The sequence below is a fragment of the Petromyzon marinus genome, chromosome 58 (assembly GCF_048934315.1).
Source record: "Petromyzon marinus isolate PM22_M1 ecotype Great Lakes invasive population chromosome 58, UKy_Petmar_22M1.pri1.0, whole genome shotgun sequence".
NCBI lineage: Eukaryota > Metazoa > Chordata > Hyperoartia > Petromyzontiformes > Petromyzontidae > Petromyzon > Petromyzon marinus.
This window is the reverse complement of record NC_133724.1, coordinates 7,882,179-8,026,357: the sequence shown is the minus strand read 5'-3', so window position 1 is coordinate 8,026,357 and position 144,179 is coordinate 7,882,179. Positions and strand designations below refer to the sequence as shown.

General features: G+C 45.5%; 3 long non-coding RNA genes across 4 annotated transcripts; 2 read left to right on the top strand and 1 right to left on the bottom strand.

Moving 5' to 3' along the window:
* Positions 1-86,460: 86,460 nt before the first annotated feature.
* On the bottom strand, positions 86,461-88,635 carry LOC142905748 (uncharacterized). Its single transcript, XR_012929778.1, has 3 exons — positions 88,557-88,635; positions 87,213-87,276; positions 86,461-86,551 (listed from the first exon to the last, which is right to left on the bottom strand). It is a non-coding gene; the product is annotated as an uncharacterized LOC142905748 (long non-coding RNA).
* Positions 88,636-88,827: 192 nt separating this feature from the next.
* Positions 88,828-94,203, top strand: LOC142905747 (uncharacterized). 2 transcript variants are annotated; one of them, XR_012929777.1, is made up of 2 exons: positions 88,828-89,669; positions 93,432-94,203. It is a non-coding gene; the product is annotated as an uncharacterized LOC142905747 (long non-coding RNA). The 2 variants fall into 2 exon arrangements; XR_012929776.1 differs by having other exon boundaries at positions 93,413-94,203.
* An 8,585-nt stretch (positions 94,204-102,788) lies between these two features.
* On the top strand, positions 102,789-107,423 carry LOC142905714 (uncharacterized). The gene is made up of 2 exons (XR_012929731.1): positions 102,789-102,956; positions 106,840-107,423. It is a non-coding gene; the product is annotated as an uncharacterized LOC142905714 (long non-coding RNA).
* Positions 107,424-144,179: the final 36,756 nt, after the last annotated feature.

The following is a 144,179-nucleotide window of genomic DNA, read 5'->3' as shown; positions in this document are numbered from 1 at the left end:
TGACCCAGCCGTTATGAACCTGAGAGACACAGCCAGACCCAGGACTTGAACCCAGGTTCTCAGTGCTGCTGGCTCAGTATCACGGAGCTAGACATTACGACCCCTCAGCCTCATGGTTGCAACTAAACATCTTCACCATCGTGGTATGTTAATCGCTCATTCAGTGTTTTTTCTCCCCAGATTAAACATTTTCACGTAATTCATAAAAAAATTACCGGATTACAAGAGCCTGAATTATGCCAGCTGTTTTGGGTTCGATGCCGATACCGATCGGAGAGTCCGAGTCCACCGATTGCCAATATATCAACTGATGTTTTGTGTTTTAAAAAATGCTGAATGTTTTAATCAACATGAAAACCTCTGTTTTTATTAAACGTTCCATATTTGAGAACATATCACTTAAATTATTACATGAACGAGCATGCACACAAATTAAAATACACACATCAATTGGTTTTTAATGGAATCAACGTTAAAAAAAGTTGAAAAGCAATACAGTAAGTTTTGATTTAAAGCTTTCGTGACTTCAGGGATTCATATTCTGGGTTCTTTCGGTAAAGTCACGTAGAAGGGAAACAATAAAATAATAAAAATATAATTGTTTTATATAATATATAATTGGTTTAATTGTTTTATATAACAATATAATTGGTTTATATTTTTATTATTTTATTGTTTCCCTTCTACGTGACTTTATCGAAAGAACCAAGAATAACAATACAGTACTTGCACATTGAACTTAATCTATTTTGGCAGAGTCTGGCAGTGCTGAGACATCAGAGTTCAGTTTTCGAGTATTGTTGCGAAATGGAATAGGCTACGTGCAGAGACTGATGTCGTGGGGAAGAGTTGGTGAGGTCATGATGGGGTCACTCCTACAGCATTGTTAGTATCCCGAACGTGCTAGCAACGAATGTGCACGCGTCAACTTCTCCACCTCACGATTGTATTAGAACTTCCTCAACCGGATCCTTTAGCAAATAATATTTTCATTTTCCGCAATTGTCATCCCACAACGCTGCAACATCAAATTAAGCGAGCCTTTATGTGGACGATACAAAAACAAAACCATCACTTAGCAAATCATAAAACTAAAAGATGAATAGATAAATAACTAGAGAAAAAATGGCCAAGAGAAAATTATCATCACGTACGGTCATTTACAGGAAAAAGAATATATTTATTTCATTCATTTTTTTAAACGTATGAAACATCGTGGTCCCAGTAGACTCTCCTCGGATCTCTCCCGGGCAGCACGTCCCACAAGGCAAATACCCCAGGGCTGCCCAGGACAAGCTGGTGGGACAATGTCGCTCGGCTGGCCTGGGAACGCCTGGAAATTCCCCAGGAAGAGCTAGAGTCTGTGTATAAAAGTGTCGTGTATAGTTGTTTAGTGTATAGTGTAGTAGTGTAGAGTAATGTAGTGCTGGAGTCTATCACCAGGGAAAAGGAGTCTGGACCGCCCTACTCAACATGCTGCCGTCGCGACCCTCACCAAAACAAGCGGACTGAGAAATGAACGAACATCGGGGCACATTGGTGGCATGTAATGCCGATAATTACGTTTAAAAAAAAGCCAAATATCGACCGATGTATATGTCGGGTTCTAGTTTTGAGGATTTCGCCAGATTTCCAGATGCACCAGGGCACTTTACCTTCCCGTGTAATTTTCATTATTAGCCAAATTCATATAATTTTCACTTGGGGTGAATTTCAAGTATTCCAAAACAGCCCTTGCACTCTGCCAAAGTGCCCACCGTATCGTTCTAATTAGAACTCACGTTTCTTCCCCTGTGCTTTAAAATGGTAGTTTAACTATTAATGAAATTGAAATGTTTTTTTGCATGTAATGCCTTTTGTTTATATTTCACAGAGAGCAGAGAGAATGATTCAGAATTGCTGGAAAGCACAGACACGCTGGAAGGGCAGGCAGAACCACTGCCAACAATTTCCCAAGCTCTACGGTCCTACAGTAGGATGTTTCGCCAACTCCATTAATGGGTGTTTATTGTGCTCCTGTAAGCGAGTGTGTGTCTTATCAGGCTCATGAAGAGGAAGCTCTTGATGGACGCTACTGGGCAGTTGGAAGCAGCGTCCAAGAATAGCGGAGGGCGCAAAAGTGACGCTGACAACAACGAGAGGCTCTCCAGGCGGCTAAAACTGAACGAGTTGGCACAGTGGGGAGCACAGGTGGTTCATCTGCCTGCCATCTCAGTCAGTTAACCCACAACACCTTGGTCTGTTTCATGACCTGTCAGTGGGCCTTCGGCACATCACGTGGCTACAACGTGCACGTAGCCTGGCACAAGCTCTGCGGTGATCTCACTGGCACATAGTCGTGAATGGGGGCTGTAGTTGTGTCAGAATATTTGTACAACTTGCATTGGATGCGTCTTATAATTCAGCTGAGGTGTGTTATAATGTGCGTTATTACAAGGTATGGGGGAGCAGTGGTGCAGTGGTTAACTCGGATCTATGAACCCGGCGACCCGAGTTAGATACCCGCTCACAGCCAACAGCAGTGATGATTATCTGAACTGATGCTGGGCCTCTCTCTAGGTCAACTCAGCCTCAAATGAGTACCTGGTGCTGTGTGTAAACATCGCCACTGGGGAGACAAAGGCGGTCGGGCGTGGTGCTTGCCACCCATCTCGTGTGCTGTGCGGGCCATCATAGGCGCTTGCTAACAGCACCTGCCCCAACTGTCAGTTAAGGTGCTACAGCGGATATTTGTCTTTGTATTACAATGGTTGGAGGTTTAATTACACATGTAAAGCTTAATGCAGCTGTGTAATAAATATTTTCATTGCCAAAGGTTTGACGGATATTTTTTGATATATTAATGAACTGTAGTACTGCCTCCCCATCGTTGGGAAACTAATTGATTCCTGCAAGATGAAAAAAGAAATTACCAGGTTTTTTTACATTTTGAGATTTGCATAACGTGATTCAAATCAGAAATGTGGACACTGACGAAGCACAAAGAATAAAAGTTGAAGGGCACGGAGATGGTCCGGAGTCACAGCTCCGTGAGGGATTCCTGGGTCACCCAGCATAATCTTTTCGAATTCCAAAATGACGCTCCCGTCTGGTTACGTGAGACCGATGGAACGATCGGGATGAGATTGGAGGATATTGATGCACACATACACACAAAGATACCCCGTATAGCCCTTACAGACTTGGGACAAGTGCTATTAGCGAGCAGCACCTATATGGACGCTGGCATGGCACACAGGGGGGAAAGAGGGGGGGTGTTGGCCAGCACGACCCAAAAATCCCCATCATGGTGGTGAATGCCGTGCAGTTGTCATCCTCACGCAGTTCGCGTGCGCGTGGTGATGGTTGCGCGTGGTGGTGGTGAACAATGGTCTGGCTTTGCTGAGTGATGGGAGTCGATGTAGGAGTTGAAGCAGTCTATGCGGGGTGGGAGTCTTAGTTCATATTTAACACGAGAGTGCCTTTGTGTGAAACTTCTACAGTTCTCCCGAGCCCATCATACTGTTGCTACTCCGGCCCACCAGCTACGACCAGGCCTACCCCAACCCCTATCACTACTCCAACCCCAACTCCTATAAACACCCGTATCACCACCCTTACCCCGATATCCTGCAGCCATTTATGTGCCAGCGCCTGCTCCGGTGTCATCCGAAAAGCCGGGATCCATCTGTTGAGACACACAGACAGACGCGGCACACGCTGTGAGTGATGATGATTGGAGGGTTTACATTCGTATCCTCCCACCGGGTCCAAGAATTAATGTCAGCAGTAGTAGCAGTCATCCACTTTTGGTGATGATCACCAAAATCATCATCATTGACCATTTGCTGCTGTGATCAATGGCAGATGCACCACCTGTGCTCCCAACTCTGCCACTTTGCTGCGTATTAGACGCTCGGTGCTCTGCTCGTTGTTAGCGTTGCTCCTCCACCCTCTGTTGTTGCTCAGTGGCAACTTCCGTCCAACTGCCAATTAGCCTCAAAGTGCACCTTGCCTGGCATTTCCCTGTGTCGTATTTATCGAAACTGAACCCAACGTCGCTGGTAACATTAATCGACAAGTCCAACCAGCTCCACATCTTCCAATGCCACATGAGCTCATCTCTACTTTGACATGGCCCAGCAGTGACATGGCCCAGCAGTGACGGGGCCCAGCATGAGCGCGTTGTTTGCCGTGTGTTGCAGACGGTCACAGTGCACATCCAGTGGCCGTCCTGGTTAATGCAGCGGGTGTGTGAACCCTAAAAATACTCGCTGTTTGCTTCATAGAGAATGTAAAGATCCTGTCATGTAATTTGCAAGAGAAGGCCATTGTGTGCTGACATCACGGTCAAAATTAAACTAAACAATGTACTGCTTGTAAGCAGGGCCGTCCATAGGGGGTGTGGGTCCACGGCCAATCTCACCGTGTGGGCCCACCGACACCTTCAAACTAAAGCAGAAGTGTTACATCTGACACCACCGTGACATTGAAGCATGGCACCCCTCAAGTTACTCGACTTGAATGTACAGCGGTACCTCGATATACGTCGTCAATTCGTTCCAGACGTTTAACACGTAGGCTTTCGCGACCAATATTATTCATAATAAAGGTTTTTGGGTTAGATCGCGTTTATTTATAAATGTGTCGTAACCCTCCACCACCCGACATGGCCAATCAGCAAAAAAAGTGTCACGTTGACAAAATTTCGATGATGCTGGATGTATTTACCAGCGAAACGTCGTACTCAAACTGTAAATGTGGATTCACTCTTCAACACACCGGTGGGCTAAAGTAGTGAATTATTTGTCTTTTGTCAACGTGACACTTTTTTTGCTGATTGGCCGTGTCGGGTGGTGGAGGGTTACGACACGTTTATAAATAAACGCGATCTAACCCAAAAACCTTTATTATGAATCGTTCCAGAAGGTCGGACTTATACTGAAAATTACGTCTACCAAACGAATGTTTCCCATTAGAAATAAAGGGAAAGGAAATAATCCGCTCCAGAGTATAAGAAATTTTATTTTACATGGCATATACCTTAATTTGGGTTGTATTAAATAATTTAGACACTACTTATTAAAATGCATACTTAAATCAAAATAAATGCATAAATAAACTAAAATAAATTGAAATGAAAATAAAATTTAACATCACTTTACCTTGCTGAGAGGAGTTGAATGAATGTACAAAAAATCCACGTTAAAATGACAAAAACACGTGAAAATTCACAGGGATTTACTGTACGGGCAGACTGAGGAGTGGCGCTTTGTTTCAGTCGTGAATGGAGTATACGCGGGTACGCGGTGACTCATCCCGACCCATACAAGTTCTAGCAAGCGCGTCGTATCCCAAGCAAGACGTCGTATCCCAAGATATTTTTTTCTCGTCAAAACACGACGTACTCCAAATTCGACGTATTCCACAGCGGTCGTATACCGAGGTATGACTATGTAGAAATCATCTCCCCCCACTACGCAAACTTGGCAGGACCCTCCTGAAAAAGAGTCTTGAGGCTCACTGAAGCTTTCCGAGGTAAGCAAACATCAATAAAATAATAAAAGCAGCGGTCTACGTTCCCCAATTCTATCTATTATTTTTGTCCTACCTTAAAATCATTATTGCATTGCACAGGGCGCTCGCCTAAATTCTACGGCAACGCAAACCACCGTACATCACATTTCATCCATTCCCGTGCACTACTGCGGTCTAGCCAAGAGGGAAACGCCAAGGGACGTGGTTACGGACATGAGCAATTGTGGACTTTTGACTTCGAAGATGATAAGAGTCTAGGTCTCTGTGTAAGTATATGGATCATGTAAGTCCATGCAATGATAGGGCTTCTGATTCTGCTTGAGAGGGATGAAGCTATTTTCTGGAGGAAAGCGGTCGCTCATCATTTAGAGCAGAGTGACCGATGCGAGAATCCTCGTGGGGGAGAGGGGCCCTTGCTGGAGGCAGCTGCTGATGAAGTCCACAAACTCCAGGCCGTAGTTTGCGAGCAGCAAGCAGAGCGGGCGACTCCCTGGCACTCGATGGAAACCAAACATCCTTGGCTGCTTGTCGGATTCTACAGGTAGCACGCACAGACAGGAGAAACAGTCACACAACCTACGTAGCCCTTGCACACCGGCAGCGATGCCGCAACAGTGCGATGCTGTAGCACTTTGCCATGGCCCAGTGGTAGCAATTTTGCTGCTTGTTATAGAAGTTTGTAGGGTGTATTAACCATACCAAAATTCGCATTGTTTGCTTCACAGTGGACGTTCCAGATCCCGCGACGTCATTAGAAAATAGTCGGCCATTGAGTCCCAATGTGAAAAATGAAACTGAAAATTACTCCATGAGAAGTATAATGGAACATCGCCCACTACTGTGAAACTACTGCAGACCGTCTGAAATACAGCAGCACCTTCATTCCAGCTCATCTCATGCTAAAATAATGGCACACTAAATGTAATAATTATAATAATTATTATTTTTAATTATTGTAATAAACCATACATTTAAAATGGAATGTTTGGCATCATCTGGCATGGGTGTTGGTACGACAAAGGAGCATATGCACGATTCATTATCGATATTTGGGTCTGGCCGCTTAATGACTGAGCCACATTTTCTGCTGTAAGACCCGAATGTCAGATGTACAAGCATTTCAAGGCTAACTGCCTGGTTTTCAGTCCGACTTCTTGCATCCTGCCCTGATGATGCTTGACGCAGTTTCAAGTGAAAAGTTGCATCTAATTGCAAAAGTGGGTTGGAAAAATCGAAGTTGAAATATTTATGGGTGGTTAAGCTGAAAGAAGAACAGTTGGCTTGAGAAACACTTTACACATTCAACTTTCATTTGTTTCCCTATGTCGGGTGTCGCAGGATGTTAACGACACAAATGGTCATATTATTACGTCGTTTTGCCGGAAAATCTATTACAAACCATGTGCAAAGTTAGCCCCCCAAAAATATAACAGTTCTGGGGCACCACCTCAAACGTAATCCAGTCAGCCTGCCCTTTCAACTTTCCAAAGTATTTGTTTCTTCTAGGAGCGGCTTTCACCAAGTCGTCCGGAGGCAGCCCCAGGACCTACGCACGGTTCACACAAGAAACAAAGATGCCTCGTATAAATGTAACTGACTGTTGTGGCAAGTGCTTTTAGTAAGCACCTATTAAGGCCAATGTGGCACACTAGAGGATGGGCCCCATAGCAATAGGTACTTGACACGCCACATGATTATTTAACGCTATTAGCCTATGTCCATTTCAGGTATTTGTCAACATTCTTGGTGGTAAGCGGGAATCAAACTCGGGTCACGAGGTTCGTAGCACAGTTCACTAATCACTACGCTACCACTCCCCACGGTTCCCCTACAGGTGCAGGGCAGTGCCTTGGCCCAGAAGTAGCACGTTTGCGTCCTCTGCTGGAGGTTCTTGGTTCAAATCCAGCCACCCAGTTTTTACTTGCGATGTGTACAAACCGTAAACTACTACGTGCCGTCTTCTTTATTTGCAGTGGATGTAATGATCCCATGACGTTATTTGAAAGTAGGCCATTGTGTGCACGAGTTATGGTCCTGCAAGTGTGCTGGATGTAGCTTCAAGTAAAACCTATTTAATTTCTAAACTTGATTGGAAGAATTGTTCTTAAAATTACTGGTGGTGAGCCTAAACAGCAAGGAGCTGTTTAAGTTTGTGCTTGCACGACAATTTATTATGCTTGGCTGTGTCAGAAAATGGAGGTAAAAAATATGCCCAAATCATTACGTGACCAATCTATTATCATTCACGAGTGAAGTGCTGTGTGGGCAGTACCTCCATGCAGCACACCAACTGGTCGTGAAAGTTCATGGGGTCAAAAATGGCTGTTCCGGTTGCCATCTCCGCCACCGTACAACCCAGAGCCCACATGTCCACTTAGCAGGTGGACGAGTAACCCAGGTGCCCCTCCGGAGCCATGAACATGAGGGTACCGAAGCACACTGAGGCTGAAAATCACAAAGACAACGATCCCCATTTAACCTTTAAAAGCATCAACTGACACATCATTACCCACACACGGTCACATGTACATACATGTGCGCACACACAGACACGGGTATACAAAGGCAAACAGTCCCCGTATAGCCTTTAATAGACTGTTGGGACAAGTGGTGTTAGCGAGTACTTATGAAGGCCGGCACGGTACAAGGGATGGGTGGCTACCACCACGCACGACCGCCTTTCTCCGAAGGTGATGTTTAAACTTTGCTACAGGTATTCATTTGATGCTGAGTTGGTGGTCGTGGCGGCTGTGGTGTCACTGCTGGGCCATGTCACAGTAGAGATGTGCTCATGTGGGATTGAAGGATGTCGAATCCGGTTGGACTTGGCAATGACTGTTGCCAACGGCGTTGAGATCAGTTTCGTGAAATACAACACAGGGCAGTGTCAGGCAAGGTGCACTTTGAGGCTACTTGGCAGTTGATGGCAAGTCGCCACTCAGGCCCAGGAGGAGTTCAGATAATCGTCACTGGTGTAGGTGGTTGTTAGCGGGAATGGAACCCGGGTCGCTAGGTTCATAGCGCAGTGCGGTAACCATTACTAGCAATCTTACTCAGGTGAGGGCACTCACTTTGGCAGCCCTCAACGAAGCGGTGTCCAAAGTTTGTGACCTTCATGGTCCCTGCTACGCGGTCCTTGACCAATATGTTTTCTTAGATGAAGAACAGAAGAAGGGATTCACAGAGGGATGTAACAGCATTAATCCAGCAGTCCAGTGATCATATCCCAAAATTGCAAAATATCTACGAAACGGTGAGTTAGACTTGGTGACTCTCTGTCATAAAGGTTAGTTGCAACGACAGGATATGTTTACCGACAGCTGCCACTGGGGGTGCCCTTTCAAATGTTAGATGAGATGCGATGTAAGTCGATTATTGCTTGTAAAAAGAGACCATAAAGTAGCTAAAAGCTGCTCGTCCATGCTAACAAGTTGGGAAAAATCATGTACACGCTTGGATTGGGTAACACTTTCCACCACGCGTTTGTCTTGGAAATAAAGTATTTAGTCGGATAGAGGTTGATGAGTCGCCCTGAAGAGGAGCTTAATAGCTCAATGGGCTTTATACTGGTAGGAACGAAGTTGTAAACTGAGTGTACCAGCCTGCAATAGATTAACGTGTCCGTCCGTCCGTCCCTTTTCAATACTTTAACGAAGTGAAATCTCGTGCTGTTGGGTGTAAAATCAGCACTAGACAGCGCAGAGACTTGATATGTCTTATTGCACCCAACATTTGGAAGTCACATTATCCTACCAGCCCACCCTGCAGGAACCTGTTTTGGAAAATAAACTTCTGATTCTAAAATTATTTTGTATATTTGCAAATTGAGTAATACCCCAGGTTCCGTCGGGGATGCGTTCCAAACAGGTGCAATGACGAATATCCAAGCAATGTAAAAGGGGAAGACATACATCAAAGAATTACTGGAGTTATGTCTTCTCCTGGTTTGTGTCCGCCAATTGTTTCTTTCTCAGCCAAGTCAGTAATAGCAACACAACTTTGCCCAAAGTCTGCTTCACATTCGATCATCTTTATCAGAGTTACCATGACTCCCCCACCGCCCATCCCAGACAGATGAACATAGCTGATACATTAAAACCCTTTGATCAATGTAGCTGGGGCTTTCTCCAGGTTGACAGTGAGGTTCCGCCAAACACTGTCCACTCACAGGCTTGAGGTCACCATGAATAATTTTCTTCGCCTGGAGGTGAGACAGGCACTTGAGGATCCCCTTTGCGAATATTTTCACCTCCTCCATCTGAAGGGGCTCGGCATTCTGGCGACGAATCAGGTCATCCAGGGTTCCGCTGTGAAAAAGGCAACAATACAAAGTCGGTGCCATTCGATGATGTTCTGATTCATATAATAACAATAGACTATTATGCTTTAAACAAGACATCCTCACGCCTCTTTTTCAGGAGGGTCCTGCCAAGTTTTGACAGTAGAGGGGGCGATGTTGCTGCAATGCATTATCCCAATTTAGTAATGTGTCGGTAAAATTCAGCCATTGGGGTGATTGGCCAAGCACAGTCACGTTGGGTATTTATTAGAAACGATACACGTTTTATTTTACCAACTGATTGAGGGGATATGGCTATGTAAAAGTGAGCAGGGCTAGCAGAGAAACGAAAATGGCTTCCAGCTCGACATGTGTCCCAGTTTAGTCTTAAAACGACACATTGTCGCAAGAGCACGTCAACACAACGATGCTACCTCACATGTGGTACGTTCCTCAACAGCTCCAAGACGATGGTGTATTGTTTTATGAACTGAAACCAATCCAACATCTTGATGATGTTGCAGTCGTCGGTGTCCCCCGCCTGAACTTGTATCCCAATGTGTATCTCCCTCCTCTGGAGATTGTCATCATTGGCGCTGCAAATACATAGTCCACAATTAAATATCGATAATAATGTAGACTTATATACCATGCTCACTCTCAAAGACAGAGACCTATTCAGATGCGTGAGCATCCACATACAAGTGGGAAGGCAGCCAAGCAGTGAGCTGCCACTTACAATTTCCCAAGCTCTGAGAGCCTTTGTATGTTAAGATGAATCTGCCAATTCATATTCATAGTAAAAGATTGGGTCGCGACTATGAATATGGCTCTCAAAGCACAAGGCTATCGCAAAGAGAGGTGCTATGATTCACAGACACAGCCTGCAGTAGTTTCAGGGTAGGGATCTATGTTATTTTAAATTCGTTAGTAATTTTCAGCATTGGGATGTTTAGGTTAACCTGCTTAAATTGTATGGGTTTTTTTAGCTTCGAGAGGAAACTGGAAAATCTGGAGTAAACCGATGCGAAACATAGAGATATAAACTCAGAAAGGCATTCGGGCAATTCATGCTGTGAGGCACAAATGTTACCACTGTGCCACCCTTCCCTTATAGTCACGTTAATAACATCAACCTGATTGTGGCATGGGCCAGTGTGGAGTCTTACCTCAGTGGAATGCTCAGGATTTTCACCGCCACCAAGGTGTTTGTCTTGTGGTCAAGACACTTGATCACTATGCCTTGACCGCCCATCCCAATGATCTTCAGCACCTCATACCGAAAGTTGAGGTGCTCGTGTTTAACCTGCGCAACAATCACACAGTGGTTAAGTGCCGATTCAATCGAGGCTCATTCAATCAGTGCTCGTTAGACAACGCATAGAGAGACTTAATCCATGCAGTGACAAGGAGCACGAGTTACTGAAGTAGCCGAGCTTTGTCAATTCTAGTGAAGGGTAAAGACAAGACTTGATGTGCTCATTTGCCATGCTAGATAACCATTTTCAACACTTTTTTGGCACACAGCACGAAGGGCCTGGGTTAAATGTGCAGCTCAGTCTCTTTTTGCGTGGAGTTATTTACTACCCCTCTTTAGAAAATTGTGAGTGTGTAGAGTTTGTTTACTTTCACCTTGTTCTGCATGGCTTACATCCTGGTTCTTTGGAATCTGCCCATTGGTAATAAACACTCACAATGTAACCGGTGATGACCAACCATGCTGAAAACGTACCTGCAAATGTATCAATTGGTTTTACACACAGCAACCTCGCTAAATACTGCGATAAATGGTAAGAACCGTCCTGAAAATGTAATGGCAATGTTGCTATCAGAATCAAAGTGTATTTCCAGAATAAATACATTGACATCAAATACCAACTGCATATATGCAGGTAATTTTTCAGCATTGATATATTTGGCCAATACCAGTTACAACGAGTGTGTGACAACACCGTGGTGTGAGGACATTGTCGTTGATGATGGTGTACGTGATAACGCGATGATGATACCGTGTGCAGTTGATTATGCTGAATGTGATGACGATGATTATGATGATGATGATGACACCCGAAGTAATAACCAGGGTGGCCTGCCGTATTTATTCCGCAGACTTTTGCAACGAGCAGCAAGCCCACTACCACCGAGCCATGGCATCGCCTCCAAGGCGGGTATTTTGTGGAGTGCCTTACCGGAATATAATTGTCGTCTTCATCATCGTAACCATTATTGTAGAAGCCCTGAGCTTGATTTTGGAGCCCAAGGTAGCATATCTCCTGCATGGCTAAGAGCTCTGTTCGCTCCCTTTCTGTCAGGTAGCTGCCGTAGAGCTGCAGGATTTCTGCAGAAATGACAATAAAAACAATTATTAATACATTATTATTACTATCCTTGTTTCTTATCTTAGATTCATATCGCGCCTTATTCCAATGTGCATTACACCATTTACAACATTGTGCATAAGATGATAATAGTTGAGACAAAGAGCAGGGTTATTAAAAGTGGTGGTGTAACTATGGTGACAGGAGAACAAGCATGAGAGGTTAAGGAGGGGTGAGGGTAGGCCTGGTCTTGAATGAGGGTCGGGGGTTAGGGAGCAGCAGTAGAGGTAGTGATAGGGGTGATGATAGGGGTCGAGGTAGTGATATGGGTTGGGGTAGGCTTGATCGCAGCTGAGGGACAGAGTCAGAGGGTAGCAGTAGGATGGGCAAGGGAGAAGAGATGGCTTTTATTTAAGGGAGGAAGGGAAGTAGGTTTACCACTACTATAGGGGGTGATGGTGTAATCAGAACTGAATAACTGCAGGTAATTGTGAAGTCTTGAAAGTTTGGCTAATGACAGTAACAGTTGTTTTTTTTACGTGAGGAAATTGGAGTCCCTGGAGGAAACTCGTGCAGAACAGGTCGAGAACATAAACTCATCAATCAGTGCCATCTGAGTCAGGAATCAAACCCAAGCCTTCTTGCTGTGGTACCACTGTAACACCTTACTGCCCAAACTTTAGATGCCGTGTGAAAGCACATTGGGATAAAGGAAATAAATTCATAATTTTGTCGTAAGTCTGGTCGACAATGAAGGAGAAAACAGACTTAAGTAAATATGGGAGTTGTAGTTAAATGGTAACGCTCACTTTTATAAGCGCGGTTCCTCGGTATTACAGCAACATTCCACTGCACAAGCCAAGCAGCTGCCAATCAGCTGCAAGAAAAATTAAGAACCCATGCAATATGGCTGCCTTCACATCCCCCAACCAACGTGGCTGACGTGATGTCCTCCATGTAAAAAATGGACAACTTGACATCACCCGTACAAGAAACCAGCACGATGTCACCCATGCCATATGGCTCACTTAAAGTAACCTCTAGAATATGGCAACCATGACATCTTCCATGAAACATTGTCGCCGTCACATCCGCACTCCACCATGTAACATGGCCAATGTGACATCACCAATGCAACATGGCTGAAATGATGTCCCCCATAATTGTTATTATCTTGCGGGGTTTTGCACTGGATGGTGGCTCCGTCTTGTGAGTCTGAGAGCGCACTCCATCTCACGTCTTCCCTCTGTCTCTCTCTCGATTGGCTCGACTACACACACAAAAACAAATGTCCACAATATAGCGTTTAACAAACTGTTGGAGCAAGTGCAGTTATTGAGCACTGAGCCAGCATTTCTCAAATCTTCACTTCCAAATTCAGGAGGGTCCTGGCATGTTTTATTAACAGTGCGTAATGTTGCTGTGTGTAATCCCAATGTATTTGCAGATTTTTTTATTGGAAGAGGAACACATGGAATAGAGAATATACGCAGGTGAATGACAAAAGTCAAACTTAATAAAAAGGACACATTGTGGCTATAAGGGATGTTGACCATTGGTCAAGAAAAATAAGTGACAGCCAAGTATTGGAAAACTTCCGAGAGACCGTCCAACTAGGAGATGGAACGATAAAATCATCTCAGCTAGCAGGAGCTGAACGGAATATTACATCACCGGATATTTAGAGGTGTCATCGGCTTGGGGAGGCCTTCATTCAGCAGTGGAGAGATAAAAATTCTGTAGATGTTCTGGTTAAAATAGACATTCAGGTACACAGACAAGATCTCAGTCAGACACTCTTTGATGCCTAGACACAGGCAGGTAGACACACAGCCAGGTAGAATTGGTGAGGAGTAGGTACACGGATAGAGAGTAGAGAACACAGGCACGTGAATCACATATTCGCCCATACATCACCACGCGAGTTGAGGAGCCGTACCTCCATGTTGGCGACGTGCAGGGCAAGTTTCGCAGAGTGTTTTGTGTCTCACACCTTCTGGGTCTCTGTGAGGAAAGCGGGAGACGAATCTATGGTCGTACACACTCTAGGATCATTTCTCACAATACGATTCACATCTCTATATCGTGAAATCCTGAACATTTATATAATTACTCATTTGGGATTGCACATCGCCCTCAACTAGAAGACTAATGGCCACTTGCAGGCCAAGTTCTGAGCCACTTTGTGACCAACAGGGATAGCTATCACGAGAGGTTGAGAGGGGTGAGCAAGGGGTGATACAGAGCAGCAAAATCCATCATTGCATTGCTCTTCTATGCTCCCCCATCCCCTGACTTAACCACAGCTCCAACAGAAACCCACATCGTCAAAACGGACATCCATCATCAACACGAACCAACATCATCGACATGGACCAACATCATCAACACAAACACAGTTTAACACGTAGGCTTTCACGACTAATATAATCCATAATAGATGGTTTTTTTGGGTTAGATCGCGTAGATTTATAAATGTCGTTAAAACCCGCCACCACCCGACAAAGCCAACTAGTAAGCGTTGCCACTCATACAGAACATGCCAATTCGTCACAAGTGCAGAACACCGGTGCGTTGAAGAGCCAAGCCACAACATTTTCAATCTGAGCACGACGTTTAGCCACTAAGGGGTCGTCCATAAATGACGTCACGCGATTTTGGACGATTTTTGACCCCCCCCCCCCTTTGTCACACGGCATCACAAAACGTCAGACCCCCCCACCCCTCAAATATGACGTCACAAAGCTCGGCCCCCCCCCAAAAAAAATACGTATAAACATGCTTCAAATCCCTTTAAACTGTTGTTATTGTAGTGCATATTTAATGTGCCGCTGCACAGATGTTGTAGGAGAAAACATTTATTTCAAAGTCTATTTAATTAAGTAGAACGTATTCTTGGTTCTTTCGGTAAGGTCACGTAGAAGGGAAACAAAGTAATAAAAATATAAAACAAAATTCTCACGACACAGGCAGTGATCTCAAGTACGTACACGAAGCTCTTAAGGCTAATGGTTACTCCGACTATACAATCCGCAAAGCTATCACTCAAACCATAAAGAAGGACCCTCTTGAGTAGCCTTTCAAAACAATCACTTTACCCTACATTGCGGGGATCACAAAAAAGATCTCCAAAATCTTGAATAAACACAAGATCCAAGTCCGTTTCAACACATTACATAAAATCCGTGATCTGGTTCCATCTGTAAAAGATGTGATTCCGGACATACAGTACCCTGGTGTCTACAAACTAAGTTGCCTCTGTGGTAGTAGTTACATTGGAGAAACCAAACGCGATGTCTCGGACCGCATTCGTGAACACAAAGCAGACCTTAAACACGGTAGGACCAACACCTCGGCCGTGGCAGATCATTGTTATAATTCAGTAGGCTCACATGACATTGACTTCTCCAAGACAGAGGTTCGTTGTACGCCATCTGGCTACCATGAGAGATACGTTCATGAGGCTATCCACATATACAAACACAGAGACAATTTCAACCGAGAAGATGGATTCTGGCTTAGCAATCATTGGAAGGATTTGAAAAACCATTTCAGGTCTTAATTGATTGTTCACTCTTACGGTGGCTTTCAGACAGCATACATTAATTTTTCGTCTCCCCCGTCCTCTTTTCAGAACATAGATGGACTCGTCCTTCTAAAAAAACTGCCAAATCGCTGCACGTGGCGCTAACTTGTTTTATAAATAAGTAAATACACCGTAAATAAATAAATGCAAACCGATACTTCTTTCAAATGTTGCTTGCCGTTGGTTTTTCACACCTGATGATGACCGTTTGTGTTATGGTCGAAACGTCGTGAGAATTTTTATTGTTTTATATATATTTTATTATTTTATTGTTTCCCTTCAACGTGACTTTACCGAAAGAGCTAAGAATAAGAATTACTGCAGTCACAAAAGCTTTAAATCAAAACAGTGTTAGTCAAGTTCATTACGGTTTTGTTTTTAAATTGTTCGTTATTAGTAGGGATTTGTTTATTATGAAGTCTAGAAAATGTATTCATTTGGTTAGTTTTTGTTAGATTAAACACGTTATCAGCCGATTGTTGTGTTATGGTACCGATTATATTCCAATAATACATGGATACACTATTGCTTATATCTAGGTGTAACTGCTTTAGCGATTCGGAAATGTAAGATAATTCAATCCTGTTGTGCTGTATTCTCTATTAATAATAATTCGCTAGCTTTGTGTAGTATTTGGTTTAGCTTTAGAAGACTCTTTGTGATGTGTTATTTTAACTGCGTTTGGTATTACCTTTGAATCTCTGCACCTTTTGAAGAACGCCAGTGAAGATATCAATTTCATCTGCTTAATGCGGAGCTTCTCCAACTTTCTGGTTTTAAGAAAAGTATCCTCCACATAGAGGTTAGTCAGTTTAACATGCAGGCTTTCGCGACCAATATTATTCATAATAAAGGTTTTTGTGTTAGGTCACGTTATTTATAAATGTATCTTATCAAGACGCTCATACATTGGGCTAAAACAGTGTCAGATGGTGAAAGTCTAGTGAGAGAGATCAAACACGTTTAAGAAGCATTACGACAGAATGGCTACAATAATACTCAAATCAACAGAGCACTGAATGCCAAATCACGATCGCAAAGCAACACTGCTGAAAGCGATAAGATTGTTAAAACAATTAAAACTACATATATCTCAGGAGTAACTGACAAATTAGCCTGTGTTTTGCAAAAGCAAAACATTACAGTAAGATTTGGTACAGTACACAAAATAAAATAAAAACTAGTATCTTGCACTAAAGACGAATTACCTAAATTATCAACAGAAGGTGTATATCGAATTAATTGTTTATGTGGCAGATGCTATTTTGGACAGACGGGACGTAACATGAGCATAAAACTAAAAAAACACCAAAGAAATATTGAATGATCTCAAACACAACTGTCAGCAGTGGCAGAACATGCTTGTCAACAAGGACACTCAATTGATTTTGATAACGTTGACGTGTTGTGTAAAACTAATTATTGCTGGCAAAGACGAATTAGAGAATCCATTGAAATTGAGAGAAGTAAAAATAACTTTTATCGCTCTGATAGCTATAGGCTTAGTGCGGCTTGGAAGCGTATTATTAAATAATACATATTACAATTCCTTATAGGGGAAACACATACTAATTAACGGATCACTAACGTAGCATATATTCACAATAACACACATTACAACTCATTACTAATCATAACCATTGACTGATTACCAATCGATTATATAATTACTGCACCTGAATGAGTTAAATGATGACATCACCCTGCTGCTCTATTTAAGACCGGGAGCAAGTGAGGGCTTTACCATTCTGGCGAATTGCCCGATGATGCTGGATCTAATTACCAGCGAAACGTCGTATTCAAACTGTAAATGTTGTGGATTCACTCTTCAACACACCGGTGGGCTTAAGTACTGAACTAATTGTCTTTTGTCAACGTGACACTTTTTTTGCTGATTGGCCATGTCGGGTGGTGGAGGGTTACGACACATTTATAAATAACGCGATCTAACCCAAAAACCTTTATTATGAATATGATTGGAAGTTTAATTACATATGTGTAATGTTTATAATGATGAATTAACTTCTTACGAGGCACACTGTTTATTGTAATACTTCTCTTTACACAGTCCTTAACACACAGAAGGGTATACTGTCTCCTCACCCGATACCCTAAGAAGGTACAGCCTCCGGACTTAGCGTGACCTACACACAGGTCTCTTCCTAACCTAAGGAAGTACAGCCTCCTATCTTGGCGGGACTTACGTCTACCGCTATCCTAGAGTCCTCCGACTGGGACCTAGGGGAGGCTATCTGAATCCACCGCTGGCCCGGCGGGTCTTGACCACTGGATGCGCCAAGCATTAGCCCTCAGAAGGGCTGGAAGGCTGGGTCCAGGGAACGTGGCTATCTTCAGCCCGGGCTTCGGTCTTCGTGTAGCAAGAGAACTCCCCGCACTCTGCGCGGTCACCCTTATACCCGTTTGTGGCCAGGTGTAACCAATCCCACATTCCCACGTGGAACTGTCTGATTGGTTCTTACCAAACTGTGGCTACGATCCACTTCACCTCGTTTGACCCCAACTGTTATGTACACAGAGGTAACGCTGCACTGCCCCTTTGATACCTAGTGGCAATGCATGTTACCGAACAGTGAGTAGTTAACACCTCTACATTACCCCCCCTTCGGAAGCTCCAGCCGTCCTGGCTGCAACAATGTGAAACTCCGAAATTATCAACGATGGAAGAAATGTGAGTGTGCCTCGCGAACAACAAGAACAAGAACAGGAAAAAACCCCATAAATACCCCCCTACCAACACAACGTATGTACAAGGCAATAGGTCATGACACCGAACATACAGTGAGGGAAAAATAGCATTTGATCACCTGCTGTTTTTTTACGTTTGCCCACCGACAAAGAAATGATCAGTCTATGATTTTTATGGTAGGTTTATTTGAACAGTGAGAGACAATAACAACAACAAAATCCAGAAAAACGCATGTCAATAATGTTATAAATTGATTTGTATTTTAATGAGAGAAATAAGTGTTTGACCCCACTGCAAAACATGACTTAGTGCTTGGTGGCAAAACCCTTTTTGGCAATCACAGAGGTCAGACGTTTCTTGTAGTTGGCCACCAGGTTTACACACATCTCAGGAGGGATTTTGTCCCACTCCTCTTTGCAGATCTTCTCCAAGTCATTAAGGCTTCGAGGCTGACGTTTGGCAACTCGAACCTTCAGCTCCCTCCACAGATTTTCTATGGGATTAAGGTCTGGAGACTGGCTAGGCCACTCCAGGAACTTAATGTGCTTCTTCTTGAGCCACTCCTTTGTTGCCTTGGCCGTGTGTCTTGGGTCATTGTCATGCTGGAATGCCCATCCACGACCCATTTTCAATGCCCTGGCTGAGGGAAGGAGGTTCTCACCCAAGATTTGACGGTGCATGGCCCCGTCCCTCGTCCCTTTGATGCGGTGAAGTTGTCCTGTCCCCTTAGCAGAAAAACACCCCCAAAGCATAATGTTTCCACCTCCATGTTTGATGGTGGGGATGGTGTTCTTGGGGCCATAGGCAGCATTCCTCCTCCTCCAAACACGGCGAGTTGAGTTGATGCCAAAGAGCTCCATTTTGGTCTCATCTGACCACAACACTTTCACCCAGTTGTCCTCCGAATCATTCAGATGTTCATTGTCACGCTTCAGACGGGCATGTATACGTGCTTTCTTGAGCAGGGGGACCTTGCGGGCGGTGCAGGATTTCAGTCCTTCACGGCGTAGTGTGTTACCAATTGTTTTCTTGGTGACTATGGTCCCAGATCCTCCCGTGTAGCTATGGGCTGATTCCTCGCCGTTCTCATGATCATTGCAACTCCACGAGGTGAGATCTTGCATGGAGCCCCAGGCCGAGGGAGATTGACAGTTCTTTTGTGTTTCTTCCATTTGCGAATAATCGCACCAACTGTTGTCACCTTATAGGAATAGGTTTTACCCTTTTAACTGGCCTTGAATAAAGGTGTCAGTTTTTGTGCCAGTTAAAAGGGTAAAACCTATTCCTATATCTTGTTACTGGCAAAGGTCTCATAATGTAAATGCTCACCCCGAGCCCTCACTACTCTGATAGTGCGCTGTTTTTGAGTTGTACGCCTTTTGGCGTCTTATGGTCCAACACCAATGGAGACTAGGCTCTAAGAAAAGCCGTCTCGGGTGTGGACCAATCAAATTTAAGTACAGTGCATATTATTATCAGAATTGTCTTTTTTGTTTGCATTTTGACTGCTTGTGTTGTGGTTATTGCAAACATGATGCCTTGAATAAAGGTGTCAGTTTTTGTGCCAGTTAAAAGGGTAAAACCTATTCCTATATCTTGCTACTGGCAAAGGAGGTCTCATAATGTTGTCACCTTCTCACCAAGCTGCTTGGCAATGGTCTTGTAGCTCATTCCAGCCTTGTGTAGGTCTACAATCTTGTCCCTGACATCCTTGGAGAGCTCTTTGGTCTTGGCCATGGTGGAGAGTTTGGAATCTGATTGATTGCTTTTGTGGACAGGTGCCTTTTATAAAGGTAACAAGCTGAGATTAGGAGCACTCCCTTTAAGAGTGTGCTTCTACTCTCAGCTCTTTACCTGTATAAAAGACACATGGGAGCCAGAAATCTTTCTGATTGAGAGGGGGTCAAATTCTTATTTCCCTCATTAAAATGCAAATCAATTTATAACACTTTTGACATGCGTTTTTTTTTATTTTGTTGTTGTTATTCTGTATCTCACTGTTCAAATACACCTACCATTAAAATTATAGACTGATCATTTCTTTGTCAGTGGGCAAACGTACATAATCAGCAGGGGATCTAATACTTGTTTCCCTCACTGTACACACAACGCGATAGAGCAGGTGGCGAGCGTAGCAAAACCGATGAACCGGGAACGATTCAGCAAGAAAGAGAAGCATAATAAAAACCGACGAGATTTAGCGCGCGTGTGTTTTGCGGGGCCATCGTAGGGGATGGTAGGCTTCGTCGGCGGCACAGGAGGAGCAGGAGGATGAACAAGAGCGTCCGGTGGGTCAGGAGTTGGGTCTTGAGGCACCTCCATGGGGACACCTGACGATCCATGGTCCATCGAGGCCGAACGTGGCCTGCACGGAGCTGTCACTCCCGTGTCATCTGCAGGAGGAATGACATGCCTGCGCTGTGGGTTAGGCACCAATGGGGCAACATCTGACTCGTTGGACGAGTCGCACACTCGGCCCCCGTGTTGTGTGTGTGTCGCAGGGGCGCGCGGTGCAATGAAGGGTTTTAACCGAGAAGGGTGAACGAACCAGTGACGCCGTCCCCGGCGATTTTTTATACATTGGGGACGCAGGACCTCAACCACCTCTACCGGACCCCGCCATGGCCTGAGGGGTTTTGTCGATGTGGACACCGGCACCTGGGGGCAGTGAAGCCATGCCCTGTCTCCCGGTGCCCACTGATGCGTGGACGTCCGAGGATCATGCAGTCTTAAATTCGCTCGCTGGCGGGAAGCCAAATTTTCAATGGCAGCCTCCCATGCCTCGGCCAACTTACGGAGGTTAAATCGCAAGTGGTCAACGAGCTTGGATTTCTGCGGTGGCTGTTCTATCTCCAGCCGAACGTCGGCGGGAGGAAAGGCATCCCTGCCGTACATTAAAAAGAATGGGAAAAATCTCGTCGTCGCGTGAGGTGCCATGCAGTATGCGGCGAGGACCCCCGGAACCTGCAAGTCCCGATCGAGGTGGGATTCATCGACCTGATGGCATAACATAGCAGTGAGAGTTCTATGCAGGCGCTCCACCATGCCATCGGTTTGGGGATGGTAGGGCGAAGTGTGCACTTTCTTTGTGCCCAACAGGCGGCACACATCATTCAACAGGACTCCTGAAAAAGTCTTCTCTGATCGGTCAGCAACGCTTCTGGTGCACCCTTGTCCAGGACGTAGCCCTGAACAAAGGCGTCCACGACGGCCGCTGCCGACTGGTTGGGGAGGGCCCAGGCCATAGGCCACCGCGTAAAATACTCTACCCCAACCAGAAGGTACTTATTACCCCATGGCGTCGTAGGAATAGGGCCCAAAATATCGAGAGCCACCAACTCGTTTATACGAGACACCGAAATGGGTTGCAGGGGCGGGCATGCCGTTTTAGCCGGCGGTTTACGTTGCGCGCAATGGGTGCACCCCAGTAGAATGTCGGTTACATCGTGCAGCATGCCCGGCCACAAAAATTGCAATCGCAACAACCCAATGGTTTTATGAACACGCAAGTGTAACAAGCGCTCGTGCGCTGCCTATACAGCTTTACATCGCAAGGCGGAGGGCATGACGATCTTATGTTGACATGAGTCAGCATCCCAATGCATCAGCAAGCCTCGCTTCATAACAAATGAATTTAATTTCCCTTGACGCGGAGCCGCATTATTTGCATGACGACGTATCCCCAACAACAACATGTCGTTACTCTGCTGCAAGTCGTCACTGACCGTTGGATCTGCATGATCCGACATCGGCGCTGAGGCGATGGGAACCCCGGTGGACACCGTTTCGAGAGGCGTGACCTGCGCAGGCAGTGGCGGCTTACAACGGCCAGAGCCCAAAAAGCATGCACATTTTTGAGCCGGCGGGAGGCGAGACAACGCATCCGCATTCGTATGTTGTGCACCCTTACGGTAAGTAACATTGAAATCATAGTCCTGAAGGACTTCGAGCCACCGAAAAAGCTGGCCGGACGGTTGGCCAACCTGCAGAGCGTACTGTAATGCCGAATGATCAGATCGCACGGTAAAATGCTGACCATACAGGTACGGCCTGTATTGCTGAATGAAAAAGACAATGGCCAGCAGCTCACGTCGGGTAACACAGTATCGTTGTTCAGCAGGAGACAAAACTCTGCTATCATAGGCAACGACCCTTTCAATGCCATCAACCTATTGGGACAAAACAACCCCAAGTATTGCTAGCGTCGGTGTCTAACACGAATGGTACGGAAAAATCGGGGTATGCAAGAGACGGTGCCGTTACGAGTGCGTTCCGCAAGGAGTCGAATGTGGCCTGTTCTGCATACCCCCAATGAAACATCACCCCTTTGGACGTAAGGGCATGAAGCGGTTTGGCAATCGTCGCAAAGCCAGCAACAAAATGGCGGTAATATGACGCAAAACCAATAATACTGTGAACATCGCCCGCAGATGTAGGGGTCGGCCATTGGCGAACGCATTTGGTCTTTTTCAGGGTCGGGAGAAATTCCCAAGCGGCTAACAATGTGGCCCAAATAGTGCACAGACTCACGCAGAAGGTGACACTTCTGTGGCTTGACTTTTAAGTTAGCGGCCTGCATTTTCAAGAAGACAGCACGCAATCGCTCAATGTGTTCGCCGAACGTGCGGCTAAAGACGATGACGTCAAGATAAATGAGACATGAGTCCCACTGGAGCCCAGCGAGAACCAGCTCCATGAGCCTCTGGAACGTCGCTGGGGCCGAGTGGAGACCCATGGGCAATCTATTAAACTCAAAAAGGCCCTGTGGTGTCCGAAAAGCAGTCTTAGGTTTTGATGCTTCGTCGAGGGCGAGTTTCCAAAACCCGCGACAGAAGGTCCAAAGTGGAGAAATAGTGCGCCCCTGCCAGGGCATCCAATGACTCGTACATACGAGGGAGAGGGTAGGCGTCAGCTACCGAGATTTTATTTAGGCGCCGAAAATCAACGCAAAAACGAAGACTGCCATCGTGCTTTTTGACCAGCACTATTAGAGCACCCCAGGGACTAGTCGAAGGAGAAATGATATCGGCCTCCAGCATGTCATCCACAGTCGATTTAACATGCTGCTTCTCCGCCGGGCTAAGTCGAAACAGGTTTTGTCGGATAGGGGCAATGTCACCAGTATCAATGTGGTGACGCAGCAGCTTGGTGCAGCCAATATCAAATTTAGATTTACTGAATATATCAGAAAATTCTCGCTAAAAAGCGCGCAATTTAATTCACTGCAAACCAGACAGAACACCTGTGTCTGCGCAGAGGGCGTCCAACCATTCCTTATCTGATTCGGAAGCGGATCGAACCTGTGGCCTGTCAAGCACGTGTCCCATGACTCCGGTCCCCAGGGGCGCCGGGGTCACGTGAGTGAGCACAGTTTCTTGCGGAATGATGATTGTGGACAATCCGACATTCAAAACCTGTAAGAACGGTTCCCTGTCAGCTGCTACTTGGGTCTGTGCAGCCAATAAATCCAACCCTTTAACAGCTGTGTTCGAAGGTTCCAGCAAAATGCCATGTGCCGAGGCGTCCGGGGCTAACGGTTTCTTTAGTCGCAAGGGCACGAGCATTTGTGTCCCTGGCGGAATACGGACTGTGCTGGCGACGAACGCCTGCACAAAGGCATTTGCCGTACGCAGACATGAGGGCGTGGGCAAGAACGTCATCTGTCGACCCGACGGGAGTTCGATGCAGTCTTGATCTGCAAGGATCTTAATAGGCATTGTCGCGAGAAAGTCAGTGCCTAACAAACACGGCACAACGAGGGAGGAAGAAACCAAAATAGGCGCCGCCAAATTTAATGTCACCAATCGAAATTTGCACACGAATTTGCCCAATAATGCCCAGCGAACTTCCATTAGCGGCGAAACACGGGATAGAAGCACGTTCCAAGGGGCTGCATCGTACGGGCAGTATATTATGAATCAAATCCGAAATGATCGTAGCCGACGCATCAGTATCAACCAACACACGGAATTCCACACCCTCGATCGATCCGACAACCACGGAGGAACCTGCCGTCGCCGCGACTACCTATGGGCCAACTCAGACCACTGCTCAGGTCCGAGTGGCTGCGAAGAATCGCCGGAACACTGCGCATCACACGCCGAATCGCGAGCATTTCTTATGGTGCATTGCGGTGTGTATGGTGTGAATGAAGGCCGAGCGTGAGAGGCGTCGCGACTTTCCTGATTGTGCCGCGATGCCGTGGGCGTTCTGTAGTCCTGGCCTCGGGATCCGGAGGAGCATTGTCGAGGCACACGACACTCGGAGGAGATTGGCCTCGTCGGCCACAGTTGAAGCATGTCACGTCGCTGCGTGGAGAAGGCCGTCCCCGCTGCTGATCGTCGCGGCGACCAGCGTGGTTGGACGATCGCCGGCCCGTTGACCTGGTCGCCATGAAGGCCCGGTTCGGGGTAGAATTCGGCGTCCCTGCTGGCAGGCTCCGATGTCGAAGCCGAGGCGGCGATGGTCGAATCCGTGTGGAGCAGTAGATGCGCGTGGATGCTCCGAGTGGCTCGTAGTGAGCACATACTCTCCTCGTCCATCGCTTGAATGACGTTGCGCAGCTCGCGCGCCAGTTCCAGCATCTTCTGGAGGACGATAGCATCGATGGCTTCATCGTCCATGCGGGGGTAACCCGCTCTTGCCATCGCGAGTAGAGTGGTCCGGAACGCTAGTGGAAACTCTTTAGGGTGGCGTCGCCTATTATAAAACCGGCTGCGGACATTGGACGGAGGTCCGTAGACGTCGGACATCCGTCGGAGGGTCGATTGTAGAGTCGCCCTTCGTTGCCTAGGGATGGTGACGAGCGAGGCGAGAGCGTCATCATCCAGGGTGGCCGGTAGCGCTCGAAGCGCCTGTACATCCGACCAGCCCACCATTTCTTGGTGGCTTAGGAAGTGATGCTGGAACGCCACCCAGTCGCCCCCTGTAGACACGAATTCATGAAAGATGGGCAGGCGCTGTTGGAGGGCAGACGTCGTTTCTTCCTCAGCTTGCACAGTCTCGAGCCGCATCATCTCAGTACTCTGTCGGTACTGTGATGATGAGGCGTCGGCTGAGTAGCGTGAGTTAACATCGCGCGCCGATGACGCTGCGGGGTGTGATTGGCCCCCAGCATTCCCAGAATCCCCTTGGCTTCCACTTCCGGCAACCCACCACATGGTTCAGCAACGGGAAAATAAAAATGTCCATCTTGGCCGATGGCGGGAACATCCGCCGGCGGCTGATTCGATCCGCCCGCGACCTCCAAGTTGATCACGTCGAAAATTGGTACCGCAGCATGTAGAAGTTGAGCGAAACGGCTGTGTGCTGCCCGGAGTCCGTTCCCCATGGCAGAAGGAGCAACCGGCTGCTGGTTCGTAGACGGTGGTTGGGCGGCTGACAACGCGCCGGCATTTTCAGCGGAGTTGGCGGTTCGATCAGGTGAGTCAGGGTTTTCTTCATTCTGACTTCGCACGTGGGCTGAACTTCTCGTTTCCATTTTTAAACCACTTCTGACTCCAGTTGTAGTGTTTATAATGACGAATAAACTTCTTATGAGGCACACTCTATTGTAATACTTCTCTTTACACAGTCCTTAACACACACAGGGGTATACGGTCCCCTCACCCGATACCCTAAGAAGGTACAGCCTCCGGACTTAGCGTGACCTACACACAGGTCTCTTCCTAACCTAAGGAGGTACAGCCTCCTATCTTGGCGGGACTTACTCACACATCTACCGCTATCCTAGAGTCCTCCGGCTGTGACCTAGGGGAGGCTATCTGACCCACCGCTGGCCCGGCGGGTCTTGACCACTGAATGCGCCGAGCCTTAGCCCTCAGAAGGGCTGGAAGGCTGGGTTCAGTGACCTGGCTATCTTCAGCCCGAGTTTCGGTCGTCTTGTTGGGAGAGATCTCCCCGCGCTTTGGGCGGTCACCCTTATACCCGTTTGTGGCCAGGTGTAACCAATCGCACATTCCCACGTGGAACTGTCTGATTAGTTCTTACCAAACTGTGGCTACAATCCACTTCACCTCGTCTGACCCCAATCGTTATGTACATAGAGGTAACGCTGCACTGCCCCTTTGATACCTAGTGGCAATGCAGGTTACCGAACAGGGAGTAGTTAACACCTCTACATATGTAAAGCTTAATGCAGCTGTGTAATAAATATTTTAATTGCCAAATGTTTGACGGATCATTTTTTTATATATTGATGAACTGTATTACTGTCTTCCCATCGTTGGGAAACGAATTGATTAATGCAAGATGAAAAAAATTACTGAATTTATTAAAATCATGAGATCTGCATAACGTGAATCAAATCAGAAATGTAGACACTGACAAAGCACAGAGAATAAAAGCTGAAGGGCACGGAGATAGTCCGGAATCTCGGCTCCGTGAAGTATTCCTGGGTAACCCAGCGTAATCATAACGCATTCCAAAATGACGCTCCCGTCTGGTTACGTGAGACCGATGGAACGATCGGGATGAGTTTGGTGGATATTGATGCAGCACATATGAAGGGGGTGTGTTGTCCAGTACGACCCAAAAAGCCCCATCATGGTGGTGAATGTCGTGCAGTTATCTTCACGCAGTTCGCATGTGAATCATGATGGTTGCGCGTGGTGGTCGTGAACAATGGTGTTTCTTTGCAGAGTGATTGGAGTCTACGTGTGAGTGGGAGCAGTCTGCGTGAGGGTGGGAGTCTTAGTTCATATTTAACACGAGAGTGCCTTCGTGTTAAACTGTTTTAGTTCTCCCGAGCCCATAATACTGCTGCTACTCCAGCGCACCAGCTGCGACCAGGCATAAAGCAACTCCTATCACTACCCCAACTCCAACTCCTATATCACCACCCTTACCCAGGGTCTCAGCAGTGTTGACTGAGTGTTTCTAACTCAGCCATTATGAACGTGAGAGAGACAGTTAGACGTAGGGCTTGAACCCAGGATCTCAGTTTTGGTTCAGTCTCTCTGATACAGCCATTACGACCCTGATACACCTAGACCTAGGGTTTGAACCCAGGATCTCTGCAGTGTTGGCTCCATGTCTCGGACCCAGCCATTATAAACATGAGAGAGACACCCATCCCCAGGGTTTGAACCCAGGATCTCAGCAGTGTAGGTTCAGTCTCTCTGACCCAGCCATTATGAACCTGAGAAAGACACCCAGCCCCAGGGTTTGAACCTAGCATCTCAGCAGTGTTGGTTCAGTGTCTCGGACCCAGCCATTACGAACTTGAGAGAGACATCCAGATCCAGGGCTTGAACCCTGGATCTGGGCTTGAACCCTGGATCTCAGCAGTGTTGGCTCAGTGTCTCTGACCCAGCCGTTATGAACCTGAGAGAAACACCCAGACCCAGGGCTTGAACCCAGGTTCTTAGCACTGTTGGCTCAGTGTATCTGACCCAGCCGTTATGAACCTGAGAGACACAGCCAGACCCAGGACTTGAACCCAGGTTCTCAGTGCTGCTGGCTCAGTATCACGGAGCTAGCCATTACGACCCCTCAGCCTCATGGTTGCAACTAAACATCTTCACCATCGTGGTATGTTAATCGCTCATTCAGCATTATACAATGTTTTTTCTCCCCAGATTAAACATTTTCACTCATTCATAAAAAAAATAACCGGATTACAAGAGCCCGAATTATGCCCGCTGTTTTGGGTTCGATGCCGATACCGATCGGAGAGTCCGAGTCCACCGATTGCCAATATATCAACTGATGTTTTGTGTTTTTAAAAATGCTGAATGTTTTAAGCAACATGAAAACCTCTATTTTTATTAAACGTTCCATATTTGAGAACATTTCACTTAAATTATTACCTGAACGAGCATGCACACAAATTAAAATACACGCATCAATTGTTTTTTAATGGATTCAATGTTAAAAAAAGTTGAAAAGCAATACAGTAAGTTTTGATTTAAAGCTTTCGTGACTGCAGGGATTCATATTCTGGGTTCTTTCGGTAAAGTCACGTAGAAGGGAAACAACAAAATAATAAAAATATAGTTGTTTTATATAATATATAATTCATCTTCTTTGGTTCTTTCGGTAAAGTCACGTAGAATGAGAATAAAATAAAAAATTGATAAAATAAAATAACACAATAATATTCTCACGACGTTTCGGCCACAACACAAGCGGCCTTCATCAGGTGAAGGGACGAAACTGTCTGGTAGGACAGCGCTGGAGTGAAAGAGCCACGTTCAGATCACGTCCTTTTAATCTGTGTGAGAGGAACAAAGCGGCTTGACAAAGGAATTAGCATATAATTTAGCATTGAAATGGCTGAATGATTAGCTTGTGACTGGTCACAGAAATAGTTATGTTAAAAGTTAAAGCATACACATCCGCAGAGGCACCCCTTGACAATGGGATTAGCATAGAATTTAGCATTGAAATAGCTGAGTGATTAGCTTGTAACTGCTCACAGAAATAGCTACGTTAAAGTCAGACCATACACATTCACCGAGGCACTTAGTACAAATCAAACAGGAGAATTTAGCATTGAAATAACTAGGCGAATTTAGCATTGAAATAACTGAGTGATTAGCTAGTGACTGGTCACAGAAATGACTATGTTGAAGTCAAGGCCTACACATCTGAGCTATTCACAGTACTATATAGTGAACCAATAAAAACTAAAATATAAATTACCTTCATGTTATCAATAAACTCTATATTCTCCAATCAGCTAAGCTACCAACAATAAGTCGTTATATATCACAATGCTATATGGCAAAAAAATGGATGGATTCTTACCCTCAACTTCAGCACCACGGATAGCTACGGGCTCCGTTCAGACGGACGAGTTCGTCCATGGTCGGAACAGAGGAGGGGGAGAGAGACAGCTGCGAGGCCCTAGTATACTCCATGTTGTAAAACCATACCATTAACCGTGGTGTGAGAGGTATTAAGAGGCAATGCTGGTGAAAGAGCTGCGGTCAGAAGGTCATCGTAAAAATACAATTAATTAAGAACAGAAATGATTTAAAACATCTTTCCAGTGGTTACTAAGCCAGAATCCATCTTCTCGGTTGAAATTGTCTCTGTGCTTGTATATGTGAATGGCCTCATGAACGAATCTCTCATGGTAGCCGGTTGGTTTGCAAAGAACCTCCGTCTTGGAGAAGTCAATGTCATGTGAGCCCACTGAATTATGACAGTGATCTGCCACGGCAGAGGAGTTCGTCCTACCGTGTTTCAAGTCTGCTTTATGTTCGCTGATGCGGTCCGAGATATGTCTTTTGGTTTCTCCAATGTAGCTACTACCACAGAGGCACTATAGTTTGTAAATGCCCGGGTACTGTATGTCTGGAACAGCATCTTTTACAGATGGAACTAAATCACGGATTTTATGTACTGTGTTGAATCGGACCTGGATCTTGTGTTTATTCAGGATTTTGGAGATCTTTTTAGTGACCCCTGCAATGTAGGGTAAGGTGATGGTTTTGAGTGGCTCCACAAGAGGATCCTTCTTCATGACTGGAGGGATGGCTTTGCGGATTGTGTAGTCGGAGTAGCCATTAGCCCTGAGAGCCTGGTGTACGTGCTTGAGTTCACTGGCAATGTGTTCCTGGTAGGAAATGCATTGGGCTCTATGGTATAGAGTCTTGATGAGGGAGTTCTTCTGGGATGGATGGTGGTGGGAATCCGGTTTCAAGTAAGCATCTGTATGGGTAGCTTTCCTGTAGACAGAGTGGCTCATTGAACCATCATGTCTCCTTTTAATTAAGACATCCAAAAAGGGTAGTTTGCCATCTTTTTCGACCTCCATGGTAAATCTGATGGCTGGGTGTATGGAATTGATGTGGTCGCGGAATTGGTCTAGAGCAGGCTGGCCATGTGGCCAGATGACAAAGGTGTCATCAACGTACCTCTTCCATAAGGTCGGGCGTAGAGTGGCAGTCTGGATGGCGTCAGTTTCAAATTTTTCCAAGAATACGTTGGCTACAACCAGAGATAGGGGGGAGCCCATTGGTGTGCCCTCAGTTTGTTTGTAGAAAGTTCCATTCCAGGTGAAGTATGTGTTGGTTAAGCAATGTCTCACCAGGGGGGGGTACATCAGTATGCAGTCCTTGATGAACCAGGTCTTCAATGATAGCGATGGTGTCAGGTACCGGGACATTGGTGAACAAGGACACCACATCAAAACTGACAAGCAGGTCGTTTGGGGACAGGTTTTAAATCCGTTTTAGCTAAAGGTCTAAACTTTGCTGTCACACCGAGACACTTACCGGTTAATGATATCATTGCCCATGTCGACGTTGCACTCAAGGGCTTGAGTCACATCTCTGCAGACGTAGCAAGATCTGAAATCGCTGCAACCCTCAAAAACGCTAAGTTGCCACCCAGCAACATCAGCAAAGACGAACGTTTTGAATTATATCAATTAAAAAAGAGGGATGATATTGTCGTCCTCTCAGCCGACAAAGGCAATGCCACTGTCATCATGGACAAAACAGAATATAACAACAAAATTCAAGAACTACTCAACGATGGCAGCTATACAAAAATAAAAAGAGATCCCACCAACAGCCTGGTCACCAAAACGAACAAAATCATCTCTGATTCAACAGCATTAATTGATGAGATCAAACAGTTCTCGTTGAAACCCTCTGCTGCCAGACCACCAAGATTATATGGCCTTCCAAAGATACACAAAGAAGATACACCCCTACGTCCCATCGTCTCTACTATGAGCTCCCCCACCTACAAACTGGCACGTTTTCTCGCTGATATACTGCTACCTTTCACTGGAAAAACCACCTCTGCGGTACTAAATTCTACTCACCTGGTATCGACAATCAAAGGCATTTCCCTGTCCCCAAACGACCTGCTTGTCAGTTTTGATGTGGTGTCCTTGTTCACCAAAGTCCCGGTACCTGACACCATCGCTATCATTGAAGACCTGGTTCATCAAGGACTGCATACTGATGTACCCCCCCTGGTGAGACATTGCTTAACCAACACATACTTCACCTGGAATGGAACTTTCTACAAACAAACTGAGGGCACCCCAATGGGCTCCCCCCTATCTCCGGTTGTAGCCAACGTATTCATGGAAAAATTTGAAACTGACGCCATCCAGACTGCCACTCTACGCCCGACCTTATGGAAGAGGTACGTTGATGACACCTTTGTCATCTGGCCACATGACCAGCCTGCTCTAGACCAATTCCGCGACCACATCAATTCTATACACCCAGCCATCAGATTTACCATGGAGGTCGAAAAAGATGGCAAACTACCCTTTTTGGATGTCTTAATTAAAAGGAGACATGATGGTTCAATGAGCCACTCTGTCTACAGGAAAGCTACCCATACAGATGCTTACTTGAAACCGGATTCCCACCACCATCCATCCCAGAAGAACTCCCTCATCAAGATTCTATACCATAGAGCCCAATGCATTTCCGACCAGGAACACATTACCAGTGAACTCAAGCACGTACACCAGGCTCTCAGGGCTAATGGCTACTCCGACTACACAATCCGCAAAGCCATCCCTCCAGTCATGAAGAAGGATCCTCTTGTGGAGCCACTCAAAACCATCACCTTACCCTACATTGCAGGGGTCACTAAAAAGATCTCCAAAATCCTGAATAAACACAAGATCCAGGTCCGATTCAACACAGTACATAAAATCCGTGATTTAGTTCCATCTGTAAAAGATGCTGTTCCAGACATACAGTACCCGGGCGTTTACAAACTAAAGTGCCTCTGTGGTAGTAGCTACATTGGAGAAACCAAAAGACATATCTCGGACCGCATCCGCGAACATAAAGCAGACTTGAAACACGGTAGGACGAACTCCTCTGCCGTGGCAGATCACTGTCATAATTCAGTGGGCTCACATGACATTGACTTCTCCAAGACGGAGGTTCTTTGCAAACCAACCGGCTACCATGAGAGATTCGTTCATGAGGCCATTCACATATACAAGCACAGAGACAATTTCAACCGAGAAGATGGATTCTGGCTTTGTAACCACTGGAAAGATATTCTTAGTTTTTTCGGTAAAGTCACGTTGAAGAGAAACAACAAAATAATAAAATATATATAAAACAATAAAAAATTCTCACGACGTTTCGACCATAACTCAAACGGTTATCTTCAGGTGTGTTGGTTTGCATAAATTTATTTTTAAACGGCGCATTTATTTATTTATAAAAAAACGTTAGCGTCACGCGCAGCGATTTGGCAGTTTACCCAGGACTAGTCCATCTATATTTTGAAAAGAGGAGGGGGGAGACGAAATTTTTTATAATGTATGCTGTCTGAAAGCCAATGTAAGCGTGAACAATCAATTAAGAACTGAAATGGTTTATCAAATCTTTCCAATGATTGCTAAGATAGAATCCATCTTCTCGGTTGAAATTGTCTCTGTGCTTGTATATGTGGATAGCCTCATGAACGAATCTCTCATGGAAGCCAGATGGCTTACAAAGAACCTCTGTCTTGGAAAAGTCAATGGCATGTGAGCCTACTGAATTAGAACAATGATCTGCTACGGCCGAGGTGTTGGTCCTACCGTGTTTAAGGTCTGCTTTGTGTTCACGAATGCGGTCCGAGACATGGCGTTTGGTTTCTCCAATGTAACTACTACCACAGAGGCAACTTAGTTTGTAGACACCAGGGTATTGTATGTCCGGAATCACATCTTTTACAGACGGAACCAGATCACGGATTTTATGTAATGTGTTGAAACGGACCTGGATCTTGTGTTTATTCAAGATTTTGGAGATCTTTTTTGTGATCCCAGCAATGTAGGGTAAAGTGATGGTTTTGAAAGGCTCCTCAAGAGGGTTCTTCTTCATGGTTTGAGTGATAGCTTTGCGGATTGTATAGTCGGAGTAACCATTAGCCCATGAGAGATTCGTTCATGAGGCTATCCACATATACATGCACAGAGACAATTTCAACCGAGAAGATGGATTCTATCTTAGCAATCATTGGAAAGATTTGATAAACCATTTCAGTTCTTAATTGATTGTTCACGCTTACATTGGCTTTCAGACAGCATACATTATAAAAAATTTCGTCTCCCCCCTCCTCTTTTCAAAATATAGGTGGACTAGTCCTGGGTAAACTGCCAAATCGCTGCACGTGACGCTAACGTTTTTTTATAAATAAATAAATGTGCCGTTTAAAAATACATTTATGCAAACCAACACACCTGAAGATGACCGTTTGAGTTATGGTCGAAACGTCGTGAGAATTTTTTTATTGTTTTGTATATATTTTATTATTTTGTTGTTTCTCTTCAACGTGACTTTACCGAAAAAACTAAGAATATGAATTACTGCAGTCACGAAAGCTTTAAATCAAAATTTAATCGCCTCTACGGGGAGGGTTTTCACATAACTTTAAGATCCTTCAACAAACTCCGGGATAAGAAAGCTCAGCTGATCGAGTCTCTCACCTTCCTGAAGAGATGCCGCGACTCTGGGGTAATACCAATCGCATTTACACTGACCTCTGCTGCTGTAACTTCTTCTAATGCGAAACGAATTCTTTTCAAATCTAGCTTAGCTCTTATCTCAGAAAAAATCAGACTTATACGCACTGAACTAGATCAGTTAGACAAGACACTCTACAAATCACACTTATCATTGACGGCAACAATGTCCACATCGGATTGGGAACATGTAGACAATATGACTGCCTCTTCAGCTGTTACTATGTCGACCAAATGTAAGGAAAACCTGATTTCCAAATTTAACCTCCTCTTCAACAAAAGACCTGACCCACACACCAAAAAGTTAGACGTTAATAAAGTCGTAATTAATCGCAGTAACAATTCTATTTCCGATGGTCTGAAATCCGTTTTAGCTAAAGGTCTAAACTTTGCAGTCACACCTAAACACATACCAGTTAATGATATAATTGCCCAAGTAGACGTTGTTCTCAGGGGCCTGGGTCACATCGCTGCAGACGTAGCAAGATCTGAAATCGCTGCAACCCTCAAAAACGCTAAGATGCCAGCTAGCAACCTCAGCAAAGATGAGCGTTTTTAATTATATAAATTAAAAAAGAGGAATGATATTGTAGTTCTCTCAGCTGACAAAGGCAATGCTACTGTCATCATGGATAAAATAGAATACAACAAAATTAAAGAATTACTCGACGATGGTAGTTATACAAAAATAAAAAGAGATCCCACCAACAGCCTCGTCACACAAACCAACAAAATAATTTCTAATTCAACCGCATTAATTGATCAATCTAAACAGTTTTCGTTGAAACCTTCTGCTGCCAGGCCACCAAGATTATACGGCTTACCAAAAATACATAAAGTTGATAGACCTCTTCGTCCCATAGTCTCTACTATCAGCTCCCCCACCTACAAACTAGCTCGTTTTTTGTCTGAAATCCTGCGTCCTTTCACTGGAAAGGCCACCTCTGCGGTACCAAATTCTGCTCACCTGGTATCGACAATCAAGGGTATGTCCCTGTCCCCAGACGACCTGCTTGTCAGTTTTGATGTAGTTTCCTTATTCACCAAGGTTCCTGTACCTGACACCATTGCAATCATTGAAGACTTGGTTCATCAAGGACTAAACACTGAGGTACCCCCCCTGGTGAGACACTGTTTAACCAATACATACTTCACTTGGAATGGAACTTTCTACAAACAAACTGAGGGCACCCCAATGGGCTCCCCCCTTTCTCCAGTTATAGCTAACATTTTCATGGAGAAATTTGAGACTTACGCCATCCAGACTGCCACTCTGCGCCCAACCTTATGGAATAGGTACGTGGATGACACTTTTGTCATCTGGCCACATGGCCGGCCTGCTCTAGACCAATTCTTCGACCACATCAATTCCATACACCCAGCCATCAGATTTACCATGGAAGTCGAAATAGATGTCAAGATACCTTTTTTGGATGTCCGAATTAAAAAGAGACCTGATGGTTCAATGAGCCACTCTGTCTACAGGAAAGCTACCCATACGGATGCTTATCTGAAACCGGATTCCCACCACCATCCATCACAGAAGAATTCTCTCATCAAGACTCTGTATCATAGAGCCCAATGCATATCCGACCAGGAACACATAAGCAGTGAACTCAAGCACGTACACCAAGCTCTTAGGGCTAATGGTTACTCCGACTATACAATCCGCAAAGCTATCACTCAAACCATGAAGAAGAATCCTCTTGAGGAGCCTTTCAAAACCATCACTTTACCCTACATTGCTGGGATCACAAAAAAGATCTCCAAAATCTTGAATAAACACAAGATCCAGGTCCGTTTCAACACATTACATAAAATCCGTGATCTGGTTCCGTCTGTAAAAGATGTGATTCCGGACATACAATACCCTGGTGTCTACAAACTAAGTTGCCTTTGTGGTAGTAGTTACATTGGAGAAACCAAACGCCATGTCTCGGACCGCATTCGTGAACACAAAGCAGACCTTAAACACGGTAGGACCAACACCTCGGCCGTAATCATTGTTCTAATTCAGTAGGCTCACATGCCATTGACTTTTCCAAGACAGAGGTTCTTTGTAAGCCATCTGGCTTCCATGAGAGATTCGTTCATGAAGCTATCCACGTATACAAGCACAGAGACAATTTCAACCGAGAAGATGGATTCTATCTTAGCAATCATTGGAAAGATTTGATAAACCATTTCAGTTCTTAATTGATTGTTCACGCTTACATTGGCTTTCAGACAGCATACATTATAAAAAATTTCGTCTCCCCCCTCCTCTTTTCAAAATATAGGTGGACTAGTCCTGGGTAAACTGCCAAATCGCTGCACGTGACGCTAACGTTTTTTTATAAATAAATAAATGTGCCGTTTAAAAATACATTTATGCAAACCAACACACCTGAAGATGACCGTTTGAGTTATGGTCGAAACGTCGTGAGAATTTTTTTATTGTTTTGTATATATTTTATTATTTTGTTGTTTCTCTTCAACGTGACTTTACCGAAAAAACTAAGAATATGAATTACTGCAGTCACGAAAGCTTTAAATCAAAATTTAATCGCCTCTACGGGGAGGGTTTTCACATAACTTTAAGATCCTTCAACAAACTCCGGGATAAGAAAGCTCAGCTGATCGAGTCTCTCACCTTCCTGAAGAGATGCCGCGACTCTGGGGTAATACCAATCGCATTTACACTGACCTCTGCTGCTGTAACTTCTTCTAATGCGAAACGAATTCTTTTCAAATCTAGCTTAGCTCTTATCTCAGAAAAAATCAGACTTATACGCACTGAACTAGATCAGTTAGACAAGACACTCTACAAATCACACTTATCATTGACGGCAACAATGTCCACATCGGATTGGGAACATGTAGACAATATGACTGCCTCTTCAGCTGTTACTATGTCGACCAAATGTAAGGAAAACCTGATTTCCAAATTTAACCTCCTCTTCAACAAAAGACCTGACCCACACACCAAAAAGTTAGACGTTAATAAAGTCGTAATTAATCGCAGTAACAATTCTATTTCCGATGGTCTGAAATCCGTTTTAGCTAAAGGTCTAAACTTTGCAGTCACACCTAAACACATACCAGTTAATGATATAATTGCCCAAGTAGACGTTGTTCTCAGGGGCCTGGGTCACATCGCTGCAGACGTAGCAAGATCTGAAATCGCTGCAACCCTCAAAAACGCTAAGATGCCAGCTAGCAACCTCAGCAAAGATGAGCGTTTTTAATTATATAAATTAAAAAAGAGGAATGATATTGTAGTTCTCTCAGCTGACAAAGGCAATGCTACTGTCATCATGGATAAAATAGAATACAACAAAATTAAAGAATTACTCGACGATGGTAGTTATACAAAAATAAAAAGAGATCCCACCAACAGCCTCGTCACACAAACCAACAAAATAATTTCTAATTCAACCGCATTAATTGATCAATCTAAACAGTTTTCGTTGAAACCTTCTGCTGCCAGGCCACCAAGATTATACGGCTTACCAAAAATACATAAAGTTGATAGACCTCTTCGTCCCATAGTCTCTACTATCAGCTCCCCCACCTACAAACTAGCTCGTTTTTTGTCTGAAATCCTGCGTCCTTTCACTGGAAAGGCCACCTCTGCGGTACCAAATTCTGCTCACCTGGTATCGACAATCAAGGGTATGTCCCTGTCCCCAGACGACCTGCTTGTCAGTTTTGATGTAGTTTCCTTATTCACCAAGGTTCCTGTACCTGACACCATTGCAATCATTGAAGACTTGGTTCATCAAGGACTAAACACTGAGGTACCCCCCCTGGTGAGACACTGTTTAACCAATACATACTTCACTTGGAATGGAACTTTCTACAAACAAACTGAGGGCACCCCAATGGGCTCCCCCCTTTCTCCAGTTATAGCTAACATTTTCATGGAGAAATTTGAGACTTACGCCATCCAGACTGCCACTCTGCGCCCAACCTTATGGAATAGGTACGTGGATGACACTTTTGTCATCTGGCCACATGGCCGGCCTGCTCTAGACCAATTCTTCGACCACATCAATTCCATACACCCAGCCATCAGATTTACCATGGAAGTCGAAATAGATGTCAAGATACCTTTTTTGGATGTCCGAATTAAAAAGAGACCTGATGGTTCAATGAGCCACTCTGTCTACAGGAAAGCTACCCATACGGATGCTTATCTGAAACCGGATTCCCACCACCATCCATCACAGAAGAATTCTCTCATCAAGACTCTGTATCATAGAGCCCAATGCATATCCGACCAGGAACACATAAGCAGTGAACTCAAGCACGTACACCAAGCTCTTAGGGCTAATGGTTACTCCGACTATACAATCCGCAAAGCTATCACTCAAACCATGAAGAAGAATCCTCTTGAGGAGCCTTTCAAAACCATCACTTTACCCTACATTGCTGGGATCACAAAAAAGATCTCCAAAATCTTGAATAAACACAAGATCCAGGTCCGTTTCAACACATTACATAAAATCCGTGATCTGGTTCCGTCTGTAAAAGATGTGATTCCGGACATACAATACCCTGGTGTCTACAAACTAAGTTGCCTTTGTGGTAGTAGTTACATTGGAGAAACCAAACGCCATGTCTCGGACCGCATTCGTGAACACAAAGCAGACCTTAAACATGGTAGGACCAACACCTCGGCCGTAATCATTGTTCTAATTCAGTAGGCTCACATGCCATTGACTTTTCCAAGACAGAGGTTCTTTGTAAGCCATCTGGCTTCCATGAGAGATTCGTTCATGAAGCTATCCACGTATACAAGCACAGAGACAATTTCAACCGAGAAGATGGATTCTATCTTAGCAATCATTGGAAAGATTTGATAAACCATTTCAGTTCTTAATTGATTGTTCACGCTTACATTGGCTTTCAGACAGCATACATTATAAAAAATTTCGTCTCCCCCCTCCTCTTTTCAAAATATAGATGGACTAGTCCTGGGTAAACTGCAAAATCGCTGCGCGTGACGCTAACGTTTTTTATAAATAAATAAATGCGCCGTTTAAAAAAAAATTATGCAAACCAACACACCTGAAGATGACCGTTTGAGTTATGGTCGAAAAGTCGTGAGAATTTTTTATTGTTTTATATATATTTTATTATTTTGTTGTTTCTCTTCAACGTGACTTTACCGAAAAAACTAAGAATATCTTTCCAGTGATTACTAAGCCAGAATCCATCTTCTCGGTTGAAATTGTCTCTGTGCTTGTATATGTGAATGGCCTCATGAACGAATCTCTCATGGTAGCCGGTTGGTTTGCAAAGAACCTCCGTCTTGGAGAAGTCAATGTCATGTGAGCCCACTGAATTATGACAGTGATCTGCCACGGCAGAGGAGTTCGTCCTACCGTGTTTCAAGTCTGCTTTATGTTCGCGGATGCGGTCCGAGATATGTCTTTTGGTTTCTCCAATGTAGCTACTACCACAGAGGCACTTTAGTTTGTAAACGCCCGGGTACTGTATGTCTGGAACAGCATCTTTTACAGATGGAACTAAATCACGGATTTTATGTACTGTGTTGAATCGGACCTGGATCTTGTGTTTATTCAGGATTTTGGAGATCTTTTTAGTGACCCCTGCAATGTAGGGTAAGGTGATGGTTTTGAGTGGCTCCACAAGAGGATCCTTCTTCATGACTGGAGGAATGGCTTTGCGGATTGTGTAGTCGGAGTAGCCATTAGCCCTGAGAGCCTGGTGTACGTGCTTGAGTTCACTGGTAATGTGTTCCTGGTCGGAAATGCATTGGGCTCTATGGTATAGAGTCTTGATGAGGGAGTTCTTCTGGGATGGATGGTGGTGGGAATCCGGTTTCAAGTAAGCATCTGTATGGGTAGCTTTCCTGTAGACAGAGTGGCTCATTGAACCATCATGTCTCCTTTTAATTAAGACATCCAAAAAGGGTAGTTTGCCATCTTTTTCGACCTCCATGGTAAATCTGATGGCTGGGTGTATGGAATTGATGTGGTCGCGGAATTGGTCTAGAGCAGGCTGGCCATGTGGCCAGATGACAAAGGTGTCATCAACGTACCTCTTCCATAAGGTCGGGCGTAGAGTGGCAGTCTGGATGGCGTCAGTTTCAAATTTTTCCATGAATACGTTGGCTACAACCGGAGATAGGGGGGAGCCCATTGGGGTGCCCTCAGTTTGTTTGTAGAAAGTTCCATTCCAGGTGAAGTATGTGTTGGTTAAGCAATGTCTCACCAGGGGGGGTACATCAGTATGCAGTCCTTGATGAACCAGGTCTTCAATGATAGCGATGGTGTCAGGTACCGGGACTTTGGTGAACAAGGACACCACATCAAAACTGACAAGCAGGTCGTTTGGGGACAGGGAAACGCCTTTGATTGTCGATACCAGGTGAGTAGAATTTAGTACCGCAGAGGTGGTTTTTCCAGTGAAAGGTCGCAGTATATCAGCGAGAAAACGTGCCAGTTTGTAGGTGGGGGAGCTGATAGTAGAGACGATGGGACGAAGGGGTGTATCTTCTTTGTGTATCTTTGGAAGGCCATATAATCTTGGTGGTCTGGCAGTAGAGGGTTTCAACGAGAACTGTTTGATCTCATCAATTAATGCTGTTGAATCAGAGATGATTTTGTTCGTTTTGGTGACCAGGCTGTTGGTGGGATCTCTTTTTATTTTTGTATAGCTGCCATCGTTGAGTAGTTCTTGAATTTTGTTGTTATATTCTGTTTTGTCCATGATGACAGTGGCATTGCCTTTGTCGGCTGAGAGGACGACAATATCATCCCTCTTTTTTAATTGATATAATTCAAAACGTTCGTCTTTGCTGATGTTGCTGGGTGGCAACTTAGCGTTTTTGAGGGTTGCAGCGATTTCAGATCTTGCTACGTCTGCAGAGATGTGACTCAAGCCCTTGAGTGCAACGTCGACATGGGCAATGATATCATTAACCGGTAAGTGTCTCGGTGTGACAGCAAAGTTTAGACCTTTAGCTAAAACGGATTTCAGACCTGTCCCCAAACGACCTGCTTGTCAGTTTTGATGTGGTGTCCTTGTTCACCAATGTCCCGGTACCTGACACCATCGCTATCATTGAAGACCTGGTTCATCAAGGACTGCATACTGATGTACCCCCCCCTGGTGAGACATTGCTTAACCAACACATACTTCACCTGGAATGGAACTTTCTACAAACAAACTGAGGGCACACCAATGGGCTCCCCCCTATCTCTGGTTGTAGCCAACGTATTCTTGGAAAAATTTGAAACTGACGCCATCCAGACTGCCACTCTACGCCCGACCTTATGGAAGAGGTACGTTGATGACACCTTTGTCATCTGGCCACATGGCCAGCCTGCTCTAGACCAATTCCCCGACCACATCAATTCCATACACCCAGCCATCAGATTTACCATGGAGGTCGAAACAGATGGCAAACTACCCTTTTTGGATGTCTTAATTAAAAGGAGACATGATGGTTCAATGAGCCACTCTGTCTACAGGAAAGCTACCCATACAGATGCTTACTTGAAACCGGATTCCCACCACCATCCATCCCAGAAGAACTCCCTCATCAAGACTCTATACCATAGAGCCCAATGCATTTCCGACCAGGAACACATTACCAGTGAACTCAAGCACGTACACCAGGCTCTCAGGGCTAATGGCTACTCCGACTACACAATCCGCAAAGCCATCCCTCCAGTCATGAAGAAGGATCCTCTTGTGGAGCCACTCAAAACCATCACCTTACCCTACATTGCAGGGGTCACTAAAAAGATCTCCAAAATCCTGAATAAACACAAGATCCAGGTCCGATTCAACACAGTACATAAAATCCGTGATTTAGTTCCATCTGTAAAAGATGCTGTTCCAGACATACAGTACCCGGGCGTTTACAAACTAAAGTGCCTCTGTGGTAGTAGCTACATTGGAGAAACCAAAAGACATATCTCGGACCGCATCCGCGAACATAAAGCAGACTTGAAACACGGTAGGACGAACTCCTCTGCCGTGGCAGATCACTGTCATAATTCAGTGGGCTCACATGACATTGACTTCTCCAAGACGGAGGTTCTTTGCAAACCAACCGGCTACCATGAGAGATTCGTTCATGAGGCCATTCACATATACAAGCACAGAGACAATTTCAACCGAGAAGATGGATTCTGGCTTAGTAACCACTGGAAAGATGTTTTAAATCATTTCTGTTCTTAATTAATTGTATTTTTACGATGACCTTCAGACCGCAGCTCTTTCGCCAGCATTGCCTCTTAATACCTCTCACACCACGGTTAATGGTATGGTTTTACAACATGGAGTATACTAGGGCCTCGCAGCTGTCTCTCTCCCCCTCCTCTGTTCCGACCATGGACGAACTCGTCCGTCTGAACGGAGCCCGTAGCTATCCGTGGTGCTGAAGTTGAGGGTAAGAATCCACCCATTTTTTCGCCATATAGCATTGTGATATATAACGACTTATTGTTGGTAGCTTAGCTGATTGGAGAATATAGAGTTTATTGATAACATGAAGGTAATTTATATTTTAGTTTTTATTGGTTCACTATATAGTACTGTGAATAGCTCAGATGTGTAGGCCTTGACTTCAACATAGTCATTTCTGTGACCAGTCACTAGCTAATCACTCAGTTATTTCAATGCGAAATTCGCCTAGTTATTTCAATGCTAAATTCTCCTGTTTGATTTGTACTAAGTGCCTCGGTGAATGTGTATGGTCTGACTTTAACGTAGCTATTTCTGTGAGCAGTTACAAGCTAATCACTCAGCTATTTCAATGCTAAATTCTATGCTAATTCCATTGTCAAGGGTGCCTCTGCGGATGTGTATGCTTTAACTTAGCTATTTCAATGCTAAATTCTATGCTAATTCCATTGTCAAGGGGTGCCTCTGCGGATGTGTATGCTTTAACTTTTAACATAACTATTTCTGTGACCAGTCACAAGCTAATCATTCAGCCATTTCAATGCTAAATTATATGCTAATTCCTTTGTCAAGGCGCTTTGTTCCTCTCATACAGCTTAAAAGGCCGTGATCTGAACGTGGCTCTTTCACTCCAGCGCTGTCCTACCAGACAGTCTCGTCCCTTCACCTGATGAAGGCCGCTTGTGTTGTGGCCGACACGTTGTGAGAATATTATTGTGTTATTTTATTTTATCAATTTATTATTTTATTCTCATTCTACGTGACTTTACCGAAATAACCAAAGAAGATGAATCATTGCAGTCACGAAAGCTTTAAATCGAAATTTAATATATAATTGTTTTAATTGGTTTATATAACAATATAATTGGTTTATATTTTTATTATTTTATTGTTTCCCTTCTACGTGACTTTACCGAAAGAACCAAGAATAACAATACAGTACTTGCAAATTGAACTTAATCTATTTTGGCAGAGTCTGGCAGTGCTGAGACATCAGAGTTCAGTTCTCGAGTATTGTTGCGAAATGGAATAGGCTACGTGCAGAGACTGATGTCGTGGGGAAGAGTTGGTGAGGTCATGATGGGGTCACTCCTACAGCATTGTTAGAATCCCGAACGTGCTAGCAACGAATGTGCACGCGTCAACTTCTCCACCTCACGATTGTATTAGAACTTCCTCAACCGGATCCTTTAGAAAATAATGTTTTCATTTTCCGCAATTGTCATCCCACAACGCTGCAACATCAAATTAAGCGATCCTTAATGCGGACGATACAAAAACAAAACCAACACTTAGCAAATCATAAAACTAAAAGATGAGTAGATAAATAACTAGAGAAAAATGGCCAAGAGAAAATGATCATCACGTACGGTCATTTACAGGAAAAATAATATATTTATTTCATTCATTTTTTAAACGTATCAAACATCGTGGTCCCAGTAGACTCTCCTCGGATCTCTCCCGGGCAGCACGTCCCACAAGGCAAAGACCCCAGGGCTGCCCAGTACAAGCTGGTGGGACAATGTCGCTCGGCTGGCCTGGGAACGCCTGGAAATTCCCCAGGAAGAGCTAGAGTCTGTGTATAAAAGTGTCGTGTATAGTTTAGTGTATAGTGTAGTAGTGTAGAGTAATGTAGTGCTGGAGTCTATCACCAGGGAAAAGGAGTCTGGACCGCCCTACTCAACATGCTGCCGTCGCGACCCTCACCAAAACAAGCGGACTGAGAAACGAACGAACATCGTGGCACATTGGTGGCATAAAATGCCGATAATGACGTTCAAAATAATATATATCGACCGATGTATATGTCGGGCTCTAGTTTTGAGGATTTCGCCAGACATCCAGATGCACCAGGGCACTTTACCTTCCCGTGTAATTTTCATTACTTGCCAAATTAATATAATTTTCACTTGGGGTGAATTTCAAGTATTCCAAAACAGCCCTTGCACTCTGCCAAAGTGCCCACCGTATCGTTCTAATTAGAACTCACGTTTCTTCCCCTGTGCTTTAAAATGGTAGTTTAACTATTAATGAAATTGAAACTTTTTTTGCATGTAATGCCTTTTGTTTATATTTCACAGAGAGCAGAGAGAATGATTCAGAATTGCTGGAAAGCACAGACACGCTGGAAGGGCAGGCAGAACCACTGCCAACAATTTCCCAAGCTCTACGGTCCTACAGTAGGATGTTTCGCCAACTCCATTAATGGGTGTTTATTGTGCTCCTGTAAGCGAGTGTGTCTTATCAGGCTCATGAGGAGGAAGCTCTTGATGGACGCTACTGGGCAGTTGGAAGCAGCGTCCAAGAATAGCGGAGGGCGCAAAAGTGACGCTCTCAACAACGAAAGGCTCTCCAGGCGGCTAAAACTGAACGAGTTGGCACAGTGGGGAGCACAGGTGGTTCATCTGCCTGCCATCTCAGTCAGTTAACCCACAACACCTTGGTCTGTTTCATGATCTGTCAGTGGGCCTTCGGCACGTCACGTGGCTACAACGTGCACGTAGCCTGGCACAGGCGCTGCGGTGATCTCACTGCCACATAGTCGTGAATGGGGGCTGTAGTTGTGTCAGAATATTTGTACAACTTGCATTGGCTGCGTCTTATAATTCAGTTGAGGTGTGTTATAATGTGCGTTATTACAAGGTATGGGGGAGCAGTGGTGCAGTGGTTAACTCGGATCTAAGAACCCGGCGACCCGAGTTAGATACCCGTTCACAGCCAACAGCAGTGATGATTATCTGAACTGATGCTAGCCCTCTCTCTAGGTCAACTCAGCCTCAAATGAGTACCTGGTGCTGTGTGTAAACATTGCCACTGGGGAGACAAAGGCGGTCGGGCGTGGTGCTTGCCACTCATCTCGTGTGCTGTGCGGGCCATCATAGGCGCTTGCTAACAGCACCTGCCCCAACTGTCTGTTAAGGCTCTACAGGGGATATTGTCTTTGTATTACAATGATTGGAGGTTTAATTACACATGTAAAGCTTCATGCAGCTGTGTAATCAATATTTTCATTGCCAAAGTTTTGACGGATATTTTTTGATATATTGATGAACTGTAGTACTGCCTTCCCATCGTTGAGAAACTAATTGATTCCTGCAAGATGAAATAAGAAATTACCAGGTTTTTTTTACATTTTGAGATCTGCATAACGTGAATCAAATCAGAAATGCGGACACTGACGAAGCACAGAGAATAAAAGCTGAAGGGCACGGAGATGGTCCGGAGTCTCAGCTCCGTGAGGGATTCCTGGGTAACCCAGCATAATCATATCGAATTCCAAAATGACGCTCCCGTCTGGTTACGTGAGACCGATGGAACGATCGGGATGAGATTGGAGGATATTGATGCACACATACACACAAAGATGCCCCGTATAGCCCTTACAGACTTGGGACAAGTGCTATTAGCGAACAGCACCTATATGGAGGCTGGCATGGCACACGGGGGAGAAAGAGGGGGGGTGTTGGCCAGCATGACCCAAAAATCCCGATCATGGTGGTGAATGCCGTGCAGTTGTCATCCTCACGCAGTTCGCGTGCGCGTGGTGATGGTTGCGCGTGGTGGTCGTGAACAATGGTGTGGCTTTGCTGAGTGATGGGAGTCGATGTACGAGTTGAAGCAGTCTACGCGGGGGTGGGAGTCTTAGTTCATATTTAACACGAGAGTGCCTTCGTGTGAAACTTTTACAGTTCTCCCGAGCCCATCATACCGTTGCTACTCCGGCGCACCAGCTACGACCAGGCGTACCCCAACCCCTATCAATACCCCAACCCCAACTTCTATAAACACCCGTATCACCACCCTTAGCCCTGTCACTACCCCAACCTCTATCACTACCCCAACCCCTATCACTACCCCAACTCCTATCACTACCCCTCCTTAACCGCTCCCGCCTGTTCTTGTCACAATAACTACACCACAAATTTTAATAACCCCGCTATTTATCTAAACCACTATCATGGTACGCACAATTTTATAATAGCCATCAATTCTTTATGAATAAGGTGCTGTATAAATTTATATAATATAAGATAGTACATTTTCTCTAAGCTTTATACAATTGCATCTCCAAGAGCTGTACAATGACAAAAACAGACACCCTCCTTCCCTTCAGCCTCCCCTTCCTCCACCAACTCCGTCCTCTCCTCCATGCTCTGCTCCACAACCTGTCTTCTCCAAGACACTTCACACAAGCCAAGACACATTGAACCCAGGCCACACCAGCAAACGAGGCAACATTGTTCAATGTATATTTACAAGTAAATTTTACAACGTATATTACAATAACAATCATAATGTATGGTGTGTGCGTGTGTGGGGTGTAGTGTCATGGGTGCAATTGTCCCCTGGTTCATCGCTTGCGTCCGCTGATGAGCATTGTGCCACTGCTGGTTCGGCGCTGACTGCTCCCAAGGATCGTCTGCGCCATTTTGCAACGTTCAGGGTGTCCTGCCTGTGATCCATCCTGGGATTAACCAGGCCGGATTACAGTTCCAGGAACTCACAGATCCTTGAAAGTTCTTGACATTCATGAGTTCCTCTGGCAAGCGAGGCTGGGTTGTGAAACCCGGATGACCAGCCATGGCAAGGCCTAGCAGCCCATGTGTGTGTAGTATGTGTGTGTGTTGTGTATGTGGGCGTGTGGTGTGTATGTGGGCATGCGGTGTGTATGTGTGTGTTGTGTGTATGTATATCTTGGGATGGGAAGAGGGTGGAGTGTGTGTGTGTATGTGGTGATCGTGGTGGTGATGATACTAATACACATCTATCATCACCACCCGTTGCGTCGTCATGGCTACTCTGCGGTGGACACTCCACCACAAAGCAGCCGGCGGCGGAAGAAAGAGCAGATTGCTCGTCCCACGCGAGCAAGTCGCGACCGCTTCTTCTTCTTCTTCTGCTCTCTCATCTCCCGCACGAGCAGCTCCGTCTTGGCCTCCGTCTTCTCCTCCGTCTTCCCCAGCTTCTTCTCGAGCTTCTCCTCCTTCCCCTCTTCCTCTTCCTCCACCTTCCCCTCAACCTCCCCTTCCTCCTCCACCAACTCCGTCTTCTCCTCCATGCTCTCCTCCGCAATCTCCGTCTCCTCTGCAGAGGCCAGGGTGAGTGAGGGCTGCGCAGGAGTTGACCTGTGAAGGGACAGACACGACACCATTTCATATCCCGTCTATCGTTTGTTATTACTCTACAAGGTCACAACTCCCGGTCATCCGTGCGTGAAATATCCCCGTTGCATTTTCACCTTGCTTTGCAACATTCACAGCATCTTAAGACACAGTAGGGCTTTCCTTGGTAATTAACGAAAGTGCTAAGAAGTAATAATATAAACACACAGGACACACACGCAGAGCGGCTTACGGTTGCACAGCGGCTGCAGAGGTTCTGTCGCTTTCCCTGTCGCACAGCGAGACCAGTCCCAAGTCAGCGGTGGCGACGACCGTGATGGTGGTTGCAGCGGTGGTGGTGGAGGCGGCCGTGGTGGCCGTGATGGATGCAGTGGCGATGGTGGTGTATGTGGTGGTGATGCCGGCAACAGTGGTTGTGATGGTTGTAGTGGTGATAGTGGTGGCAGCGGCGGTGACGGTGATGGTGGCCGCCGTGGTTTTAACTGCAGCTGCTCCGGGTTGCCCGGGTTCACCCGTGCCAATATCCTGCAGCCATTTATGTGCCAGCGCCTGCTCCGGTGTCATCCGAAAAGCCGGGCTCCAACTGTTGAGACACACAGACAGACGCGGCACACGCCGTGAGTGATGATGATTGGAGGGTTTACATTCGTATCCTCCCACCGGATCCAAGAACTAATTTCAGCAGTAGTAGCAGTCATCCACTTTTGGTGATGATCACCAAAATCATCATCATTGACCATTTGCTGCTGTGATCAATGGCAGATGCACCACCTGTGCTCCCAACTCTGCCACTTTGCTGCGTATTAGACGCTCGGTGCTCTGCTCGTTGTGAGCGTTGCTCCTCCACCCTCCGTTGTTGCTGAGTGGCGACTTCCGTCCAACTGCCAATAAGCCTCAAAGTACACCTTGCCTGGCATTTCCCTGTGTCGTATTTATCGAAACTGAACTCAACGCCGCTGGTAACATTAATCGCCAAGTCCAACCAGCTCCACATCCTCCAATGCCACGTAAGCTCATCTCTACTTTGACATGGCCCAGCAGTGACATGGCCCAGCAGTGACGGGGCCCAGCATGAGCGCGTTGTTTACCGTGTGTTGCAGAGGGTCACAGTGCACATCCAGTGGCCGTCCTGCTTAATGCAGCGGGTGTGTGAACCGTAAAAATACTCACTGTTTGCTTCATAGAGAATGTTAAAGATCCTGTCATGTAATTTGCAAGAGAAGGCCATTGTATGCTGACATCACCGTCAAAATTATACTAAAGAATGTACTGCTTGTAAGCAGGGCCGTCCATAGGGTTGTGTGGGTCCACGGCCAATCTCACCGTGTGGGCCCACCGACACCTTCAAACTAAAGCGGAAGTGTTACATCTGACACCACCGTGACATTGAAGCATGGCACCCCTCAAGTTACTCGACTTGAATGTACAGTGGTACCTCGATATACGTCGTTAATTCGTTCCAGAAGGTCGAACTTATACTGAAAATTACGTCTACCAAACGAATGTTTCCCATAAGAAATAAAGGGAAATGAAATAATCTGCTCCAGATTATAATAAATTATATTTTATATGGCATATTATACGTTAATTTGGGTTGTATTAAATAATTTAGACACTACTTATTAAAATGCATACATAAATTAAAATAAATGCATAAATAAATTGAAATAAATTGAAATGAAAATAAAATTTAACATCACTTTACCTTGCTGAGAGGAGTTGAATGAATGTACAAAAAATTCACGTTAAAATGATAAAAAAACACGTGAAAATGCACATGGATCTACTGTACAGGCAGACTGAGGAGTGGCGCATTGTTTAAGTCGTGAATCGGGTATACGCGGGTACGCGGTGACTTATCCCGACCCATACAAGTTCTAGCAAGCGCGTCGTATCCCAAGCAAGACGTCGTATCCCAATACATTTTTTTCTCGTCAAAAAACGACGTATACCAAATTCGACATATTCCACAGCGGTCGTATACCGAGGTATGACTGTACGTAGAAATCATCGCCCCCCACTACACAAACTTGGCAGGACCCTCCTGAAAAAGAGTCTTGAGGCTCACTGAAGCTTTCCGAGGTAAGCAAACGTCAGTAAAATAATAAAAGCAGTGGTCTACATTCCCCAATTCTATCTATTATCCTTGTTCGACCTTGAAATCATTATTGCATTGCACAGGGCGCTCGCCTAAATTCTACGGCAACGCAAACCACCGTACATCACATTTCATCCATTCCCGTGCGCTTTTGCGGTCTAGCCAAGAGGAAAACGCCAAGGGACGTGGTTGCGGACATGAGCAATTGTGGACTTTTGACTTCGAAGATGATAAGAGTCTAGGTCTCTGTGTAAGTATATGGATCATGTAAGTATATGCAATGATAGGGCTTCTGATTTAGCTTGAGAGGGATGGAGCTATTTGCTGGAGGAGAGCGGTCGCTCATCATTTAGAGCAGAGTGACCGATGCGAGAATCCTCGTGGGGTAGAGAGGCCCTTACTGGAGGCAGCTGCTGATGAAGTCCACAAACTCCGGGCCGTAGTTTGCGAGCAGCATGCAGAGCGGGCGTCTCCCTGGCACTCGATGGCAACCACACATCCTTGGCTGCTTGTCGGATTCTACAGGTAGCATGCACAGACAGGAGAAACAGTCACACAACCTACGTAGCCCTTGCACACCGGCAGCGATGCCGCAACAGTGCGATGTTGTAGCACTATGCCATGGCCCAGCGGTAGCAATTTTGCTGCTTGTTATAGAAGTTTGTAGGGTGTATTAACCATACCAAAATTCGCATTGTTTGCTTCACAGTGGACGTTCCAGATCCCGCAACGTCATTAGAAAATAGTCGGCCATTGCGTCCCAATGTGAAAAATGAAACTGAAAATTACTCCATGAGAAGTGTAATGGAACATCGCCCAATACTGTGAAACTACAGCCAACTGTCTAAAATACAGCAGCACCTTAATTCTAGCTCATCTCATGCTAAAATAATGGCACACAAAATGTAATAATCATAATATTTATTATTAATTACTATTAATTATTGTAATAAACCATACATTTTAAATGGAATGTTTGGCATCATCTGGCATGGGTGTTGGTACGACAAAGGAGCATATGCACGATTCATTATCGATATTTGGGTCAGACGGCTTAATGACTAAGCCACATTTTCTGCTGCAGGACCCGAATGTCAGATGTACAAGCATTTCAAGGCTAACTGCCTGGATTTCAGTCCGACTTCTTGCATCCTGCCCTGATGATGCTTGACGCAGTTTCAAGTGAAAAGTTGCATCTAATTGCGAAAGTTGGTTGTAAAAATCGAAGTTGAAATATTTATGGGTGGTTAAGCTAAAAGAAGAACAGTTGGCTCATGAAACACTTTACACATTCAACTTCCATTTGTTTGCCTATGTCGGGTGTCGGAGGATCTTAAGGACACAAATGGTCATATCATTACGTGGTTTTGCCGGAAAATCTATTAAGAACCATGTGCAAACATAGCCCCCCAAAATATAACAGTTCTGGGGCACCCCCTCAAACGTAATCCAGTCAGCCTGTCCCTTCAACTTACTAAAGTATTTGTTTCTTCTAGGAGCAGCTTTCACCAAGTCGTCCGAGGCAGCCCCAGGACCTACGCACGGTTCACACAAAAAACAAAGATGCCGCATATAAATGTAACTGACTGTTGTGGCAAGTGCTTTTAGTAAGCACCTATTAAGGTCAATGCGGCACACTAGAGGATGGGCCCCATAGTCATAGGTACTTGACATGCCACGTGATTACTCATTGTTTTTTTCGGTAAAGTCACGTATTTCTACATACGTTACTTTACCGAAAAAACCAATGAGTAATTTTATGCAGTCACGAAAGCTTTAATACTTTTTTAACGCCACATGATTATTTAACGCTGTTGGCCTATGTCCATTTCAGGGATTCGTCAACACTCTTGGTGGTAAGCGGGAATCAAACTCGGGTCACGAGGTTGGTAGCACAGTTCACTAACCACTACGCTACCACTCCCCACGGTTCTCCCACAGGTGCAGGGCAGTGGTAATGCCTTGGCCCAGAAGTAGCATGTTTGCCTCCTGGTTCAAATCCAGCCACCCAGTTTTTACTTGCGATGTGTACAAACCGTAAACTACGACGTGCCGTCTGCTTTATTCGCAGTGGATGTAATGATCCCATGACGCTACTTGAAAGGAGTCAGCCATTGTATGCACGAGTTATGGTCTTGCAAGTGTGCTGGATGTAGCTTCAAGTAAAACCTAATTAATTTCTAAACTTGATTGGAAGAATTGTTCTTCAAATTACTGGTGGTGAGCCTAAACAGCAAGGAGCTGTTTAAGTTTGTGCGTGCACGACAATTTATTATGTTTGCCTGTGTCAGAAAATGGAGGTAAAAAATATTCCAAAATCATTACATGACCAAGAATCTATTATCATTCACGAGTGAAGTGCTGTGTGGGCAGTACCTCCATGCAGCACACTAACTGGTCATCAAAGTTCATGGGGTTGAAGATGGCTGTTCCGGTTGCCATCTCCGCCACGGTGCAACCCAGAGCCCACATGTCCGCTGAGCAGGTGGACGAGTAACCCAGGTGCCCCTCCGGAGCCATGAACATGAGGGTACCGAAGCACACGGAGGCTGAAAATCACAAAGACAACGATCCCCATTTAACCTTTAAAAGCATCAACTGACACGTCATTACCCACACACGGTCACATGTACATACGTGTGCGCAAACACAGACACGGGGGTATACAAAGGCAAACAGTCCCCGTATAGCCTTTAACAGACTGTTGGGACAAGTGGTGTTAGCGAGTACTTATGAAGGCCGGCACGGTACACAGGATGGGTGGCTACCACCACGCACTACCGCCTTTCTCAGAAGGTGCTGTTTACACTTTGCTGCAGGTATTCATTTGATGCTGAGTTGGTGGTCGTGGCGGCTGTGGTGTCACTGCTGGGCCATGTCACTGCTGGGCCATGTCACAGTAGAGATGTGCTCATGTGGGATTGGAGGATGTCGAGCCGGTTGGACTTGGCAATGACTGTTACCAGCGGCGTTGAGATCAGTTTCGTGAAATACGACACAGGGCAGTGTCAGGCAAGGTGCACTTTGAGGCTACTTGGCAGTTGATGGCAGTCGCCACTCAGGCCCAGGAGGAGTTCAGATAATTGTCACTGGTGTAGGTGGTTGTTAGCGGGAATGGAACCCGGGTCGCTAAGTTCATAGCGCAGTGTGGTAACCGCTACTAGCAATCTCAGGTAAGGGCACTCACTTTGACAGCCCTCAACGAAGCTGTGTCCAAAGTCTGTGACCTTCATGGTCCCTGCCACGCGGTCCTTGACCAATATGTTTTCCTAGATGAAGAACAAAAGAAGGCATTCACAGAGGGTGTAACAGCATTCATCCAGCAGTCCAGTGATCATATACCAAAATTGCAAAATATCTACGAAACGGTGAGTTAGACTTGGTGACTCTGTCATAAAGGTTAGTTGCAACGACATGATATGTTTACCGACTGCTGCCACTGGGGGTGCCCTTTCAAATGTTAGATGAGATGCGATGTAAGTCGATTATTGCTTGTAAAAAGAGACCCTAAAGTAGCTAAAAGCTGCTCGTCCATGTTAACAAGTTGGGGAAAATCATGTACACGCTTGGATTGGGTAACACTTTCCATCACGCGTTTGTCTTGGAAATAATGTATTTAGTAGGATCGAGGCTGATGAGTCACCCTAAAAAGGAGCTTAATAGCTCAATGGGCTTAATTTGGAAAATAAACTTCTGATTCTAAAATTAATTTGTATATTTGCAAATTGAGTAATACCCCAGGTTCCTTCGGGGATGCGTTCCTAAAAGGTGTAATGACGAATATCCAATCAATGTAAAAGGGGAAGACATAAATCAGAGAATTACTGGAGTTATTTCTTCTCCTGGTTTGTGTCCGCCAATTGTTTCTTTCTCAGCCAAGTCAGTAATAGCAACACACAACTTTGGCCAAAGTCTGCTTCACATTCGATCATCTTTATCAGAGTTACCATGACTCCCCCACCGCTCATCCCAGACAGATGAACATAGCTAATACATTAAAACCCTTTGATCAATGTGGCTGGGGCTTTCTCCAGGTTTACAGTGAGGTTCCGCCAAACACTGCGTCCACTCACAGGCTTGAGGTCACCGTGAATAATTTTCTTCGCGTGGAGGTGAGACAGGCACTTGAGGATCCCCTTTGTAAATATTTTCACCTCCTCCATCTGAAGGGGCTCGGCATTCTGGCGACGAATCAGGTCATCCAGGGTTCCGCTGTGAAAGAGGCAACAATACAAAGTCGGTGCCATTCGGTGATGTTCTGATTCATATAATAACAATAGATTATTATGCTTTAAACAGGACATCCTCACGCCTCTTTTTCAGGAGGGTCCTGCCAAGTTTTGACAGTAGAGGGGGCGATGTTGCTGCTATGCATTATCCCAATTTAGTAACGTGTCGGTAAAATTCAGCCATTGGGGTGATTGGCCAAGGACAGTCACGTTGGGTATTTATTAGAAACGATACACGTTTTATTTTACCAACTGATTGAGAGGATATGGCTATGTAAAAGTGAGCAGGGCTAGCAGAGAAACGAAAATGGCTTCCAGCTCGACATGTGTCCCAGTTTAGTCTTTAAACGACACATTGTCGCAAGAGCACGTCAACGCAACGATGCTACCTGATACGTGGTACGTACCTCAACAGCTCCAAGACGATGGTGTAGTGTTTTCTGAACTGAAACCAATCCAACATCTTGATGATGTTGCAGTCGTCGGTGTCCCCTACCTGAACTTGGATCCCAATGTGTATCTCCCTCCTCTGGAGATTGTCATCATTGGCGCTGCAAATACATAGTCCACAATTAAATATTATTGATAATAATGTAGACTTATATACCATGCACACTCTCAAAGACAGAGACCTATTCAGATGCGTGAGCATCCACATACAAGTGGGAAGGCAGCCAAGCAGTAAGCTGGCGCTTACAATTTCCCAAGCTCTGAGATCCTTTGTATGTTTAGATGAATCCGCCAATTAATATTCATGATAAAAGATTGGGTCGCGACTATGAATATGGCTCTCAAAATTCAAGGCTATCGCAAACAGAGGTGCTATGATTCACAGACACAGCCTGCAGTAGTTTCAGGGTAGGGGCCTATGTTACTTTAAATTCGGTTGTAATTTTCAGCATTGGGATGTTTACGTAAGCCTGCTTAAATTGTATGGGTTTTTTTAGCTTCGAGAGGAAACTGGAAAATCTGGAGTAAACCGATGCGAAACATGGAGATATAAACTCAGAAAGGCACTCGGGCCATTCATGCTGTGAGGCACAAATGTTACCACTGTACCACCCTGCCTTCCCTTATAGTCACGTTAATAACATCAGCCTGATTATGGCATGGGCCAGTGTGGAGTCTTACCTCAGTGGAATGCTCAGGATTTTCACCGCCACCAGGGTGTTTGTCTTGTGGTCAAGACACTTGATCACTATGCCTTGACCGCCCATCCCAATGATCTTCAGCACCTCATACCGAAAGTTGAGGTGCTCGTGTTTAACCTGCGCAACAATCACACAGTGGTTAAGTGCCGATTCAATTGAGGCTCATTCAATCAGTGCTCGTTAGACAACGCATAGAGAGACTTAATCCATGCAGTGACAAGAAGCACGAGTTACTGAAGTAGCCGAGCTTTGTCAATTCTAGTGAAGGGTGAAGACAAGACTTGATGTGCTCATTTTCCATGCTAGATAACCATTTTCAACACTTTTTTGGCACACAGCACGAAGGGCCTGGGTTAAATGTGCAGCTCAGTCTCTTTTTGCGTGGAGTTATTTTCTACCCCTCTTTAGAAAATTGTGAGTGTGTAGAGTTTGTATGCTTTTCCCTTGTTCTGCATGGCTTACATCCTGGTTCTTTGGAATCTGCCCATTGGTAATAAACACTCACAATGTAACCGGTGATGACCAACCATGCTGAAAACGTACCTGCAAATTGATCAATTGGTTTTACACACAGCAACCTCGCTAAATACTGCAATAAATTGTCAGAACCGTCCTGAAAATTTAATGGCAATGTTGCTATCAGAATCAAAGTGTATTTCCAGAGTAAATACATTGACATCAAATACCAACTGCATATATGCAGGTAATTTTTCAGCATTTATATATTTGGCCAATACCAGTTACAACGAGTGTGTGACAACATCGTGGTGTGAGGACATTGTCGTTGATGATGGTGTACCTGATAACGCGATGATGATACCATGTGCAGTTGATTATGCTGAATGTGATGACGATGTTTATGATGATGATGACACCCGAAGTAATAACCAGGGTGGCCTGCCGTATTCATTCCGCAGACTTTTGCAACGAGCAGCAAGCCCACTACCACCGAGCCATGGCATCGCCTCCAAGGCGGGTATTTTGTGGAGTGCCTTACCGGAATATAATTGTCGTCTTCATCATCGTAACCATTATTGTAGAAGCCCTGAGTTGATTTTGGAGCCCAAGGTACCATATCTCCTGCATGGCTAAGAGCTCTGTTCGCTCACTTTCTGTCAGGTAGCTGCCGTAGAGCTGCAGGATTTCTGCAGAAATGACAATAAAAACAATTATTAATACATTATTATTACTATGCTTGTTTCTTATCTTAGATTCATATCGCGCCTTATTCCAATGTGCATTACACCAATTACAACATTGTGCATAAGATGATAATAGTTGAGACAAAGAGCAGGGTTATTAAAAGTGGTGGTGTAGGTATGGTGACAGGAGAACAGGCATGAGAGGTTAAGGAGGGGTGAGGGTAGGCCTGGTCTTGAATGAGGGTCGGGGGTTAGGGAGCAGCAGTAGAGGTAGTGATAGAGGTGATGATCGGGGTCGAGGTAGTGATATGGGTTGGGGTAGGCTTGATTGCAGCTGAGGGACAGAGTCAGAGAGTAGCAGTAGGATGGGCAAGGGAGAAGAGATGGCTTTTATTTAAGGGAGGAACGGAAGTAGGTTTTCCACGGACAGCCTTGTTCTTGCCGAGTTATTACAATAGGGGCTGATGGTGTAATCAGAACTGAATAGCTGCTGGTAATTGTTAAGTCTTGAAAGTTTGGCCAATGACAGTAACAGTTTGTTTTTTTACGTGAGGAAACTGGAGTCCCTGAAGGAAACTCGTGCGGAACAAGTCGAGAACATAAACTCAACATGCAGTGCCATCCGAGTCAGGAATCAAACCCACGCCTTCTTGCTGTGGTACCACTGTAACACCTTGCTGTCCAAACTTTAGATGCCGTGTGAAAGCACATTGGGACATAGGAAATAAATTAATCATTTTGTCGTAAGTCTGGTTGTCAACGAAGGAGAAAACAGACTTACGTAAATATGGGAGTTGTATTTAAATGGTAACTCTCACTTTTATAAGCACGGTTGCTAGGTATTACAGCAACACTTCCACTACACAAGCCAATCAGCTGCCAATCAGCTGAAAGCAAAATTAAGCACCCATGCAATATGGCTGCCTTCACATCCCCCAACCAACATGGCTGACGCGATGTCCTCCATTTAAAAAAAGTGGACAACTTGACATCACCCGTACAAGAAAAACAGCACGATGTCACCCATGCAATATGGCTCACTTAAAGTCACCTCTAGAACATGGCAGCCAGGACATCTTCCATGAAACATTGCCGCCGTCACATCCGCACTCCACGATGTAACATGGCCGATGTGACATCACCAATGCAACATGGCTGATATGATATTCCCCATAATTGTTATTACCATGCGGGGTTTTGCACTGGATGGTGGCTCCGTCTTGTGAGTCTGAGAGCGCACTCCGTCTCATGTATTTCCTATTTCTCGATTGGCTTGCCTACACACAAAAAAAATGTCCACAATATAGCGTTTAACAAACTGTTGGAGCAAGTGCAGTTATTGAGCACTGAGCCAGCATTTCTGAAATCTTCGCTTCCAAATTCAGGAGGGTCCTGGCATGTTTTTTTAGCAGTGCGTAATGTTACTGGGTGTAATCCCAATATATTAATTTGCAGATTTTTTTTTGGGAAGAGGAACACATGGTATAGAGACTATACGCAGGTGAATGACAACAGTGAAATTCTTAATAAAAAGGACGCATTGTGGCAATAAGCGATGTTGACCATTGGTCAAGGAATATAACAGTAATAGCCAAGTAATGGAGCACTTCCGAGAGATCGTCCAACTGGAGATGGAGCGATAAAATCGTCTCATCTAGCAGGAGCTGAACAGAATATTACATCACAGGATATTTAGAGGTGTCATCGGCTTGGGGAGGCCTTCATTCAGCAGTGGAGAGATAAAAATGTTGTAGATGTTCTGGTTAAAATAGACATTCAGGTACACAGACAAGATCTCAGTCAGACACTCTTTGATGCCTAGACACAGGCAGGTAGACACACAGCCAGGTAGAATTGGTGAGGAGTAGGTACACGGATAGAGAGTAGAGAACACAGGCATGTGAATCACATATTCGCCCATACATCACCACGCGAGTTGAGGAGCCGTACCTCCATGTTGGCGACGTGCAGGGCAAGTTTCGCAGAGTGTTTTGTGTCTCACACCTTCTGGGTCTCTGTGAGGAAAGCGGGAGACGAATCTATGGTCGTACACACTCTAGGATCATTTCTCACAATACGATTCACATCTCTATATCGTGAAATCCTGAACATTTATATAATTACTCATTTGGGATTGCACATCGCCCTCTACTAGCAGACTAATGGCGACTTGCAGGCCAAGTTCTGAGCCACTTTGTGACCAACAGGGATAGCTATCACGAGAGGTTGAGAGGGGTGAGCAAGGGGTGATACAGAGCAGCAAAATCCATCATTGTATTGCACTTCGATGCTCCCACATCCCCTGACTTAACCACAGCTCCAACACAAGCCCACATCGTCAAAACGGACATCCATCATCAACATGAACCAACATCATCGACATGGACCAACATCATCAACACAAACACAGTTTAACACGTAGGCTTTCACGACTAATATAATCCATAATAGATGTTTTTTTTTAGGTTAGATCGCGTAGATTTATAAATGTCGTTTAAACCCGCCACCACCCGACAAAGCCAACTAGTAAGGGTTGCCACTTATACAGAACATACCAATTCGCCACTAGTACAGAACACCGGTGCGTTGCAGAACCAAGCCACAACATTTATAATCTGAGCACGACGTTTAGCCACTACGGGGTCGTCCATTAATGACGTCACGCGATTTTTGGACGATTGTTGACCCCCCCCCCCTCCTTGTCACACGGCATCACAAAACGTCAGACCCCCCCCTCAAATATGATGTCACAAAGCTCTGCCTCCCCCCCCCCAAAAAAATACGTTTAAACATGCTTCAAATCGCTTTAAACTGTTATTGTAGTGCATATTTAATGTGCCGCTGCACTGATGTAGGAGTAAATGTTTATTAAAAAGTCTATTTAATTAAGTAGAACGTATTCTTGGTTCTTTCGGTAAAGTCACGTAGAAGGGAAACAATAACATAATAACAATATAAAACAAAATTCTCACGACACATAGGCAGTGAACTCAAGCACGTGCACCAAGCTCTTAAGGCTAATGGTTATTCCGACTATACAATCCGCAAAGCTATCACTCAAACCATGAAGAAGGACCCTCTTGAGGAGCCTTTCAAAACCATCACTTTACCCTACATTGCGGGGATCACAAAAAAGATCTCCAAAATCTTGAATAAAGACAAGATCCAGGTCCGTTTCAACACATTACATAAAATCCGTGATCTGGTTCCGTCTGTAAAAGATGTGATTCCGGACATACAGTACCCTGGTGTCTGCAAACTAAGTTGCCTCTGTGGTAGTAGTTACATTGGAGAAACCAAACGCCATGTCTCGGACCGCATTCGTGAACACAAAGCAGACCTTAAACACGGTGGGACCAACACCTCGGCCGTGGCAGATCATTGTTATAATTCAGTAGGCTCACATGACATTGACTTCTCCGAGACAGAGGTTCTTTGTAAGCCATCTGGCTACCATGAGAGATTCGTTCATGAGGCTATCCACATATACAAGCACAGAGACAATTTCAACCGAGAATATGGATTCTGGCTTAGCAATCATTGGAAGGATTTGATAAACCATTTCAGGTCTTAATTGATTGTTCACGCTTACGGTGGCTTTCAGACAGCATACATTAATTTTTCGTCTCCCCCCTCCTCTTTTCAGAACATAGATGGACTCGTCCTTCTAAATAAACTGCCAAATCGCTGCGCGTGGCGCTAACGTTTTTTTATAAATAAGTAAATACACCGTTTAAAAATAAATAAATGCAAACCGACACTTCTTTCAAATGTTTCCTGCCGTTGGTTTTTCACACCTGATGATGACCGTTTGTGTTATGGTCGAAACGTGAGAATTTTTATTTTTTATATATTTTTTATTATTTTATTGTTTCCCTTCAACGTGACTTTACCGAAAGAGCTAAGAATATGAATTACTGCAGTCACGAAAGCTTTAAATCAAAACAGTGTTAGTCAAGTTCATTACGGTTTTGTTTTTAAATTGTTCATTATTAGTAGGGATTTGTTTATTATGAAGTCTAGAAAATGTATTCATTTGGTTAGTTTTTGTTAGATTAAACACATTATCAGCTGATTGTTGTGTTATGGTACCAATTATATTCCAATAATGCATGGATACACTATTGCTTATATTTCGGTGTAACTGCTTTAGCAATTCGGAAATGTAAGATAATTCAATCCTGTTGTGCTGTATTCTCTCTATTAATATTATTTCGCTAGCTTTGTGCAGTATTTGGTTAGCTTTAGAAGACTCTATGTGATGTGTTATTTTCACTGCGCTTGGTATTACCTTTGAATCCCTGCACCTTTTGAGGAACGCCAGTGAAGATATCAATTTCATCCGCTTAATGCGGAGCTTCTCCAACTTTCTGGTTTTAAGAAAAGTATCCTCCCCATAGAGGTTAGTCAGTTTAACATGCAGGCTTTCGCGACCAATATTATTCATAATAAAGGTTTTTGTGTTAGGTCGCGTTATGTATAAATGTATCTTATCAAGATGCTCATACATCGGGCTAAAACAGTGTCAGATGGTGAAAGTCTAGTGAGAGAGATCAAACACTTTGAAGAAGCATTACGACAGAATGGCTACAATAATACTCAAATTAACAGAGCACTGAATGCCAGATCACGATCGCAAAGCAACACTGTTGAAAGCGATCAGATTGTTAAAACAATAAAAATTCCATATATCTCAGGAGTAACTTACAAATTAGCCCATGTTTTGCAAAAGCAAAACATTACAGTAAGATTTGGTACAGTACACAAAATTCAAAAACTAGTATCTTGCACTAAAGACGAATTACCTAAATTATCAACAGAAGGTGTATATCGGATTAATTGTTTATGTGGCAGATGATATTTTGGACAGACGGGACGTAACATCAGCATAAAACTTAAAGAACACCAAAGAAATATTAAAGTATCTCAAACACAACTGTCAGCAGTGGCAGAACATGCTTGTCAACAAGGACACTCAATTGATTTTGATAACGTTGACGTGTTGTGTACAACGAATTATTACTGGCAAAGACTAATTAGAGAATCCATTGAAATTGAATAAAGTATAAATAACTTTAATCGCTCTGATAGCTATAGGCTTAGTGCGGCTTGGAAGCGTATTATTAAATAATACATATTACAATTCCTTATAGGGGAAACACATACTAATTAACGGATTACTAATGTAGCATATATTCACAATAACACACGTTACAACTCATTACTAATCACAACCATTGACTGATTACCAATCGATTATATAATTACTGCACCTGAATGAGTTAAATGATGACGTCACCCTGCTGCTCTATTTAAGACCGGGAGCAAGTGAGGGCTTTACCATTCTGGCGAATTGCCCGATGATGCTGGATGTAATTACCAGTGAAACGTCGTATTCAAACTGTAAATGTTGTGGATTCACTCTTCAACACACCGGTGGGCTAAAGTACTGAACTAATTGTCTTTTGTCAACGTGACACTTTTTTTGCTGATTGGCCGTGTCGGGTGGTGGAGGGTTACGACACATTTATAAATAACGTGATCTAACCCAAAAACCTTTATTATGAATATGATTGGAAGTGTAATTACATATGTGTAATGTTTATAATGACGAATTAACTTCTTATGAGGCACACTGTTTATTGTAATACTTCTCTTTACACAGTCCTTAACACACAGAGGGGTATACGGTCTCCTCACCCGATACCCTAAGAAGGTACAGCCTCCGGACTTAGCGTGACCTACACACAGGTCTCTTCCTAACCTAAGGAGGTACAGCCTCCTATCTTGGCGGGACTTACTCACGTCTGCCGCTATCCTAGAGTCCTCCGACTGGGACCTAGGGGAGGCTATCTGACCCACCGCTGGCCCGGCGGGTCTTGACCACTGGATGCGCCAAGCCTTAGCCCTCAGAAGGGCTGGAAGGCTGGGTCCAGGGACCTGGCTATCTTCAGCCCGGGCTTCGGTCTTCGTGTAACGAGAGAACTCCCTGCACTCTGCGCGGTCACCGTTATACCCATTTATGGCCAGGTGTTACCAATTCCACATAACCACGTGGAACTGTCTGATTGGTTCTTACCAAACTGTGGCTATGATCCACTTCACCTCGTTTGACCCCAACCGTTATGTACACAGAGGTAACGCGGCACTGCCCCTTGGATACTTAGTGGCAATGCATGTTACCGAACAGTGAGTAGTTAACACCTCTACATCACCCCCTCCTTCGGAAGCTCCAGCCGTCCCGGCTGCAACAATGTGAAACTCTGAAATTATCAACGATGGAAGAAATTTGAGTGTGCCTCGCGAACAACAAGAACAAGAACAGGAAAAAAACATAAATACTCCCTTAACAACACAACGTATGTACAAGGCAATAGGTCATGAAACCGAACATACAGTGAGGGAAAAAAGTATTTGATCCCCTGCTGATTTTGTACGTTTGCCCACCGACAAAGAAATTATCAGTCTATGATTTTAATGGTAGGTTTATTTGAACAGTGAGAGACAGAATAACAACAACAAAAAATCCAGAAAAACGCATGTCAAAAATGTTATAAATTGATTTGTATTTTAATGTGTGAAATAAGTGTTTGACCCCTCTGCCAAACATGACTTAGTGCTTGGTGGCAAAACCATTTTTGGCAATCACAGAGGTCAGACGTTTCTTGTAGTTGGCCACCAGGTTTGCACACATCTCAGGAGGGATTTTGTCCCACTCCTCTTTGCAGATCTTCTCCAAGTCATTAAGGTTTCGAGGCTGACGTTTGGCAACTCGAACCTTCAGCTCCCTCCACAGATTGTCTATGGGATTAAGGTCTGGAGACTGGCTAGGCCACTCAAGGACCTTAATGTGCTTCTTCTTGAGCCACTCCTTTGTTGCCTTGGCCGTGTGTTTTGGGTCATTGTCATGCTGGAATACCCATCCACGACCCATTTTCAATGCCCTGGCTGAGGGAAGGAGGTTCTCACCCAAGATTTGATGGTGCATGGCCCCGTCCATCGTCCCTTTGATGCGGTGAAGTTGTCCTGTCCCCTTAGCAGAAAAACACCCCCAAAGCATAATGTTTCCACCTCAATTTTTGACGGTGGGGATGGTGTTCTTGGGGTCATAGGCAGCATTCCTCCTCCTCTAAACACGGCGAGTTGAGTTGATGCCAAAGAGCTCCATTTTGGTCTCATCTGACCACAACACTTTCACCCAGTTGTCCTCCGAATCATTCAGATGTTCATTGTCAAGCTTCAGACGGGCATGTATACGTGCTTTCTTGAGCAGGGGGACCTTGCGGGTGCTGCAGGATTTCAGTCCTTCACGGCGTAGTGTGTTACCAATTGTTTTCTTGGTGACTATGGTCCCAAATCCTCCCGTGTAGCTCTGGGCTGATTCCTCACCGTTCTCATGATCATTGCAACTCCACGAGGTGAGATCTTGCATGGAGCCCCAGGCCGAGGGAGATTGACAGTTCTTTTGTGTTTCTTCCATTTGCGAATAATCGCACCAACTGTTGTCACCTTATAGGTCTTGAATAAAGGTGTCAGTTTTTGTGCCAGTTAAAAGGGTAAAACCTATTCCTATATCTTGTTACTGGCAAAGGAGGTCTCATAATGTAAATGCTCACCCCGAGCCCGCAATACTCTGATAGTGCGCTGTTTTTGAGTTGTACGCCTTTTGGCGTCTTCTGGTCCAACATCAATGGAGACTAGGCTCTAAGAAAATCTGTCTCGGGTGTGGACCAATCAAATTCAAGGACAGTGCATATTATTATCAGAGTTGTCTTTTTTGTTTGCATTTTGACCGCTTGTGTTGTGGTTATTGCAAACATAATGCCTTGAATAAAGGTGTCAGTTTTTTGTGCCAGGTAAAAGGGTAAAACCTATTCCTATATCTTGTTACTGGCAAAGGAGGTCTCATAATGTTGTCACCTTCTCACCAAGCTGCTTGGCAATGATCTTGTAGCCCATTCCAGCCTTGTGTAGGTCTACAATCTTGTCCCTGACATCCTTGGAGAGCTCTTTGGTCTTGGCCATGGTGGAGAGTTTGGAATCTGATTGATTGCTTTTGTGGACAGGTCCCTTTTATACAGGTAACAAGCTGAGATTAGGAGCACTCCCTTTAAGAGTGTGCTTCTAATCTCAGCTCGTTACCTGTATAAAAGACACCTCGGAGCCAGAAATCTTTCTGATTGAGAGGGGGTCAAATTCTGATTTCCCTCATTAAAATGCAAATCAATTTATAACACTTTTGACATGCGTTTTTCTGGATTTTTGTTGTTGTTATTGTGTATCCCACTGTTCAAATACACCTACCATTAAAATTATAGACTGATCATTTCTTTGTCAGTGGGCAAACGTACATAATCAGCAGGTGATCAAATACTTGTTTCCCTCACTGTACACACAACGCGATAGAGCAGGCGGCGAGCATAGCAAAACCGATTAGGAACCGGGAACGTGACAGCAAGAAAGAGAAGCATAATAAAAACCGACGAGATTTAGCGCGCGTGTGTTTCGCGGGGCCATCATAGGGGATGGTAGGCTTCGTCGGCGGCACAGGAGGAGCAGGAGGATGAACAAGAGCGTCCGGTGGGTCAGGGGTTGGGTATTGAGGCACCTCCATGGGGACACCTGACGATCCATGGTCCATCGAGGCCGAACGTGGCCTGCACGGAGCTGTCACTCCCGTGTCATCTGCAGGAGGAATGACACGCCTGCGCTGTGGGTTAGGCACCAACGGGGCAACATCTGACTCGTTGGACGAGTCGCACACTCGGCCCCCGTGTTGTGTGTGTGTCGCAGGGGCGCGCGGTGCAACGAAGGGTTTTAACGAACCAGCGACGCCGTCCCCAGCGAATTTTAATACATTGGGGACGCAGGACCTCAACCACCTCTACCGGACCCCGCCATGGCCTGAGGAATTTTGCCGATGTGGACACCGGCACCTGGGGGCAGTGAAGCCATGCCCTGTCTCCTGGTGCCCACCGATGCGTGGACGTCCGAGGATCATGCAGTCTTAAATTCGCTCGCTGGTGGGAAGCCAAATTTTCAATGGCAGCCTCCCGTGCCTCGGCCAACTTACGGAGGTTAAATCGCAAGTGGTCAACGAGCTTGGATTTCTGCGGTGGCTGTTCTATCTCCAGCCGAACGTCGGCGGGAGGAAAGGCATCCCTGCCGTACATTAAAAAGAATGGGGAAAATCTCGTCGCCGCGTGAGGTGCCATGCGGTATGCGGCGAGGACCCCCGGAACCTGCAAGTCCCGATCGGGGTGGGATTCATCGACCTGATGGCATAACATAGCGGTGAGAGTTCTATGCAGGCACTCCACCATGCCATCGGTATGGGGATGGTAGGGCGAAGTGTACACTTTCTTTGTGCCCAACAGGCGGCACACATCATTCAACAGGACTCCTGAAAAATGTCTTCCCTGATCGGTCAGCAACCGTTCTGGTGCACCCTTGTCCAGGACGTAGCCCTGAACAAAGGCGTCCATGACGGCCGCTGCCGACTGGTTGAGGAGGGCCCAGGCTATAGGCCACTGCGTAAAATACTCCACCACAACCAGAAGGTACTTATTACCCCGTGGCGTCGTAGGAATAGGGCCCAAATTATCGAGAGCCACCTACTCGTTTATACGAGACACCGAATTGTTTTGCAGGGGCGGGCATGCCGTTATAGCCGGCGGTTTACGTTGCGCGCAATAGGTGCACCCCAGTAGAATGTCGGTTACATCGTGCAGCATACCCGGCCAGAAAAATTGCAATCGCAACAACCGAATGGTTTTATGAACACGCAAGTGTAACAAGCGCTCGTGCGCTGCCTATACGGCTTTACATCGCAAGGCGGAGGGCATGACGATCTTATGTTGACATGAGTCAGCATCCCAATGCATCAGCAAGCCGCACTTCATAACAAATGAATTTAATTTCCCTTGACGCGGAGCCGCATTATTTGCGTGACGACGCATCCCCAACAACGACATGTCGTTGCTCTGGTGCAAGTCGTCACTGACCGTTGGATCTGCATGATCCGACATCGGCGCTGAGGCGACGGGAACCGCGGCGGACACCTTTTCGAGAGGCATGACCTGCGCAGGCAGTGGCGGCTTACAACGGCCAGAGCCCAAAAAGCATGCACATTTTTGAGCCGGCGGGAGGCGAGACAACGCATCGGCATTCGTGTGTTGTGCACCCTTACGGTAAGTAACATTGAAATCATAGTCCTGAAGGACTTCGAGCCACCGAAAAAGCTGGCCGGATGGTTGGCCAACCTGCAGAGCGTACTGTAATGCCGAATGATCAGATCGCACGGTAAAATGCTGACCATACAGGTACGGCCTGTATTGCTGAATGAAAAAGACAATGGCCAGCAGCTCACGTTGGGTAACATAGTATCGTTGTTCAGTAGGTGACAAAACTCTGCTATCATAGGCAACGACCCTTTCAATGCCATCAACCTTTTGGGACAGAACACCCCCAATCCACGTATTGCTAGCGTCGGTGTCCAACACGAATGGTACGGAAAAATCGGAGTATGCAAGGGACGGAGCCGTTATGAGTGCATTCCGCAAGGAGTCGAATGCAGCCTGTTCTGCGTCCCCCCAATGAAACATCACCCCTTTGGACGTAAGGTCATGAAGCGGTTTGGCAATCGTCGCAAAGCCAGCAACAAAATGGCGGTAATATGACGCAAAATCAATAATACTGCGAACATCGCCCACAGATGTAGGGGTCGGCCATTGGCGAACGCATTTGGTCTTTTTCAGGGTCGGTAGAATTTCCCAAGCGGCTGACAATGTGGCTCAAATAGTGCACAGACTCACGCAGAAGGTGACACTTCTGCGGCTTGACTTTTAAGTTAGCGGCCCGCATTTTCAAGAATACAGCACGCAATCGCTCAATGTGTTCACCGAACGTGCGGCTAAAGACGATGACGTCAAGATAAATGAGACATGAGTCCCACTGGAGCCCAGCGAGGACCAGCTCCATGAGCCTCTGGAACGTCGCTGGGGCCGAGTGGAGACCCATGGGCAATCTATTAAACTCAAAAAGGCCCTGTAGTGTCCGAAGAGCAGTCTTAGGTTTTGATGCTTCGTCGAGGGCGAGTTGCCAAAACCTGCGACAGAAGGTCCAAAGTGGAGAAATAGTGCGGCCCCGCCAGGGCATCCAATGACTCGTCAATACGAGGGAGAGGGTAGGCGTCAGCTACCGAGATTTTATTTAGGCGCCGAAAATCAACGCAAAAATGAAGACTGCCATCGTGCTTTTTGACCAGCACTATTAGAGCACCCCAGGGACTAGTGTAAGGAGAAATGATTTCGGCCTCCAGCAAGTCATCCACAGCCGATTTAACATGCTGCTTCTCCGCCGGGCTAAGTCGAAACGGGTTTTGTCGGATAGGGGCAATGTCACCAGTATCAATGTGGTGACGCAGCAGCTTGGTGCAGCCAATATCAAATTTAGATTTACTGAATATATCAGAAAATTCTGTCAAAAAAGCGCACAATTTAATTCACTGCAAACCAGAGAGAACACCTGTGTCTGCGCAGAGCACGTCCAACCATTCCTCATCTGATTCGGAAGGGGGTCGAACCTGTGGCCTGTCAAGCACGTGTCCCATAACTCTGGTCCCCAGGGGCGCCGAGGTCGTGTGAGTGAGCACAGTTTCTTGCGGAATGATGGTTGTGGACAATCCGACATTCAAAACCTGTAAGAACGGTTCCCTGTCAGCTGCTACTTGGGTCTGTGCAGCCACTAAATCCAACCCTTTAACAGCTGTGTTCGAAGGTTCCAGCAAAATGCCATGTGCCGAGGCGCCCAGGGCTAACGGTTTCTTTAGTCGCAAGGGCACGAGCATTTGTATCCCTGGCGGAATACGGACTGTGCTGACGACGAACGCCTGCACAGAGGCATTTGCCGTGCGCAGACATGAGGGCGTGGGCAAGAACGTCATCCGTCGACCCGACGGGAGTTCGATGCAGTCTTGATCTACAAGGATCTTAATAGGCATTGTCGCGAGAAAGTCAGTGCCTAACAAACACGGCACGGCGAGGGAGGAAGAGACCAAAATAGGCGCCGCCAATTTTAATGTCACCAATCGAAATTTGCGCACGAATTTGCCCAATAATGCCCAGCAATGCCCAGCGAACTTCCATTAGCGGCGAAACACGGGATAGAAGCACGTTCCAAGGGGCTGCATCGTACGGGCAGTATATTATAAATCAAATCTGAAATGATCGTAGCCGACCCACCAGTATCAACCAACACACGGAATTCGACACCCTCGATCGATCCGACAACCACGGAGGAACCTGCCGTCGCCGCGACTACCCTATGGGCCAACTCAGACCACTGCTCAGGTCCGAGTGGCTGCGAAGAATCGCTGGAACACTGCGCATCACACGCCGAATCGCGAGCATTTCTTATGGTGCGTTGCGGTGTGTATGGTGTGAATGAGGGCCGAGCGTGAGAGGCGTCGGGACTTTCCTGATTGTGCCGCGATGCCGTGGGCGTCCTGCAGTCCTGGCCTCGGGATCTGGAGGAGCGTCGTCGAGGCGCACAGCACTCGGAGGCGATGTGGCCTCGTCGGCCACAGTTGAAGCATGTCACGTCGCTGCGTGGAGGAGGCCGTCCCCTCTGCTGGTCGTCGCGGCGACCAGCGTGGTCGGACGATCGCCGGCCCGTTGACCTGGTCGCCATGAAGGCCCGGTCGGGGGAGAATTCGGCGTCCCTGCTGGCAGGCTCCGATGTCGATGCCGAGGCGGCGATGGTCGAATCCGTGTGGAGCAGTAGATGCGCGTGGATGCTCTGAGCGGCTCGTAGCAAGCACATACTCTCCTCGTCCATCGCTTGAATGACGATGCGCAGCTCGCGCGCCAGTTCCAGCATCTTCTGGAGGACGATAGCATCCATGGCTTCATCGTCCATGCGGGGGTAACCCGCTCTTGCCATCGCGAGTAGAGTGGTCCGGAATGCTAGTGGAAACTCTTTAGGGTGGTGTCGCCTATTATAAAACCGGCTGCGGACATCGGACGGAGGTCCGTAGACGTCGGACATCCGTCAGAGGGTCGATTGTAGAGTCGCCCTTCATTGCCTAGGGATGGTGAGGAGTGAGGCGAGAGCGTCATCATCCAGGGTGGCCGGTAGCGCTCGAAGCGCCTGTGCATCCGACCAGCCCACCATTTCTTGGTGGCTTAGGAAGCGACGCTCGAACGCCGCCCAGTCGCCCCCTGTAGACGCGAATTCATGAAAGATGGGCAGGCGCTGTTGGAGGGCGGACGTCGTTTTTTCCTCAGCTTGCAAAGTCTCGAGCCGCATCATCACAGTATTCTGTCGGTACTGTGATGATGCGGCGTCGGCTGAGTAGCGTGAGTTAACAGCATCGCGCGCCGATGACGCTGCGGGGTGTGATTGGCCCCCAGCATTCCCAGAATCCCCTTGGCTTCCACTTCCGGCGGGACCACATGGTTCATCGGCGGGAAAATAAAAATGTCCATCTTGGCCGATGGCGGGAACATCCGCCGGTGGCTGATTCGATCCGCCTGCAACCTCCAAGTTGATCTCGTCGAAAATTGGTACCGCAGCATGTAGAAGTTGGGCGAAAAGGCTGTGTGCTGCCCGGAGTCCGTTCCCCATGGCATGAGGAGCAACCGGCTGCTGAGCCGGTGGTTGGGCGGCTGACAACACGCCGGCATTTTCAGCGGAGTTGGCGGTTCGATCAGGTGAGTCAGGGTTTTCTTCATTCTGACTTCACACGTGGGCTGAACTTCTCGTTTCCATTTTTAAACCACTTCTGACTCCAGTTGTAGTGTTTATAATGACGAATAAACTTCTTATGAGGCACACTCTATTGTAATACTTCTCTTTACACAGTCCTTAACACACACAGGGGTATACGGTCCCCTCACCCGATACCCTAAGAAGGTACAGCCTCCGGACTTAGCGTGACCTACACACAGGTCTCTTCCTAACCTAAGGAGGTACAGCCTCCTATCTTGGCAGGACTTACTCACACATCTACCGCTATCCTAGAGTCCTCCGGCTGGGACCTAGGGGTGGCTATCTGACCCACCGCTGGCCCGGCGGGTCTTGACCACTGAATGCGCCGAGCCCTAGCCCTCAGAAGGGCTGGAAGGCTGGGTTCAGTGACCTGGCTATCTTCATCCCGAGTTTTGGTCTTCTTGTTGGGAGAGAACTCCCCGCGCTTTGGGCGGTCACCCTTATACCCGTTTGTGGCCAGGTGTAACCAATCCCACATTCCCACGTGGAACTGTCTGATTAGTTCTTACCAAACTGTGGCTACAATCCACTTCACCTCGTCTGACCCCAACCGTTATGTACATAGAGGTAACGCTGCACTGCCCCTTTGATACCTAGTGGCAATGCAGGTTACCGAACAGGGAGTAATTAACACCTCTACATATGAAAAGCTTAATGCAGCTGTGTAATAAATATTTTAATTGCCAAAGGTTTGACGGATTATTTTTTTATAAATTGATGAACTGTAGTACTGTCTTCCCATCGTTGGGAAACGAATTGATTAATGCAAGATGAAAAAAATTACTGAATTTATTAAAATCATGAGATCTGCATAACGTGAATCAAATCAGAAATGTGGACACTGACGAAGCACAGAGAATAAAAGCTGAAGGGCACGGAGATAGTCCGGAATCTCGGCTCCGTGAAGTATTCCTGGGTAACCCAGCGTAATCATAACGCATTCCAAAATGACGCTCCCGTCTGGTTACGTGAGACCGATGGAACGATCGGGATGAGATTGGTGGATATTGATGCAGCACATATGAAGGCTGGCATAGCACACGGGGGGGAAGGGGGGTATGTTGTCCAGTACGACCCAAAAAGCCCCATCATGGTGGTGAATGTCGTGCAGTTATCTTCACGCAGTTCGCATGTGAATCATGATGGTTGCGCGTGGTGGTCGTGAACAATGGTGTTTCTTTGCACAGTCATTGGAGTCTACGTGTAAGTGGGAGCAGTCTGCGTGAGGGTGGGAGTCTTAGTTCATATTTAACACGAGAGTGCCTTCGTGTTAAACTGTTTTAGTTCTCCCGAGCCCATCATACAGCTGCTACTCCAGCGCACCAGCTACGACCAGGCATAAACCAACTCCTATCACTACCCCAACTCCAACTCCTATATCACCACCCTTACCCAGGGTCTTAGCAGTGTTGGCTGAGTGTTTCTAACTCAGCCATTATGAACGTGAGAGAGACAGCTAGACGTAGGGCTTGAACCCAGGATCTCAGTTTTGCTTCAGTCTCTCTGATACAGCCATTACGACCCTGATACACCTAGACCTAGGGTTTGAACCCAGGATCTCTGCAGTGTTGGCTCAATGTCTCGGACCCAGCCATTATAAACATGAGAGAGACACCCATCCCCAGGGTTTTAACCCAGGATCTCAGCAGTGTAGGTTCAGTCTCTCTGACCCAGCCATTATGAACCTGAGAAAGACACCCAGCCCCAGGGTTTGAACCTAGCATCTCAGCAGTGTTGGTTCAGTGTCTCGGACCCAGGCATTACGAACTTGAGAGAGACATCCAGATACAGGGCTTGAACCCTGGATCTGGGCTTGAACCCTGGATCTCAGCAGTGTTGGCTCAGTGTCTCTGACCCAGCCGTTATGAACCTGAGAGAAACACCCAGACCCAGGGCTTGAACCCAGGTTCTCAGCACTGTTGGCTCAGTGTATCTGACCCAGCCGTTATGAACCTGAGAGACACAGCCAGACCCAGGACTTGAACCCAGGTTCTCAGTGCTGCTGGCTCAGTATCACGGAGCTAGCCATTACGACCCCTCAGCCTCATGGTTGCAACTAAACATCTTCACCATCGTGGTATGTTAATCGCTCATTCAGCATTATACAATGTTTTTTTCTCGCCAGATTAAACATTTTCACGTAATTCATAAAAAAATAACCGGATTACAAGAGCCCGAATTATGCCAGCTGTTTTGGGTTCGATGCCGATACCGATCGGAGAGTCCGAGTCCACCGATTGCCAATATATCAACTGATGTTTTGTGTTTTAAAAAATGCTGAATGTTTTAATCAACATGAATACCTCTATTTTTATTAAACGTTCCATATTTGAGAACATTTCACTTAAATTATTACATGAACGAGCATGCACACAAATTAAAATACACACATCAATTGTTTTTTAATGGATTCAACGTAAAAAAAAGTTGAAAGGCAATACAGTAAGTTTTGATTTAAAGCTTTCGTGACTGCAGGGATTCATATTCTGGGTTCTTTCGGTAAAGTCACGTAGAAGGGAAACAATAAAATAATACAAATATAATTGTTTTATATAATATATAATTGTTTTAATTGTTTTATATAACAATATAATTGGTTTATATTTTTATTATTTTATTGTTTCCCTTCTACGTGACTTTACCGAAAGAACCAAGAATAACAATACAGTACTTGCAAATTGAACTTAATCTATGTTGGCAGAGTCTGGCAGTGCTGAGACATCAGAGTTCAGTTCTCGAGTATTGTTGCGAAATGGAATAGGCTACGTGCAGAGACTGATGTCGTGGGGAAGAGTTGGTGAGGTCATGATGGGGTCACTCCTACAGCATTGTTAGTATCCCGAACGTGCTAGCAACGAATGTGCACGCGTCAACTTCTCCACCTCACGATTGCATTAGAACTTCCTCTACCGAATCCTTTAGCAAATAATGTTTTCATTTTCCGCAATTGTCATCCCACAACGCTGCAACATCAAATTAAGCGATCCTTTATGCGGACGATACAAAAACAAAACCAACACTTAGCAAATCATAAAACTAAAAGATGAATAGATAAATAACTAGAGAAAAAATGGCCAAGAGAAAATGATCATCACGAACTGTCATTTACAGGAAAAAGAATATATTTCTTTCATTCATTTTTTTAACGTATCAAACATCGTGGTCCCAGGAGACTCTCCTCGGATCTCTCCCGGGCAGCACGTCCCACTAGGCAAAGACCCCAGGGCTGCCCAGGTACAAGCTGGTGGGACAATGTCGCTCGGCTGGCCTGGGAACGCCTGGAAATTCCCCAGGAAGAGCTAGAGTCTGTGTATAAAAGTGTCGTGAATAGTTGTTTAGTGTATAGTGTAGTAGTGTAGAGTAATGTAGTGCTGGAGTCTATCACCAGGGAAAAGGAGTCTGGACCGCCCTACTCAACATGCTGCCGTCGCGACCCTCACCAAAACAAGCGGACTGAGAAACGAACGAACATCGTAGCACATTGGTGGCATAAAATGCCGATAATGACGTTTAAAAAATATATATATCGACCGATGTATATGTCGGGCTCTAGTTTTGAGGATTTCGCCAGACATCCAGATGCACCAGGGCACTTTACCTTCCCGTGTAATTTTCATTATTTGCCAAATTAATATAATTTTCACTTGGGGTGAATTTCAAGTATTCCAAAACAGCCCTTGCACTCTGCCAAAGTGCCCACCGTATCGTTTTAATTATAAGGCTCACGTTTCTTCCCCTGTGCTTTAAAATGGTAGTTTAACTATTAATGAAATTGAAACTTTTTTTGCATGTAATGACTTTTGTTTATATTTCACAGAGAGCAGAGAGAATGATTCATAATTGCTGGAAAGCACAGACACGCTGGAAGGGCAGGCAGAACCACTGCCAACAATTTCGCAAGCTCTACGGTCCTACAGTAGGATGTTTCGCCAACTCCATTAATGGGTGTTTATTGTGCTCCAGTAAGCGAGTGTGTGTCTTATCAGGCTCATGAGGAGGAAGCTCTTGATGGACGCTACTGGGCAGTTGGAAGCAGCGTCCAAGAATAGCGGAGGGCGCAAAAGTGACGCTCTCAACAACGAGAGGCTCTCCAGGCGGCTAAAACTGAACGAGTTGGCACTGTGGGGAGCACAGGTGGTTCATCTGCCTGCCATCTCAGTCAGTTAACCCACAACACCTTGGTCTGTTTCATGATCTGTCAGTGGGCCTTCGGCACGTCACGTGGCTACAACGTGCACTTAGCCTGGCACAGGCGCTGCGGTGATCTCACTGCCACATAGTCGTGAATGGGGGCTGTAGTTGTGTCAGAATATTTGTACAACTTGCATTGGCTGCGTCTTATAATTCAGTTGAGGTGTGTTATAATGTGCGTTATTACAAGGTATGGGGGAGCAGTGGTGCAGTGGTTAACTCGGATCTAAGAACCCGGCGACCCGAGTTAGATACCCGTTCACAGCCAACAGCAGTGATGATTATCTGAACTGATGCTAGGACTCTCTCTAGGTCAACTCAGCCTCAAATTAGTACCTGGTGCTGTGTGTAAACATCGCCACTGGGGAGACAAAGGCGGTCGGGCGTGGTGCTTGCCACCCATCTCGTGTGCTGTGCGGGCCATCATAGGCGCTTGCTAACAGCACCTGCCCCAACTGTCTGTTAAGGCTCTACAGGGGATATTGTCTTTGTATTACAATGATTGGAGGTGTAATTACACATGTAAAGCTTAATGCAGCTGTGTAATCAATATTTTCATTGCCAAAGGTTTGACGGATATTTTGTTGATATATTGATGAACTGTAGTACTGCCTTGCCATCGTTGGTAAACTAATTGATTCCTGCAAGATGAAATAAGAAATTACCAGGTTTTTTTTTACATTTTGAGATCTGCATAACGTGAATCAAATCAGAAATGCGGACACTGACGAATCACAGAGAATAAAAGCTAAAGGGCACGGAGATGGTCCGGAGTCTCAGCTCCGTGAGGGATTCCTGGGTAACCCAGCATAATCATATCGAATTCCAAAATGACGCTCCCGTCTGGTTACGTGAGACCGATGGAACGATCGGGATGAGATTGGAGGATATTGATGCACACATACACACAAAGATGCCCCGTATAGCCCTTACAGACTTGGGACAAGTGCTATTAGCGAGCAGCACCTATATGGAGGCTGGCATGGCACACGGGGGGGGAAAGAGGGGGGTGTTGGTCAGCATAACCCAAAAATCCCGATCATGGTGGTGAATGCCGTGCAGTTGTCATCCTCACGCAGTTCGCGTGCGCGTGGTGATGGTTGCGCGTGGTGGTCGTGAACAATGGTGTGGCTTTGCTGAGTGATGGGAGTCGATGTACGAATTGAAGCAGTCTACGCGGGGGTGGGAGTCTTAGTTCATATTTAACACGAGAGTGCCTTCGTGTGAAACTTTTACAGTTCTCCCGAGCCCATCATACTGTTGCTACTCCGGCGCACCAGCTACGACCAGGCGTACCCCAACCCCTATCAATAACCCAACTTCTATAAACACCCGTATCACCACCCTTACCCCTGTCACTACCCCAACCTCTATCTCTACCCCAACCCCTATCACTACCCCAACTCCTATCACTACCCCTCCTTAACCGCTCCCGCCTGTTCTTGTCACAATAACTACACCACAAATTTCAATAACCCCGCTATTTATCTAAACCACTATCATGGTACGCACAATTTTATAATAGCCATCAATTCTTTATGAATAAGGCGCTGTATAAATTTATATAATATAAAAATAGTACATTTTCTCTAAGCTTTATACAATTGCATCTCCAAGAGCTGTACAATGACAAAAACAGACACCCTCCTTCCCTTCAGCCTCCCCTTCCTCCACCAACTCCGTCCTCTCCTCCATGCTCTCCTCCACAACCTGTCTTCTCCAAGACACTTCACACAAGCCAAGACACATTGAACCCAGGCCACACCAGCAAACGAGGCAACATTGTTCAATGTATATTTACAAGTAAATTTTACAACGTATATTACAATAACAATCATAATGTATGGAGTGTGCGTGTGTGGGGTGTAGTGTCTTGGGTGCAATTGTCCCCTGGTCCATCGCTTGCGTCCGCTGATGAGCATTGTGCCACTGCTGGTTCGGCGCTGGCTGCTCCCAAGGATCGTCTGCGCCATTTTGCAACGTTCAGGGTGTCCTGCCTGTGATCCATCCTGGGATTAACCAGGCCGGATTACAGTTCCAGGAACTCACAGATCCTTGAAAGTTCTTGACATTGATGAGTTCCTCTGGCAAGCGAGGCTGGGTTGGCTGGGTTGTGAAACCCGGATGACCAGCCATGGCAAGGCCTAGCAGCCCATGTGTGTGTAGTATGTGTGTGTGTTGTGTATGTGGGCGTGTGGTGTGTATGTGGGCATGCGGTGTGTATGTGTGTGTTGTGTGTATGTATATCTTGGGATGGGAAGAGGGTGGAGTGTGTGTGTGTATGTGGTGATCGTGGTGGTGATGATACTAATACACATCTATCATCACCACCCCTTGCGTCGTCATGGCTACTCTGCGGTGGACACTCCACCACAAAGCAGCCGGCGGCGGAAGAAAGAGCAGATTGCTCGTCCCACGCGAGCAAGTCGCGACCGCTTCTTCTTCTTCTGCTCTCTCGTCTCCTGCACCAGCAACTCCGTCTTGGCCTCCGTCTTCCCCAGCTTCTTCTCGAGCTTCTCCTCCTTCCCCTCTTCCTCCTCTTCCTCCACCTTCCCCTCAACCTCCCCTTCCTCCTCCACCAACTCCGTCTTCTCCTCCATGCTCTCCTCCGCAATCTCCGTCTTCTCTGCAGAGGCCAGGGTGAGTGAGGGCTGCGCAGGAGTTGACCTGTGAAGGGACAGACACGACACCATTTCATATCCCGTCTATCGTTTGTTATTACTCTACAAGGTCACAACTCCCGGTCATCCGTGCGTGAAATATCCCCGTTGCATTTTCACCTTGCTTTGCAACATTCACAGAATCTTAAGACACAGTAGGGCTTTCCTTGGTAATTAACGAAAGTGCTAAGAAGTAATAATATAAACACACAGGACACACACGCAGAGCGGCTTACGGTTGCACAGCGGCTGCAGAGGTTCTGTCGCTCTCCTTGTCGCACAGCGAGACCAGTCCCAGGTCAGTGGTGGCGACGACCGTGATGGTGGTTGCAGCGGTGGTGGTGGAGGCGGCCGTGGTGGCCATGATGGATGCAGTGGCGATGGTGGTGTATGTGGTGGTGATGCCGGCAACAGTGGTTGTGATGGTTGTAGTGGTGATAGTGGTGGCAGCGGCGGTGACGGTGATGGTGGTCGCCGTGGTTTTAGCTGCAGCTGCTCCGGGTTGCCCTGGTTCACCCGTGCCGATATCCTGCAGCCATTTATGTGCCAGCGCCTGCTCCGGTGTCATCCGAAAAGCCGGGCTCCATCTGTTGAGACACACAAACAGACGCGGCACACGCCGTGAGTGATGATGATTGGAGGGTTTACATTCGTATCCTCCCACCGGGTCCTAGAACTAATGTCAGCAGTAGTAGCAGTCATCCACTTTTGGTGATGATCACCAAAATCATCATCATTGACCATTTGCTGCTGTGATCAATGGCAGATGCACCACCTGTGCTCCCAACTCTGCCACTTTGCTGCGTATTAGACGCTCGGTGCTCTGCTCGTTGTGAGCGTTGCTCCTCCACCCTCTGTTGTTGCTGAGTGGCGACTTCCGTCCAACTGCCAATTAGCCTCAAAGTGCACCTTGCCTGGCATTTCCCTGTGTCGTATTTATCGAAACTGAACTCAACGCCGCTGGTAACATTAATCGCCAAGTCCAACCAGCTCCACATCCTCCAATGCCACGTAAGCTCATCTCTACTTTGACATGGCCCAGCAGTGACATGGCCCAGCAGTGACGGGGCCCAGAATGAGCGCGTTGTTTACCGTGTGTTGCAGAGGGTCACAGTGCACATCCAGTGGCCGTCCTGGTTAATGCAGCGGGTGTGTGAACCGTAAAAATACTCGCTGTTTGCTTCATAGAGAATGTTAAAGATCCTGTCATGTAATTTGCAAGAGAAGGCCATTGTATGCTGACATCACGGTCAAAATTAGACTAAAGAATGTACTGCTTGTAAGCAGGGCCGTCCATAGGGGGGTGTGGGTCCACGGCCAATCTCACCGTGTGGGCCCACCGACACCTTCAAACTAAAGCGGAAGTGTTACATCTGACACCACCGTGACATTGAAGCATGGCACCCCTCAAGTTACTCGACTTGAATGTACAGTGGTACCTCGATATACGTCGTTAATTCGTTCCAGAAGGTCGAACATATACTGAAAATTACGTCTACCAAACGAATGTTTCCCATAAGAAATAAATGGAAATGAAATAATCCGCTCCAGAGTATAATAAATTATATTTTATTTTGGCATATTATACGTTCATTTGGGTTGTATTAAATAATTTAGACACTACTTATTATTAAAATGCATACATAAATCAAAATAAATGCATAAATAAATTGAAATAAATTGAAATGAAAATAAAATTTAACATCACTTTACCTTGCTGAGAGGAGTTGAATGAATGTACAAAAAATTCACGTTAAAATGATTAAAAAAAACACGTGAAAATGCACATGGATCTACTGTACAGGCGGACGGAGGAGTGGCGCTTTGTTTAAGTCGTGAATCGGGTATACGCGGGTACGCGGTGACTTATCCCGACCCATATAAGTTCTAGCAAGCGCGTCGTATCCCAAGCAAGACGTCGTATCCCAAGACATTTTTTTCTCGTCAAAACACGACGTATACCAAATTCGACATATGCCACAGCGGTCGTATACCGAGGTATGACTGTACGTAGAAATCATCGCCCCCCACTACACAAACTTGGCAGGACCCTCCTGAAAAAGAGTCCTGAGGCTCACTGAAGCTTTCCGAGGTAAGCAAACGTCAGTAAAATAATAAAAGCAGTGGTCTACATTCCCCAATTCTATCTATTATCCTTGTTCGACCTTGAAATCATTATTGCATTGCACAGGGCGCTCGCCTAAATTCTACGGCAACGCAAACCACCGTATATCACATTTCATCCATTCCCGTGCGCTTTTGCGGTCTAGCCAAGAGGAAAACGCCAAGGGACGTGGTTGCGGACATGAGCAATTGTGGACTTTTGACTTCGAAGATGATAAGAGTCTAGGTCTCTGTGTAAGTATATGGATCATGTAAGTATATGCAATGATAGGGCTTCTGATTTTGCTTGAGAGGGATGGAGCTATTTGCTGGAGGAGAGCGGTCGCTCATCATTTAGAGCAGAGTGACCGATGCGAGAATCCTCGTGGGGTAGAGGGGCCCTTACTGGAGGCAGCTGCTGATGAAGTCCACAAACTCCGGGCCATAGTTTGCGAGCAGCATGCAGAGCGGGCGTCTCCCTGGCACTCGATGGCAACCAAACATCCTTGGCTGCTTGTCGGATTCTACAGGTAGCATGCACAGACAGGAGAAACAGTCACACAACCTACGTAGCCCTTGCACACCGGCAGCGATGCCGCAACAGTGCGATGTTGTAGCACTATGCCATGGCCCAGCGGTAGCAATTTTGCTGCTTGTTATAGAAGTTTGTAGGGTGTATTAACCATACCAAAATTCGCATTGTTTGCTTCACAGTGGACGTTCCAGATCCCGCGACGTCATTAGAAAATAGTCGGCCATTGCGTCCCAATGTGAAAAATGAAACTGAAAATTACTCCATGAGAAGTGTAATGGAACATCGCCCAATACTGTGAAACTACAGCAAACTGTCTAAAATACAGCAGCACCTTAATTCTAGCTCATCTCATGCTAAAATAATGGCACACAAAATGTAATAATCATAATATTTATTATGAATTACTATTAATTATTGTAATAAACCATACATTTTAAATCGAATGTTTGGCATCATCTGGCATGGGTGTTGGTACGACAAAGGAGCATATGCACGATTCATTATCGATATTTGGGTCAGGCCGCTTAATGACTGAGACACATTTTCTGCTGCAGGACCCGAATGTCAGATGTACAAGCATTTCAAGGCTAACTGCCTGGATTTCAGTCCGACTTCTTGCATCCTGCCCTGATGATGCTTGACGCAGTTTCAAGTGAAAAGTTGCATCTAATTGCGAAAGTTGGTTGTAAAAATCGAAATTGAAATATTTATGGGTGGTTAAGCTAAAAGAAGAACAGTTGGCTCGTGAAACACTTTACACATTCAACTTTCATTTGTTTGCCTATGTCGGGTGTCGGAGGATCTTAAGGACCTAAATGGTCATATCATTACGTGGTTTTGCCAGAAAATCTATTACGAACCATGTGCAAACATAGCCCCCCTAAAATATAACAGTTCTGGGGCACCCCCTCAAACGTAATCCAGTCAGCCTGTCCCTTCAACTTACTAAAGTATTTGTTTCTTCTAGGAGCAGCTTTCACCAAGTCGTCCGGAGGCAGCCCCAGAACCTACGCACGGTTCACACAAAAAACAAAGATGCCGCATATAAATGTAACTGACTGTTGTGGCAAGTGCTTTAATAAGCACCTATTAAGGCCAATGCGGCACACTAGAGGATGGGCCCCATAGCAATAGGTACTTGACACACCACATGATTACTCATTTGTTTTTTCGGTAAAGTCACGTATTTCTACATACGTTACTTTACCGAAAAAACCAATGAGTAATTTTATGCAGTCACGAAAGCTTTAATACTTTATTAATGCCACATTATTATTTAACGCTGTTGGCCTATGTCCATTTCAGGGATTCGTCAACACTCTTGGTGATAAGCGGGAATCAAACTCGGGTCACGAGGTTGGTAGCACAGTTCACTAACCACTATGCTACCACTCCCCACGGTTCTCCCACAGGTGCAGGGCAGTGGTAATGCCTTGGCCCAGAAGTAGCACGTTTGCCTCCTGGTTCAAATCCAGCCACCCAGTTTTTACTTGCGATGTGTACAAACCGTAAACCACGACGTGCCGTCTGCTTTATTCGCAGTGGATGTAATGATCCCATGACGATACTTGAAAGGAGTCGGCCATTGTATGCACGAGTTATGGTCTTGCAAGTGTGCTGGATGTAGCTTCAAGTAAAACCTAATTAATTTCTAAACTTGATTGGAAGAATTGTTCTTCAAATTACTGGTGGTGAGCCTAAACAGCAAGGAGCTGTTTAAGTTTGTGCGTGCACGACAATTTATTATGTTTGGCTGTGTCAGAAAATGGAGGTAAAAAATATTCCCAAATAATTACATGACCAAGAATCTATTATCATTCACGAGTGAAGTGCTGTGTGGGCAGTACCTCCATGCAGCACACTAACTGGTCATCAAAGTTCATGGGGTTGAAGATGGCTGTTCCGGTTGCCATCTCCGCCACGGTGCAACCCAGAGCCCACATGTCCGCTGAGCAGGTGGACGAGTAACCCAGGTGCCCCTCCGGAGCCATGAACATGAGGGTACCGAAGGACACGGAGGCTGAAAATCACAAAGACAACGATCCCCATTTAACCTTTAAAAGTATCAACTGACACGTCATTACCCACACACGGTCACATGTACATACGTGTGCGCAAACACAGACACGGGGGTTTACAAAGGCAAACAGTCCCCGTATAGCCTTTAACAGACTGTTGGGACAAGTGGTGTTAGCGAGTACTTATTAAGGCCGGCACGGTACACAGGATGGGTGGCTACCACCACGCACTACCGCCTTTCTCAGAAGGTGCTGTTTACACTTTGCTGCAGGTATTCATTTGATGCTGAGTTGGTGGTCGTGGCGGCTGTGGTGTCACTGCTGGGCCATGTCACTGCTGGGCCATGTCACAGTAGAGATTTGCTCATGTGGAATTGGAGGATGTCGAGCCGTTTGGACTTGGAAATGACTGTTACCAGCGGCGTTGAGATCAGTTTCGTGAAATACGACACAGGGCAGTGTCAGGCAAGGTGCACTTTGAGACTACTTGGCAGTTGATGGCAAGTCGCCACTCAGGCCCAGGAGGAGTTCAGATAATCGTCACTGGTGTAGGTGGTTGTTAGCGGGAATGGAACCTGGGTCGCTAAGTTCATAGCGCAGTGTGGTAACCGCTACTAGCAATCTCAGGTAAGGGCACTCACTTTGACAGCCCTCAACGAAGCTGTGTCCAAAGTCTGTGACCTTCATGGTCCCTGCCACGCGGTCCTTGACCAATATGTTTTCCTAGATGAAGAACAAAAGAAGGCATTCACAGAGGGTGTAACAGCATTCATCCAGCAGTCCAGTGATCATATACCAAAATTGCAAAATATCTACGAAAGGTGAGTTAGACTTGGTGACTCTGTCATAAAGGTTAGTTGCAACGACAGGATATGTTTACCGACAGCTGCCACTGGGGGTGCCCTTTCAAATGTTAGATGAGATGCGATGTAAGTCGATTATTGCTTGTAAAAAGAGACCCTAAAGTAGCTAAAAGCTGCTCGTCCATGTTAACAAGTTGGGAAAAATCATGTACAAGCTTGGATTGGGTAACACTTTCCATCACGCGTTTGTCTTGGAAATAATGTATTTAGTAGGATGGAGGCTGATGAGTCGCCCTAAAAAGGAGCTTAATAGCTCAATGGGCTTAATTTGGAAAATAAACTTCTGATTCTAAAATTAATTTGTATATTTGCAAATTGAGTAATACCCCAGGTTCCTTCGGGGATGCGTTCCAAAAAGGTGTAATGACGAATATCCAATCAATGTAAAAGGGGAAGACATAAATCAGAGAATTACTGGAGTTATTTCTTCTCCTGGTGTGTGTCCGCCAATTGTTTCTTTCTCAGCCAAGTCAGTAATAGCAACACACAACTTTGGCCAAAGTCTGCTTCACATTCGATCATCTTTATCAGAGTTACCATGACTCCCCCACCGCCCATCCCAGACAGATGAACATAGCTAATACATTAAAACCCTTTGATCAATGTGGCTGGGGCTTTCTCCAGGTTTACAGTGAGGTTCCGCCAAACACTGTGTCCACTCACAGGCTTGAGGTCACCGTGAATAATTTTCTTCGCGTGGAGGTGAGACAGGCACTTGAGGATCCCCTTTGTAAATATTTTCACCTCCTCCATCTGAAGGGGCTCGGCATTCTGGCGACGAATCAGGTCATCCAGGGTTCCGCTGTGAAAGAGGCAACAATACAAAGTCGGTGCCATTCGGTGATGTTCTGATTCATATAATAACAATAGATTATTATGCTTTAAACAGGACATCCTCACGCCTCTTTTTCAGGAGGGTCCTGCCAAGTTTTGACAGTAGAGGGGGCGATGTTGCTGCTATGCATTATCCCAATTTAGTGTCGGTAACATTCAGCCATTGGGGTGATTAGCCAAGGACAGTCACGTTGGGTATTTATTAGAAACGATACACGTTTTATTTTACCAACTGATTGAGAGGATATGGCTATGTAAAAGTGAGCAGGGCTAGCAGAGAAACGAAAATGGCTTCCAGCTCGACATGTGTCCCAGTTTAGTCTTAAAACGACACATTGTCGCAAGAGCACGTCAACGCAACGATGCTACCTGACACGTGGTACGTACCTCAACAGCTCCAAGACGATGGTGTAGTGTTTTCTGAACTGAAACCAATCTAACATCTTGATGATGTTGCAGTCGTCGGTGTCCCCCGCCTGAACTTGGATCCCAATGTGTATCTCCCTCCTCTGGAGATTGTCATCATTGGCGCTGCAAATACATAGTCCACAATTAAATATTATTGATAATAATGTAGACTTATATACCATGTACACTCTCAAAGACAGAGACCTATTCAGATGCGTAAGCATCCACATACAAGTGGGAAGGCAGCCAAGCAGTAAGCTGGCGCTTACAATTTCCCAAGCTCTGAGATCCTTTGTATGTTAAGATGAATCCGCCAATTAATATTCATGATAAAAGATTGGGTCGTGACTATGAATATGGCTCTCAAAATTCAAGGCTATCGCAAAGAGAGGTGCTATGATTCACAGACACAGCCTGCAGTAGTTTCAGGGTAGGGGCCTATGTTACTTTAAATTCGGTTGTAATTTTCAGCATTGGGATGTTTAGGTAAGCCTGCTTAAATTGTATGGGTTTTTTTATCTTCGAGAGGAAACTGGAAATTCTGGAGTAAACCGATGCGAAACATGGAGATATAAACTCAGAAAGGCACTCGGGCCATTCATGCTGTGCGGCACAAATGTTACCACTGTGCCACCCTGCCTTCCCTTTTATTCACGTTAATAACATCAGCCTGATTATGACATGGGCCAGTGTGGAGTCTTACCTCAGTGGAATGCTCAGGATTTTCACCGCCACTAGGGTGTTTGTCTTGTGGTCAAGACACTTGATCACTATGCCTTGACCGCCCATCCCAATGATCTTCAGCACCTCATACCGAAAGTTGAGGTGCTCGTGTTTAACCTGCGCAACAATCACACAGTGGTTAAGTGCCGATTCAATTGAGGCTCATTCAATCAGTGCTCGTTAGACAACGCATAGAGAGACTTAATCCATGCAGTGACAAGGAGCACGAGTTACTGAAGTAGCCGAGCTTTGTCAATTCTAGTGAAGGGTGAAGACAAGACTTGATGTGCTCATTTGCCATGCTAGATAACCATTTTCAACACACTTTTGGCACACAGCACGAAGGGCCTGGGTTAAATGTGCAGCTCAGTCTCTTTTTGCGTGGAGTTATTTTCTACCCCTCTTTAGAAAATTGTGAGTGTGTAGAGTTTGTATGCTTTCCCCTTGTTCTGCATGGCTTACATGCTGGTTCTTTGAAATCTGCCCATTGGTAATAAACACTCACAATGTAACCGGTGATGACCAACCATGCTGAAAACGTACCTGCAAATTGATCAATTGGTTTTACACACAGCAACCTCGCTAAATACTGCAATAAATTGTCAGAACCGTCCTGAAAATTTAATGGCAATGTTGCTATCAGAATCAAAGTGTATTTCCAGAGTAAATACATTGACATCAAATACCAACTGCATATATGCAGGTAATTTTTCAGCATTTATATATTTGGCCAATACCAGATACAACGAGTGTGTGACAACACTGTGGTGTGAGGACATTGTCGTTGATGATGGTGTACCTGATAACGCGATAATGATACCGTGCGCAGTTGATTATGCTGAATGTGATGACGATGTTTATGATGATGATGACACCCGAAGTAATAACCAGGGTGGCCTGCCGTATTTATTCCACAGACTTTTGCAACGAGCAGCAAGCCCACTACCACCGAGCCATGGCATCGCCTCCAAGGCGGGTATTTTGTGGAGTGCCTTACCGGAATATAATTGTCGTCTTCATCATCGTAACCATTATTGTAGAAGCCCCGAGCTTGATTTTGGAGCCCAAAGTACCATATCTCCTGCATGGCTAAGAGCTCTGTTCGCTCACTTTCTTTCAGGTAGCTGCCGTAGAGCTGCAAAATTTCTGCAGAAATGGCAACAAAAACAATAATTAATACATTATTATTACTATGCTTGTTTCTTATCTTAGATTCATATCGCGCCTTATTCCAATGTGCATTACACCAATTACAACATTGTGCATAAGATGATAATAGTTGAGACAAAAAGCAGGGTTATTAAAAGTGGTGGTGTAGGTATGGTGACAGCAGAACAGGCATGAGAGGTTAAGGAGGGGTGAGGGTAGGCCTGGTCTTGAATGAGGGTCGGGGGTTAGGGAGCAGCAGTAGAGGTAGTGATAGAAGTGATGATAGGGGTCGAGGTAGTGATATGGGTTGAGGTAGGCTTGATTGCAGCTGAGGGACAGAGTCAGAGAGTAGCAGTAGGATGGGCAAGGGAGAAGAGATGGCTTTTATTTAAGGGAGGAACAGAAGTAGGTTTTCCACGGACAGCCTTGTTCTTGCCGAGTTATTACAATAGGGGCTGATGGTGTAATCAGAACTGAATAGCTGCTGGTAATTGTTAAGTCTTTAAAGTTTGGCCAATGACAGTAACAGTTTGTTTTTTTACGTGAGGAAACTGGAGTCCCTGAAGGAATCTCGTGCGGAACAGGTCGAGAACATAAACTCAACATGCAGTGACATCCGAGTCAGGAATCAAACCCACGCCTTCTTGCTGTGTTACCACTGTAACACCTTGCTGTCCAAACTTTAGATGCCGTGTCAAAGCACATTGGGACATAGGAAATAAATTAATCATTTTGTCATAAGTCTGGTTGACAACGAAGGAGAAAACAGACTTACGTAAATATGTGAGTTGTATTTAAATTGTAACTCTCACTTTTATAAGCACGGTTGCTAGGTATTACAGCAACACTTCCACTACACAGGCCAATCAGCTGCCAATCAGCTGAAAGCAAAATTAAGCACCCATGCAATATGGCTACCTTCACATCCCCCAACCAACATGGCTGACGCAATGTCCTCCATGTAAAAAATGGACAACTTGACATCACCCGTACAAGAAAACCAGCACGATGTTACCCATGCCATATGGCTCACTTAAAGTCACCTCTAGAATATGGCAACCAGGACATCTTCCATGAAACATTGCCACCGTCACATCCGCACTCCACGATGTAGCATGGCCGATGTGACATCACCAATGCAACATGGCTGATATGATGTTCGCCATAATTGTTATTACCATGCGGGGTTTTGCACTGGATGGTGGCTCCGTCTTGTGAGTCTGAGAGTGCACTCCATCTCACGTCTTTCCTCTGTATCTTTCTCGATTGGCTTGACTACACACACAAAAACAAATGTCCACAATATAGCGTTTAACAAACTGTTGGAGCAAGTGCAGTTATTGAGCACTGAGCCAGCATTTCTGAAATCTTCGCTTCCAAATTCAGGAGGGTCCTGGCATGTTTTTTTAGCAGTGTGTAATGTTACTGGGTGTAATCCCAATGTATTAATTTGCAGATTGTTTTTGGAAGAGGAACACATGGAATAGAGAATATACGCAGGTGAATGACAACAGTCAAACTCTTAATAAAAAGGACACATTGTGGCAATAAGCGATGTTGACCAATGGTCAAGGAAAATAACAGTGACAGCCAAGTAATGGAGCACTTCCGAGAGATCGTCCAACTGGAGAAGGAGCGATAAAATCATCTCAGCTAGCAGGAGCTGAACGGAATATTATATCACAGGATATTTAGAGGTGTCATCGGCTTGGGGAGGCCTTCATTCAGCAGTGGAGAGATAAAAATGCTGTAGATGTTCTGGTTAAAATAGACATTCAGGTACACAGACAGGATCTCAGTCAGACACTGTTTGATACCTAGACACAGGCAGGTAGACACACAGCCAGGCAGAATTTGTGAGGAGAGAGAGTAGAGAACACAGGCACGTGAATCACATATTCGCCCATACATCACCACGCGAGTTGAGGTGCCGTACCTCCATGTTGGCGACGTGCAGAGCAAGTTTCGTAGAGTGTTTGTGTCTCACACCTTCTGGGTTTCTGTGAGGAAAGCGGGAGACGAGTCTAGGGTCGTACACAGTCTACGATCATTTCTCAATAAGATTCACATCTCTATATCGTGAAATCCTGAACATTTATATAATTACTCATTTGGGATTGCACATCGCCCTCTACTGGCAGACTAATGGCCACTTGCAGACCAAGTTCTGAGCCACCTTGTGACCCACAGGGATAGCTATCACGAGAGGTTGAGAGGGGTGAGTATGGGGTGAGACAGAGCAGCAAAATCCATCATTGTACTGCACTTCTATGCTCCCCCATCCCATGATTTAACCACAGCTCCAACACAAACCCACATCGTCAAAACGGACATCCATCATCAACACGAACCCACATCATCAACACGGACTCACATCATCAACACGGACCAACATCATCAACACAACACACAGTTTAACACGTAGGCTTTCACGACTAATATCATCCATAATAGAGGGTTTTTTGGGTTAAATATATAAATGTGTCGTTAAAACCCGCCACCACCCGACACAGACAACTAGTACGGGTTGTCACTTAAACAGAACATGCCAATTAGTCACTAGTACAGAACACCGGTGCGTTGCAGAGCCAAGCCACAACATTTACAATTTGAGCACGACGTTTAGCCACTAAGGGGCCGTCCATAAATGACTTCATGCGATTTTGGACGATTTTTGACCCCCCCCCCCCCCCCTCGTCAAACGGCATCACAAAAAGTCAGACCCCCCCTCAAATATGACGTCACAAAGCTCTGCCCCCCCAAAAAAAATATATAAACATGCTTCAAATCGCTTTAAACTGTCATTGTAGTGCACTGATGTTGTAGGAGAAAACATGTATTAAAAAGTCTATTTAATTAAGTAGAATGTGTTGCCTATGTTAAAAGTTTCGCATTTTAACGTGGCGTCACATTTCTCAAACCCCCTCCCGCCTCGTTACACATCGTCACAAATGTCTGACCCCCCCCCCCTCCCCAAGGTGCGTGACCTCATTTATGGAAGGCCCATAATTACCACAAGTTTCATCAGGCGACATACATATTTGTGGAGAAGTCTAACTGTTCCGTTATTTATATACACACATTAACATGGACCCAAATCATCAGACCCACATCATCAATACAAACTCATATCAACAAAACGGACTCACATCATCAACACGGACTTGCATCATGAACACAAAATCACATCCTTAACACATGAAGCTGCCGAGTGTAACCAAGTCTCACTCTGATTCGTTCCCACTCTGCTGCTCTTTCGCCACACCTCTTCCACTCTCACCTGTTCGAGTATTCGCTCGGAGTGGCTTCAGCTGCTGTCTTCTGCGTCCGTCTCCTCCACGTGTCTCTCGAACATTGAGGGCACGTGGTCCGAGACCGGATGTCGTAGGATATTGCGTCACGGTGACGTCAGTACGGAGATCCCCGCCCCCTTTTACAACTTCCGGCGCCACGCGGCCACGTGGGTGAGTGACGTCATGGCAGCCCACGTTCCTCTTCCGGGTGTCGTGGCCGTCATTGGTGACGGTCCTGGGCCCTTAGCTCTGGGTCGACTCAGGCCGCGTGGCTGACGGGATGTGTACAAAATACTTCGTCACTAGAGGGGTGAAGGTGCAGCCCTGCAAGTGCTCGCTCTCGCCGCTGCTGGAGGACGGGTACGACGAGAGCAAGCTCTGGAGAAGCGCTTCTGGAGGTGTATTTATTGCTTTTGGCCTACTCTTCCACGTCGGCAAGTACATCCTTGTGTAAAGTTGAGAGAGTCCCGACACTTTACCCACCGCACAACGCGTGTTGGCAGAGTGGACTTGCAATGCAGTGCCTGAGTCGGCCCTTCAATTGCCTTTCTCATTCACCCACTGCGTTCACTCGGCCACAAGTTCTTTGACCTACGTAGAGACTCCTCGACTCGCATAGAGACCCGCAGTCCCCAACTGATCGACTTAATGTCCCTCACTTTGCAGGCCTGTGTTGTGTTTAACTTCGCTTAGATCCCAGGTTCCAATGCGGGAATCAAACTGTGCAACCGTGATTAATCCGGGTTCTCACGTGTGGCAATTTGATGGTCTCTGCGCTGATACCAATTACTGTACCTATTTAGAAACCCATAGACTCATAGAGACCCACATGCTGACCCAGATTATTTACTAGATGCTCAGACTCACAGAGATATCCCCAGACTCGCCTAGAGACCCATCGACTTGTGTGGACAGCCCTACACTTGCACGGAGACGCATTTAGACCAATAGCCTCACGCAGTCCGTTCCATTCTTGTGTCTGGCAATATGTTCAGGAACTAAATGCCGACGTCAACGTCTGCTCCTTGCGACGGGAGACCTTCAGCAGACAGAGTTCGTGTCGTTTTGCTGTTCCTCCGTTGACGGAGTGCAGACTTACAGTGACTACACTGCACTCACTGTACATAGTCTGGGTTGCATTGGCCACAGTCGCACTGCTGTGGCTCGCGTTTTGAACTTTACATTGGCGAGGGAGATGGACGCAACGGCCTCCTGGTGATGTTCTGACTCGGCTGATGATCGCACCGCCAGTGTCTGCGAGGAGGAATGTTTGAGCCAGGGGGTGCGATGCTGTTGGTCTCGATCGAGGTGTTTATTCTTGGAGGCCCCTTCATCCCACTGCCATATTACGGTTGTTCTTAGCGTGTAACACCAGTAATAGGTTTTGTTTTGAAGGTCGTCAGCTGTGATCTTGTCCGTTCCTTGGGTTGGATAACAAGAATACTTTGAACCTATTACTATACAAGCCGTAAGTGTATAACTCGTGTAAAGCCCATTGAGCTCTACAGCTCTGTTCTCAGACATACCTCTCAAAGGCCATTATGGCCTCTAACCTGCCATTATGAACCTGAGAGAGACACCCAGACCCAGGACTTGAAGCCAGGATCTCAGCAGTCTTGGCTCAATGTCTCTGACCCAGCCATTACGAACCTGAGAGAGACATCCAGACCCAGGGCTTGAACCCAGGCTCTCAGCAGTGTTGGCTTAGTGTCTGACCTAGCCATTATGAACCTGAGAGAGACACCCAGACCCAGGACTTGAACCCATGATCTCAGCAGTGTTGGCTCAGTGTCTCTGACCAAGCCATTATGAACCTGAAAGAGACAACCAGACCCAGGGTTTGAATCTAGGATCTCAGAAGTGTTGGCTCAGTGTCTCTGACCAGGCCATTATGAACCTGAAAGAGACACCCACACCTAGGGTTTGAATCTAGGATCTCAGAAGTGTTGCCTCAGTTTCTCTGACCCAGCCATTATGAACATGAGATTGACATCCAGACCCAGGGCTTGAACCCAGGATGTCAGCAGTGTTGGCTCAGTGTCTCTGAACCAGCCATTATGAACCTGAGGGAGACACCCAGACCCAGAGATTGAACTCAGGATCTCAGCAGTGTTGGCTCAGTGTTTCTGACCCAGACATTATGAACCTGAGAGACACAGCCAGACCCAGGGCTTGAACCCAGGATCTCAGCAGTGTTGCTTCTGTGTCTCTGACCCAGCCATTATGAACCTGAGAGAGACACCCAGACCCAGAGCTTGAACCCAGGATCTCCGCAGTGTTGGCTCAGTGTCTCTGACTCAGCCATTATGAACCTGAGAGAGACACCCAGACACTTTGGTTCTATTTGGTAAAGTCACATAGGTAAAAAATAAAACAACAAAAATCACGACGTTTCGACCACAGCACAAGCGGCCTTCATCAGGTGAAGGGGACCAGACTGTCTCGAAGACTGCGCTGGAGTGAAACAGAGCCAAGCTCAGACCACGGCTTTTAAGCTGTGTGAGAGGGATTAAGGTGCCTTGACAAAGGAATTAGCATAAAAATTAGCATTTAATTGGCGGACTTAGCATGATGAAAGGTGTAGAGGGGGTGAACATGCGGGTACACATGCACCTGCATGTGCTGCGAAAGTTTGGGGTACCACTACTTGAAACATTTTAATTGGCGGACTTAGCATGATGAAAGGTATACTGTTTGGTTCTTTTCGGTAAAGTCACGTAAAAAACAAAAATAAAAAATTCACGACGTTTCGGCCACAACACAAGTGGCCTTCATCAGGTGAAGGGACTAGACTGTCTAGAGGATAGCGCTGGAGTGAACACAGCCAAGCTGGAGTGTGTTCACTCCAGCTGTCCTTTAGACAGTCTGGTCCCTTCACCTGATGAAGGCCACTTGTGTTGTGGCCGAAACGTCATTAATTTTTTTTTATTTTTTGTTGTTTTTTACGTGACTTTACCGAATAGAACTAAACAGTATGGATCCTTGCAGTCACGAAAGCTTTAAATCTAGAAATGATGAAAAGTGTAGAGGGGGTGAACATGTGGGTGCATATGCACCCGCATGTGCTGCGAAAGTTTGGGGTACCACTACTTGAAAAAATATACTATACCATTGAAAATTAGTTTAATGTTTGGTTCGATTTAGAACATCTTTCCAATGGTTGCTTAATTTGAAACCATCTTCTCGGTTGAAATTGTGTCTGTGTTTGTAGATCTGAATTGCCTCGTGAACAAATCTGTGATAAAAACCCGTGGGTTTGCAAAGAACCTTGGTATCAGTGATAGCCAATGTTTTCATGGAGAAATTTGAATCGGACGCCATCCAGACTTCCACCCTCAGACCTTATTTTACCTACGTGACTTTACCGAATAGAACCAAAGAGTATGGATCCTTGCAGTCACGAAAGCTTCAAATCTAGAATAGATACTGCCAGACCCAGGGCTAGAACCCAGGTTCTTAGTGCTGCTGGCACTGAGAATGCACACATTCAAATACACATCAATTTTTGCTATAGATTCAACGTAAAAAATATACAGGAAAACAATACAGTACTTGCAAATTGAACTTAACCTATTTTGGCAGAGTCTGGCAGTGCTGAGACATCAGAGTTCAGTTCTCGACTACTGTTGCGAAATGGAATAGGCTACGTACAGAGACTGATGTCGTGGGGAAGATTTGGCGAGGTCATGATGGGGTCACTCCTACAGCATTGTTAGTATCCCGAATGTGCTAGCAATGAATGTGCACGCGTCAACTTCTCCATATCACGATTGTATTAGAACTTCCTCTACCGGATCCTTTAGCAAATAATATTTTCATTTTACGCAATTGCCATCCCCCAACGCTGCAACATCAAATTAGGCGATCCTTTATGCAGACGATACAAAAACAAAAGCACCACTTCGCAAATCATAAAACTAAAAGATGAATTGATAAATAACTAGAGAAAAAATGGCCAAGAGAAAATGATCATCACATACTCTCATTTACAGGAAAAATAATTCATTTTTTTCATTATTTTTTTAAAGTAATAAAACATCGGAGTCCCGGTAGACTCTCCTTGGATCTCTCCCGGGCAGCATGTCCCACTCGGCAAAGACCCCAGGGCTGCCCAGGACAAGCTGGTGGGACAATGTCGCTCGGCTGGCCTGGGAATGCCTGGAAAATCTCCAGGAAGAGCTAGAGTCTGTGTATAAAAGTGTCTTGTACAGTTGTTTAGTGTAGTAGTGTAGAGTAATGTAGTGCTGGTGTCTATCACCAGGGAAAAGGAGTCTGGACCGCCCTACTCAACATGCTGCCGCCGCGACTCTCACCAAAACAAGCGGATTGAGAAGCGAACGAACATCGGGGCACATTGGTGGCATAAAATGCTTAAAAATGACGCTTAAAAAAGAAAGCCAAATATCGACAGATGTATATGTCGGGCTCTAGTTTTGAGGATTTCGCCAGATTTCCAGATGCACCAGGGCACTTTACCTTCCCGTGTAATTTTCATTATTTGCCAAATTAATATAATTTTCATTTGGGATGAATTTCAAGTATTCCAAAACAGCCCTTGCACTCTGCAAAAGTGCCCACCGTATCGTTATAATTATAACTCACGTTTCTTCCCCTGTGCTTTAAAATGGTAGTTTAACTATTCATGAAATTGAAACGTTTATTGCGTGTAATGCCTTTTGTTTAAATTTCACAGAGAGTAGAGAGAATGATTCAGAATTGCTGGAAAGCACAGACACGCTGGAAGGGCAGGCAGAAGCACTGCCAACAATTTCCCAAGCGCTACGGCCCGACAGTAGGATGTTTCGCCAACTCCATTAATGGGTGTTTATTGTGCTCCTGTAAGCGAGTGTGTGTGTTGTCAGGCTCATGTGGAAGAGGCTCGTGATGGACACTACTGGGCAGTTGGATGCAGCGTCCAAGGATAGCGGAGGGCGCAGGAGTGACGCTCACAACAACAAGAGGCTCTCCAGGTGGCTAAAACGGAACAAGTTAGCACAGTGGGGAGCACAGGTGGTTCATCTGCCTGCCATCTCAGTCAGTTAACTCACAACATCTTGGTCTGTTTCATGACCTGTCAGTGGGCCTTCGGCACGTCACGTGGCTACAACGTGCACGTAGCCTGGCACAAGCACTGCGGTGATCTCACTGCCACATAGTCGTGAATGGTGGCTGTAGTTGTGTAAGAATATTTGTATAACTTGCATTGGATGCGTCTTATAATTCAGTTGAGGTGTGTTATAATGTGCGTTATTACAAGGTATGGAGGAGCGGTGGTGTAGTGGTTAACTCAGATCTTTGAACCCTGTGACCCGAGTTAGATACCAGCTCACAGCCAACAGCAGTGATGATTATCTGAACTGATGCCTGGCCTCTGCCTAGGTCAACTCAGCCTCCAATGAGTACCTGGTGCAGTGTGTAAACATCGCCACTGGGGAGACAAATGTGGTTGGGCGTGGTGCTTGCCACCCATCTCGTGTGCTGTGCGGGCCATCATAGGCGCTTGCGAACAGCACCTGCCCCAACTGTCAGTTAAGGCTCTACAGGGGATATTTGTCTCTGTATTACAATGATTGGAGGTTTAATTACACATGTAAAGCTTAATGCAGCTGTGTAATAAATATTTTAATTGCCAAAGGTTTGACGGATATGTTTTGATATATTGATGAACTGTAGTACTGCCTTCCCATCGTTGGGAAACGAATTGATTCCTGCAAGATGAAAAAAGAAATTACTATATTTTTTACATTTTAAGATCTGCATAACGTGAATCAAATCAGAAATGTGGACACTGACGAAGCACAGAGAAAAAAGCTGAAGGGCACGGAGATGGTCCGGAGTCTCAGCTCCGTGAGGGATTCCTGGGTAACCCAGCGTAATCATATTCATTCCAAAATGACGCTCCCGTCTGGTTACGTGAAATCGATGGAACGATCGGGATGAGATTGGGGGATATTGATGCACACATACACACAAAGATGCCCCATATAGCCCTTACAGACTTGGGACAAGTGCTATTAGCGAGCAGCACCTATATGGAGGCTGGCATGGCACACGGGGGGTAGGAGGGGGGGTGTTGGCCAGCACGACCCAAAAATCCCCATCATGGTGGTGAATGCCGTGCAGTTGTCATCCTCAGGCAGTTCGCGTGCGCGTTGTGATGGTTGCGCGTGGTGGTCGTGAACAATGGTGTCGCTTTGCTGAGTGATGGGAGTTGATGTATGAGTTGAAGCAGTCTACGCGGGGGTGAGAGTCTTAGTTCATATTTAACACGAGAATGCCTTCGTGTTAAACTTTTACAGTTCTCCCGAGCCCATCATACTGTTGCTACTCCGGCGCACCAGCTATGACCAGGCCTACCCCAACCCCTATCACTACCCCAACCCCAACTCCTATAACCACCCGTATCACCACCATTACCCCTATCACTACCCCAACTTCTATCACTACCCCATCCCCTATCACTACCCAACTCCTATCACTACCCCAACTCCTATCAATACCTCTCCTTAACTGCTCCCGCCTGTTCTTGTCACAATAACTACACCACAAATTTTAATAACCCCGCTATTTATCTAAACCGCTGTCATGGTACGCACACTTTTATAATAGCCACCAATTGTTTATGAATATGGCGCTGTATAAATTTATATAATATAAGATAGTACATTTTCTCTAAGCTTCATACAATTGCATCTCCAAGAGCTGTACAATGACAAAAACAAAAACCCTCCTTCCCTTCAGCCTCTCCTTCCTCCACCAACTCTGTTCTCTCCTCCATGCTCTCCTCCACAACCTCTGTCTTCTCCAAGACACTTCACACAAGCCAAGACACATTGAACCTAGACCGCACCAGCAAACGAGGCAACATTGTTTAATGTATATTTACAAGTTAATTTTACAACGTATATTACAGTGACAATCATAATGTATGGTGTGTGTGGGGTGTAGTGTCTTGGCTGCAATTGTCCCCTGGTCCATCGCTTGCGTCCGCTGATGAGCATTGTGCCACTGCTGGTTCGGCGCTGGCTGCTCCCAAGGATCGTCTGCGCCATTTTGCAACGTTCAGGGTGTCCTGCCTTTGATCCATCCTGGGATTAACCAGGCTGGATTACAGTTCCAGGAACTCACAGATCCTTGAAAGTTCTGGACATTGGTGAGTTCCTCTGGCAAGCGAGGCTGGGTTGGCTGGGTTGTGAAACCCGGATGACCAGCCATGGCAAGGCCTAGCAGCCCATGTGTGTGTAGTACGTGTGTGTCTTGTGTATGTGGGCGTGTGTGTGGTGTGTATGTGGGCATGCGGTGTGTATGTGTGTGTTGTGTGTATGTATATCTTGGGATGGGAAGAGGGTGAAGTGTGTGTATGTGGTGATAGTGGTGGTGATGATACTAATACACATCTATCATCACCACCCCTTGCGTCGTCATGGCTACTTTGCGGTGGACACTCCACCACAAAGCAGCCGGCGGCGGAAGAAAAAGCAGATTGCTCGTCCCACGCGAGCAAGTCGCGACCGCTTCTTCTTCTTCTGCTCTCTCGACTTCTGCACCACCAACTCTGTCTTCTCATCCATGCTCTCCTCCGCAATCTCCGTATTCTCTGCAGAGGCCAGGGTGAGTGAGGGCTGCGCAGGAGTTGACCTGTGAAGGGACAGACACGACACCATTTCATATCCCGTCTATCGTTCGTTATTACTCTACAAGGTCACAACTCCCGATCATCCGTCCGTGAAATATCCCCGTTGCATTTTCACCTTGCTTCGCAACATTCACAACATCTTAAGACACAGTAGGGCTTTCCTTGGTAATTAAGGAAAGTGATAAGAAGTAATAATATAAACACACAGGACACACACGCAGAGCGGCTTACCGTTGCACAGCGGCTGCAGAGGTTCTGTCGCTCTCCCTGTCGCACAGCGAGACCAGTCCCAGGTCAGCGGTGGCGACGACCGTGATGGTGGCAGTGGCGGTGGTGGTGTATGTGGTGGTGATGCCCGCAACAATGGTTGTGATGGTTATAGTGGTGATAGTGGTGGCAGCGGCGGTGGCGGTGATGGTGGCGGCCGTGGTTTTAACTGCAGCTGCTCCGGGTTGCCCGGGTTCACCCGTGCCGATATCCTGCAGCCATTTATGTGCCAGCGCCTACTCCGGTGTCATCCAAAAAGCCGGGATCCATCTGTTGAGACACACAGACAGACGCGGCACATGCCGTGAATGATGATGATTGGAGGGTTTACATTCGTCTCCTCCCACCGAGTCCTAGAACTATTGTCAGCAGTAGTAGCAGTCATCCACTTTTGGTGATGATCACCAAAATTATCATCATTAACCATTTGCTGCTGTGATCAATGGCAGATACACCACCTGTGCTCCCAACTCTGCCACTTTGCTGCGTATTAGCGGCTCGGTGCTCTGCTCGTTGTGAGCATTGCTCCTCCACCTTCTGTTGTTGCTGAGTGGCGACTTCCGTCCACCTGCCAATTACCCTCAAAGTGCACCTTGCCTGACATTTCCCTGTGTCGTATTTATCGAAACTGAACTCAACGCCGCTGGTAACATTCATCGCCAAGTCCAACCAGGTCCACTTCCTCCAATTCCACATGAGCTCATCTCTACTTTGACATGGCCCAGCAGTAACATGGCCCAGCAGTGACGGGGCTCAGCATTAGCACGTTGTTTGCTGTGTGTTGCAGAGGGTTACAGTGCAAATCCAGTGGCCGTCCTGGTTAATGCAGCGGGTGTGTGAACCCTAAAAATACTCGCTGTTTGCTTCATAGAGAATGTTAAAGATCCTGTCATGTAATTTGCAAGATTAGGCCATTGTGTGCTGACATCACGGTCAAAATTAGACGAAAGAATGTACTGCTTGTCAGCAGGGCCGTCCATAGGGGGTGTGGGGCCCACGGCCAATCTCACTGTGTGGGCCCATCGACGCCTTCAAACTAAAGCGGAAGTGTTACATCTGACACCACCGTGACATCGGAGCATGGCACCCCTGAAGTTACTCGACTTGAATGTACAGTGTTCCTCGATATACGTCGTTAATTCGTTCCAGAAGGTCGGACTTATACCGAAAATGACGTATACCAAACGAATGTGTCCCATAAGAAATAAAGGGAAAGGAAATAATCCGTTCCAGAGTATAAGAAATGATATTTTATATGGCATATTATTTTCAGCCCGGGCTTCAGTCTTCGTGTTGGGAGAGAACTCCCTGCGCTTTGCGCGGTCACCCTTATACCCGTTTGTGGCCAGGTGTAATCAATCCCAGCCATTATGAACATGAGAGAGACACCCAGCCCCAGGGTTTGAACCCAGGATCTCAGCAGTGTAGGTTCAGTCTCTCTGACCCAGCCATTATGAACCCAAGAAAGACACCCTGCCCCAGGGTTTGAACCTAGCATCTCCAAAGTGTTGGTTCAGTGTCTCGGACCCAGCCATTACGAACTTGAGAGAGACATCCAGATCCAGATCCAGGGCTTGAACCCTGGATCTCAGCAGTGTTGGCTCAGTGTCTCTGACCCAGCCATTATGAACCTGAGAGAAACACCCAGACCCAGGGCTTGAACCCAGGTTCTCAGCAGTGTTGGCTCAGTGTTTCTGACCCAGCCGTTATGAACCTGAGAGACACAGCCAGACCCAGGGCTTGAACCCAGGTTCTCAGTGCTGCTGGCTCAGTATCACGGAGCTGGCCATTACGACCCCTCAGCCTCATGGTTGCAACTAAACATCTTCGCCATCGTGGTATGTTAATCGCTCATTCAGCATCATAAAATGTTTTTTCTCCCCAGATTAAACATTTTCAAGTAATTCATAAAAAAAATAACCGGATTACAAGAGCCCGAATTATGCCAGCTGTTTTGGGTTCGATGTCGATACCGATCGGAGAGTCCCAGTCAACCGATTGCCAATATATCAACTGATGTTTTGTATTAAAAAAAATGCTAAATGTTTTAATCAACATGAAAACCTCTAATTTTATTAAACGTTCCATATTTGAGAACATTTAACTTAAATTATTATATGAATGAGCATGCACACAAATTAAAATACACACATCAATTATTTTTTAATGGATTCAACGTAAAAAAAAGTTGAAAAACAATACAGTAAATTTTGTTTTAAAGCTTTCGTGACTGCAGGGATTCATATTCTTGGTTCTTTCGGTAAAGTCACGTAGAAGGGAAACAATAAAATAATAAAAATATAATTGTTTTATATAATATATAATTGTTTTAATTGTTTTATGTAAAAATATAATTGGTTTATATTTTTATTGTATTGTTTTCCTTCTATGTGACTTTATCGAAAGAACCAAGAATAACAATACAGTACTTGCAAATTGAACTTAATCTATTTTGGCAGAGTCTGGCAGTGCTCAGACATCAGAGTTCAGTTCTCGAGTACTGTTGCGAAATGGAATAGGCTACGTACAGAGACTGATGTCGTGGGGAAGAGTTGGTGAGGTCATGATGGGGTCACTCCTACAGCATTGTTAGTATCCCGAACATGCTAGCAACGAATGTGCACGCATCAACTTCTCCACCTCACGATTGTATTAGAACTTCCTCTACCGGATCCTTTAGCAAATAATATTTTCATTTTACGCAATTGCCATCCCACAACGCTGAAACATCGAATTAAGCGATCCTTTATGCGGACGATACAAAAACAAAACCAACACTTAGCAAATCATAAAACTAAAAGATGAATAGATAAATAACTAGAGAAAAATGGCCAAGAGAAAATGATCATCACGTACTGTCATTTACAGGACAAAGAATATATTTCTTTCATTCATTTTTTTAACGTATCAAACATCGTGGTCCCAGGAGACTCTCCTCGGATCTCTCCCGGGCAGCACGTCCCACAAGGCAAAGACCCCAGGGCTGCCCAGGACAAGCTGGTGGGACAATGTCGCTTGGCTGGCCTTGGAACGGCTGGAAATTCCCCAGGAAGAGCTAGAGTCTGTGTATAAAAGTGTCGTGTATAGTTGTTTAGTGTATAGTGTAGTAGTGTAGAGTGATGTAGTGCTGGAGTCTATCACCAGGGAAAAGGAGTCTGGACCGCCCTACTCAACATGCTGCCGCCGCGACCCTCCCCAAAACAAGCGGACTGAGAAACAAACGAACATGCGGGCACATTGGTGGCATAAAATGTCGATAACGAGGTTTAAAATAAAAGTCAAATATCGACTGATGTATATGTCGGGCTCTAGTTTTGAGGATTTCGCCAGATTTCCAGATGCACCAGGGCACTTTACCTTCCCGTGTAATTTTCATTATTTGCCAAATTAATATAATTTTCATTTGGGGTGAATTTCAAGTATTCCAAAACAGCCCTTGCACTCTGCCAAAGTGCCCACCGTATCATTCTAATTATAAGACTCACGTTTCTTCCCCTGTGCTTTAAAATGGTAGTTTAACTATTAATGAAATTGAAATGTTTTTTTGCATGTAATGCCTTTTGTTTATATTTCACAGAGAGCAGAGAGAATGATTCAGAATTGCTGGAAAGCACAGACACGCTGGAAGGGCAGGCAGAACCACTGCCAACAATTTCCCAAGCTATACGGTCCTACAGTAGGATGTTTCGCCAACTCCATTAATGGGTGTTTCTTGTGCTCCTGTAAGCGAGTGTGTCTTATCAGGCTCATGAGGAGGAAGCTCTTGATGGACGCTACTGGGCAGTTGGAAGCAGCGTCCAAGAATAGCGGAGGGCGCAGGAGTCACGCTCACAACAACGAGAGGCTCTCCAGGCGGCTAAAACTGAACGAGTTGGCACAGTGGGGAGCACAGGTGGTTCATCTGCCTGCCATCTCAGTCGGTTAACCCACAACACCTTGGTCTGTTTCATGACCTGTCAGTGGGCCTTCTGCACGTCACGTGGCTACAACGTGCACGTAGCCTGGCACAAGCGCTGTGGTGATCTCACTGCCACATAGTCGTGAATGGGGGCTGTAGTTGTGTCAGAATATTTGTACAACTTGCATTGTATGCGTCTTATAATTCAGTTGAGGTGTGTTTTAATGTGCGTTATTACAAGGTATGGAGGATCGGTGGTGTAGTGGTTAACTCAGTTCTATGAACCCTGTGACCCGAGTTAGATACCCGCTCACAGCCAACAGCAGTGATGATTATCTGAACTGATGCTGGGCCTCTCCCTAGGTCAACTCAGCCTCAAATGAGTACCTGGTGAAGTGTGTAAACATCGCCACTGGGGAGACAAAGGCGGTCGGACGTGGTTCTTGCCACCCATCTCGTGTGCTGTGCGGGCCATCATAGGCGCTTGCTAACAGCACCTGCCCCAACTGTATGTTAAGGCTCTACAGGGGATATTTGTCTTTGGATTACAATGATTGGAGGTTTAATTACACATGTAAAGCTTAATGCAGCTGTGTAATAAATATTTTAATTGCCAAAGGTTTGAGGGATATTTTTTTTATATATTGATGAACTGTAGTACTGCCTTCCCATTGTTGGGAAACGAATTGATTCCTGCAAGAAGAAATAAGAAATTACTATTTTTTTTACATTTTGAGATCTGCATAACGTGAATCAAATCAGAAATGTGGACACTGACGAAGCACAGAGAATAAAAGCTGAAGGGCACGGAGATGGTCCGGAGTCTCAGCTCCGTGAGGGATTCCTGGGTAACCCAGCGTAATGATATCGCATTCCAAAATGACGCTCCCATCTGGTTACGTGAGACCGATGGAATGATCAGGATGAGATTGGGGGATATTGATGCACACATACACACATAGATGCCCCGTATAGCCCTTACAGACTTGGGACAAGTGCAATTAGCGAGCAGCACCTATATGGAGGCTGGCATGGCACACGGGGGGGAAGGAGGGGGGGTGTTGGCCAGCACGACCCAAAAATCCCCATCATGGTGGTGAATGCCGTGCAGTTGTCATCCTCACGCAGTTCGCGTGCGTGTGGTGATGGTTGCGCGTGGTGGTCGTGAACAATGGTGTGGCTTTGCTGAGTGATGGGAGTCGATGTACGAGTTGAAGCAGTCTACGCGGGGGTGGGAGTCTTAGTTCATATTTAACACGAGAGTGCCTTCGTGTGAAACTTTTACAGTTCTCCCGAGCCCATCATACTGTTGCTACTCTGGCGCACCAGCTACGACCAGGCCTACCCCAACCCCTATCACTACCCCAACCCCAACTCCTATAAACACCCGTATCACCACCCTTACTCCTATCACTACCCCAACCTCTATCACTACCCCAACCCCTATCACTACCCCAACTCCTATCACTACCCCTCCTTAACCGCTCCCGCCTGTTCTTGTCACAATAACTACACCACAAATTTTCATAAACCCGCTATTTATCTAAACCACGATCATGGTACGCACAATTTTATAATAGCCATCAATTGTTTATGAATAAGGCGCTGTATAAATTTATATAATATAAGATAGTACATTTTTTTCTAAGCTTTATACAATTGCATCTCCAAGAGCTGTACAATGACAAAAACAAACACCCTCCTTCCCTTCAGCCTCCCCTTCCTCCACCAACTCCGTTCTCTCCTCCATGCTCTCCTCCACAACCTGTCTTCTCCAGACACTTCACACAAGCGAAGACACATTGAACCCAGGCCGCACCATCAAACGAGGCAACATTGTTTAATGTATCTTTGCAAATAAATTTTACAACGTATATTACAATAACAATCATAATGTATGGTGTGTGCGTGTGTGGGGTGTAGTGTCTTGGCTACAATTGTCCCCTGGTCCATCGCTGGCGTCCGCGGGTGAGCATTCTGTCACTGCTGGTTCGGCGCTGGCTGCTGCCAAGGATCGTCTGCGCCATTTTGCAACGTTCAGGGTGTCCTGCCTGTGATCCATCCTGGGATTAACCAGGCCGGATTACAGTTCCAGGAACTCACAGATCCTTGAAAGTTCTGGACATTGGTGAGTTCCTCTGGCAAGCGAGGCTGGGTTGGCTGGGTTGTGAAACCCGGACGACCAACCATGGCAAGGCCTAGCAGCCCATGTGTGTGTAGTATGTGTGTGTGTTGTGTATGTGGGCGTGTGGTGTGTATGTGGGCATGCGGTGTGTATGTGTGTGTTGTGTGTATGTATATCTTGGGATGGGAAGAGGGTGAAGTGTGTGTGTCTATGTGGTGATAGTGGTGGTGATGATACTAATACACATCTATCATCACCACCCCTTGCGTCGTCATGGCTACTCTGCAGTGGACACTCCACCACAAAGCAGCCGGCGGCGGAAGAAAGAGCAGATTGCTCGTCCCACGCGAGCAAGTCGCGACCGCTTCTTCTTCTTCTGCTCTCTCGCCTCCTGCACCAGCAACTCCGTCTTCTCCTCCATGCTCTCCTCCGCAATCTCCGTCTTCGCTGCAGAGGCCAGGGTGAGTGAGGGCTGCGCAGGAGTTGACCTGTGAAGGGACAGACACGACACCATTTCATATCCCGTCTATCGTTCGTTATTACTCTACAAGGTTACAACTCCCGATCATCCGTGCGTGAAATATCCCCGTTGCATTTTCACCTTGCTTCGCAACATTCACAACATCTTAAGACACAGTAGGGCTTTCCTTGGTAATTACCGAAAGTGATAAGAAGTAATAATGTAAACACAGGACACACACGCAGAGCGGCTTACCGTGGCACAACAGCTGCAGAGGTTCTGTCGCTCTCCCTGTCGCACAGCGAGACCAGTCCGAAGTCAGCGGTGGCGACGACCGTGATGGTGGCAGTTGGCGGTGGTGGTGTATGTGGTGGTGATGCCGGCAACAGTGGTTGTGATGGTTGTAGTGGTGATAGTGGGGGCGGTGGCGGTGATGGTGGCTGCCGTGTTTTTAACTGCAGCTGCTCCGGGTTGCCCAGGTTCACCTGTGCCAATATTTTGCAGCCATTTATGTGCCAGCGCCTGTATCCGGTGTCATCCGAAAAGCCGGGATCCATCTGTTGAGACACACAGACAGACGCGGCACACGCCGTGAGTGACGATGATTGGAGGGTTTACATTCGTCTCCTCTCACCGGGTCCAAGAACTAATGTCAGCAGTAGTAGCAGTCATCCACTTTTGGTGATGATCACCAAAATCATCATCATTGACCATTTGCTGCTGTGATCAATGGCAGATGCACCACCTGTGCTCCCAACTCTGCCACTTTGCTGCGTATTAGACGCTCGGTTTTCTGCTCGTTGTGAGCGTTGCTCCTCCACCTTCTGTTGCTGAGTGGCGACTTCCGTCCACCTGCCAATTAGCCTCAAAGTGCACCTTGCCTGGCATTTCCCTGTGTCGTATTTATCGAAACTGAACTCGACGCCGCTGGTAACATTCATGGCCAAGTCCAACCAGCTCCACATCCTCCAATGCCACATGAGCTCATCTCTACTCTGACATGGCCCAGCAGTGACATGGCCCAGCAGTGACGGGGCTCAGCATTAGCACGTTGTTTTCTGTGTCTTGCAGAGGGTCACAGTGCAAATCCAGTGGCTGTCCTGGTTAATGCAGCGGGTGTGTGAACCCTAAAAATACTCGCTGTTTGCTTCATATTGAATGTTAAAGATCCTGTCATGTAATTTGCAAGAGTAGGCCATTGTGTGCTGACATCACGGTCAAAATTAGACTAAAGAATTTACTGCTTCTCAGCAGGGCCTTCCATAGGGGGTGTGGGGCCCATGGCCAATCTCACCGTGTGGGCCCACCGACTCCTTCAAACTAAAGTGGAAGTGTTACATCTGACACCACCATGGCATTGAAGCATGGCACCCCTCAAGTTACTCGATTTGAATGTACAGTGGTACCTCGATATACGTCGTTAATTCGTTCCAGAAGGTCGGACTTATACCGAAAATGACGTATACCAAACGAATGTTTCCCATAAGGAATAAAGAGAAAGGAAATAATCCGTTCCAGAGTATAAGAAATGATATTTTACATGGCATATTAAACATTAATGGGGTTTTGATTTAAAGCTTTTGTGACTGCAGGGATTCCTATTCTTGGTTCTTTCGGTAAAGTCACGTAGAAGGGAAACAATAAAATAATAAAAATATAAAAGAATAAAATTCTCACGACGTCGACTGCAACACAAGCAATCATCATCAGGTGTGATGATTCGACTGCAACACAATAATCAGGTGTGATGATTGCTTGTGTTACAGTCGAAACGTCGTGAGAATTTTATTGTTTTATATTTTTATTATTTTATTGTTTCCCTTCTACGTGACTTTACTGAAATAACCAAGAATATTAATAGTGTTGTATAAACTAATTTAGACACTCCTTATTACTAAAATGCATGTACATACATTAAAATAAATGCATAAATAAATTCAAATAAATTTAAATAAAAATAAAATTTAACGTCACTTTACCTTGCTGAGAGGAGTTGAATGAATGTACAAAAAATTCACGTTAAAATGACAAAAAAGACGTGAAAATTCACAGAGATCCACTGTACAGGCAGACTGAGGAGTGGCGCTTTGTTTCAGTCGTGAATGGGGAATACGCGGGTATGCGGTGACTCATCCCGACCCATACAAGTTCTAGCAAGCGCGTCGTATCCCAAGCAAGACGTCGTATCCCAAGACATTTTTTTCTCGTCAAAACACGACGTATACCAAATTCGATGTATTCCAAAGCGGTCGTATACCGAGGTATGACTGTACGTAGAAATCATCGCCCCCCACTACGCAAACTTGGCAGGACCCTCCTGAAAAAGAGTCTTGAGGCTCAGTGAGGCCTTCCGAGGTAAGCAAACGTCAATAAAATAAAAGCAGCTGTCTACATTCCCCAATTCTATCTATTATCCTTGTCCCACCTTAAAATCATTATTACATTGCACAGGGCGCTCGCCTATATTCTACGGCAACGCAAACCACCGTACATCACATTTTATCCATTCCCGTGCGCTACTGCGGTCTAGCCAAGAGGGAAACGCCAAGGGACGTGGTTGCGGACATGAGCAATTGTGGACTTTTGACTTCGAAGATGATAAGAGTCTAGGTCTCAGTGTAAGTATATGTATCATGTAAGTCTATGCAATAATAGGGCTTCTGATTCTGCTTGAGAGGGATGGAGCTATTTGCTGGAGGAAAGCGGTCGCTCATCATTTAGAGCAGAGTGACCGATGCGAGAATCCTCGTGGGGGAGAGGGGCCCTTACTGGAGGCAGCTGCTGATGAAGTCCACAAACTCCGGGCCGTAGTTTGCGAGCAGCAAGCAGAGCGGGCGACTCCCTGGCACTCGATGGAAACCAAACATCCTTGGCTGCTTGTCGGATTCTACAGGTAGCACGCACAGACAGGAGAAACAGTCACACAACCTACGTAGCCCTTGCACACCGGCAGCGATGCCGCAACAGTGCGATGCTGTAGCACTATGCCATGGCCCAGTGGTAGCAATTTTGCTGCTTGTTATAGAAGTTTGTAGGGTGTATTTACCATAACAAAATTCGCATTGTTTGCTTCACAGTGGACGTTCCAGATCCCGTGACGTCATTAGAAAATAGTTGGCCATTGCGTCCCAATGTGAAAAATGAAACTGAAAATTACTCCATGAGAAGTATAATGGAACATCGCCCACTACTGTGAAACTACTGCGGACCGTCTGAAATATAGCAGCACCTTCATTCCAGCTCATCTCATGCTAAAATAATGGCACAGTAAATGTAATAATTATAATATTTATTATTAATTATTATTATTTATTGTAATGAACCATACATTTATAATGGAATGTTTGGCATCATCTGGCATGGGTGTTGGTACGACAAAGGAGCATATGCACGATTCATTATCGATATTTGGGTCTGGCCGCTTAATGACTGAGCCACATTTTCTGCTGTAGGACCCGAATGTCAGATGTACAAGCATTTCAAGGCTAACTGCCTGGATTTCAGTCCGACTTCTTGCATCCTGCCCTGATGATGCTTGACGCAGTTTCAAGTGAAAAGTTGCATCTAATTGCAAAAGTTGCATCTAATTGCAAAAGTTGGTTGTAAAAATCGAAGTTGAAATATTTATGGGTGGTTAAGCTAAAAGAAGAACAGTTGGTTTGTGAAACACTTTACACATTCAACTTTCATTTGTTTGCCTATGTCGGGTGTCGAAGGATCTTAACGACACAAATGGTCATATCATTACGTGGTTTTGCCGGAAAATCTATTACAAACCATGTGCAAAGTTAGCCCCCCAAAAATATAACAGTTCTGGGGCACCCCCTCAAACGCAATCCAGTCAGCCTGTCCCTTCAACTTACCAAAGTGTTTGTTTCTTCTAGGAGCGGCTTTCACCAAGTCGTCCAGAGGCAGCCCCAGGACCTACGCACGGTTCACACAAGAAACAAAGATGTCTCGTATAAATGTAACTGACTGTTGTGGCAAGTGCTTTTAGTAAGCACCTATTAAGGCCAATGCGGCACACTAGAGGATGGGTCCCATAGCAATAGGTACTTGACACGCCACATGATTATATAACGCTGTTGGCCTATGTCCATTTCAGGTATTTGTCAACATTCTTGGTGGTAAGCATGAATCAAACTCGGGTCACGAGGTTCGTAGCACAGTTCACTAATCACTACGCTACCACTCCCCACGGTTCCCCTACAGGTGCAGGGCAGTGGTAATGCCTTGGCCCAGAAGTAGCACGTTTGCCTCCTCTGCTGGAGGTTCTTGGTTCAAATCCAGCCACCCAGTTTTTACTTTCGATGTGTACAAACCTTAAACTACTACGTGCCGTCTTCTCTATTCGCAGTGGATGTAATGATCCCATGACGTTATTTGAAAGTAGGCCATTGTGTGCACGAGTTATGGTCCTGCAAGTGTGCTGGATGTAGCTTCAAGTAAAACCTATTTAATTTCTAAACTTGATTGGAAGAATTGTTCTTCAAATTACTGGTGGTGAGCCTAAACAGCAAAGAGCTGTTTAAGTTTGTGCTTGCACGACAATTTATTATGCTTGGATGTGTCAGAAAATGGAGGTAAAAAAATGCCCAAATCATTACGTGACCAATAATCTATTATCATTCACGAGTGAGGTGCTGTGTGGGCAGTACCTCCATGCAGCACACCAACTGGTCGTGAAAGTTCATGGGGTCAAAGATCGCTGTTCCGGTTGCCATCTCCGCCACCGTGCAACCCAGAGCCCACATGTCCGCTGAGCAGGTGGACGAGTAACCCAGGTGCCCCTCCGGAGCCATGAACATGAGGGTACCGAAGCACAAGGAGGCTGAAAATCACAAAGACAACGATCCCCATTTAACCTTTAAAAGCATCAACTGACACGTCATTACCCACACACGGTCACATGTACATACATGTGCGCACACACAGACAGGGGTATACAAAGGCAAACAGTCCCCGTATAGCGTTTAATAGACTGTTGGAACAAGTGGTGTTAGTGAGTACTTATGAAGGCCGGCACGGTACACGGGATGGGTGGATACCACCACGCACGACCGCCTTTCTCCAAAGGTGATGTTTAAACTTTGCTACAGGTATTCATTTGATGCTGAGTTGGTGGTCGTGGAGGCTGTGGTGTCACTGCTGGGCCATGTCACTGCTGGGCCATGTCACAGTAGAGATGTGCTCATGTGGGATTGGAGGATGTCGAATCCGGTTGGACTTGCCAATGACTGTTACCAGCGGTGTTGAGATCAGTTTCGTGAAATACAACATGGGGCAGTGTCAGGCAAGGTGCACTTTGAGGCTACTTGACAGTTGATGGCAAGTCGCCACTCAGGCCCAGGAGGAGTTCAGATAATCGTCACTGGTGTAGGTGGTTGTTAGCGGGAATGGAACCCGGGTCGCTAGGTTCATAGCGCAGTGCGGTAACCACTACTAGCAATCTCACTCAGGTGAGGGCACTCACTTTGGCAGCCCTCAATGAAGCTGTGTCCAAAGTTTGTGACCTTCATGGTCCCTGCTACGCGGTCCTTGACCAATATGTTTTCCTAGATGAACAGAAGAAGGGATTCACAGAGGGTGTAACAGCATTCATCCAGCAGTCCAGTGATCATATACCAAAATTGCAAAATATTTACGAAACGGTGCGTTAGACTTGGTGACTTTCTGTCATAAAGGTTAGTTGCAATGACAGGATATGTTTACCGACAGCTGCCACTGGGGGTGCCCTTTCAAATGTTAGATGAGATGCGATGTAAGTCGATTATTGCTTGTAAAAAGAGACCCTAAAGTAGCTAAAAGCTGCTCGTCCATGCTAACAAGTTGGGAAAAATCATGTACACGCTTGGATTGGGTAACACTTTCCACCACGCGTTTGTCTTGGAAATAATGTATTTAGTATTATGGAGGCTGATGAGTCGCCCTGAAAGGGAGCTTAATAGCTCAATGGGCTTTATTTGGAAAATAAAATTCTGATTCTAAAATTAATTTGTATATTTGCAAATTGAGTAATACCCCAGGTTCCGTCGGGGATGCGTTCCAAACAGGTGCAATGACGAATATCCAAGCAATGTAAAAGGGGAAGACATAAATCAGATAATTACTGGAGTTATGTCTTCTGGTTTGTGTCCGCCAATTGTTTGTTTCTCAGCCAAGTCAGTAATAGCAACACAACTTTGCCCAAACTCTGCTTCACATTCGATCATCTTTATCAAATGTACCATGACTCCCCCACCGCCCATCCCAGACAGATGAACATAGCTGATACATTAAAACCCTTTGATCAATGTGGCTGGGGCTTTCTCCAGGTTTACAGTGAGGTTCTGCCAAATGCTGTGTCCACTCACATGCTTGAGATCACTGTGAATAATTTTCTTCGCCTGGAGGTGAGACAGGCACTTGAGGATCCCCTTTGTAAATATTTTCACCTCCTCTATCCGAAGGGGCTCGGCATTCTGGCGACGAATCAGGTCATCCAGGATTCCGCTGTGAAAGAGGCAACAATACAAAGTCGGTGCCATTCGGTGATGTTCTGATTCATATGATAACAATGGATTATCATGCTTTAACACAGGACATTCTCACGCCTCTTTTTTAGGAGGGTCCTGCCAAGTTTTGACAGTAGAGAGGGCGATGTTGCTGCTATGCATTATCCCAGTTTAGTAATGTGTCGGTAAAATTCAGCCATTGAGGTGATTGGCCAAACACAGTCACATTGGGTATTTATTAGAAACGATACACGTTTTATTTTACCTACTGATTGAGAGGATATGGCTATGTAAAAGTGAGCAGGGCTAGCAGAGAAACGAAAATGGCTTCCAGCTCGACATGTGTCCCAGTTTAGCCTTAAAACGACACATTGTCGCAAGAGCACGTCAACGCAACGATGCTACCTGACACGTGGTACGTACCTCAACAGCTCCAAGACGATGGTGTAGTGTTTTCTGAACTGAAACCAATCCAACATCTTGATGATGTTGCAGTTGTCGGTGTCCCACGCCTGAACTTGGATCCCAATTTGTATCGCCCTCCTCTGGAGATTGTCATCATTGGCGCTGCAAAAACATAGTCTACAATTAAATATTATCGATAATAATGTAGACTTATATACCATGCTCACTCTCAAAGACAGAGACCTATTCAGATGCGTGAGCATCCACATACAAGTGGGAAGGCAGCCAAGGAGTGAGCTGGCGCTTACATTTTCCCAACCTCCGAGATCCTTTGTATGTTAAGATGAATCCGCCAATTAATATTCATAGTCACAGATTAGGTCGCGACTATGAATATGGCTCTCAAAGCACAAGGCTATCGCAAAGAGAGGCGATATGATTCACAGAAACAGTCTGCAGTAGTTTCTTGGTAGGGGCCTATGTAACATTAAATTTGGTTGTAATTTTCAGCATTGGGATGTTTAGGTAAGCCTGCTTAAATTTCGATTTAAAGCTTTCGTGACTGCAATGATTCATCTTCTTTGGTTCTTTCGGTAAAGTCACGTAGAATGAGAATAAAATAATAAATTGATAAAATAAAATAACAATAATATTCTCACGACGTTTCGGCCACAACACAAGCGGCCTTCATCAGGTGAAGGGGGCGAGACGGTCTGGTAGGACAGCGCTGGAGTGAGAGAGCCACGTTCAGATCACGGCTTTTAAGCTGTGTGAGAGGAACAAAGAGCCTTGACAAAGGAATTAGCATAAAATTTAGCATTGAAATGGCTGAATGATTAGCTTGTGACTGGTCACAGAAATAGCTATGTTAAAAGTTAAAGCATACACATCCGCAGAGGCACCCATTGTTAAAAGGAATTAGCATAGAATTTAGCATTGAAATAGCTAAGTTAAGGCATACACATCCGCAGAGGCACCCCTTGACAATGGGATTAGCATAGAATTTAGCATTGAAATGGCTGAGTGATTCGCTTGTAACTGCTACAGAAATAGTTACGTTGAAGTCAGAGCATACACATTCACCGAGGCACTTAGTACAAATCAAACAGGAGAATTTAGCATTGAAATAACTAGGCGAATTTAGCATTGAAATAACTGGGTGATTTGCTAGTGACTGATCACAGAAATGACTACACATCTGAGCTATTCACAGTACTATATAGTGAACCAATAAAAACTAAAATATAAATTACCTTCATGTTATCAATAAACTCTATATTCTCCAATCAGCTAAGCTACCAACCATAAGTCGTTACATATCACAATGCTATATGGCGAAAAAATGGGTGGATTCTTACCCTCAAATTTCCGTACCACGGATAGCTACGGGCCCCGTTCAGACGGACGAGTTCGAAATGATTTAACACATCTTTCCAGTGGTTACTAAGCCTGAATCCATCTTCTCGGTTGAAATTGTCTCTGTGCTTGTATATGTGAATGGCCTCATGAACGAATCTCTCATGGTAGCCAGTTGGTTTGCAAAGAACCTCCGTCTTGGAGAAGTCAATGTCATGTGAGCCCACTGAATTGTAACAGTGATCTGCCACGGCAGAGGAGTTCGTCTTACCGTGTTTCAAGTCTGCTTTATGTTCGCGGATGCGGTCCGAAATATGTCTTTTGGTTTCTCCAATGTAGCTACTACCACAGAGGCACTTTAGTTTGTAAACGCCCGGGTACTGTATGTCTGGAAGAGCATCTTTTACAGATGGAACTAAATCACGGATTTTGTGTACTGTGTTGAATCGGACCTGGATCTTGTGTTTATTCAGGATTTTGGAGATCTTTTTAGTGACCCCTGCAATGTAGGGTAAGGTGATGGTTTTGAGTGGCTCCACAAGAGGATCCTTCTTCATGACTGGAGTGATGGCTTTGCGGATTGTGTAGTCGGAGTAGCCATTAGCCCTGAGAGCCTGGTGTACGTGCTTGAGTTCACTGGTAATGTGTTCCTGGTCGGAAATGCATTGGGCTCTATGGTATAGAGTCTTGATGAGGCAGTTCTTCTGGGATGGATGGTGGTGGGAATCCGGTTTCAAGTAAGCATCTGTATGGGTAGCTTTCCTGTAGACAGAGTGGCTCATTGAACCATCATGTCTCCTTTTAATTAAGACATCCAGAAAGGGTAGTTTGCCATCTTTTTCGACCTCCATGGTAAATCTGATGGCTGGGTGTATGGAATTGATGTGGTCGCGGAATTGGTCTAGAGCAGGCTGGCCATGTGGCCAGATGACAAAGGTGTCATCAACGTACCTCTTCCATAAGGTCGGGCGTAGAGTGGCAGTCTGGATGGCATCAGTTTCAAATTTTTCCATGAATACGTTGGCTACAACCGGAGATAGGGGGGAGCCCATTGGGGTGCCCTCAGTTTGTTTGTAGAAAGTTCCATTCCAGGTGAAGTATGTGTTGGTTAAGCAATGTCTCACCAGGGGGGGTACATCAGTATGCAGTCCTTGATGAACCAGGTCTTCAATGATAGCGATGGTGTCAGGTACCGGGACTTTGGTGAACAAGGACACCACATCAAAACTGACAAGCAGGTCGTTTGGGGACAGGGAAATGTCTTTGATTGTCGATACCAGGTGAGTAGAATTTAGTACCGCAGAGGTGGTTTTTCCAGTGAAAGGTCGCAGTATATCAGCCAGAAAACGTGCCAGTTTGTAGGTGGGGGAGCTGATAGTAGAGACGATGGGACGAAGGGGTGTATCTTCTTTGTGTATCTTTGGAAGGCCATATAATCTTGGTGGTCTGGCAGCAGAGGGTTTCAACGAGAACTGTTTGATCTCATCAATTAATGCTGTTGAATCAGAGATAATTTTGTTCGTTTTGGTGACCAGGCTGTTGGTGGGATCTCTTTTTATTTTTGTATAGCTGCCATCATTGAGTAGTTCTTGAATTTTGTTGTTATATTCTGTTTTGTCCATGATGACAGTGGCATTGCCTTTGTCAGCTGAGAGAACGACAATATCATCCCTCTTTTTTAATTGAGATAATTCAAAACGTTCGTCTTTGCTGATGTTGCTAGGTGGCAACTTAGCGTTTTTGAGGGTTGCAGCGATTTCAGATCTTGCTACGTCTGCAGAGATGTGACTCAAGCCCTTGAGTGCAACGTCGACATGGGCAATGATATCATTAACCGGTAAGTGTCTCGGTGTGACAGCAAAGTTTAGACCTTTAGCTAAAACGGATTTCAGACCATCAGAAATTGAACTGTTACTGCGATTAATTACGACTTTGTTGACGTCTATCTTTTCGGTGTGTGGATCCGATTTTTTGCTGGAGAGGTGATTGAATTTGGAAATCAAATTGTCCCTACATTTGTTCGACATAGTGGCAGCCGAAGAGGTAGTCATATTGTCTACATGTTCCCAATCCGATGTAGACATTGTTGCTGTCAATTTTAAGTGTGATTTGTAGAGTGTCTTGTCTAACTGATCGAGTTCGGTGCGTGTAAGTCTGATTTTTTTCCGAGATAAGAGCGAAGCTAGTTCTAGCTAGAATTCGTTTTGCATTGAGAGAAGTTGCAACAGCAGAGGTTAGTGTAAATGCGGTTGGTATTACCTTAGAGTCGCGGCATCTCTTCAGAAAGGTGAGAGACTCGATTAGTTGAGCCTTCTTATCCCGAAGTCTGTTGAATGATCTTAAGGATGTGTGGAATCCCTCCCCGTAGAGGCGGTTAAATTTCGATTTAAAGCTTTCGTGACTGCAATGATTCATCTTCTTTGGTTCTTTCGGTAAAGTCACGTAGAATGAGAATAATAATAAATTGATAAAATAAAATAACAATAATATTCTCACGACGTTTCGGCCACAACACAAGCGGCCTTCATCAGGTGAAGGGGGCGAGACTGTCTGGTAGGACAGCGCTGGAGTGAGAGTGCCACGTTCAGATCACGGCTTTTAAGCTGTGTGAGAGGAACAAAGAGCCTTGATAAAGGAATTAGCATAAAATTTAGCATTGAAATGGCTGAATGATTAGCTTGTGACTGGTCACAGAAATAGCTATGTTAAACGTTAAAGCATACACATCCGCAGAGGCACCCATTGTTAAAAGGAATTAGCATAGAATTTAGCATTGAAATAGCTAAGTTAAGGCATACACATCCGCAGAGGCACCCCTTGACAATGGGATTAGCATAGAATTTAGCATTGAAATGGCTGAGTGATTCCTTGTAACTGCTACAGAAATAGTTACGTTGAAGTCAGAGCATACACATTCACCGAGGCACTTAGTACAAATCAAACAGGAGAATTTAGCATTGAAATAACTAGGCGAATTTAGCATTGAAATAACTGGGTGATTTGCTAGTGACTGGTCACAGAAATGACTACACATCTGAGCTATTCACAGTACTATATAGTGAACCAATAAAAACTAAAATATAAATTACCTTCATGTTATCAATAAACTCTATATTCTCCAATCAGCTAAGCTACCAACCATAAGTCGTTATATATCACAATGCTATATGGCGAAAAAATGGGTGGATTCTTACCCTCAAATTTCCGTACCACGGATAGCTACGGGCCCCGTTCAGACGGACGAGTTCGTCCATGGTCGGAACAGAGGAGGGGGAGAGAGACAGCTGCGAAGCCCTAGTATACTCCATGTTGTAAACCATACCATTAACCGTGGTGTGAGAGGTATTAAGAGGCAATGCTGGCGAAAGAGCTGCGGTCTGAAGGTCATCGTAAAATTACAATTAATTAAGAACAGAAATGATTTAACACATCTTTCCAGTGGTTACTAAGCCTGAATCCATCTTCTCGGTTGAAATTGTCTCTGTGCTTGTATATGTGAATGGCCTCATGAACGAATCTCTCATGGTAGCCAGTTGGTTTGCAAAGAACCTCCGTCTTGGAGAAGTCAATGTCATGTGAGCCCACTGAATTGTAACAGTGATCTGCCACGGCAGAGGAGTTCGTCTTACCGTGTTCAAGTCTGCTTTATGTTCGCGGATGCGGTCCGAGATATGTCTTTTGGTTTCTCCAATGTAGCTACTACCACAGAGGCACTTTACTTTGTAAACGCCCGGGTACTGTATGTCTGGAAGAGCATCTTTTACAGATGGAACTAAATCACGGATTTTGTGTACTGTGTTGAATCGGACCTGGATCTTGTGTTTATTCAGGATTTTGGAGATCTTTTTAGTGACCCCTGCAATGTAGGGTAAGGTGATGGTTTTGAGTGGCTCCACAAGAGGATCCTTCTTCATGACTGGAGTGATGGCTTTGCGGATTGTGTAGTCGGAGTAGCCATTAGCCCTGAGAGCCTGGTGTACGTGCTTGAGTTCACTGGTAATGTGTTCCTGGTCGGAAATGCATTGGGCTCTATGGTATAGAGTCTTGATGAGGCAGTTCTTCTGGGATGGATGGTGGTGGGAATCCGGTTTCAAGTAAGCATCTGTATGGGTAGCTTTCCTGTAGACAGAGTGGCTCATTGAACCATCATGTCTCCTTTTAATTAAGACATCCAGAAAGGGTAGTTTGCCATCTTTTTCGACCTCCATGGTAAATCTGATGGCTGGGTGTATGGAATTGATGTGGTCGCGGAATTGGTCTAGAGCAGGCTGGCCATGTGGCCAGATGACAAAGGTGTCATCAACGTACCTCTTCCATAAGGTCGGGCGTAGAGTGGCAGTCTGGATGGCGTCAGTTTCAAATTTTTCCATGAATACGTTGGCTACAACCGGAGATAGGGGGGAGCCCATTGGGGTGCCCTCAGTTTGTTTGTAGAAAGTTCCATTCCAGGTGAAGTATGTGTTAAGCAATGTCTCACCAGGGGGGGTACATCAGTATGCAGTCCTTGATGAACCAGGTCTTCAATGATAGCGATGGTGTCAGGTACCGGGACTTTGGTGAACAAGGACACCACATCAAAACTGACAAGCAGGTCGTTTGGGGACAGGGAAATGTCTTTGATTGTCGATACCAGGTGAGTAGAATTTAGTACCGCAGAGGTGGTTTTTCCAGTGAAAGGTCGCAGTATATCAGCCAGAAAACGTGCCAGTTTGTAGGTGGGGGAGCTGATAGTAGAGACGATGGGACGAAGGGGTGTATCTTCTTTGTGTATCTTTGGAAGGCCATATAATCTTGGTGGTCTGGCAGCAGAGGGTTTCAACGAGAACTGTTTGATCTCATCAATTAATGCTGTTGAATCAGAGATAATTTTGTTCGTTTTGGTGTCCAGGCTGTTGGTGGGATCTCTTTTTATTTTTGTATAGCTGCCATCGTTGAGTAGTTCTTGAATTTTGTTATATTCTGTTTTGTCCATGATGACAGTGGCATTGCCTTTGTCGGCTGAGAGAACGACAATATCATCCCTCTTTTTTAATTGAGATAATTCAAAACGTTCGTCTTTGCTGATGTTGCTAGGTGGCAACTTAGCGTTTTTGAGGGTTGCAGCGATTTCAGATCTTGCTACGTCTGCAGAGATGTGACTCAAGCCCTTGAGTGCAACGTCGACATGGGCAATGATATCATTAACCGGTAAGTGTCTCGGTGTGACAGCAAAGTTTAGACCTTTAGCTAAAACGGATTTCAGACCATCAGAAATTGAACTGTTACTGCGATTAATTACGACTTTGTTGACGTCTATCTTTTCGGTGTGTGGATCCGATTTTTTGCTGGAGAGGTGATTGAATTTGGAAATCAAATTGTCCCTACATTTGTTCGACATAGTGGCAGCCGAAGAGGTAGTCATATTGTCTACATGTTCCCAATCCGATGTAGACATTGTTGCTGTCAATTTTAAGTGTGATTTGTAGAGTGTCTTGTCTAACTGATCGAGTTCGGTGCGTGTAAGTCTGATTTTTTCCGAGATAAGAGCGAAGCTAGTTCTAGCTAGAATTCGTTTTGCATTGAGAGAAGTTGCAACAGCAGAGGTTAGTGTAAATGCGGTTGGTATTACCTTAGAGTCGCGGCATCTCTTCAGAAAGGTGAGAGACTCGATTAGTTGAGCCTTCTTATCCCGAAGTCTGTTGAATGATCTTAAGGATGTGTGGAATCCCTCCCCGTAGAGGCGGTTAAATTTCGATTTAAAGCTTTCGTGACTGCAATGATTCATCTTCTTTGGTTCTTTCGGTAAAGTCACGTAGAATGAGAATAAAATAATAAATTGATAAAATAAAATAACACAATAATATTCTCACGACGTTTCGGCCACAACACAAGCGGCCTTCATCAGGTGAAGGGAGCGAGACTGTCTGGTAGGACAGCGCTGGAGTGAGAGAGCCACGTTCAGATCACGGCTTTTAAGCTGTGTGAGAGGAACAAAGAGCCTTGACAAAGGAATTAGCATAAAATTTAGCATTTAAATGGCTGAATGATTAGCTTGTGACTGGTCACAGAAATAGCTATGTTAAAAGGTAAAGCATACACATCCGCAGAGGCACCCATTGTTAAAAGGAATTAGCATAGAATTTAGCATTGAAATAGCTAAGTTAAGGCATACACATCCGCAGAGGCACCCCTTGACAATGGGATTAGCATAGACTTGAAACACGGTAAGACGAACTCCTCTGCCGTGGCAGATCACTGTTACAATTCAGTGGGCTCACATGACATTGACTTCTCCAAGACGGAGGTTCTTTGCAAACCAACTGGCTACCATGAGAGATTCGTTCATGAGGCCATTCACATATACAAGCACAGAGACAATTTCAACCGAGAAGATGGATTCAGGCTTAGTAACCACTGGAAAGATGTGTTAAATCATTTCTGTTCTTAATTAATTGTAATTTTACGATGACCTTCAGACCGCAGCTCTTTCGCCAGCATTGCCTCTTAATACCTCTCACACCACGGTTAATGGTATGGTTTACAACATGGAGTATACTAGGGCTTCGCAGCTGTCTCTCTCCCCCTCCTCTGTTCTGACCATGGACGAACTCGTCCGTCTGAACGGGGCCCGTAGCTATCCGTGGTACGGAAATTTGAGGGTAAGAATCCACCCATTTTTTCGCCATATAGCATTGTGATATATAACGACTTATGGTTGGTAGCTTAGCTGATTGGAGAATATAGAGTTTATTGATAACATGAAGGTAATTTATATTTTAGTTTTTATTGGTTCACTATATAGTACTGTGAATAGCTCAGATGTGTAGTCATTTCTGTGACCAGTCACTAGCAAATCACCCAGTTATTTCAATGCTAAATTCGCCTAGTTATTTCAATGCTAAATTCTCCTGTTTGATTTGTACTAAGTGCCTCGGTGAATGTGTATGCTCTGACTTCAACGTAACTTTCTGTAGCAGTTACAAGCGAATCACTCAGCCATTTCAATGCTAAATTCTATGCTAATCCCATTGTCAAGGGGTGCCTCTGCGGATGTGTATGCCTTAACTTAGCTATTTCAATGCTAAATTCTATGCTAATTCCTTTTAACAATGGGTGCCTCTGCGGATGTGTATGCTTTAACTTTTAACATAGCTATTTCTGTGACCAGTCACAAGCTAATCATTCAGCCATTTCAATGCTAAATTTTATGCTAATTCCTTTGTCAAGGCTCTTTGTTCCTCTCACACAGCTTAAAAGCCGTGATCTGAACGTGGCTCTCTCACTCCAGCGCTGTTCTACCAGACAGTCTCGCCCCCTTCACCTGATGAAGGCCGCTTGTGTTGTGGCCAAAACGTCGTGAGAATATTATTGTGTTATTTTATTTTATCAATTTATTATTTTATTCTCATTCTACGTGACTTTACCGAAAGAACCAAAGAAGATGAATCATTGCAGTCACGAAAGCTTTAAATCGAAATTTAACCGCCTCTACGGGGAGGGATTCCACACATCCTTAAGATCATTCAACAGACTTCGGGATAAGAAGGCTCAACTAATCGAGTCTCTCACCTTTCTGAAGAGATGCCGCGACTCTAAGGTAATACCAACCGCATTTACACTAACCTCTGCTGTTGCAACTTCTCTCAATGCAAAACGAATTCTAGCTAGAACTAGCTTCGCTCTTATCTCGGAAAAAATCAGACTTACACGCACCGAACTCGATCAGTTAGACAAGACACTCTACAAATCACACTTAAAATTGACAGCAACAATGTCTACATCGGATTGGGAACATGTAGACAATATGACTACCTCTTCGGCTGCCACTATGTCGAACAAATGTAGGGACAATTTGATTTCCAAATTCAATCACCTCTCCAGCAAAAAATCGGATCCACACACCGAAAAGATAGACGTCAACAAAGTCGTAATTAATCGCAGTAACAGTTCCATTTCTGATGGTCTGAAATCCGTTTTAGCTAAAGGTCTAAACTTTGCTGTCACACCGAGACACTTACCGGTTAATGATATCATTGCCCATGTCGACGTTGCACTCAAGGGCTTGAGTCACATCTCTGCAGATGTAGCAAGATCTGAAATCGCTGCAACCCTCAAAAACGCTAAGTTGCCACCTAGCAACATCAGCAAAGATGAACGTTTTGAATTATCTCAATTAAAAAAGACGGATGATATTGTCGTTCTCTCAGCCGACAAAGGCAATGCCACTGTCATCATGGACAAAACAGAATATAACAACAAAATTCAAGAACTACTCAACGATGGCAGCTATACAAAAATAAAAAGAGATCCCACCAACAGCCTGGTCACCAAAACGAACAAAATTATCTCTGATTCAACAGCATTAATTGATGAGATCAAACAGTTCTCGTTGAAACCCTCTGCTGCCAGACCACCAAGATTATATGGCCTTCCAAAGATACACAAAGAAGATACACCCCTTCGTCCCATCGTCTCTACTATCAGCTCCCCCACCTACAAACTGGCACGTTTTCTGGCTGATATACTGCAAACTTTCACTGGAAAAACCACCTCTGCGGTACTAAATTCTACTCACCTGGTATCGACAATCAAAGACATTTCCCTGTCCCCAAACGACCTGCTTGTCAGTTTTGATGTGGTGTCCTTGTTCACCAAAGTCCCGGTACCTGACACCATCGCTATCATTGAAGACCTGGTTCATCAAGGACTGCATACTGATGTACCCCCCCTGGTGAGACATTGCTTAACCAACACATACTTCACCTGGAATGGAACTTTCTACAAACAAACTGAGGGCACCCCAATGGGCTCCCCCCTATCTCCGGTTGTAGCCAACGTATTCATGAAAAAATTTGAAACTGACGCCATCCAGACTGCCACTCTACGCCCGACCTTATGGAAGAGGTACGTTGATGACACCTTTGTCATCTGGCCACATGGCCAGCCTGCTCTAGACCAATTCCGCGACCACATCAATTCCATACACCCAGCCATCAGATTTACCATGGAGGTCGAAAAAGATGGCAAACTACCCTTTCTGGATGTCTTAATTAAAAGGAGACATGATGGTTCAATGAGCCACTCTGTCTACAGGAAAGCTACCCATACAGATGCTTACTTGAAACCGGATTCCCACCACCATCCATCCCAGAAGAACTGCCTCATCAAGACTCTATACCATAGAGCCCAATGCATTTCCGACCAGGAACACATTACCAGTGAACTCAAGCACGTACACCAGGCTCTCAGGGCTAATGGCTACTCCGACTACACAATCCGCAAAGCCATCACTCCAGTCATGAAGAAGGATCCTCTTGTGGAGCCACTCAAAACCATCACCTTACCCTACATTGCAGGGGTCACTAAAAAGATCTCCAAAATCCTGAATAAACACAAGATCCAGGTCCGATTCAACACAGTACACAAAATCCGTGATTTAGTTCCATCTGTAAAAGATGCTCTTCCAGACATACAGTACCCGGGCGTTTACAAAGTAAAGTGCCTCTGTGGTAGTAGCTACATTGGAGAAACCAAAAGACATATCTCGGACCGCATCCGCGAACATAAAGCAGACTTGAACACGGTAAGACGAACTCCTCTGCCGTGGCAGATCACTGTTACAATTCAGTGGGCTCACATGACATTGACTTCTCCAAGACGGAGGTTCTTTGCAAACCAACTGGCTACCATGAGAGATTCGTTCATGAGGCCATTCACATATACAAGCACAGAGACAATTTCAACCGAGAAGATGGATTCAGGCTTAGTAACCACTGGAAAGATGTGTTAAATCATTTCTGTTCTTAATTAATTGTAATTTTACGATGACCTTCAGACCGCAGCTCTTTCGCCAGCATTGCCTCTTAATACCTCTCACACCACGGTTAATGGTATGGTTTACAACATGGAGTATACTAGGGCTTCGCAGCTGTCTCTCTCCCCCTCCTCTGTTCCGACCATGGACGAACTCGTCCGTCTGAACGGGGCCCGTAGCTATCCGTGGTACGGAAATTTGAGGGTAAGAATCCACCCATTTTTTCGCCATATAGCATTGTGATATATAACGACTTATGGTTGGTAGCTTAGCTGATTGGAGAATATAGAGTTTATTGATAACATGAAGGTAATTTATATTTTAGTTTTTATTGGTTCACTATATAGTACTGTGAATAGCTCAGATGTGTAGTCATTTCTGTGACCAGTCACTAGCAAATCACCCAGTTATTTCAATGCTAAATTCGCCTAGTTATTTCAATGCTAAATTCTCCTGTTTGATTTGTACTAAGTGCCTCGGTGAATGTGTATGCTCTGACTTCAACGTAACTATTTCTGTAGCAGTTACAAGGAATCACTCAGCCATTTCAATGCTAAATTCTATGCTAATCCCATTGTCAAGGGGTGCCTCTGCGGATGTGTATGCCTTAACTTAGCTATTTCAATGCTAAATTCTATGCTAATTCCTTTTAACAATGGGTGCCTCTGCGGATGTGTATGCTTTAACGTTTAACATAGCTATTTCTGTGACCAGTCACAAGCTAATCATTCAGCCATTTCAATGCTAAATTTTATGCTAATTCCTTTGTCAAGGCTCTTTGTTCCTCTCACACAGCTTAAAAGCCGTGATCTGAACGTGGCTCTCTCACTCCAGCGCTGTCCTACCAGACAGTCTCGCCCCCTTCACCTGATGAAGGCCGCTTGTGTTGTGGCCGAAACGTCGTGAGAATATTATTGTGTTATTTTATTTTATCAATTTATTATTTTATTCTCATTCTACGTGAATTTACCTGCTTAAATTGTATAGGTTTTTTTTAGCTTCGAGAGGAAACTGGAAAATCTGGAGTAAACCGATGTGAAACATGGTGAAAGGCACTAGCGCCATTCATGCTGTGAGGCACAAATGTTACCACTGTTAAGTTAATAACATCAGCCTGATTGTGACATGGGCCAGTGTGGAGTCTTACCTCAGCGGAATGCTCATGATTTTCACCGCCACCAGGGTGTTTGTCTTGTGGTCAAGACACTTGATCGCTATGCCTTGACCGCTCATCCCAATGATCTTCAGCACCTCATACCGAAAGTTGAGGTGCTCGTGTTTTACCTGCGCAACAATCACAGAGTGGCTAAGTGCCGATTCAATCGACTCATTCAATCACTGCTAATTCAGTGCTCGTTAGACAACGCAAAGAGAGACTTAATCCATGCAGTGACAAGGAGCACGAGTTACTGAAGTAGCCGAGCTTTGTCAATTCTAGTGAAGGGTGAAGGCAAGACTTGATGTGCTCATTTGCCGTGCTAGATAACCATTTTGCACACACGTGTGTCACAGCAAGAAGGGCCTGGGTTAAATGTGCAGTTCAGTCTCTTTTTGCGTGGAGTTATGTTCTACCCCTCTTTAGAAAATTGTGAGTGTGTAGAGTTTGTATGCTTTCCCCTTGTTCTGCATGGCTTGCATCCTGGTTCTTTGGAATCTGCCCATTGGTAATAAACACTCACAATGTAACCAGTGATGACCAACCATGCTGAAAACGTACCTGCAAATTGATCAATTGGTTTTACACACAGCAACCTCGCTAAATACTGCGATAAATTGTCAGAACCGTCCTGAAAATGTAATGGCAATGTTGCTATCAGAATCAAAGTGTATTTCCAGAGTAAATACATTGACATCAAATACCAACTGCATATATGCAGGTAATTTTTCAGCATTTATATATTTGGCCAATACCAGTTACAACGAGTGTGTGACACCACCGTGGTATTAGGACATTGTCGTTGATGATGGTGTACGTGATAACGCGATGATGATACCGTGTTGTCAACACTGCAGTTGATTATGCTGAATGTGATGATGATTATGATGATGATGACACCCAAAGTAATAACCAGGGTGGCCTGCTGTATTCATTCCGCAGACTTTTGCAACGAGCAGCAAGCCCACTACCACCGAGCCATGGCATCGCCTCCAAGGCGGGTATTTTGTGGAGTGTCTTACCGGAATATAATTGTCGTCTTCATCATCGTAACCATTATTGTAGAAGCCCTGAGCTTGATTTTAGAGCCCAAGGTACCATATCTCCTGCATGGCTAAGAGCTCTGTTCGCTCCCTTTCTGTCAGGTAGCTGCCGTAGAGCTGCAGGATTTCTGCAGAAATGACAATAAAAACAATTATTAATACATTATTATTACTATCCTTGTTTTTTTATCTTAGATTCATATCGCGCCTTATTCCAATGTGCATTACACCAATTACAACATTGTGCATAAGATGATAATAGTTGAGACAAAGAGCAGGGTTATTAAAAGTGGTGGTGTAACTATGGTGACAGGAGAACAAGCATGAGAGGTTAAGGAGGGGTGAGGGTAGGCCTGGTCTTGAATGAGGGTCGGGGGTTAGGGAGCAGCAGTAGAGGTAGTGATAGGGGTGATGATAGGGGTCGAGGTAGTGATATGGGTTGGGGTAGGCTTGATCGCAGCTGAGGGACAGTCAGAGGGTAGCAGTAGGATGGGCAAGGGAGAAGAGATGGCTTTTATTTAAGGGAGGAACGGAAGTAGGTTTACCACTACTATAGGGGCTGATGGTGTAATCAGAACTGAATAACTGCAGGTAATTGTGAAGTCTTGAAAGTTTGGCCAATGACAGTAACAGTTTGTTTTTTTTACGTGAGGAAACTGGAGTCCCTGGAGGAAACTCGTGCGGAACAGGTCGAGAACATAAACTCATCAATCAGTGCCATCTGAGTCAGGAATCAAACCCAAGCCTTCTTGCTGTGGTACCACTGTAACACCTTACTGCCCAAACTTTAGATGCCGTGTGAAAGCACATTGGGACATAGGAAATAAATTCATCATTTTGTCGTAAGTCTGGTCGACAATGAAGGAGAAAACAGACTTAAGTAAATATGGGAGTTGTAGTTAAATGTTAACGCTCACTTTTATTAGCGCGGTTCCTTGGTATTACAGCAACATTCCACTGCACAAGCAAGCAGCTGCCAATCAGCTGCAAGCAAAATTAAGAACCCATGCAATATGGCTGCCTTCACATCCCCCAACCAACGTGGCTGACGTGATGTCCTCCATGTAAAAAATGGACAACTTGACATCACCCGTACAAGAAACCAGCACGATGTCACCCATGCCATATGGCTCACTTAAAGTAACCTCTAGAATGTGGCAACCATGACATCTTCCATGAAACATTGCCGCCGTCACATCCGCACTCCACCATGTAACATGGCCAATGTGACATCACCAATGCAACATGGCTGAAATGATGTCCCCCATAATTGTTATTACCTTGCGGGGTTTTGCACTGGATGGTGGCTCCGTCTTGTGAGTCTGAGAGCGCACTCCATCTCACGTCTTCCCTCTGTCTCTCTCTCGATTGGCTCGACTACACACACAAAAACAAATGTCCACAATATAGCATTTAACAAACTGTTGGAGCAAGTGCAGTTATTGAGCACTGAGCCAGCATTTCTGAAATCTTCGCTTCCAAATTCAGGAGGGTCCTGGCATGTTTTGTTAACAGTGCGTAATGTTACCGTGTGTAATCCCAATGTATTTGCAGATTTTTTATTGGAAGAGGAACACATGGAATAGAGAATATACGCAGGTGAATGACAAAATTCAAACTTAATAAAAAGGACACATTGTGGCTATAAGGGATGTTGACCATTGGTCAAGAAAAATAAGTGACAGCCAAGTAATGGAAAACTTCCGAGAGATCGTCCAACTAGGAGATGGAACGATAAAATCATCTCAGCTAGCAGGAGCTGAACAGAATATTACATCACAGGATATTTAGAGGTGTCATCGGCTTGGGGAGGCCTTCATTCAGCAGTGGAGAGATAAAAATTCTGTAGATGTTCTGGTTAAAATAGACATTCAGGTACACAGACAAGATCTCAGTCAGACACTCTTTGATGCCTAGACACAGGCAGGTAGACACACAGCCAGGTAGAATTGGTGAGGAGTAGGTACACGGATAGAGAGTAGAGAACACAGGCATGTGAATCACATATTCGCCCATACATCACCATGCAAGTTGAGGAGCCGTACCTCCATTTTGGCAACGTGCAGGGCAAGTTTCGTAGAGTGTTTTGTGTCTCACACCTTCTAGGTCTCTGTGAGAAAAGCGGGAGACGAGTCTAGGGTCGTACACAGTCTAGGATCATTTCTCACAATACAATTCACATCTCTATATCGTGAAATCCTGAACATTTATATAATTACTCATTTGGGATTGCACATCGCCCTCTACTAGCAGACTAATGGCCACTTGCAGGCCAAGTTCTGAGCCACTTTGTGACCAACAGGGATAGCTATCACGAGAGGTTGAGAGGGGTGAGCAAGGGGTGATACAGAGCAGCAAAATCCATCATTGTATTGCACTTCTATGCTCCCCCATCCCCTGACTCAACCACAGCTCCAACAGAAACCCACATCGTCAAAACGGACATCCATCATCAACACGAACCAACATCATCGACATGGACCAACATCATCAACACAAACACAGTTTAACACGTAGGCTTTCACGACTAATATAATCCATAATAGATGGGGTTTCTTTGGGTTAGATCGCGTAGATTTATAAATGTCGTTAAAACCCGCCACCACCCGACAAAGCCAACTAGTAAGGGTTGCCACTTATACAGAACATGCCAATTCGTCACTAGTACAGAACACCGGTGCGTTGCAGAGCCAAGCCACAACATTTACAATCTGAGCACGACGTTTAGCTACTAAGGGGTCGTCCATAAATGACGTCACGCGATTTTGGACGATTTTTGACCCCCCCCCCCTTTGTCACACGGCATCAGAAGACGTCAGACCCCCCCCCCCTCAAATATGACGTCACAAAGCTCTGCCCCCCCCCCAAAAAAAATACGTATAAACATGCTTCAAATCGCTTTAAACTGTTGTTATTGTAGTGCATATTTAATGTGCCGCTGCACAGATGTTGTAGGAGAAAACATTTATTAAAAAGTCTATTTAATTAAGTAGAACGTATTCTTCGTTCTTTCGGTAAAGTCACGTAGAAGGGAAACAAAGTAGTAAAAATATAAAACAACAAAATTCTCACGACACAGGCAGTAAACTCAAGCACGTACACCAAGCTCTTAAGGCTAATGGTTACTCCGACTATACAATCCGCAAAGCTATCACTCAAACCATAAAGAAGGACCCTCTTGAGTAGCCTTTCAAAACAATCACTTTACCCTACATTGCGGGGATCACAAAAAAGATCTCCAAAATCTTGAATAAACACAAGATCCAAGTCCGTTTCAACACATTACATAAAATCCGTGATCTGGTTCCGTCTGTAAAAGATGTGATTCCGGACATACAGTACCCTGGTGTCTACAAACTAAGTTGCCTCTGTGGTAGTAGTTACATTGGAGAAACCAAACGCGATGTCTCGGACCGCATTCGTGAACACAAAGCAGACCTTAAACACGGTAGGACCAACACCTCGGCCGTGGCAGATCATTGTTATAATTCAGTAGGCTCACATGACATTGACTTCTCCAAGACAGAGGTTCTTTGTAAGCCATCTGGCTACCATGAGAGATTCGTTCATGAGGCTATCCACATATACAAACACAGAGACAATTTCAACCGAGAAGATGGATTCTGGCTTAGCAATCATTGGAAGGATTTGATAAATCATTTCAGGTCTTAATTGATTGTTCACGCTTACGGTGGCTTTCAGACAGCATACATTAATTTTTCGTCTCCCCCGTCCTCTTTTCAGAACATAGATGGACTCGTCCTTCTAAATAAACTGCCAAATCGCTGCGCGTGGCGCTAACTTGTTTTATAAATAAGTAAATACACCGTAAATAAATAAATGCAAACCGATACTTCCTTCAAATGTTTCTTGCCGTTGGTTTTTCACACCTGATGATGACCGTTTGTGTTATGGTCGAAACGTCGTGAGAATTTTTATTGTTTTATATATATTTTATTGTTTCCCTTCAACGTGACTTTACCGAAAGAGCTAAGAATATGAATTACTGCAGTCACGAAAGCTTTAAATCAAAACAGTGTTAGTCAAGTTCATTTCGGTTTTGTTTTTAAATTGTTCGTTATTAGTAGGGATTTGTTTATTATGAAGTCTAGAAAATGTATTCATTTGGTTAGTTTTTGTTAGATCAAACACATTATCAGCCGATTGTTGTGTTATGGTACCGATTATATTCCAATAATACATGGATACACTATTGCTTATATCTAGGTGTAACTGCTTTAGCGATTCGGAAATGTAAGATAATTCAATCCTGTTGTGCTGTATTCTCTATTAATAATAATTCGCTAGCTTTGTGTAGTATTTGGTTAGCTTTAGAAGACTCTATGTGATGTGTTATTTTAACTGCGTTTGGTATTACCTTTGAATCTCTGCACCTTTTGAGGAACGCCAGTGAAGATATCAATTTCATCTGCTTAATGCGGAGCTTCTCCAACTTTGTGGTTTTAAGAAAAGTATCCTCCCCATAGAGGTTAGTCAGTTTAACATGCAGGCTTTCGCGACCAATATTATTCATAATAAAGGTTTTTGTGTTAGGTCACGTTATTTATAAATGTATCTTATCAAGACGCTCATACATTGGGCTAAAACAGTGTCAGATGGTGAAAGTCTAGTGAGAGAGATCAAACACGTTGAAGAAGCATTACGACAGAATGGCTACAATAATACTCAAATTAACAGAGCACTGAATGCCAAATTACGATCGCAAAGCAACACTGCTGAAAGCGATCAGATTGTTAAAACAATTAAAACTCCATATATCTCAGGAGTAACTGACAAATTAGCCCGTGTTTTGCAAAAGCAAAACATTACAGTAAGATTTGGTACAGTACACAAAATTAAAAAACTAGTATCTTGCACTAAAGACGAATTACCTAAATTATCAACAGAAGGTGTATATCGGATTAATTGTTTATGTGGCAGATGCTATTTTGGACAGACGGGACGTAACATGAGCATAAAACAAAAAAAAAACACCAAAGAAATATTAAATTATCTCAAACACAACTGTCAGCAGTGGCAGAACATGCTTGTCAACAAGGACACTCAATTGATTTTGATAACGTTGACGTGTTGTGTAAAAATAATTATTGCTGGCAAAGACGAATGAGAGAATCCATTGAAATTGAGAGAAGTAAAAATAACTTTAATCGCTCTGATAGCTATAGGCTTAGTGCGGCTTGGAAGCGTATTATTAAATAATACATATTAAAATTCCTTATAGGGGAAACACATACTAATTAACGGATTACTAACGTAGCATATATTCACAATAACACATTGCAACTCATTACTAATCATAACCATTGACTGATTACCAATCGATTATATAATTACTGCACCTGAATGAGTTAAATGATGACATCACCCTGCTGCTCTATTTAAGACCGGGAGCAAGTGAGGGCTTTACCATTCTGGCGAATAGCCCGATGATGCTGGATGTAATTACCAGCGAAACGTCGTATTAAAACTGTAAATGTTGTGGATTCACTCTTCAACACACCTGTGGGCTAAAGTACTGAACTAATTGTCTTTTGTCAATGTGAGACTTTTTTTGCTGATTGGCCTTGTCGGGTGGTGGAGGGTTACGACACATTTATAAATAACGCGATCTAACCCAAAAACCTTTATTATGAATATGATTGGAAGATTAATTACATATGTGTAATGTTTATAATGACGAATTAACTTCTTATGAGGCACACTGTTTATTGTAATACTTCTCTTTACACAGTCCTTAACACACAGAGGGGTATACGGTCCCCTCACCCGATACCCTAAGAAGGTACAGCCTCCGGACTTAGCGTGACCTACACACAGGTCTCTTCCTAACCTAAGGAGGTACAGCCTCCTATCTTGGCGGGACTTACTCACGTCTACCGCTATCCTAGAGTCCTCCGACTGGGACCTATGGGAGGCTATCTGACCCACCGCTGGCCCGGCGGGTCTTGACCACTGGATGCGCCAAGCCTTAGCCCTCAGAAGGGCTGGAAGGCTGAGTCCAGGGACCTGGCTATCTTCAGCCCGGTCTTCGTGTAGCGAGAGAACTCCCCGCCCTCTGCGCGGTCACCCTTATACCCGTTTGTGGCCAGGTGTAACCAATCCCACATTCCCACGTGGAACTGTCTGATTGGTTCTTACCAAACTGTGGCTACGATCCACTTCACCTCGTTTGACCCCAACCGTTATGTACACAGAGGTAACGCTGCACTGCCCCTTTGATACCTAGTGGCAATGCATGTTACCGAACAGTGAGTAGTTAACACCTCTACATCACCCCCTCCTTCGGAAGCTCCAGCCGTCCCGGCTGCAACAATGTGAAACTCCGAAATTATCAACGATGGAAGAAATGTGAGTGTGCCTCGCGAACAACAAGAACAAGAGCGGGAAAAAACCCCATAAATACCCCCCTAACAACACAATGTATGTACAAGGCAATAGGTCATGACACCGAACATACAGTGAGGGAAAAAAGTATTTGATCCCCTGCTGATTTTGTGCGTTTGCCCACCGACAAAGGAATTATCAGTCTATGATTTTAATAGTAGGTTTATTTGAACAGTGAGAGACAGAATAACAACAACAAAATCCGGAAAAACGCATGTCAAAAATGTTATAAATTGATTTGTATTTTAATGAGGGAAATGTGTTTGACCCTTCTGCAAAACATGACTTAGTGCTTGGTGGCAAAACCCTTTTTGGCAATCACAGAGGTCAGACGTTTCTTGTAGTTGGCCACCAGGTTTGCACACATCTCAGGAGGGATTTTGTCCCACTCTTTGCAGATCTTCTCCAAGTCATTAAGGTTTCGAGGCTGACGTTTGGCAACTCGAACCTTCAGCTCCCTCCACATTTTCTATGGGATTAAGGTCTGGAGACTGGCTAGGCCACTCCAGGATCTTAATGTGCTTCTTCTTGTGCCACTCCTTTGTTGCCTTGGCCGTGTGTTTTGGGTCATTGTCATGCTGGAATACCCATCCACGACCCATTTCAATGCCCTGGCTGAGGGAAGGAGGTTCTCACCCAAGATTTGACGATGCATGGCCCCGTCCCTCGTCGCTTTGATGCTTTGAAGTTGTCCTGTCCCCTTACCAGAAAAACACCCCCAAAGCATAATGTTTCCACCTCAATGTTTGACGGTGGGGATGGTGTTCTTGGCGTCATAGGCAGCATTCCTCCACCTCCTCCTACTCCTCCTCCTCACACGGCGAGTTGAGTTGATGCCAAAGAGCTCCATTTTGGTCTCGTCTGACCACAACACTTTCACCCAGTTGTCCTCCGAATCATTGAGATGTTCATTGTCAAGCTTCAGACGCGCATGTATACGTGCTTTCTTGAGCAGGGAGACCTTGCGGGCGCTGCAGGATTTCAGTCCTTCACGGCGTAGTGTGTTACCAATTGTTTTCTTGGTGACTATGGTCCCAGATCCTCCCGTGTAGCTCTGGGCTGATTCCTCGCCGTTCTCATGATCATTGCAACTCCACGAGGTGAGATCTTGCATGGAGCCCCAGGCCGAGGGAGATTGACAGTTCTTTTGTGTTTCTTCCATTTGCGAATAATCGCACCAACTGTTGTCACCTTATAGGATTAGGTTTTACCCTTTTAACTGGCCTTGAATAAAGGTGTCAGTTTTTGTGCCAGTTAAAAGGGTAAAACCTATTCCTATATCTTGTTACTGGCAAAGGGGGTCTCATAATGTAAATGCTCACCCCGAGCCCTCAATACTCTGATAGTGCGCTGTTTTTGAGTTGTATGCCTTTTGGCGTCTTCTGGTCCAACACCAATGGAGACTAGGCTCTAAGAAAAGCCGTCTCGGGTGTGGACCAATCAAATTCAAGAACAGTGCATATTATTATCAGAGTTGTCTTTTTTGTTTGCATTTTGACTGCTTGTGTTGTGGTTATTGCAAACATGATGCCTTGAATAAAGGTGTCAGTTTTTGTGCCAGTTAAAAGGGTAAAACCTATTCCTATATCTTGTTACTGGCAAAGAAGGTCTCATAATGTTGTCACCTTCTCACCAAGCTGCTTGGCAATGGTCTTGTAGCCCATTCCAGCGTTGTGTAGGTCTACAATCTTGTCCCTGACATCCTTGGAGAGCTCTTTGGTCTTGGCCATGGTGGCGAGTTTGGAATCTGATTGATTGCTTCTGTGGACAGGTGCCTTTTATACAGGTAACAAGCTGAGATTAGGAGCACTCCCTTTAAGAGTGTGCTTCTAATCTCAGCTCGTTACCTGTATAAAATACACCAGGGAGCCAGAAATCTTTCTGATTGAGAGGGGGTCAAATTCTTATTTCCCTCATTAAAATGCAAATCAATTTATAACACTTTTGATATGCGCTTTTCTGGATGTTTTTGTTGTTATTCTGTATCTCACTGTTCAAATACACCTACCATTAAAATTATAGACTGATCATTTATTTGTCAGTGGGCAAACGTACATAATCAGCAGGGGATCAAATACTTGTTTCCCTCACTGTACACACAACGAGATAGAGCAGGCGGCGAGCGTAGCAAAACCGATTAGGAACCGGGAACGTGTCAGCAAGAAAGAGAAGCATAATAAAAACCGACGAGATTTAGCGCGCGTGTGTTTCGCGGGGCCATCGTAGGGGATGGTAGGCTTCGTCGGCGGCACAGGAGGAGCAGGAGGATGAACAAGAGCGTCCGGTGGGTCAGGAGTTGGGTCTTGAGGCACCTTCATGGGGACACCTGACGATCCATGGTCCATCGAGGCCGAACGTGGCCTGCACGGAGCTGTCACTCCCGTGTCATCTGCAGGAGGAATGACACGCCTGCGCTGTGGGTTAGGCACCAACGGGGCAACATCTGACTCGTTGGACGAGTCGCACACTCGGCCCCCGTGTTGTGTGTGTGTGTCGCAGGGGAGCGCGGTGCAACGAAGGGTTTTAACCGAGAAGGGTGAACGAACCAGCGACGCCGTCCCCAGCGAATTTAAATACATTGGGGACGCAGGACCTCAACCACCTCTACCGGACCCCGCCATGGCCTGAGGAGTTTTGCCGATGTGGACACCGGCACCTGGGGGCAGTGAAGCCATGCCCTGTCTCCCGGTGCCCACCGATGCGTGGACGTCCGAGGATCATGCAGTCTTAAATTCGCTCGCTGGCGGGAAGCCAAATTTTCAATGGCAGCCTCCCATGCCTCGGCCAACTTACGGAGGTTAAATCGCAAGTGGTCAACGAGCTTGGATTTCTGCGGTGGCTGTTCTATCTCCAGCCGAACGTCGGCGGGAGGAAAGGCATCCCTGCCGTACATTAAAAAGAATGGGAAAAATCTCGTCGTCGCGTGAGGTGCCATGCAGTATGTGGCGAGGACCCCCGGAACCTGCAAGTCCCGATCGAGGTGGGATTCATCAACCTGATGGCATAACATAGCAGTGAGAGTTCTATGCAGGCGCTCCACCATGCCATCGGTTTGGGGATGGTAGGGCGAAGTGTGCACTTTCTTTGTGCCCAACAGGCAGCACACATCATTCAACAGGACTCCTGAAAAATGTCTTCCCTGATCGGTCAGCAACGCTTCTGGTGCACCCTTGTCCAGGACGTAGCCCTGAACAAAGGCGTCCATGACGGCCGCTGCCGACTGGTTGGGGAGGGCCCAGGCCATAGGCCACTGTGATGATGCGGCGTCGGCTGAGTAGCATGAGTTAACAGCGTCGCGCGCTGATGACGCTGCGGAGTGTGATTGGCCCCCAGCATTCCCAGAATCCCCTTGGCTTCTACATCCGGCGGGACCACGTGGTTCATAGGCGGGAAAATCAAATTGTCCATCTTGGCCGATGTCGGGAACATCCGCCGGCAGCTGATTTGATCCGCCCGCGACCTCCAAGTTGATCTCGTCGAGAATTGGTACCGCAGCATGTAGAAGTTAGGCGAGACGGCTGTGTGCTGCCCGGAGTCCGTTCCCCATGGCAGGAGGAGCAACCGGCTGCTGAGCCGGTGGTTGGGCGGCTGGCAACGCGCCGGCATTTTTAGAGGAGTTCGCGGTTCCCTCAGGTGAGTCAGGGTTTTCTTCATTCTGACTTCGCACGTGGGCTGAACTTCTCGTTTCCATTTTTCAACCACTTCTGACTCCAGTTGTAGTGTTTATAATGACGAATGAACTTCTTATGAGGCACACTCTATTGTAATACTTCTCTTTACACAGTCCTTAACACACACAGGGGTATACGGTCCCCTCACCCGATATCCTAAGAAGGTACAGCCTCCGGACTTAGCGTGACCTACACACAAGTCTCTTCCTAACCTAAGGAGGTACAGCCTCCTATCTTGGCGGGACTTACTCACGTCTACCGCTATCCTAGAGTCCTCCAGCTGGGACCTAGGGGAGGCTATCTGACCCACCGTTGGCCCGACGGGTCTTGACCACTGGATGCGCCGAGCCTTAGCCCTCAGAAGGGCTGGAAGGCTGGGTCCAGTGAACTGGCTATCTTCAGCCCGAGTTTCGGTCTTCGTGTTGGGAGAGAACTCCCGGCACTTTGCGCGGTCACCCTTATACCCGTTTGTGGCCAGGTTTAACCAATCCCACATTCCCACGTGGAACTGTCTGATTAGTTCTTACCAAACTGTGGCTACAATCCACTTCACCTCGTCTGACCCCAACCGTTATGTACACAGAGGTAACGCTGCACTGCCCCTTTGATACCTAGTGGCAATGCAGGTTACCGAACAGGGAGTAGTTAACACCTCTACATATGTAAAGCTTAATGCAGCTGTGGAATAAATATTTTTATTGCCAAAGGTTTGACGGATCATTTTTTTTATATATTGATGAACTGTAGTACTGTCTTCCCATCGTTGGGAAACTAATTGATTCCTGCAAGATGAAAAAAAAATACTATTTTTTTTTTAATCATGAGATCTGCATAACGTGAATCAATTCAGAAATGTGGACACTGACGTAACACAGAGAATAAAAGCTGAAGGGCACGAAGATAGTCCGGAATCTCGGCTCCGTGAGGTATTCCTGGGTAACCCAGCGTAATCATAACGCATTCCAAAATGACGCTCCCGTCTGGTTACGTGAGACCGATGGAACGATCGGGATGAGATTGGGGGATATTGATGCAGCACATATATGAAGGCTGGCATAGCACACGGGGGGGAAGGGGGGTGTGTTGTCCAGTACGACCCAAAAAGCCCCATCATGGTGGTGAATGTCGTGCAGTTATCTTCACGCAGTTCGCATGTGAATCATGATGGTTGCGCGTGGTGGTCGTGAACAATGGTGTTTCTTTGCAGAGTGATGGGAGTCTACGTGTGAGTGGGAGCAGTCTGCGTGGGGGTGGGAGTCTTAGTTCATATTTAACACTACAGTGCCTTTGTGTTAAACTGTTTTAGTTTCCCGAGCCCATCATACTGCTGCTACTCCAGCGCACCAGCTACGACCAGGCATACCCCAACTCCTATCACTACCCCAACCCCAACTCCTATAACACCACCCTTACCCAGGGTCTCAGCAGTGTTGGCTGAGTGTTTCTAACCCAGCCAGACCTAGGGCTTGAACCCAGGATCTCAGTTTTGGTTCAGTCTCTCTGATATAGCCATTACGACCCTGATACACCTAGACCTAGGGTTTGAACCCAGGATCTGCAGTGTTGGCTCAATGTCTCGGACCCAGCCATTATGAACATGAGAGAGACACCCATCCCCAGGGTTTGAACCCAGGATCTCAGCAGTGTAGGTTCAGTCTCTCTGACCCAGCCATTATGAACCTGAGAAAGACACCCAGCCCCAGGGTTTGAACCCAGGTTCTCAGTGCTGCTGGCTCAGTATCACGGAGCTAGCCATTACGACCCCTCAGCCTCATGGTTGCAACTAAACATCTTCACCATCGTTGTATGTTAATCGCTCATTCAGCATTATACAATGTTTTTTCTCCCCAGATTAAACATTTTCACGTAATTCATACAAAAAATAACCGGATTACAAGAGCCCGAATTATGCCAGCTGTTTTGGGTTCGATGCCGATACCGATTGGAGAGTCCGAGTCCACCGATTGCCAATATATCAACTGATGTTTTGTGTTTTAAAAAATGCTAAATGTTTTAATCAACATGAAAACCTCTATTTTTATTGAACGTTCCATATTTGAGAACATTTCACTTAAATTATTATATGAACGAGCATGCACACAAATTAAAATACACATCAATTGTTTTTTAATGGATTGAACGTTAAAAAAAGTTGAAAAACAATACAGTACATTTTGATTTAAAGCTTTCGTGACTGCAGGGATTCATATTCTGGGTTCTTTCGGTAAAGTCACGTAGAAGGGAAACAATGAAATAATACAAATCTAATTGTTTTATATAATATTTAATTGTTTTATATAAAAATATAATTGGTTTATATTTGTATTATTTTATTGTTTCCCTTCTACGTGACTTTACCGAAAGAACCAAGAATAACAATACCGTACTTGCAAATTGAACTTAATCTATTTTGTCAGAGTCTGGCAGTGCTCAGACATCAGAGTTCAGTTCTCGAGTACTGTTGCGAAATGGAATAGGCTACGTGCAGAGACTGATGTTGTGGGGAAGAGTTGGTGAGGTCATGATGGGGTCACTCCTACAGCATTGTTAGTATCCCGAACGTGCTAGCAACGAATGTACACGCGTCAACTTCTCCACCTCACGATTGTATTAGAACTTCCTCTACCGGATCCTTTAGCAAATATCCCACAACGCTGCAACATCAAATTACGCGATCCTTTATGCGGACGATACAAAAACAAAACCAACACTTAGCAAATCATAAAACTAAAAGATGAATAGATAAATAACTAGAGAAGAAATGGCCAAGAGAAAATGATCATCACGTACTGTAATTTGCAGGAAAAAGAATATATTTATTTCATTCATTTTTTTTACGTATCAAACATCGTGGTCCCAGTAAACTCTCCTCGGATCTCTCCCGGGCAGCACGTCCCACTAGGTAAAGACCCCAGGGCTGCCCAGGACAAGCTGGTGGGACAATGTGGCTCGGCTGGCCTGGGAACGCCTGGAAATTCCGCAGGAAGAGCTAGAGTCTGTGTATAAAAATGTCGTGTATAGTTGTTTAGTGTATAGTGTAGTAGTGTAGAGTAATGTAGTGCTGGAGTCTATCACCAGGGAAAAGGAGTCTGGACCGCCCTACTCAACATGCTGCCGCCGCGACCCTCACCAAAACAAGCGGACTGAGAAACAAACGAACATCCGGGCACATTGGTGGCATAAAATGCCGATAACGACGTTTGAAATAAAAGTCAAATATCGAATGATGTATATGTCGGGCTCTAGTTTTGAGGATTTCGCCAGATTCCCAGATGCACCAGGGCACTTTACCTTCCCGTGTAATTTTCATTATTTGCCAAATTAATATAATTTTCATTTGGGGCGAATTTCAAGTATTCCAAAACAGCCCTTGCACTCTGCCAAAGTGCCCACCGTATCGTTCTAATTATAAGACTCACGTTTCTTCCCCTGTGCTTTAAAATGGTAGTTTAACTATTAATGAAATTGAAATGTTTTTTTGCATGTAATGCCTTTTGTTTATATTTCACAGAGAGCAGAGAGAATGATTCAGAATTGCTGGAAAGCACAGACACGCTGGAAGGGCAGGCAGAACCACTGCCAACAATTTCCCAAGCTATACGGTCCTACAGTAGGATGTTTCGCCAACTCCATTAATGGGTGTTTCTTGTGCTCCTGTAAGCGAGTGTGTCTTATCAGGCCCATGAGGAGGAAGCTCTTGATGGACACTACTGGGCAGTTGGAAGCAGCGTCCAAGAATAGCGGAGGGCGCAGGAGTCACGCTCACAACAACGAGAGGCTCTCCAGGCGGCTAAAACTGAACGAGTTGGCACAGTGGGGAGCACAGGTGGTTCATCTGCCTGCCATCTCAGTCGGTTAACGCACAACACCTTGGTCTGTTTCATGACCTGTCAGTGGGCCTTCTGCACGTCACGTGGCTACAACGTGCACGTAGCCTGGCACAAGCGCTGTGGTGATCTCACTGCCACATAGTCGTGAATGGGGGCTGTAGTTGTGTCAGAATATTTATACAACTTGCATTGTATGCGTCTTAGAATTCAGTTGAGGTGTGTTTTAATGTGCGTTATTACAAGGTATGGAGGAGCGGTGGTGTAGTGGTTAACTCAGATCTATGAACCCTGTGACCCGAGTTAGATACCCGCTCACAGCCAACAGCAGTGATGATTATCTGAACTGATGCTGGGCCTCTCCCTAGGTCAACTCAGCCTAAAATGAGTACCTGGTGAAGTGTGTAAACATCGCCACTGGGGAGACAAAGGCGGTCGGGCGTGGTGCTTGCCACCCATCTCGTGTGCTGTGCGGGCCATCATAGGCGCTTGCTAACAGCACCTGCCCCAACTGTCTGTTAAGGCTCTACAGGGGATATTTGTCTTTGGATTACAATGATTGGAGGTTTAATTACACATGTAAAGCTTAATGCAGCTGTGTAATAAATATTTTAATTGCCAAAGCTTTGAGGGATATTTTTTGATATATTGATGAACTGTAGTACTGCCTTCCCATTGTTGGGAAACGAATTGATTCCTGCAAGAAGAAAAAAAATACTATTTTTTTTACATTTTGAGATCTGCATAACGTGAATCAAATCAGAAATGTGGACACTGACGAAGCACAGAGAATAAAAGCTGAAGGGCACGGAGATGGTCCGGAGTCTCAGCTCCGTGAGGGATTCCTGGGTAACCCAGCGTAATCATATCGCATTCCAAAATGACGCTCCCGTCTGGTTACGTGAGACCGATAGAACGATCAGGATGAGATTGGAGGATATTGATGCACACATACACACAAAGATGCCCCGTATAGCCCGTACAGACTTGGGACAAGTGCTATTAGCGAGCAGCACCTATATAGAGGCTGGCATGGCACACGTGGGGGAAGGAGGGGGGTGTTGGCCAGCAAGACCCAAAAATCCCCATCATGGTGGTGAATGCCGTGCAGTTGTCATCCTCAGGCAGTTCGCGTGCGCGTGGTGATGGTTGCTCGTGGTGGTCGTGAACAATGGTGGGGCTTTGCTGATTGATGGGAGTTGATGTACGAGTTGAAGTAGTCTACGCTGGGGTGGGAGTCTTAGTTCATACTTAACACGAGAGTGCCTTCGTATGAAACTTTTACAGTTCTCCCGAGCCCATCATACTGTTGCTACTCCGGCGCACCAGCTACGACCAGGCCTACCCCAACCCCTATCACTACCCCAACCCCAACTCCTATAACCACCCGTATCACCACCCTTACCCCTATCACTACCCCAACCTCTATCAATACCCCAACCCCTATCACTACCCCAACTCCTATCACTACCCCTCCTTAACCGCTCCCGCCTGTTCTTGTCACAATAACTACACCACAAATTTTAATAACCCCGCTATTTATCTAAACCACTATCATGGTACGCACAATTTTAGAATAGCCATCAATTGTTTATGAATAAGGCGCTGTATAAATGTATATAATAATAGATAGTACATTTTCTCTAAGCTTCATACAATTGCATCTCAAAGAGCTGTACAATGACAGAAACAAAAACCCTCCTTCCCTTCAGCCTCCCCTTCCTCCACCAACTCCGTCCTCTCCTCCATGCTCTCCTCCACAACCTTTGTCTTCTCTTAGACACTTCACACAAGCCAGGCTGCACCAGAAAACGAGGCAACATTGTTTAATGTATATTTACAAGTAAATTTTACAACGTATATTACAATAACAATCATAATGTATGGTGTGTGTGTGTGGGGTGTAGTGTCTTGGCTGCAATTGTCCCCTGGTCCATCGCTGGCATCCGCGGATGAGCATTGTGTCACTGCTGGTTCGGTGCTGGCTGCTGCCAAGGATCGTCTGCGCCATTTTGCAACGTTCAGGGTGTCCTGCCTGTGATCCATCCTGGGATTAACCAAGCCGGATTACAGTTCCAGGAACTCACAGATCCTTGAAAGTTCTGGACATTGGTGAGTTCCTCTGGCAAGCGAGGCTGGGTTGGCTGGGTTGTGAAACCCAGACGACCAGCCATGGCAAGGCCTGGCAGCCCATGTGTGTGTAGTACGTGTGTGTGTTGTGTATGTGGGCGTGTGGTGTGTATGTGGGCATGCGGTGTGTATGTGTGTGTTGTGTGTATGTATATCTTGGGATGGGAAGAGGGTGAAGTGTGTGTGTATGTGGTGATAGTGGTGGTGATGATACCAATACACATCTATCATCACCACCCCTTGCGTCGTCATGGCTACTCTGCGGTGGATACTCCACCACAAAGCAGCCGGCGGCGGAAGAAAGAGCAGATTGCTCGTCCCACGCGAGCAAGTCGCGACCGCTTCTTCTTCTTCTTCTGCTCTCTCATCTCCTGCACCAGCAACTCCGTCTTGGCCTCCGTCTTCCCCAGCTTCTTCTCGAGCTTCTCCTCCTTCCCCTCTTCCTCCTCTTTCTCCACCTTCCCCTCAACCTCCCCTTCCTCCTCCACCAACTCTGTCTTCTCCTCCATGCTCTCCTCCGCAATCTCCGTCTTCTCTGCAGAGGCCAGGGTGAGTGAGGGCTGCGCAGGAGTTGACCTGTGAAGGGACAGACACGACACCATTTAATATCCCGTCTATCGTTTGTTATTACTTTACAAGATCACAACTCCCGGTCATCCGTGCGTGAAATATCCCCGTTGCATTTTCACCTTGCTTTGCAACATTCACAGCATCTTAAGACACAGTAGGGCTTTCCTTGGTAATTAACGAAAGTGCTAAGAAGTAATAATATAAACACACAGGACACACACGCAGAGTGGCTTACGGTTGCACAGTGGCTGCAGAGGTTGTATCGCTTTCCCTGTCGCACAGCGAGACCAGTCCCAGGTCAGCGGTGGCGACGACCGTGATGGTGGTTGCAGCGGTGGTGGTGGAGGCGGCCGTGGTGGCCGTGATGGATGCAGTGGCGATGGTTGTGTATGTGGTGGTGATGCCGGCAACAGTGGTTGTGATGGTTGTAGTGGTGATAGTGGTGGCAGCGGCGGTGATGGTGATGGTAGCCGCCGTGGTTTTAACTGCAGCTGCTCCGGGTTGCCCGGGTTCACCCGTGCCGATATCCTGCAGCCATTTATGTGCCAGCGCCTGCTCCGGTGTCATCCGAAAAGCCGGGCTCCATCTGTTGAGACACACAGACAGACGTGGCACACGCCGTGAGTGATGATGATTGGAGGGTTTACATTCGTATCCTCCCACCGGGTCCAAGAACTAATTTCAGCAGTAGTAGCAGTCATCCACTTTTGGTGATGATCACCAAAATCATCATCATTGACCATTTGCTGCTGTGATCAATGGCAGATGCACCACCTGTGCTCCCAACTCTGCCACTTTGCTGCGTATTAGACGCTCGGTGCTCTGCTCGTTGTGAGCGTTGCTCCTCCACCCTCTGTTGTTGCTGAGTGGCGACTTCCGTCCAACTGCCAATTAGCTTCAAAGTGCACCTTGCCTGGCATTTCCCTGTGTCGTATTTATCGAAACTGAACTCAACGCCGCTGGTAACATTAATCGCCAAGTCCAACCAGCTCCACATCCTCCAATGCCACGTAAGCTCATCTCTACTTTGACATGGCCCAGCAGTGACATGGCCCAGCAGTGACGGGGCCCAGCATGAGCGCGTTGTTTACCGTGTGTTGCAGAGGGTCACAGTGCACATCCAGTGGCCGTCCTGGTTAATGCAGCGGGTGTGTGAACCCTAAAAATACTCGCTGTTTGCTTCATATTGAATGTTAAAGATCCTGTCATGTAATTTGCAAGAGTAGGCCATTGTGTGCTGACATCACGGTCAAAATTATACTAAAGAATGTACTGCTTGTAAGCAGGGCCGTCCATAGGGGGGTGTGGGTCCACGGCCAATCTCACCGTGTGGGCCCACCGACACCTTCAAACTAAAACGGAAGTGTTACATCTGACACCACCGTGACTTTGAAGCATGGCACCCCTCAAGTTACTCGACTTGAATGTAAAGTGGTACCTCGATATACGTCGTTAATTCGTTCCAGAAGGTCGAACTTATACTGAAAATTACGTCTACCAAACGAATGTTTCCCATAAGAAATAAAGGGAAATGAAATAATCCGCTCCAGAGTATAATAAATTATATTTTATATGGCATATTATACGTTAATTTGGGTTGTATTAAATAATTTAGACACTACTTATTATTAAAATGCATACATAAATCAAAATAAATGCATAAATAAATTGAAATAAATTGAAATGAAAATAAAATTTAACATCACTTTACCTTGCTGAGAGGAGTTGAATGAATGTACAAAAAATTCACGTTAAAATGATAAAAAAAACCACGTGAAAATGCACAGGGATCTACTGTACAGGCGGACTGAGGAGTGGCGCTTTGTTTAAGTCGTGAATCGGGTATACGCGGGTACGCGGTGACTTATCCCGACCCATACAAGTTCTAGCAAGCGCGTCGTATCCCAAGCAAGACGTCGTATCCCAAGACATTTTTTTCTCGTCAAAACACGACGTATACCAAATTCGACATATTCCACAGCGGTCGTATACCGAGGTATGACTGTACGTAGAAATCATCGCCCCCCACTACACAAACTTGGCAGGACCCTCCTGAAAAAGAGTCTTGAGGCTCACTGAAGCTTTCCAAGGTAAGCAAACGTCAGTAAAATAATAAAAGCAGTGGTCTACATTCCCCAATTCTATCTATTATCCTTGTTCGACCTTGAAATCATTATTGCATTGCACAGGGCGCTCGCCTAAATTCTACGGCAACGCAAACCACCGTACATCACATTTCATCCATTCCCGTGCGCTTTTGCGGTCTAGCCAAGAGGAAAACGCCAAGGGACGTGGTTGCGGACATGAGCAATTGTGGACTTTTGGCTTCGAAGATGATAAGAGTCTAGGTCTCTGTGTAAGTATATGGATCATGTAAGTATATGCAATGATAGGGCTTCTGATTTTGCTTGAGAGGGATGGAGCTATTTGCTGGAGGAGAGCAGTCGCTCATCATTTAGAGCAGAGTGACCGATGCGAGAATCCTCGTGGGGGAGAGGGGCCCTTACTGGAGGCAGCTGCTGACGAAGTCCACAAACTCCGGGCCGTAGTTTGCGAGCAGCCTGCAGAGCGGGCGTCTCCCTGGCACTCGATGGCAACCAAACATCCTTGGCTGCTTGTCGGATTCTACAGGTAGCATGCACAGACAGGAGAAACAGTCACACAACCTACGTAGCCCTTGCACACCGGCAGCGATGCCGCAACAGTGCGATGTTGTAGCACTATGCCATGGCCCAGCGGTAGCAATTTTGCTGCTTGTTATAGAAGTTTGTAGGGTGTATTAACCATACCAAAATTCGCATTGTTTGCTTCACAGTGGACGTTCCAGATCCCGCGACGTCATTAGAAAATAGTCGGCCATTGCGACCCAATGTGAAAAATGAAACTGAAAATGACTCCATGAGAAGTATAATGGAACATCGCCCAATACTGTGAAACTACAGCAAACTGTCTAAAATACAGCAGCACCTTAATTCTAGCTCATCTCATGCTAAAATAATGGCACACAAAATGTAATAATCATAATATTTATTATTAATTACTATTAATTATTGTAATAAACCATACATTTTAAATGGAATGTTTGGCATCATCTGGCATGGGTGTTGGTACGACAAAGGAGCATATGCACGATTCATTATCGATATTTGGGTCAGGCCGCTTAATGACTGAGCCACATTTTCTGCTGCAGGACCCGAATGTCAGATGTACAAGCATTTCAAGGCTAACTGCCTGGATTTCGGTCCGACTTCTTGCATCCTGCCCTGATGATGCTTGACGCAGTTTCAAGTGAAAAGTTGCATCTAATTGCGAAAGTTGGTTGTAAAAATCGAAGTTGAAATATTTATGGGTGGTTAAGCTAAAAGAAGAACAGTTGGCTCGTGAAACACTTTACACATTCAACTTTCATTTGTTTGCCTATGTCGGGTGTCGGAGGATCTTAAGGACCTAAATGGTCATATCATTACGTGGTTTTGCCAGAAAATCTATTACGAACCATGTGCAAACATAGCCCCCCTAAAATATAACAGTTCTGGGGCACCCCCTCAAACGTAATCCAGTCAGCCTGTCCCTTCAACTTACTAAAGTATTTGTTTCTTCTAGGAGCAGCTTTCACCAAGTCGTCCGGAGGCAGCCCCAGGACCTACGCACGGTTCACACAAAAAACAAAGATGCCGCATATAAATGTAACTGACTGTTGTGGCAAGTGCTTCAATAAGCACCTATTAAGGCCAATGCGGCACACTAGAAGATGGGCCCCATAGCAATAGGTACTTGACACACCACATGATTACTCATTGTTTTTTTCGGTAAAGTCACGTATTTCTACATACGTTACTTTACCGAAAAAACCAATGAGTAATTTTATGCAGTCACGAAAGCTTTAATACTTCATTAACGCCACATGATTATTTTACGCTGTTGGCCTATGTCCATTTCAGGGATTCGTCAACACTCTTGGTGGTAAGTGGGAATCAAACTCGGGTCACGAGGTTGGTAGCACAGTTCACTAACCACTACGCTACCACTCCCCACGGTTCTCCCACAGGTGCAGGGCAGTGGTAATGCCTTGGCCCAGAAGTAGCACGTTTGCCTCCTGGTTCAAATCCAGCCACCCAGTTTTTACTTGCGATGTGTACAAACCGTAAACTACGACGTGCCGTCTGCTTTATTCGCAGTGGATGTAATGATCCCATGACGCTACTTGAAAGGAGTCGGCCATTGTATGCACGAGTTATGGTCTTGCAAGTGTGCTGGATGTAGCTTCAAGTAAAACCTAATTAATTTCTAAACTTGATTGGAAGAATTGTTCTTCAAATTACTGGTGGTGAGCCTAAAGAGCAAGGAGCTGTTTAAGTTTGTGCGTGCACGACA